The sequence below is a fragment of the Saimiri boliviensis genome, chromosome 13, assembly GCF_048565385.1.
Source record: "Saimiri boliviensis isolate mSaiBol1 chromosome 13, mSaiBol1.pri, whole genome shotgun sequence".
Lineage (NCBI taxonomy): Eukaryota > Metazoa > Chordata > Mammalia > Primates > Cebidae > Saimiri > Saimiri boliviensis.
The window spans coordinates 82,874,151-83,018,329 of NC_133461.1; the positions used below are offsets into that span (position 1 = coordinate 82,874,151).

Below are 144,179 nucleotides of genomic sequence, written 5' to 3' on the forward strand. Positions count from 1 at the left end.
TCTGTGAAAACATTTCAGAGGGGCCCAAAAGAGATGAAATTCAAAGGTGCTATTCCCATGATCTGTCAGGTTACCTGGAAACAGATGTTCCATGGAGCTATGGCAGCGGCTGAGGGTGAGCAGGGATGGGAAGATGAGGGCAAAGACAGAGTGACACCTCTTTTTTTCCCTCAGCCTTGTTTGTGTTCTTGAAACTAAAGCTAAACTATCTGGCAAAAGGAGAAGAAGAGGGGAGAGAAAGTCACAGTGTATTTCCATTTCTTGTCCAGTTTCCAGTCTCTTGTCAGTAGAGCTGAACCTTGGACGGCCTAGCAACTCCTTATGGAGGATCTGCTTGGCAGAGTGAAGGAGCTTATGTTAAAGGACAGCCTTCTGTGGCTCTCAGTCCACAAGCTGTCCATCCCCTCTGGCCTCCATCAGTATTACAGTGATGATAACAAGATAAAGAAAATTCTCCTTCTCATCAAAAATATAAGAATTTGATGTAGGGCAGACACCAGATAGTGCCTCCTTGGCCAAAGCCCAGTCTGGTGACGGGAATTTGTCTGCAAAAAAAATAAATAAAAGCTACCCTGTGCCTCAAACAGTGGATGGTCTAAGTCCACACAAACAGCAGCTTCTCCATGACTGACAAATAGCACAATTAGTGGATTGTTGGTGTAGTAATGTAAAAATGTCCATTAAAGATGATATGGCTTAGCCAGGCATGGTGACAAATGTCTGTAGCCCCAGTAACCCAGAAGGGTAGGGTAGGAGGATCATTTGAGGCTGTAGTGTGCTTTGATCATGCCTGTGAATGGCCACTGCACTCCAGCCTGAGCAACATATCACGATCCCATCTTTAAGAAAAATAGATAACATAGCTTATCAGTTACCAACACTGACATAACCAGAATACCTGACTCTAGTAGACTTTGAATTGCATTATAATGTGATAGCAGTTAATTGCCAAAATTAATGAGCTTTTTGACATGGGGTTCTGAATTGCAGGGTGCCTATGGTATAGTCAATTATTTCTGAGAGTAGCCAACTAAAGAATTCAGGTCTCCTGTTGGCTCTTCCAGGCTTAATGACTTACCTTTGGTAGACACAGTGCTTGTGTTGGATTTCATACAAGTTGGCATGAAATCCAGAAATCTTTGAACAGATGGCCCCCAAGGCCATCTCTGTCCTTAAGAATTTGATGAAATGTCTTTTGCTAATGAGATGCATGTGAGGGGGAGAAAGTCTTTCAAATTTTAGAGAAATGTCTGTGGATATACCCAGGCCTGCCACCACCTCACAAACAGCCTCATTTGAAGGCTTCATTTCTGGGGTACCCCTGAAAGTCTGGGATCATGTCTGAGAAAACCTCTCAATTCCTCAAGAGTTCTGAGACTTTCAAAGAATATCCACAGCAGTGTGGAAGCTCTGCTTTCTAATGGAACTTCCTGAAGTTGTGAGCCTTATTTTAATTATTTTTACTTGACACATAATATACATATTTATGTGATACACTGATATTTTCATACATACCTACAATGTGTAATGATCAAATCAAGGTAATTACATATTCATCACATGAAACATTTATCATTTGTGTTGGGAGCATTCAAAATCCTATCTTGTAACTATTTGAAAATACATGGCAAACTATTGTTAATTATAGTCATCCCACAGTGCTATAGAGCACTAGAACTTATTCCTCCTATCTAGCCGTAATTTTATATTCATTAACCAACCTTTTTCAACTTCCCCTCTCCTTCCAAACTTCTAACAACCATAATTGTATTTTGATGAGCTCAACGTTTTTTTAGCTTCCACATGAGACATGCAGTATTTATCTTTCTCTGCTTATTTTACCTAACAGTATACTCCAGGCTCATCCATGTTGCCATGAATGACAGGATTTCATTTTTTTTAATGGTTGAACAGTATTCAACTGTGTATATGCACCACATTTTCTTTGTCTACCCATCTGTTAATGGACATTTAGCTTCATTTAATATATTTTCCATTGTGAATAGTGTTGCAATGAAACAAGGAGGTTGAGACATACCTTTGATGCATTGATACCCTTACCTTTGGATAAATAACCAGCAATGGGATTGCTGGATCATGTGCAGTCCTGTTTTTGGTTCTTTGAAGAAGTTCTACACTGTTTTTCATAATCACTGTACTGATACATTTCCAACAACATATAAGAGCTTCCTTTCTCTGCATCCTCATGAGCATTTATTTTTTTTGTCTTTTTGACCATAGCCATTCTCACTAGAGTAAGATAATAACTCATTGTGTGGTTTTGATTTGCATTTCCCTTATGATTAGTGAGGTTGAGCATTTTTTCATTTATTTGTTGACCATTTGTATGTCTTATTTAGGAAACGTCTATTCAGGTCTTTTGCCCATTTTTAAATCATATGATTTGATTTTGCTGCTGCTGTTTCCATTCCTTTCAGATTCTGAATATTAGTTCATGGCTGGATGAATGTTTGCAAATATTTTCTTCCACCTTACAGGTTGTCTCTTCACTTTGTTAACTGCTGTATTTGCTATGCAGAAACCTTGGTTGGACATGATTGCATTTGTGTATTTTGCTTCTGTTGCCTGTGTTTTTGAAATCTTAGTCATAAAATCGTTGCCTAGTCTACTGTCTAATTTTCAGTGATACAGTTAAGTCTTTAACCATGTTGAGTTTATTTTTGTATACAGTGAGAGATAGGAGTCTAGTATCATTCTTCTGCATGTGGGTATCCAGTTTTCCCAGCACCATTTATAGAAGAAAGTATCCTTTCTCCAATGTAAATTCTTGAAATCTTGGTCAAAATTCAGTTGGCTTTAAGTATAAGGATTTATTTCTGAGTTCTCTATTCTATACCGTTGGTCTATGTGTCCTTTTTTATATCAGTACCATGCTGTTTTGGTCACTATAGCTTCATAGTGTATTTTGAACTCAAATGGTGTGATACTTCCAGCTTTGTTCTTTTTACTCAGGATTGCTATGGCTCATCAGGGTCTTTTGCGGTTCTATACAAATTTTAGAATTGTGTTTTTTATTTCCGTAAAGGATGTTATTGATATTTTGATAGAAACTGCACTGAATCCATAGATTGCTTTGGGTAATATGATTATTTTAACAATGTTCTTATAATACATGAGCATGGAATGTCTTCCTGTTTGTGCATGTGTGACCTCTTTAATTTCTTTCATCAGTGTTTTTGAGTTTTTCTTGTAGAGATCTCTTACCTCATTGGTTAAATTTGTTTTTCTTTGCTTGTTTTTAGCTATTGTAAACAGGATAGCTCTCTTAATTTCTTTTTCAGCTATTATGTTATAGAACTATAGAAACACTACTAATTTTTTATTTGAGAAGGAGTCTTGCTCTGTCGCCCAGGCTGTAGTGCAGTAGCGTAGTCTGGGCTCACTGCAACCTCTGCTACCCAGGTTCAAGTGATTCTTGTCCCTGAGCCTCCCGAATAGCTGGTACTATAGCTGGGCACCACCATGCTTGGATAACTTTTTCATATTTTTAGTAGAGATGGGGTTTTGCCATTTTGGCCAGACTGGTCTTGAACTCCTGACCTCAGGTGATCCACCTGCCAAAGTGCTGGGATTACACACTACAGATTTTTGTATGATGACTTCGAATCCTGTAACTCTACTGAATTATTAGTTCTAAGAGTTTTTTGGGGGGAGTCTTTAAGGTTTCTATAAAGAGGGACAATTTGACTTCCTCTTATTTAATTTGAATGTTCTTTATTTCTTTTTCTTAATTGCTCTGGCTAAGAATTCCTATAATATGGTGATAAGGAGTGGTGAAAGTAGGCATCTTTGTCTTGTTCTGGTTGTTAGAGAAAAAGTCTTCAGCTTTTTGCCATTCATTATTAGGTTAGCTGTGGGTTTGCCTTTTTTTTGTATTGAGGTCTCTTTCTTCTATGGCAAATTCGTTGATTGTTTTTGGGTTTTTTTTTTTTTTTTTTTGAGATGGAGTTTCGCTCTTGTTACCCAGGCTGGAGTGCAATGGCGCGATCTTGGCTCACCGCAACCTCCGCCTCCTGGGCTCAGGCAATTCTCCTGCCTCAGCCTCCTAAGTAGCTGGGATTACAGGCACACGCCACCACGCCCAGCTAGTTTTTTTGTATTTTTAGTAGAGACGGGGTTTCACCATGTTGACCAGGATGGTCTCGATCTTTCGACCTCGTGATCCACCCGCCGCGGCCTCCCAAAGTGCTGGGATTACAGGCTTGAGCCACCGCGCCCGGCTGATTGTTTTTCTTATAAAGGGATGTTGAATTTTATCAAATGCCTTTTGTTTGTCTATTGAGATGCTTATGTACTTTTTGGCTTTCATTCTATTGATATGATATATCACATTTATAGATATGGGTATTTTGAACCATCTTTCCAGCTCTGGGATAAATCCTGCTTGATCATGCTGTATTATCTTTGTGATGTTGTTGGATTTGGATTGCTAGTATTTTGTTTGGGGTTTTTGCATCTTTATCAGAGATATTAGTCTTTAGTTTTTTGCTGTTGTTGTTGTCCTTGTCTAGGTTTTCTTTCTTTAAAAAAAGTTATAGGACCAGGCAGGGTGGCTCACACCTATAATCCCAGCACTTTGGGAGGCTGAGGCAGGTGGATCACGAGGTCAAGAGATCGAGATCATCCTGGTCAACATGGTGAAACCCCGTTTCTACTAAAAATACAAAAATTAGCTGGGCATGGTGGCGCACGCCTGTAGTCCCAGCTACTCGGGAGGCTGAGGCGGGAGAATTGCTTGAACCCAGGAGGTGGAGGTTGCGGTGAGCCGAGATCGCACCATTGCACTCCAGCCTGGGTGACAAGAGCAAAGCTCCGTCTCAAAAAAAAAAATATATATATACACACACACACACACACACACACACACACACACACACATACACACACACATACACTTTAAGTTCTGGGATACATGTGCAGAAAGTGCACGTTTTTATATAGGTATACACGTGCCATGGTGGTTTGCTGCACCCATCAACTCATCATCTACATTAGGTATTTGTCCTAATACTATCTCTCCCCTAGCTCCCCACCCCATAACAGGCCCTAATATGTGATGTTCCCCTCCCTGTGTACATGTGTTCTCATTGTTCAACTCCCACTCATGAGTGAGAACATGCGGTGTTTGGTTTTCTGCTCCTGTTAGTTTGTTGAGAATGATTGTTTTCAGCATCATCCATGTCCCTGCAAAGGATGTGAACTCATCATTTTTTATGGCTGCGTAGTATTCCACGATGTAGATGTGTCCCCTTTTCTTTATCCAGTCTATCATCAATGGACATTTGGGTTGGTTCCAAGTCTTTGCTATTGTGAACAGTATTCAATAAACATAAATGTGCCTGTGTCTTTAGGTAGAATGATTTATAATCCTTTGGGTATATATCCAGTAATGTGATTGCCGGGTCAAATGGTATTTCTGGTTCTAGATCGTTGAGGAATCACCATACTGTCTTCCATAATGGTTGAACTAATATACACTCCCACAAACAATGTAAAAGTGTTCCCATTTCTCCATATCCTCTCCAGCATCTGTTGTTTTCTGACTTTTTAATGATCGCCATTCTAACTGGTGTTAGATGGTATCTCATTGTGGTCTTGATTTGCATTTTTCTAATGACCAGTGATGAGCTGTTTTTCATGTTTTTTTGGCTGCATAAATGTCTTCTTTTGACAAGTGTCTGTTCATATGCTTTGCCCACTTTTTGATATTTTTTTTTCTTGTAAATTTGTTTAAGTTCCTTGTAGATTCTGGATATTAGCCCTTTGTCAGATGGGTAGATGACAAACATTTTCTCCCATTCTGTAGGTTGCCTGTACACTCCAATGGTAGCTTCTTTTGCGATGCAGAAACTCTTTAGTTTAATTGGATCCCATTTGTCTATTTTGGCTTTCTTTGCCATTGCTTTTGGTGTTTTAGTCATGAAATCTTCGCCCATGACTATGTCCTGAATGGTATGGCCCAGGTTTTCTTCTAGGGTTTTTATGGTTTTAGGTATTACCTTTAAGTCTTTAATCCATCTTGAGTTAATTTTTGTATAAGGTGTATGGAAGTGGGGCAGTTTGTTTTCTGTTACATTTCAGCAGTGAAGCCATTAGATCATGTACTTGTCTTTGTTGGGAAATTTTTATTACTCATTAAATCTTGTTACATCTTGTCTGGCTGCTCTGGTGTTAGATGTATATAAATTTACAATTGCAATATCCTCTTGCTGAATTTCTTTTTGTCATTACATAATTACATTCTTTGTCACTTTTTATGTTTTTAAATTTAAAGTATATTTTGTCTGATGTAATTATAGCTACTCCTACATGCTTTTGGTTTTTCTTTGCATCTAATATCTATGCCTCCACTTTCAGTCTATATGCATCTTTATAGGTGAAGTGAGTTTCCTGTAGACAGCATATAGATGGCTTGTGTTTCCTATCCATTTATCCAATCTGTATCTTTTCATTGAGAAATTTATACCATTTGTAGTCAAATTGTTATCGACAGGCAAGGACTTATTCCTATCATTTTTTTAATAATTTTATGCTTCTTTTGAAAATGCATTCCTTTTTGTCTTACAGTTTATATTTGTGGCCTTTTAATAGTGAAAACTTGTGATTCTTTTATCTTTGTCAGTGATTTGTGTATCTGCTCTACAAGTGAGTTTTTTACTTTTCATAATGGAAGATATGATCTCTTCACTTCTACAGATAGAACTATCTTAAAAATTTTTTGTAGAGTTGGTCTAGTGGTGATAAATTCCTTCAGTTTTACTCATCTGGGACAGATTTATCAACTTTTTTCCTGAGATTGCTTTGCTAAATATGGTATTGTCTGGCAGTTATTTTTCTCTTGGCAACTAAAATATATCATCCCATTTGTTTCTACTGAGAAAACCTTTCATGAGTCTGATGGGGATTCCATTATATGTGACTTAACGCTTTTCCCTTGCTGTTTTTTAGAATTCTTTTTTATGTTTAACAGTTTTACTATAACGTATTTCAAAGAAAACCTTTTTGGGTTGACCCTACTCATGGGTCTTCAGGCTTCCTTTATCTGGATGTCTATATTTGCGTCCAAGACTTGGGAAATTTTCATCTACAATTTCATTATGTTTTCCACATCATTTCCCATATCTTCTTCTGGAATTCCTAAAATGCAACTTTTTTTCCCCACTTAATGGTCTCCCCTATAGCACATAGACTTTGTCTATCCTTTTTCATTATTTTTTGTATGACTGGATTATTTCAAGAAGAGACCCTTCTTCAAGTTGAAAAATTCATTTATATGCTTGATCTAGTCTATTGTTGAAGTTTTCAATTAGATTTTTATTTATTGATTCAATTTCTCATTCAGATCATAAAATGTTTTCCAAATTTTGTTAAATTATCCATCTGTGTTCTTGTGTATCTGGCTGAATTTCCTTAAAATCTTTATCTTCTTCAGTATTTCATAATCTTTTTTTCATTTGTGTCAACTACTATAGGACTGTGTTTCTCTGAACATGTCATGTTTTTTGTTTCATTTTTCTTCTGTTCCTATGTTGATATCTATGCCTTTGATAAAACAGTCACTTCTTCGAATTGTACGGAGAAGATTTTGTAGGAAATGATTTTTCCCTTTTAATGTATCTGTAAGTGTTAGTTTGGTAGCGTGCTTTGGTTTTCTTGCTGGGCACAGTGATAGAGTCTCTGTGATTTATTTGGCTATAATGAATGTGCATGTTGTGAGTGCCTCAGTGGTAGAGGCTATTTTTTGTGGAGGCTGTGGCATGGCTTTTCTTGGAATAAGAATGCAGAAAAGCCTGGTTTTGTGGCTTCTTGGGGGAACATGAAGGTGTACAGCCTCTCTGCTGTAAGACAAGGCAGGGTTGCCAGCAGTGATAGGCCACAGGTCAGTGAGTCCATGGGACCCTGGGAAGTGTGTGCAGGTGCCAGTCGGTCCTGGGTGGTGAGCCTTATTTTTAAATAGAATAGGCCAGTGAGAAAAGCATAGACATAATTTGTTTTTAAGGGGCTCAGAAACATAGGAAATAAAATGAAGTGAGAAAATTTATGAAGATAAAATATTCAAATGACAGTGCAAAGAAATATGTAGAGTAAAAATTACATAAAGTTTGAATGAGACCTGGCGTAGAGAATGTTAAGGCTAAATACATAGAGAAGAATGGGATCGCCTCACCTAGTGGTTGTGACTACAGTTTCTGAAGTCAGACAAACCTAGAATTGAATCCCAGCTCTCTTATTCATTAGAGATGTAGCTTTATGAATGTTACTTAAGACGTGCTAGCCTAATTTCTTCATGTATTAAAGAGAATAGTAAACTACCATCATAGAATTTCACAAAGCTTTTCAATGAAATTGTGTATGTATGTAACTTGGTATGAAGACTGGCACAGAGTAAGTGTTCAATAAAATGTTGGTGAAATTTTTCTTGAAATAAAGTACTCACATTCTGAAGAAGAGTAAACAGAAGGCACAATTTATTTAGTGGACAATAATAGGAAGCTTAGGTATAAGAAATAGCATAGAAGATGCCAAAAGTTATGGTGAAACATAGTATCTGAAAAAAAAATTAGCGCCCGTTGATTCTTCAGTGGAAAGTATATTTATAAATAAGAAATCATTGGCTGGGTATGGTGGCCTATGCCTGTAATCCCAGCACTTTTGGAGGCTGACGTGGGCAGGTCAGGAGTTTGAGACCAGCCTGGCCTCAAACATGGGAAAACCCCATCTCTACTAACAGTACAAAAAATTAGCCAAATGTGGAGGGACACACCTGTAACCACAGCTACTTTGGAGGCTAAGGCAGGAGAATTGCTTCAATTCAGAAGGTGGAGGTTGCAGTGAGCCGACATCACGCTATTGCACTTCAGCCTGGGCAACAGGGTGAGACTACATCTAAAAAAAAAAAAAAAATTCTTTTGCTGAAGGCTATATAAAATTGATCCTTAGATTACATTTTTGAGTTACAGCTAATTCTAGGTAATTTTTTTTAATAAATTGGCTCTTTTTCTTCCTTGCTGCACTAATTTTGGCTATTTAACTACTTATTAAGATTTTTACCAAAAGTACTTACATGAAGAAGAGGTTAAAAGTCAAATAATCTTGGATTACCAGGTGGTTATAATGCTACCAGGTAAAGAATAATCACAGCACCTGCTCAATTAAAGAACATACTCTATCAGAGTATGTTAGACAATTTTGATCCTAGTTTCTAGTGAAATCTTTAGACACCATGCCTCCAACATGATCTGCCCCGGGTGCATATGCTCAATTTCATGAAATGAAGCTTTTGAAGGTTATCCAGTATAAACATTGTGTTAGGATACAGAGGGTTTAACTAAGAACCAGAGTCTCATTATGCTACTGGTAGCTAGTGAGACATGAGCAAGGGCTCCCCATCAGGAATGTCAGGTGATGATCAAATAATGGTCATGCAGTTGTCATATTATCTCTCTAAAATAACTGGTCACAGCTGGTGGTAGAGAAAGGCAGTCTCACCTAAAATGTGACCAGCAGCTTCCTGTTAAGATCTCAGGAGGTGGGTGAGTGGGCTCACACATGCACACTAAGAGGCAAAGTGGTAGATTTAACAGGTATGTTACCTACTAAAGATATCTGACTGGTAAGGGAAGAATGCCTCAAGTGAGTATGCATACAGCTTTAGTAAGCACACTGTGCTACTAAATTTACGACATTCTGTGAATAAATATATAATTCTAAAAAAAAACTGTGTAACCCCAAAGAAGTCAGGAAAAAGGAGAAATACAATAGAACAAAAATCAAAATGGTAGACTTATGTCCTGATATATCAACAATTTGACTAAATGGTATAAAGTGCTTCAGTTAAAAGACAACAACTGGCAAAGGAGAACATCCCCAACTCTGTGTGCTTTGTAAGAAACTCATTTCAAATAAAATTACATAGGCATGTCGAAAGTAGAAAAATGGAAAATGTGTCATGCATCAAAAGAAAGCATAAATGGCCATATTATTAATGGATAAAGTAGACTTCAGAGCTACAAAAACTTTCAGAAACAGAGAGAAACATATAATGATAAAGGGCCAGTCCACCAAAATGATGTAGCAACTACAAATAAGTAATAAGCAACAGAGCCATAAAATATGAAGCAAAAAGTGATAAAACTGGAATGAGAAATGGAGATATCTACATATATATTTGGAGACTTAAACAGTGCTTTCTCAATATTTGATAGAACTACATGGATAATCATCAAGAATATGGAAGAACTCAGCATTATCATTCAACAGAATCTAATAAGCATTTATAGAACACTCCATCCAACAACAAAATAAATGTACTTTTCACGTATCCATAGAATATGTACTAAAACAGATGTCTTGAACCATAAAAAAGCTCAAAAATTTAAAATAATAGAAATTATGTGAAATGTGTTCAATTGCAAAGAAACGTACGTAGAAATCAATTGACAGAAAAAGGAAAATCTCAGAATGCTTAACTCTCCAAGGAAGTTAAAAACGGCATTAAACTTAATACAAATGAAAATTTAACATAAGATTTGTGTAACATGCTAAAGCAGAGAGGGAAATTATAGCACTAAATATACATCTTAGTCAAGATAAAAATATCCAAAGAAAGTATAAGGAATGAAATAATTACTAGCAGAATTCAATGAAATTGGAAAAAAATAATTGTCAATAAAAAAAGCTGTTTCTCGAATAGGTCAATAAGTTTGAGAAAATTTTATTGAAGACACAACATACCACTGTTAGTAATAAAATAGGAATTACTGCTACAGACCCTGTGGATATCAATAGCATAATAATGAACAATCATATGCACATAGAGTTTGGATGAGATGGACTACTACTTTGAACAACACAAACTATCACAACTCACTCAATATATATAATAGATGATTTACTACCACAACTCACCCAATATATATTTGAACAATATATATTTGAACAGCTATTAAGGTAGTTAAAATCTGTATTTAAAAATGACCCCCACATGTTTAGAAATCATTAAATTGTGATGGTTTCAAGGAAAATGTATACAGACATAAGGCTGGTTTAATATTTTAAAATTAACCAATGTAACCTATATGAAAAGGCTAAAAAAATTATGTAAGTGAAGGCAGAAAAACATCTGATAAAATTCATCACCCTTTCATAATGAAAACTCACAGAAAAGAAATGAGGTAAAATTTCTAACTTAATAAAGGGGATCTACAATAACCCTATAGCTAACGCTAAATGATAAAAAACTGAAAACTTCCCTCTAGAACTGAGAACAAGAAAAAGGTGTTCATTCTTACTACTCTTTTTCAACATCATACTGATAGGTCTACCCTGTGCAATAAGGCAAGAAATAAAAATTAAAGGGCACATTTTCCAGGAAGGATTAAAGTATTCCTGTTTGTAAGGTTATAATTTTCCATGTAGAAAATTCCAAGGCATGCACCAGAAACAAAACCCTCCCGGAACTGAGTGAGTTTGACAGAGTCACAGGGTACAAGATAAACATAAAGAAATCAATTTTATCTATATACTGGCAGTAAGTAGACACAAAAATTACAGTATTACTTACAATTGTTTAAGAAATTAAAACACAGGTGTAGATCTATAAAACATGTACAGGACTTGAGTGGGAAAAATTATACAACACTGATGAAACAAATTCAAGGTCAATATAATATTCTGTGTCCATGGATTCAAAGACTCAGCAGAGTAAAGATGTCCTCAATTAGCATGCATGCTTACTACAATACTTATAAATAATCCAAGGGTGGTTTGTTTTGTTTTGTTTTGTTTTGTTTTGCAGTTACAGATGAGAAAAAAAGCTGGAATAATAAGGTAAATGGAATATGTCTATGTAATTGCAACACCTTATATAGCTACAGTAATCAACTATATGATCAATATATTGATATAGCCCAGTAAAACAGACTAGATGACCAATCAATACAATTATACAAGTATGCTCAACTCATTTTCAAAGGTAAAAAAGCAGTTCAATGGAAGAAAGATAGCCTTTTTAACTGGAGGAATTACACATTTATACTCCACACCCACCTTTCAAAATTCTCAAACTATCACACCTTATTTAAAAAAACTCTAAATAGTTCAAAAACTTCTATTTAAACAAATTTATAAAACTTTTAGGGAAAAGATCTAGGTCAAAACAGAGTTCTTAGATATACAACAAAAAGCACAATTCATAACAAAAACCATAATTTGGATTTTATCAAAATTTAAGAATTTGCTTTATGAAACACCCTCTTTTAAAAATTAAAAGACAAAGTACAGAGCGGGAGAGATTATTTGCAAATGATGTATCTGACAAATAGCTAGTATACAGAATATGTAAACTCTCAAAACTCAATAGTAAAAAATAATCTTATTTAAAAATGGGCAAAAGACATGACACATTTCACTGAAAATGATATACTGATGGCAAATAAACATATGTTTGATATCATCAGTAAATGCAAACTAAAACCACCATGAGATATTACTACATACCTATCAGAATGGCTAAATTAAAAATATTGACAATAAATGCTGGTGAGGATGCAGATAATGTGTTAACTAATGTGTTGCTGGGAATATAAAATTATATAGCCACTCTGGAAAACTGCTTGGCAGTTTCTTAAATAATTAAACAAGCAACTACTGTAAGACCCGACAATATGGGGCATTTGTCTATCCCAGATAGATGAACACGTGTTTATATAAAACCCAGCATGAGAATGTATATTAATTTTATTCATAAGAGCCAAAAACTAGAAACAACTCAATGTTGATAGGTGAATTGTTAAAATAATTGCGGCAAATTCATACCATGGCATAGTATTCCGTGCTCAAAAGGAATAATGATGTAATTCTAACTGTAACTGGGGTGAGGTTCCAGAGAACTAAACTGAGTAAAAAAAACCCTAATCTCCAAAGGTCATATGGTGTATGACTCCACTGATGACACCTTTGCAAAATGACATATTTATTACAATGGAGAACAATTTAGTGGTTGCGATGAAGTAAAAGGGAAGTGAGCGTACCTATAAAAGGGTAACATGAAGGATCCTGTGGTAATGGAAATGTTCTGTATCTTCACAGTATTAATGAAAATATCCTGTTCATCATACTGCACTACAGTTTTGCAAGATGCTACCATTGGGGGAAACTGTAAAGGATATGCAGATTCTCTTTGTATTGTTTCTTACCACTGCATGCAAATACAGTTATATTAAAATAAAGGTATAATTTTAAAAAGAGAACAAAACTGGAGAACTCATAGATCTTTCCAACATTTTCTATAAAGCAACAGTAATAAAGTGTCAAATATATAATTTTTGTGGTTAAAAAACCCACAACAGTTTACCATCTTAAGTGTGCAGATTAATAATGCTTAGTGTCTTCACATTGTTTTCAAACAGATCTCCAATCTTTTTCATCATCTTTGAAATCTGAAACTGTAACCCTCCTTTTCTCCCTTCATCTAGTCCCTGTCACTACCGTTACACTTGCCACCGCTATGAATTAAATTACTTAAATTACTTAAGTAAGTGGAGTCATATGCTCTTTTTTGACATGCATACCTTTCCTATAATGTCTTTGATTCATACATGTTGTAGCATGTGACAACTTACTTTTTAAAGGGTGCATAATATATATATGTACCACATTTTGTTTGTTTATTCATCTATTGATGAACATTTAAATTGCATCCACCTCATAGACGGTAGATAATGCTGCTATGAATTTGGTTGTGTAAATATATTTTCAAGATTCTACTCTCAATTCTTTTGGATAAATCCTCAGAAGTGGAATTTCTGGATCACTGGTGGTTCTATTTTTAATTTTTTTGAGGAAACTCCATATTGTTTTTCATAATACTTGCATCATTTTGTAATCCCACCAATACTGTATAAGGGTTTTAATTTCTCTGTATCTTCACCAACATGTCATTTTCTGTTGGTGCTGTTTTGTTTTATTGAAACTAGGCATCCTAATGAGTGTGAGCTGACATATTACTGTAGTTTTGATTTTCATTTCTCTGATTAGTAATGATGCTGAACATCTTTTCATATGCTTGGTGGCCATTTGTATATCTTCGTTGGAGAAATGTCCAAGTTCTTTGCCCATTTTATAAAATTCAATCATTTGGGTTTTTGTTGTTGACTTGTAGGAGTTTTCGAATATATTCTGGATATTAACCCCTTATCAGATAATTGATTTGCAAATACTTTTTCCTATTCTTCAGGCTGACTTTCACTTTTTTGATTATGTGCTTTGATGCACAAAAGTTTAATGGACAGATGATCTTTGATATACAATAGGGTTATATCCCTATAAATCCATCATAATTTTAAAAATATCATTGTCAAAAAAGCATTTAGTAAACATATTCTACCGAACATCATAGCTTAACCTAAGCAAAACCATCTAACACAAAACCTATTTTATAATAAAGTGTTGAGTATCTGATCTTATTTATTGAATACCAAACTGAAAGTGGAAAACATAATAGTTGTATGGGTACTTTAAGTACAATTTCTGCTAAATGTGTGTTGCTCTCCCACTATTATAAAGTGGAAAAAGAATAGGTCAAACTTTCTTCAGTGGGGACATCTGTAGTCTCATTTGTGTATTGTTGCCTGTGCTTTTGGTGTGGTAAACAAACAAACAAAAATCCCTGCCAAATCCAGTGTCAGCTTCTCCTGCATGGTTTTCTATGTGGTTTATAGTTTTACCTTTTATATTTAGGGATTTATTCTATTTTTAGTTAATTTTCTATATGCTTTAAGTTAAACATCTTCATTGCTTTTTTACAGGTAAATATATGGCTTTCTTGTATCATTTGTGGAAGAGACTGTCCTTTTTCTGTTGAGTGGTCTTGGCACACTTACCAAGGATCATTTGTCTATATACACAGGGTTTATTTTTGTGCTATTTAGTTAAGTCAGTATTTCAGTCTTTATGCCAGTACCACCCTATTTTGTTACTATAGCTTAGTAATATTGTTTAATATAATAAAGTTTTATTTTTCAAATTTTTTTTGGATTTCATGAGATTTGATAAAGATATACAGATATATATCTTTAAAGACCATGTAGAATTCAGCCATAAAGCTCTAGGATGTGGGTTTTTCTTTAATAGGGGATTTTAAAAAATTACTGTTTCTCCATGGTTCAGTCATGTAGGTTGTGTGTTTCTTGGAATTTATCCATGTCTTTCAGGTTATCTGTTTTGTTTGGTATACAATATATCTAGACATGTGTGTGTATGTGTGTGTGTGTGTGTGTGTGTGTGTATATATATATATATATATATATATGTAATTTTATTATACTTTAACTTCTGGGATATGTGTGCAGGTTTGTTACATAGATATACACGTACCATGGTGATCTGTTGCACCAGTCAACCCCTCATCTAGGTTTTAAGTTTCTCATGCATTAGGTATTTGTCCTAGTACTCTTCTCTCCCTTCCCTCAACCTCCAGCTGGCCCCTGTGTATGATGTTCCCTTCTCCGTGTCCATGTGTTCTCATTGTTCAACTCCCACTTGAGAACAATATTTATGTATTTTTAAAATATCTGCAACAGTTTAAGTTCAGTGCTTGGCAAAGTTCATTCCTAAGTATTTTATTCTTTTTAATTAGATTAGATAAAATTTCCACTACTATGTTGATTAGAAGTGCCAAGAGTAGGCATCCTTTTCTTGTTCCTGATCTTAAAGTTTTCACTTTTCACCACTGACTATATTAGTTGTGGGGTTTATTATGTTGAAGTTTTCTTCTATTCCTAGATTGAATGCTTTTGTCATAAGAGTGTGTTGCTAATTGCCTCTTCTACACAAATTGATACCATCATAGAGTTTTGTGCTTCATTCTGTTAGTGCTGTGTATAACGCTGATTTTTGTATGTTGAACCATCCGGGCAATCTAGAAATTTCACTTGATCATAGTGTATAATCTTTTTAATGTGTTGTTGAATTTTATTTGCTAGTATTTTTTTTTTAAGGATTTTGATACCCATATTCATCAGGGATATTGGACTGCTGTTTTCTTTTGGTATTTTTGTCCCTCCTTTCAATGTTTGGAAGAGTCTAAGAAGAATTAATATTTGTCATTTAAAGATTTGGTAGAATTCAGCCATAGCGGATTTTTAATAGGGGATTTTTTTAAATTACTGAGTTTCTTCATGATTTAGTCATGTAGGTTGTGTGTTTCTTGGAATGTATCCATGTCTTTTAGGTTACCTATTTTGTTAGTGTGCAATTATTACAGTAGTTGTTTCGTCATCTTTTGCATTTATGTCCTGTTATAATTTCTCCTTTCGTTTCTAAATTTAGAGTGTTCTTTTTTCTTAATCTAAAGCTTTGTTAAACTCCGATCATCTTTAAAAACTCAGATTGGTTGTTGATTTGAAATATTTTTTGATATGCACATTTACAACTATAAACTTCCCTCTAACGCTGCTTTTGCTGCATCCCACCAGTTTTGATGTTTTTATTTTCATTTGTGCTTTTCATTTGTGAAATTTCAAATTCCCTTTTTTCTTTGATTCACTGTTTTTTCAGACTATGTTTTTTAATTTCCACATATTTCTGGATATTCCTGTTTCATTTGTTCTATTGATTTCTAGTTTCATTCTACATTAATTAGAAGAGATACTTTGTATAATATATATTTTTTGGATTTGTTAAGTGTGGTATTTTGGTCTAATATGATCTTGGAAAATGTTTCAAATGTACTTAAACAGTGTTCATTCTATTGCGTGGAATGTTCTGCACGTGTCTGCTAGGTACTGTTGGTCTATGTAGTTGTTCAAGGGCTCTATTTCCTTGTTGATCCTCTGGTTGTGGTGTAGGATATTTAAGTCTACTACTATTTTGGTGTTGCTATATTTCTTGCTGAAATTCAAAGCACAAATATAATTGGTGTATCTTCTTGGTGAATTTACTTTATGATATCTTTCTCATGACATAGTTTGAAAGTCTATTTTGTCTTATACTACTCCTGGTACTGTTTTTGTTACCATTTGCATGAAATATGCTTTTTTATTGTTTCAGCCTATGTTTGTTCTTAGTTATAAAGTGAGTCCCTTATAGATAGCATAGGGTTGGATCCTCTTTTTAAATTCATTTAGCCAGTCTATAATTAATTGAGGAATTTAACCCACTTACATTTAAAATAATTACTAATGGAAAAGGACTACTGCCCTTTTATTGTTTTCCCTATTTCTTTTTTTTTTTTTTTTTTTTTTTTTTTTTTTTTTTTTTTGAGATGGAGTTTCGCTCTTGTTACTCAGGCTGGAGTGCAATGGCATGATCTCGGCTCACTGCAACCTCCGCCTCCTGGGTTCCGGCAATTCTGCCTCAGCCTCCTGAGTAGCTGGGATTACAGGCACGTGCCACCATGCCCAGCTAATTTTTTGTAATTTTTTAGTAGAGACGGAGTTTCACCATGTTGACCAGGATGGTCTCGATCTCTTGACCTCGTGATCCACCTGCCTTGGCCTCCCAAAGTGTTACAGGCTTGAGCCCCCGAGCCCGGCCTGTTTCCCCCATTTCTTATAGCATTTCCCCCCTACTTTTCTCTTCCTGCCTTTCCTTGTATTTCATTGATTTCTTTATAATGATATGCTTTGATTCCCCTCTTATGCCCTTTTGTATATATTGTATAGATATTCTCTTCATGGTTATTAATGCTAACAAATAGGTTATCAAACCTATTTGTCATTAATGTATGACTTCAATCACATAAACTCTACATTGTTAGAACTTCACCCCTTCAATTTATATCACAAATTACATCTTTATACATTGACTATTAACACAGATTTACAGTTATTGTTTTCATCACTTTAATACACTAAAATTATTCTTGCATAGGTTACTAATTTCTTCCATGCATTTACTTTTACTAGAGAACTTACATTTCTGTACAGCTCCCCATTGCTGCCTATCATCCTTTTATTTCAACTTGAAGGACTTCCTTTAGTATTTCTTGAAGGGCAGGCTCAAGAGTAATGAACTTCCTCAGATTTGGTTTATCTGGAAGTCTTAATTTGTCTTTCTCTTTTGGACATAATTTGTTTGAATGTAGTATTCCTTGTTGACAGTTCTTTTAATTCTCCTATTATATCATCCTATTCTCTTCCATCCTGTAAAAAATATGATAATCTTATGGTAGCTCCCTTCCTTCCATGTGACAAATTGGCTTTTTTTTCCCCCTGCTTTCAAGAGTTTGATGATTATGTGTCTAAGTGTAGAGCTTCTTGATTCTGTATGTTCATTTCTTTCCTCAGATTTGAGTAGTTTTCAGCCATTATTTTTTAAAATAAGTTTTCTATCACTTTCTTCTGTATCTGGGACTATTATAATAAGTATATTGGTCCACTTGATAGTGTCCAATACGTCTTTTAGGCTTCTTCACTGTTTCTCCGTTTTTTACTTTTTGCTCTCATAACTTGATGAATTCAAATCATCTATCTCAAAGTTTGTTGATTCTCTCTTCTGCCTGCTCAAGTCTGTTCTTGAATCTGTCTAATAAATTTTTCAATTCAGTTTATTTTCTAGCTCATTTTTAATAGTTTGTATGATAGTTAAAGTTCTTTGTTAGACAGCTCATGGATCTACATTTCTTAATGTTGATTATGGAGATTCATTGTTTGTTTTATGCATTTGGGCCATGATCCCTGTTTCCTTTTATACCTTGTGAGAGATACATATGGTTGAAGTTAGGGCATTTGAGGAAAACGACCTCTCCTAGTCTTTGTGTACTGGCTTTATGCAGATCTTTTCTGATATCTTCCTCCTGGCATCTCTCTGAAACCGCAGCTCTAATATACTGCTTGCCTTTATTTTCAGCAGCTTCAAAACTTGGGTGCTGTTCTCTTTAGTGCTCTGAATCCGGTGAGTCAGAAACCATTCCCTTGGGCAGCCAGTTGTTTAGAGTGTTTAGCTGTTAACTAAATTTTTGTGGGCTTAAATTCCACCAATCTAGCAAGGGCTTAGCTTAATTAAGTGTAATTTACTTACTCAGGGCTTTGAAGGCCCTTGGTCTTATGTAACTAAATTTCTAAGTTACAATTAGTATTAATGGAGAGATGGGGAGGAAGAGGGTAGAAGAAATAACAAGTAGGGGAAAGAATAGTATGGGTTTGGCATTTTCAAATTGTCATTTTATTTTCATATTATTAGATGTGGGGAATAGTGTCACTGAGATGGAATAAATTAGGCATATGAAAAAGTACAGGTTAGGTAGGGTTATGATAGCTATAATGGTAAGGCTATTGTTTTTTGTAAATTCTTGGTTGATGATTTATTTAGGCAGGAACACCGTTAATGGAGGTAAATCTCCTAGGGATAGTAGAATTAGTGGAATTACAGGTGTCAGCCATGTTAATTCGTTCAAGTATGAGACAGTGTCAGGGTCCTCATGCTTTTACTCAGGCTGGGTGCTAGAAATGCAGTTGTCAAGATAATCAGGTTTAGAATGGTAATGTTTGGGTTATAGATTAGTACTGCTATTCTTCAACATATGTGAGTGAGGAGCAGATAAGATTTTACACAGTTGTGTTTGGTTAAGGTCTCTTCAACTGCCTACTATAACAGATAGGATTGTGATAGGAGGATGTTCGTGTTTGTTGATGGGAAAATTCAAAACATAATCGAGATAAGGCCTAGTTTTCGTCATGTGAGGAGAAGTATGCCAGACATTAGAGAGGTTCCTTGGGTTACCCCTGGGAATCAGAAGTGAAAGGGGGCTATTCCTAGGGTTATTACTATTAAGGATAAAAATTGATTAATAGTGTTTATTCATTGTTTGGAGGACAGGTTATTGGAAAGGATACCTATCATGAGAATTACAGATGTGGTTGCTTGTGTAAGGAAGTATTTAGTGGCTGCCTCTGTAGGGAGAGTATTTATTTTTTAATTAAGATTGGGGTACGGGCTAATGTTTATTTCTAGATCTCTTCAGATGAGAAATAAGTGTGAGCTTAGCATTGTGATAAGAGTTCCTGTGAAAATAGGGAAATAAATTAATTGAACTTTTTCAGGGTATTGGCTTGATAGATTTTTAGCTGACCTTACTCTAGGACATAGTGTAACAGGTAGCATGGAGAATTTTGGATTCTCAGGGGTAGGTTCAATTCCTATAGTTCAAGAAATAAGAGGATTTTAACTTTTATTGTTCACACTATCAAAGTAATTCTTTTATCAGACATATTTACTATGTTTGGGGTAGGATGCTGGAAATTAGGATAGACATTGAGATACATTATATGCAGAATGCTAGTGTAAGTGGTAGGAAATTTTTTCATAGAAGATTTATGAGTTGGTAGAATCGTGGGTATACTGTTCAAATTCATAAAGATAGGGTGGTTAGAAGAAGGGTCTTAGTAATGAAATTTGCAGTATAGAGTTCTGGTGAATAGGCAGGTGTAGTGTTCCTAGGATGACAGTAATAGGGCCTTTATTACAATAGTATTCCTGTATTCTGCTATAAAGAAGAGGGCACATGAGCCTGAGGCATATTCGATGTTGAAGCCTGAGACTAACTCTGCCTCTCCTTCTGTTAGATGAAAAGGGGCTCAGTTAGTTTCCGCTAGCGTGGAGATAAATCATATTATGGCTAGGGACCACAATGGTAGGAGCAGTCAGAAGAATTCTTGCATTGTGATAAGTGACTCATTTAACTTAAATGCATTTATCAATAGAACTGATAGCAGGATAATGGCTAGGGTGACCTCATGTGAAATTGTCTCAGCCACAGCTGGTGATGCACTGATTAGTGCATATTTTGCATTAGATGCTCATCCTGATCACAGAATAGATGGTTAGGCTTGATGTGGCTAGTATAAATAGGAGGCCTATATTGAAATTAATTAGAGGATCTGGTATAGGGAGGGAGTTCATCAGAGGAAAACTATAGAAAGGGCTAGGATTGAAGCAGTAATATAGAGGGTAATAGATGTTGAGGGCCCTAAGGGTTCTTCGGTGAAAGGTTTTATTTTCTCAGTGAATCACTGAAGCAGCCCGTAGGAACCTACAATGTTTACTCATTTGAGTCATTTGTATATAGCCTGAAAGTTTTCATTGGATGAGTGTAAGGAATACTACAGTGATTAGAGTGGGAATAATAAGTAGGAGAAGGCTAATTATAGGCATAATGTTAAAAGGAGCTGAACCTCTGATAAAGTTTTAAGTTTTATGCAACTGCTGGGTTCTGCCATCTTAACCAATCCTGTTCTTGGATAGGGTGTGTGATGATCTGTTAGACAGAGACAGCATCATCTATGGAATGAGGGCGCTTTATGAAGTGAGCCCTATTTCTCTTGTCTATTTGTACTAGGAGAAATGTTAAATATAAAGAAATCGCTCTGGATTACTCTGATCAGAACTCAGACCATGTTAGGACTTTAATTGTTGAACAAACGAACACTTACTAGCGGCTACACCATTAGGATATCTTGATCCAACATTGAGGTCATAAACGCTATTTTTGATACGGATTCTAGAATAGGATCGTGCTGTTATCCCTCGGGTAACTTATTTCATGGATCAAATTATTGGGTCAAGTATACTAACTTGCTTAGTGTGGTCTTAATTCAACGTCCGAAGAACCTAAACTATGTTCTGACGTCACTCCAACCAAAATTTTTAATGCAGGCAAAGTAGGCTAGGGCCTATAGGCCTGTTTGAGTTTCATTTGCATTAATGAATTAAAGCATCATAGGGTCTTGTCATCTTGTTTGTTTATATCTGCCTCTTCATGGATAGGTCAATTTCACTGAACCTCATGTGGCCATTCATATAGGTTCTTACTTAGGGAACAAGTGATTATGCTACCTTTGCATGGTCTGGATACTGTGGCCATTGAACATATGTTACTGAGCAGGCAGTACCTCTGCTACCGGTATTGCTAGAGGTGATGGTTTTGGTAAACAAGGCAGGGTGAGATCTGCCAAATTCCTTTTTGTAATCTTTCCTTGGAGCATTCCTGGGTTGGGTGAACAGTGTAAATAATAGGGTGCTTATTATATCATTTATTAATATTAGGCTGTTAACTGTCAGTGGATTATTAACTGTCAGTTCTCAGTGTAAAGTTATTCATAGTTAATACATTATGCAGAAAAATAAGGGTTTGTCTTTGCTTTTTAATGCTTGATACAATTGTTTCATCTTTCCCTTATGGTACTATGTCTATTGTATCAGGGTAAAAATTCCTATTGCCTATAGTTTTGTCTGAAAAGATAGTTCGAAAATATTTTTACCGAGGTTTGGGGCTGGAGTTGGCTCAAAGTGATCAGGTCGTGATGAAAACTGGGTGTAAGCCGGATGCCTTTGGTTAAGCTACACTTTGGTTTGTCCAAGTACGCTTACCATGTTATCTCCTCTATAAGTGCATAAAAAATTTTTAAGTAATAGTGATTTCTAGAGTAAGATTTGAGGAGGGTGATGGGCAGTGTGTGTGTGTGCTTCATGGGCTTATTCAAACAAGCACTCTGCTCTTGGTTTACTGCTAAATCCTCCTTGAGCCCTTAGATTTCAAAAAGGTTGTCGTGAGATTTTCTGAACATAGAAAATGTAGCCCATTTCTTGTCACCTCATGGGCTGTGGTTTTACATGTGCTTACTCTATAACCTTTTTAGGGTTTGCTGAAGATGGTGGTATACAGGCTGAGGGCAAGAGGTGGGGAGGTGTACTAGGGTTTATCGATTATACAAAAGATTCCTCTAGAAAAATATAAAGCACTACCAAATCCTTTGAGTTTCAAACTGTTGCTTATAGTCCTCTGGCAAATGGTTTTGTTAATGTAACTATTAGAATTAAGGGCTAAGCATACTCTGGGGTATCCAATCCCAGCTTGGGTCTTAGCTATTGTGTCTTCAGGGTATTAAAGCCATTTTCATAGTATATTTTATTTCAGCTGGAATTTTTTACAACTTAGATGGGGTTTAGCTTTATTGAGGGCAGATCTTAAACACTTTTTAAGCTAAGTTCTATTAGCGTGGGTTAATCGTATGGCCACCATGGCTGGCACAAAATCGACTAACCCTAAATATTAGTATAGCTGCGTTAAACTAGTGTTTATTACTAAAGATTTATCACTGCTTTTTCCCATGGGGCTGTGGTTGAGCAAAGTGTTTTGAGCTGCATTTGTGCGTGCTTGATACCTGCTCCTTTTGATCTGGTGATCTAGAGGGCATTGTCACTGGAGCAGAGATGCTTACATGTATAATCTTACTAAGGTTTGGTCCTGACCTTTTTATTATCTATCTGTTTAGGGGGTTGTACAGACCCATCTAGAAATTGTCAGTGTCTTGCTTTGAATCAGAATCATTAAGCTACCTTAACTGCATAAATGGTTAAGTGTCCAGTATGAGAAAGAAATAAGGATAAATAGTTGCTTACAGTTCTGGAAATTCAAGGTCCTTATAGTTGAATTGGCAGCGGTTTGGCTGAGAGGCTTAGAGTATGATTGATTTAGGATATGATATATGGGGCAGTGCTTTCAGAGGGATATGCTCAAGGTATTGTATCAGGGTGGAAATTTAGTTATATTTGTTATACAAAATGGAGGATTAATTTAGTAGAAGGTCTTAAGATTTGTAGAAAAATTATATCAATTGAGGGGTAGCCGTTGGGGTGATTGTGGTTAAAAGCTCTGACTGGGTTGCATTTTAGTCTCTTATTTTTGGGGTTTGGCAAGGGCATATTTACCTAGGTTGATGGTAAAGTCAGAGAGATGGGGGATGTTGCAGATCTAATAGGAAATAGTTCTTGAAAGTGAGCGTACGTGCATGGGTCTATTGATTGTTATGTCCTTCAAACCCCTTATGGTTACTCTGCAGCCCAGAATATTCAATATAAGATCAGCTTCTACAATTGATTTGGCAGGAATCAAATCCAAGTTCATTTACAGTAGATGCAGTAGGGAGCAGGCCTTCCTCCATGGTGAGTGACAGCAGCCCTCACAGGTAACTATACCAAATGCATGACTGTGTTCACAAGACTGGTTAATAGGGTGGTAGTCATTAGGCTATTGAGATGCTTTATTTAAGGAGAACATGTGGGTGATCTTAGTTATATGACCCTGTAGAGTTTGAGTACAGTCACCCCAAGTGTCGTAAGCCTGGTGTGAGGAGGGTAGCACTCCTCAGAGGAGTGTAGGTAAGTTTACCTGGAGATAGAATCTCACTCTCTTGCCCCACTGCCACCTCCAGGGATTCTCCTGTCTCAGCCTCCTGAGTAGCTGGGATTACAGGCATGCGCCATCATACCTGGCTAATTTTTGTATTTTTAGTAGAAACAGAGTTTCACTATGTTGGTCAGGCTGGTCTCCAACTCCTGACCTCAGGTGATCCACCTGCCTCCCAGAGTGCTGTGATTGCAAAGACAATTAAGAAGAAAGAATCTAAAATAAAAAACATTTGCAGTCAAACAAAAATGAGGCAATTCATTACTGGTCAATAAGCACTAATGAAATACCAAAGATAGTTATTCAAGCAGAAATAACAAATGCAGATGTTAAGTGAAACTCTCATAAGCTGCAGGTGGCAATATCAACTAGTGCAATGTTTAAGACTACAAAACCTACGACCCAGAAATTCCACATCTCTTCACCTATGACTAAACCTTAGTAACTGGGATTTTACAATAAAGTATTCCATGTGTATCTGCAGTCTTTATAGAATAGGAGAAATTTAAGATTAAGCATAAAATGTAAGAAGAAGTAGAATCTCTATACAGGTGGTGAGTCTGGTAGACATTAGCTTGTGATGGAACCTGGACTCTTAAATTGGGTTGAGAATCAAAGAGGGTAAACATAAGAGCATATAAATTACAGACACAGACAAGTTGTATACGACCAAGGTCGTGTCTGGGTCTGTAGTTTTCTCCTCATACTATCTGCTGTTTACCCTCATCTGTACCATCACAGCCGTGGGCTTTCCCAGTAGCCTAATGCCTGCAAATCTAAGATTGTAGAAATGCTTCATTAGTCTATTTTGGTTAAAACAAAAATACATTCACTGGTTTTTAAAAATCACCATCTAAACGGAACCTTTCTACTCAAACCTTTGTCTTTTATTTCAAAAGCATTTAGTCGGCACTTACTAACACTTTCCTGGTATAGGGGCTTGCACAGAGGCTTCAAGCAAAGAAAGTGGCAAAAGCATAAAGATGAATGAGAAAACAGTGTAATGCTTAGTGAATCAAAAGTAGCTCCATCTTGGTGGACTTGAGAGAGCAAAAGGGACAGAGTAAGAGATGAAGCTGGAAAGGTAAGGCAACCCTGCTAGTGATGGATCTTGCAGATATGATTGAATTTTCAATTTTGTGCTAAAGAAATTGCTATGAGTTTTTACAACTTTACTCAGACTTAACGATTGAAGAGTCCAATTACTCTTTGACCTACCTAAAATTTTCTGAAAGGCAAAAGCTCTCCAGAAGTTTAAGGATTGTCTCTCCATAAATATATACACATGAGGAATATAAAACTATATTTTGGAAAACAATGTGGATTTTTTCTATTTAATCTGTACTTGACATAGCATAGTGTGAAAGGATCCAGTTTCCTCCCACTGGTCCTGGTTTCCATACCGTAAACACTGACCTACTTAATACCAAGACCTCTCTCCACAGACTTCATTATCTACTTCCTTTGCAGGTTTATGTTGGCATGTTTTAAAAACTCTATCTAGGGATGCTTTAGCAAAAAGACAGATCAAATTTATTTGGAAAGTGAAAAAGCACTTCATTTTCTTCCTCTCCCATCTGCCTCATTCACTCCTTTACCAGTTCTTCAATGTTATGCTCTCTATTACTGTGATCTTTTTCTGTTCTTCTGATGTGTCTATGACTTTGTTTCCATTTCTGCTGCTATCTAGGTAAGATGCACGGATCTTCACTTAAAACTCTCTGTTGATGTATCCTTTTGTTTTTTACCCCCTTCGACGTCTACCTCATAAGAGCCCAATGAACACCTTCAAGTCCAAGGATCGAGAAAAAAGAGATGCGGGTGGGGGGAGTATAGAAAAAAATTAGATAGGGACCAGACTGAAGTATGAAGTACACTATGCTCCTCTACCTGTAATCGAGGCAAGAAATGAGGGGGGTCCAAACTATGGCAGTGGAAATACAACATACGGATTAGATTCTGTGGACATCAAGAGGTGGAGGCACAGGATTTTGTTTCTGGCTTATGCAGCTAGATAGTGGCCAGCCATTTGCTTAGATAGGTAATAGAGAAAGAGTAGACTCTGGAAGGCTCAAATTCTTAGCTATGATGCTCTTGACCAAAGGGAGCTTTTTAGGACCTCAGGGGAGAATTTCTGAGATGCACGTGTGACTTGGGAGTCATCCCTATGCAAGTAGTAATGAGAGCCATGGGATTTAATTAACCTACCAAGAGCAAATGTGTTGAGAAAAAAGAGAGAACCAAGGATAAGGGCAGCAGGATCCATGAAGGAAAATGTGTCAAGAAGCCAATGGAAAAGAGAAAGTAAGAAAACTAATGAATGAGCAGAATCGAATGCTATCCAGAGTTCAAAATAGATGAGCCTAGAAAACAACCTTCAAGTTTAATAACACACAGTTAATTATTGGCATGGTGAGAATATTTGATTATGCAGATGGGTGGACTCTAGATTTCTAGCAGTTTGAAATGTAAATAGAATGATTGCTGTTGAATACATTTTATAAAGGAAGGGGCCAAAGCTGAGGTGAGACAGTATTTTAAAGGTGGCAACAATTTGAGGTTTAGATATTTTCTTTTGTTTTAATTAGAAACAGGATGTCACTCTATTATACAGGCTGGAGGGCAGTGCTATAATCTTAGCTCCCTGAAGTTTTAAACTCCTGAGGTCCTTCCATCTCAGCCTCCCAAGTAGCTTGGACTACAGGTACGTGCCATCATTCCCAGCTAGAAGTGGGGTATTGCTATGTTGCCTAGGTTAGCCTAGAACATCTGGACTCAAGCAATTCTCACCTTGCCCTTTTAAAGTGCTGGGATTACAGGTGTGAGGCACTACACACTGCCATATTTAGATGTTAATGGGAAAGAATTTCAAGACAGGAAGACAGATATTCAGAAGACAGGGAAAATGAAGTGAAAACATAGGAGAGGGGTGAGGATGCGAGGTTAAAATTATTTTCTGTTACTTTGATTTGAAAGGTAAAGATTAGAGATGAAACAGAAGTAGGAGAACAGGGAGCGTCTGGATAAAAGCAAGGAGAAGCAGGAATTTCTTCCCAATTGTAAAGAAGTGAAAGTCAAAGTGAAAGAGTAGACCAGAGAAAAAGCAAATGAAAATAAGGACCCAGCTGAGACTGGCAATCATAGATGAATAATTACAGATTCTCAATCCCTCTTTCATAATAGAATTACTTGGAAACTTTAAAAAAATATATATTCTTAGTTGCTCACTTGAAATATGCTGATACAATTTTTTTTTCCCCACAGCTCCCTGGTTAGTTCTAATGTATAGCCAGAATTCAGAAAGTACATTCTGGTGGATGTGACTTCGTGAATTTGCACCAACAGGGTTCAGGTATGTAAGTCAGAGATGGACATTAGTTGAAATGACACAGGTTGACAGGAAAGACATTGAAGGGATGGCCCACTGGGTCTAGGGTGAGACAAGAAGATAAACTACAAGTTGTGGCCAAAGTAGCATTTCCTTTCATCTTTTCTGGTGATCTAAATCCACTCCCTTATACCTGAGGAGGCTAAGTTAGGTGATCACTTGAGACCAGCCTGGTGAAACCCCAACTCTACTAAAAAAAGAAATGAAATGCTAGTCGGGCATGTGCCTGTAGTCCCAGCTAATCACGAGGTGGAGGCAGGAGAATCACTTGAACCCAGGAAGCAGTGAGCTGAGATTGTGCCACTACACTCCTGCATGGGTGACAGAGTGAGACTCTGTCTCAAAAAAGAAAAATAAAAAAAAAATAAATAAATCCACTCCTTCAGTAATATACTCTTAAACAGTTTTTTAAACATTTCAGCACAAACTTAGAAAAGGTGATAGAGGGTATGGAGAACTAGTGCAATTAGTGTCTAGCTCAGCGCTTACAGTCTGGGGAAGCAGAAAGCACAGTTATTGACTAGGGCCTTTGAATCTGACCATCTTAAATTATGTCAGGTTGAGAAGATTCTTCATGTATCAGTCCAAGTTTATTAAAGGTCAAATCTAGTGATTAAGAATACCTAGCAACTAAGAGAATGTTTAAAATCTTCAATTTTAGTGGTTACTAGGAAGTTGCAGGATTTGGGCATAATCCCTGCTCTGTAAATAGATATATGACTAATGGTTTTCTCTAAAGACATGATTAATGAAATTTAGGGACTCTGGCTACATTATTTAAATGATCAGAAGTTATCTGTATATAAGGCTTTAAGTAGTAGAGGCCCCAGAATAAGACAAATGATAACAAAGACAAAATAAGCCTCAAGAAGAAGCCTGTTCTGTATTTCTGTAAGAATCTAGAAAAAATTGTGAAATATTAGCAGATGATGTATCAACAAGAGAGAGAAGAGATCCTGTAGTGATACAACATGAAGTCTTGATCATTCCCTGGGAGAAAAAATGAGTTCTAAAAATTCTCTCACTATTTCATAAGGACTCTTAGTAGCAAGATAAACATTATCCATTGGGATTCTTTTTCCATTGTTTTTACTTAATAAAGCTAGCCTTGTTTGGTGTAATTCTGAAGCCCTGTGAACCTTGTCCTTTGCGTAGAAAGAACATGCTACACACTGCTCTGAATCTGAGATAACTTCCTGATCTGTGCCTAAAAAGACAATTGTTTAAACTTACCAGGAGGCAACATGCAACATATTTCCAGAAAGAATTTTTTTTTTTTTTTTTTTTTTTTTAACAAAACATTTTTACCATTCCCATTAGGCTGACAAAGACAGAAGAAAACATTTCCTAAGGTTGGTTTCCAACAAAATAGTTTCTGGAAAAAGCAATGTTTCTGTATGTTCTTCCTTAGAAGATGGTACCTTTTAAATAGCCTAACATTGCACCTGTCACACATTAGGGAAAACACAGGGGAGATTTTGTTTCTGCTGATTTTTCTACCCTCAATCTTCCTCTAATTTTTTTCTTCCTCCTTGTAAATGAGTAATTATAAATGGAAGCATTTATGATTTAGAGTTCTGTTTCATTTAAACACTTTTATACGTGATAGTTTAAAGTGATGGAGGTCTATATTTCTTTCCTCTTCTCAACAGGATCCTTCTGTGTTCATAAATTTATAGTACCATTCTCTTCCAACTGGCTGGCTGGTGTTGCATTCATGCTACTCAGCTCGCTCTTCCTCATAATAATTGAAATGCATAAAAGCTAAAAATTTCAGTTGGACCTCATATATTTGAGGAGAATTTTTCAGCATAGATTCAAAGCCTCTCTCATGTTCTCAGAGATCTGATGTCACATAAAAACAGAACCAGAAAGAATAATGCCTCTTACTTCTAATGCTACACAACCAGAAGAACTGACCCCTTGAGTTCCATTTGGGAGAAGGACAGATGTTGGCATCTAGGCTAATGTACTCCACTCTACCCTGACCCAGGAAGTAAAAGAATGATAAGGTCATCTGTAATAACTGGAATACAGGGAGTGTAATTTGCATAATTAGCTTTCCATAGGGAAGTGAACACAACCTTCCCTTCTATACTTCAGTTTTCTCAAAAACACAGAAAAGGTAGATTGGAATATTCAAATATTAACCCAAGAAGCAAACACAAAAGTCAGAAGATAGTATGTTAATTTCTATATAGCCCCCAGAGTTATTTTCAGTGTAATTACCTCTGAACTCAACACAATTAATCTAGTAATTGGAAAGTTTTTTGAATTTGCTGCATTATTAACGTGTGTATTATTGTTGGACTTTTAAATTCACAGGAGTTAGCTAAGTTATTGAATCACATGCAAATAAGGACATGAACCCTGCAACTGTTCTGCTACGTACTGTCCACAGAGCTAACCTTACTTTTCTCTTGGAGCAGCTGTTTTTGATGGCCAAAAACGAATGATATTTTATGTTAATTAAAATTTAAGATGAATGTAAATCATTCTGTCCTAAAGACACATGCACGTGCATGTCTACTGCAGCACTATTCACAAGAGCAAGGACACGAAATCAATCTAAATGCCCATCAGTGACAAACTGGATCAAGAAAATGTGATACATATACACCATGGAATACTATGCAGCCCTAAAGAATGAGATCATGTCTTTTGCAGGAATGTAGATGGAGCTAGAGGCTATTGTTCTTAGCAAGCTAAAGGAGGAACAGAAAACCAAATACTGTATTTTCTTACTTATAAATGGGTGCTATATGGTAAGAACTTATGAACACAAGGAAGGAAGTAACAGACATTGGAGTCCACTTGAGAGGGGAAGAAGAGGAGCAGAAAAGATGGGTACTGGGCTTAATACATGGATGATGAAATAAGATGTACAACAAACCTTCACATGTACCCCTCAAACCTAAAAATTTAAACTGGAGATGACTATACACCTCTTAAAGCAGCTAAATGAAACATAGTGATAATACCAAATGTCGGCAAGGATGCAGAAAACCAGGATTCCACATATATTCCTGGTGAGAACGTAAAATTGTGCAACTACTCTAGGAAATAGTTTGGCAGTTTCTTTAAAAGTTATATCTATACCAACGATATGACTCAGCAAGCACATGCCTGGATATTTATCTCAAGGAATGAAAACTTATCTGTACACCAAAACCTATTTACAAATGTTCATAGCAGCTTGATTTGCAACAGCCAAAAACTGGGGTGATGTGGGTGGGAAACCCTGTTGTCCTTGAATGGATGAACTGCTAAACTGTTATACCCATACCATGGAATACTGTTCAGCAATAAAAAGGAAAACCTAGTAATACACACTATACAGCTTGACTAGGTCTCAAGGCAATTGTGCCAAGTGGAAAAAAGCAATCTCAAATGTTATATAAGAATGATTCTATTTACATAATCTCAAAATGGCAAGATCGTAGAGATTAGAGATGGGCAGAGGGTGGTACATGTGACTCTAAAAGGTGATAAGAGAAATAAGTCATGATGGACTAGCTCTCTATCTTGACTGTAGTGGCAGCTATGAATCTATCTATACATGACAAAAGTGCATAAAACTGTAAATGTGTGCGCCCCCACACACACGAGAGCAGGTAAAAATGGTAAGATCTGAACACAGTACAAAAACTGTGTCATGTCCGTTTCCTGGTTTTGCTATCATCTTATGTGACATAACTTACGTACCTTTCACCCAATTTCCCCTGATGGTAACCTATTTCCCCTGATGGTAATCTAAGACTGCCCAGAAGATTTCATTAAAACCTGACCACGGTGGCTCATGCCTGTAATCCTAGCACTTTGGGAGGCCAAGGTGGGTAGATCACCTGAGGTCAGGAGTTCAAGACCAGTCTGGCCATCACGGTGAAACCCCATCTTAAAAAACACCTGACCACTTGGAACCACCTCTAGCTCCAAACTTTGCTAAAGAATGTCTAGGATTTTTGCAATTTCCTGTGAATCTATAATCTTTTTAAAATAAGTAGTTTTTTAAAAAGTGGGTTGTGACATGAAAATGGAACTGTCCTTTGAAAAATTTAAAAATAGACCAACTTTATTTTTTTGGTAATAACAGAGCCAAATTGACAATATGTGAATGTATGATGACTATACAAGTGGAAGTTATTCACAAACTTATTTCCTTGTATGAACAGCCTATTTTCATGTTTCTGAAAGTTCAATAACGTGACTCAATGTGTTTATTGACATTTTCTTCTACTTGTGAAATGTCTGTCTTTCCTACTAAAAAAACAGTTCCAGAAAACCTAGCAATGACCTCTATTGTACAATGTTAAGATGCCATCTTAGTGTTTGATTCTCGCCTTTGCCGTATCTACTTTCCAAAGATACGCAGCAGTTGGTAATAGCCGCCAGGGGTCAGACTTCTACATGGCACATACTAAACTGATTTCATACCCAGTCCAACACTGGAAGCCCAGACCCACAGACTAGAAGAACATTTATCTTCTTTCTTGTAAAATTTCACCAAACAGATGTGTGTCCATGTTCATTATTCAGCTCAGAACACAAATATATCCAGTTAATGAGAAATTCAGTGCTAATGTTTTTTCCTAACATCAAAGCCTCTAATCTATGGCCCTGCAATGTGGGCAAGAGGACCCCCTCCCTTTAGAATCCCTACTCTGGTCCGCATCCCCAGTCCCATGTTCTTCATCATGGGACAAGGATCTCAAGTTTCTAACAGATGGCTAAAAATGTCCTGGATTTTTTTCCCCAGTAGTCAGATTAACACAGCATACAATTTTTGACCAATGATGAGCAGAAGACAGCTCTTAAAAGCACAAAAAGAAGATATTATTCTCCTAGGGCTAAGGACAATGAAGTGAATTTTAAAAGGGGGAGTATTTTGAATTACAGAAGATAAAAGAGAAGTTGGTGTAAAATCCTTCCCAGTTAAACAACAACCTGGAAGGATTTAAAACCAAATTCTAGAATACTGTCAAACAATATTGCTGAATCTAATTGGAAGAGCAAGACACAGATCACCAATAGCTAAGCTCCCACATTGCAATTAGATGATGACAAAGGTCAGGACTCCAAACACAACACCATGCACGGTGACCCAGAAAAATGCTGATCATCACTGGTTCTAGCTTTTAATGGAACCAATTACTTAAATCCCCTCAGAGGGGAAGAAGAGCTTGTGTTTGCCCAGGGACTACCAAAGACATTCCCTAGTGCTTAACTTCAGACATTACTTGGATCGAGAGCTTCAATATTCAGATTTCTTACTGGTGTTCAGATGGTGGGAGGTGATTTGAGGGACAAATGCCCCTCATTCTCATACTTAGAGAGTCGAATTTAGTTTGTACTAACATTTCCAAGATCCCTATTTTCTTTTTTGCCTTTTTTCATATTCTTGTTTTGCAAGGTGAGCTATGATGTCATCACTTAAGACTCAAGAGTGCTATGCTAACAGGCTAGCATAGATTAAAAGAATTTTCTTGAGATCACTGCCTTGGATACATAGCTGCATCAAATGTCAATAAATATGATCGTGCTCTAAGAGGAGTAATAACAAACCCATCAACTTTCACTGAGGTTGAGAAAACAAAAGACGTTCCAGTTTACAGTGGCCCCATGCCAGGAGACTGCTGAGACTGGAGAATAATCAGACTGCAGACTGAAGAATGCTATCTTCCAAGAAGAATGTGCTAATGAAAACTTTGAGGAACAGTGGTTTCCTCAAGGTTTCTAACAACATGTTAATCAGTCAGGACCTCCAAGTATTACTGGTCAGGTAAATATCTTCTGGCAGGTGCAAGGAAGAACACACAAAATCTCCTCTGAGAAAATTTACAGGGAATAATAAGTGATTTTATATGCTGCCTGCGAACTTTTTTCAATAACTGTAAATCACCCTGTTATTGATGAAAGATTGAAATATCACCTAGACCTTTGAGAATGTAAGTATAGCTTATGGAGGAAGCAGGAGCAAAAAGGAAGAAAAATGCTGCCCGGAAAATGAACTTGGAGTTTTCTGGCCTACTCAAGATTAAATAAATGTTCCTTGCCTTCGGCAAAACAGTTAATTTTAAGTCTCAGCTTCTATACGGTAGTTTCTTCTTTTGACAAAAGTTCCAGCTTGAAATTTTTTTTGAGGGGTCAGGTAAAAGATTGTGATTCTCAGTAATATATTTATCTAGCAATGACTCGTAAAAGATCTGAGCTGCATAAGCAGGTACGATGGAGTCAAATTCCCATGTGGCAAGAAGAGCAAAAAGCCCACTTTGTCAAAATCTAAGACCTTAAGTGAAACCCTGAGTTGTAAAGTCCAAAATTTCATTTTTATATTTGTCTGTATTTAGAGAGGTTAATATCTCCATTTGTGAGACAAAGTCTTCCATCCTATGTTAATAGTTGTTCATCATCTTTGAGGTAGGCAGAGAACTGCCATAATCCCAGAACAACCTGAATATTCTTGGTGCTGTCAACTGCCATTAGGCACCTTTCTGACACCCAGTTCCATACCAGCAAGTGAAAATAATCATACCTACCCCACTGGGTTGTTAGGAGAATTAAGAAAAACACAGGGTCTTGCAAATAATAGGTGTTCTATAGTTGGCAGCTATTTTCCCCTCAGCACGCTAAATGAATGCACTTTAAAAACGATCAGGCCTGAATACATATTCTCAGAAATTATTCTGGACATGTCTTAAGCTACAAACTCGATTTGTTGGCTTTTCTTGGAGAAGGATTCCCCAAAACCCACTTTCTTCTTAATAATGAACTGTCTAAGCCAGGAGCATGGGTTTGCTTTTAAGAAGCACTGTAACTCTCCCTGCTGTGGCTACTTCAGAAATCCTGGAAAACATAATAGAAGCTAAAATTGAAGTCATTGGATAGGTTTTTGGGTGCAAAGGCCTTACAGTATTCACTTATTTTTAAACTGTGCACATATGCTTATGTCTACTGTGGTCAGGGTTCTTGTTATCTGCCACTACCATGCATGATTCTTTTCTTCTCTTCCTCCTTACTGTCATGGAAACTAATGTGACCCTCAAACGTTTTTGTGCCCTTTTTCTTCTGGTTTGATGTCACACAGTCTGTGTGGAGAATTGGAGGTTACTTCAATTCATTTTTTATTCTGTACGTTTTGCCCTTCAAATCTGCTAACTGCTTCCTTCCTTAAAAAGATAAAATTCCAGCGCCTTTCCTCCCACTAAGCTATATTCTCCTTTCACTTCTGAACAGTGAACTACCACGTAATTATTATTCTCCACATGATACTTTCCTGTTCTTTTTTGGTTTTGTGGATAAGAGGATAAGATGTGAGCCAGAATATAATATTTTAAAGTCTACTTTTATCTTAGTGAATAAGGTACCATACCAGGTCTAATTAAGTCTTCAGGATCAGGCTGGAAGTGAGAGAGAGGGTGGCGGTCTTTAGTAGAAGGCCGCAGGCTCCTGTCTTATTTAGAGTATTTATGTCAACACAGAGGACACATCAAATTTGCTGAACCAAAATGTGAAAAGATAATTAAAAATTGAAAGAAGAGTCGAATCATTTCAGCATATTAGAATAATGAACTAAAGCCAAGAGAACAGAAATTAACAGGACAAGCCTCTATTTCATATGACCGGAAAAAAAAAAATCAAACTATTCGGAAGGGGATATGTCAAAAACACACCAGAGCTAACCGGAAGACCTCCCGGTGGCCAAAGCTGGACAAATTTGAGGAACAAAATAAATATTGGATTATAACTTGATGTATAAAATAAATGAGTTCATACTGCTGTAACTATACTATAAATGTTTAAATCAAGTAATAACTGGAGAGAAGAGAAATTTCCTGTATAGAATAATTCCAAATCATTTATGTAGATTCTCTATCCTCAAGAAGTGTATCATAACTCTTCAGTCAACTTATGTATAGTGACTTTCTTCCAAAGAGTATATAAGAATCTTGAAATGGTCAAGGTCAACAGCAGTGATAAGTCACGTTGACTGTATGTATTCTGGCATGCTGAGCTGAGAATGGCACTGTCTTAGTCCATTTTCTGTGGCCATAGCAGGTTACTACAGAGTGAGTAAATAATTAAAAACGTTAATTTATTTGGCTCAGGGTTTTGGGGACTAGGAAGACCAGGAGGATGGAACCAGCATCTTTTGAGAGTTATCCTGTGCAGAAAGGCAGAAGGTAGAAGATAGCATGACACACAGAGGCACAGGGGCCTGACTTGCTATATAGCAATCTACTCTCACAATCCACTCCCATGATTATGACAGAAATTCATGAGGGCAGAACTCTCACGAACCAGTTACCTTCTATTAGGCCCCACCACCCATCACTGTTGCATTGAGGAGTAAGGTCCCTACATGAACTTTTGGGGAACACATTCAAACCATAGCAGGCATGTGACCTCTGTGGTGTTCTTCCCTAAAACACAAACCCCAATATAATCATGAGAAAAACATCAGACGAATCCCAATAGAGGGATATTCTACAAAATGCTTGATCAATACTTCTCCAACCCTTCAGGATTGTCATAGCCAGAGGAATCTAAGGAGACATGACAACTAAATATAACAATGGTATCTTGTTTGGGATTCTGGAACACAACAAGTACAAGTATATCAGGTAAAAACTACAAACATCTAAGTAGAATGTGAACTTAACATACGATATTGATTCATTTGTTGAAATAAATGTCGTATACTAATGTAAACACTCTATTACCAGCACAATTTTATCTAAATCTAAGCTATTACAAAATAAAAGGTTTATATTACAAAAAGGTGAAGGATGAAGTAGATTTTATTTTGAAGCATGTAAAGAGTATTTGGGGATGTTAACTAAGGTCAATTTTAAAAGCTGACAAAGTAGCAAATTTTTGTCCAAACCACAAGAAACAAAAGTCACATCCTATTGAGTGTTTCTGGTAAATGAAACCTGGAGTATTACATTCAATTCTAAGAGTTACAGAATTATTCTTTTAAAATGAAATATATCTAGACAACCTCATTAAGGGAGGTAAAGATTGGAATACTGTTTCACATAAAAAATGTTGTCTTAGCTTGGGTTCTCTCTTGAAAGCAGAGCAGCACTTAAAACAAGGGCTTATGAATCGATAGGTTTTTGTTTGAAGTGTCCATGTAACAGGACTAGAGGTCTTAGGAGAATGAAATAGGAAAGGAGAAAAAGTTGTTACAAGATGTTTTCTTGCTGTGGGCACCTGGAGTTCATTTCCACTGATGCTTAAGATGAGCCATATAATCATTTTCACTTAATGCACAGAAGTGAGGCTATTTATATATGCACTTGTATCTCCCATGGGCTCAGTGTTGCCTCATGAACTCTGAAGCCTCTTGTCCTTTCCAAGCTTTGCAAATAAACTCATGCCTGAGTTTGTTTGGAAGTACCAAGGCAGGGAAGAAGAGCTATACAGTGGAGAGGAGGTGAGATGTTATCAGATTACGACTGTGTGCAGCTGGTTACAGCAGCAACAGGTGGAGTAAGAGGTAGGCCAGATGGGTGTGAGACAAAGAAGAGAAGGGAATCTATACACAAGGAGAAGACATAATGGGTGTCTCGAGTGGCAGAAGGAGAAATATCTTTTGTCACTGTAGAGGAATGGACCAGGACCTTCGATGGAAGTTAGAGACACAAGTTTCATCTCAGTCAGTCAGTCAGTCCTGTTCAGGTTAGCAGTGGGAGATTAGGCAAAGAAGAGGTAAATGAGCAGAAAAATGAGGATAAATAGAATACACGAATATGATGCAGAATCCAGATGCAACAGTTACTCTAATAAACGTGAATATTTAAACTTAGTTAAAAGACTGGCGTTAAAAGACCGGCATTAACATTTTTTTTAAAATTAAGCAAGGTATATGAGGAAAATATAATACAACAAAAACACTATCAAAAGCTGGACTCTGTAACAAGAGACAAAACTGGACTCAAACAGAAAACATTAATTTTGTTAGCATTAGGTTTATCTGTTTATAACTGAAAAGCTTTAAATAGCAGTAGCATAAAAGTAATAAAAGTATTTATCTCTCACTCCCATGAAATGGGGAAGAAAAAAAGTCGGGAAATGGCCTGGGATGGCAACTACAAGCTTTATCAACTCAAATCAGGTTGAGACCTGGGAAGCCTCAAAAAAAAAAAAAAAAAAAAAAAAAAAAAAAAAAAAATCCCCATGGTCATTTCAGATGTAGCCATGGAAATGAAATGATCACAGTAAAACATTCTAGAAGTCAAAGGTATAAACTGGCAAAGGGCAGAACCAGGATCTAATCAAGAAATTTTCTGTACCCCACAGTGAAGGAGGCTTTCCCCCATGTGTGTCCACTGTATTTTAAAACTGTGATTAGCCAGTGGATGCTCTGTCTCTTTTATTCTTTCCTTTTCAGAATGGGAGCTTTTATTGAGGCTACCCTAGCCAGGCTTCACTGTTGTATATTGGGCATGTGTGTATGACACATAAGCCATGAAAACAAGGCTACATGCAGACCTGAAGGAAAGGGTTATGCATGAACCAAGAATCTCAGGCTTTGAGCTTAAAATAGTCAATGGATGGGATTTTGAGTTGTCTCCCATGGCAGAAAGCTCTCTTCTAGATATGAAAAGAACAAAATAGAAGGAGTGGAGCAAGATGGCAGAACAGAAGGCTACAACAATTGTCTTCCGTTGCAAGGACACCAACGTAACAAAAATCCACACCAAAAAAGCACCTTTGTAAGAAGCAAAAATCAGGCGAGCACTTATGGTACATGGAATTAACTTCAAATCACTGAAAACAGCACTGCAGAGGGAGGAAAAACGATCTTGAATCCCTGATGCCACCCCTCCCGCAATCCTCGGCAGTAGTGCTATGGTGTGGAGAGTGTTTCTGTGCTCTGGGGTTGGAGAGAGCAAGCAACTGTGAGATGCTGAACTCAGTGCTTCCTTGTTGTGGCTGAAAGCAAAACCAGACCAAACTCAGCTCACACCGATGGAGGGATCATTTAAACCAGCCCCAACCAGAGAGGAATCGTAAGGTTAGTGGTCAGAACCTGAATTCCCAGAAAGCTTGCCATGACAAGCTAAAGTGCTCTGGGGCACTAAATAAACGTGAAAGGCATTCTAGGCCACAAGGACTGCAATGGCTAGATGAGTCCTAGTGTGGACTAGAGGAGCACGTGGCATACCGAGACACCAGCAGGGGCAGCTAAGAGAGTGCGTGTATCACCTCTCTCCTTATCCCAAGCAGCCCAGCGCACGGCTCCAAAGGAGATCCCTTTCTTTCACTTGAGATGAAAACATGGAAGAATGGGAAGGACTTTGTCTTACCTCTTGGGTACCAGCTCAGCCACAGCAGGACAGGACAGCAATCAGAGTCATGAGGTACCCTTTCCAGGCCCTACCTCTGATAAGACATTTCTAAAGACATCTTAGACCAGAAGGAAACTCGCTACCTTGAATGCAAGGACCCAATCCTGGCAGGATTCATCACTTGCTAACCAAAAAACCTTTGGGCCCAGGTTCTCCAATGAGGGCCTTGGGTGAGACTCCGAGACTTGCTGGCTTCAGATGAGGCTCAGCATGTTCCCAGCTGTGGTGGCTGTGGGGCAAGTCTCCTGCTTGAGAAAAGCAGAGGTAAAAGTAAAGGAGACTTTGTCTCACACCTTAGGTACCAGCTGAGCCACAGGAAGGGAGAGCACCAAGGAGCCACTCGGGGTCCCTGATTCTAGGACTTAGCTCTTGGATGCCATTTCTGGACTTTCCATGAGCCAGAAGGGAGCCCACTCTCCTGAAGGGTGTGTCCCAGACCAGGCAGAATTTACCACAAGGTGACTGAACAGCCCTTGGGCCTTAAGGGAACATCAGAAGTAGTCTGGCAGTATTGTGTGTGTGTGTGTGGTGTGTGTGTGTGAGGTAGAGGTGGTCAAGGGGTGAGGCTCCTCTGCCTCTAGAAAGGGGAGGGAAGAGCAGGACGGACTGTTTTGTGGTTTGAGCGCCAGCTCCTCTGCAGTATAGTAGAACACTGGGCAGACTTCTGAGGTTTCTGCCCAGTGTTCCCTGGCTCCTAGACAACACTTCTGCATCTTTCCAGAGCCTCGGAAAACTTGCTGCCCTGAAATGAAGGACATAAGCCTGACTGCCTTTGTCACCTGATTGTAAGAGCCCAGGGCTTTCAGTGAATATAAGTGTTTACATCAGGCCTTGGGCAAGATCCGGTGGTGTGGTGGTAGCAGGGGTGCTTGTGCCACTCCACCACCAGCTCCAGGTGGCTCAGAAAAGAGAGCAAGACTCTGCTTGGCAGAAAGTAACAGAAGAGAACAAGAATCTCTGCCTGATAATTCAGAGAAATCTTCTGGATATTGTCCAAGACCATCAAGATGGTACCTCTACGAGTCTGCAAGAACCACAGTGTTAATGGGCTCGAGGTCCCCACTAAAGCAGATGCAGCTTACATTAGAACACCTAAGTCCTTTGGAATATATGGAAAGCCTTCCCAAGAAGTATGGGTACAAACAAGTTCAGACTGAAAAGACCACAGTGAATACCTAATTCTTCAATGCTCAGACATGGATGAACATCTACAAGTATCGAGACAATTCAAGAAAACATGACCTCACCAAAGGAACTAAGTAAGCGATTAGGGACCAATGCTGGAAAAAGAGAGATATGTGACCTTTCAAACAGAATTTAAAAAAAGCTGTTTTGAGAAAACTCAAAGAAATTCAGGATAACACAGAGAATTCAGATCTATCAGATAAATTTAACAGAGATTGAAATCATTAAAAATCAAGCAGAAGGGCCGGGCGCGGTGGCTCAAGCCTGTAATCCCAGCACTTTGGGAGGCCGAGGCAGGTGGATCACAAGGTCAAGAGATCGAGATCATCCTGCTCAACAGGGTGAAACTCCATCTCTACTAAAAAATACAAAAAATTAGCTGGGCATGGTGGCACGTGCCTGTTATCCCAGCTACTCAGGAGGCTGAGTCAGGAGAATTGCCTGAACCCAGGAGGTGGAGGTTGCAGTAAGCCGAGATCGCGCCATTGCACTCCAGCCTGGGTAACAAGAGCGAACCTCCATCTAAAAAAAAAAAAAAAAAAAAAAAAAAAGCAGAAATTCTGGAGTTGAAAAAAGCAACTGGCATACTTTAGAAAGCATCAGCATTTTTTAACAGCAGAATTGATCAAGCAGAATAAAGAATTAGTATGCTTAAAGACAGACGATTTGAAAATACACAGAAGAGACCAAAGAAAACTGAATAAAAAACAATGAGGCACACCTACCGGGGACCTAGAAAATAGCCTCATGGGGGCAGAGTTATTGGCCTTAAAGAGGAGGTAGAGATAGGGGTAGAAAGTACATTCAAAGGGAAAATAACAGAGAACTTTCCAACCTAGAAAATGATACTAATATCCAAGTACAAAGAGGTTATAGGACACCAAACAGATGTAAACCAAAGAAGACTATCTCAAGTTTTATTATTTTATTTAATAACGAAACTCCCAAAGGCCAAAGATAAAGAAAAGAGCCTAAAAGCAGCAAGAGAAAAGAAACAAGTAAAATACAATGGAGCTCCAATACATCTGGCAGCAGACTTCTCAACAGAAACCTTACAGGCAATGAGAGAGTGGTATGACATATTTAAAGTGCTAAAGGAGAAATAAAGACTTTCCCAGACAAACAAAAGCTGAGGGATTTCATCAACACCAGACCTGTCCTACAAGAAATACTAAAGACAGTAAGTTGATCAGAAAGAAAAGAACATAATGAGCAGTAAGAAATCATCTGAAGATATTAACTCACTGGTAATATTAATTACAGAAAAGCCAGAACATTAAAACACTGTAACTGTGGTGTATAAACTATTCTTAAGCAGAAATACTAACCAATGAACCCATAAAAAATAACTATAACAACTTTAGTAAAAAAAAAATAAAGTTAAGGTATAGAGTCTTTATTAGTCTTGTTTATGCAAACAATGTTGTTGTTATCAGCTTCAAGTAATGGATTATAAGATAGTATTTGCAAGCCTCACAGCAACTTCAACCCAAGAAACATATAATGAATACACAAAAATAAAAAGCAAGAAACTAAGTCATATAACCAGAGAATATCACCTTCACTAAAGGAAGGTAGGAAGGGAAGAAAAAAGAGAGGATGACAGAACAATTAGGAAATACATAGCAAAATCGCAGGAGTACTTAATTATTTTTCAATAGTAACATTGAGTGTAAATGGACTAAACTCTTTAAAGATAGAGTGGCTGACTGGGTGAAAAATCAAGGTCCATTAATCTATTGCCTACCAGAAACACATTTGACCTATAAAGACAAAGACAGACTGAAAATAAAGAGATGGAAAAAGATATTCCATACTAATGGAAACCAATAAAGAGAAGAAGTAGCTATACTTATGTCAGACAAAATAGATTTCTAAAACAAAAGCTACAAGAAGAAGCAAGGTCACTATATACTCAGAAAGGGGTCAATTCAGCAAGAGAATATAACAATTTTAAAAATATATGCATCCGATACTGGAACCCCCAGATATATAAAGAAAATATTAGAGCTAAAGAGATAGATCCCAATACAATAATAGCTGGAGACTTCAACACCCCACTTTCAACACTGGACAGATTTACCAGATAGAAAACCAATAAACATCAGACTTAATGTGCACTGTAGAACAAATGGATCTAATACATATTTACAGACTATTTCTTCCAAGAGCTACAGAATACACATACTTTTCTTCACCACATAGATCATTCTCAAGGATAAACCATATGTTAGGTCACAAAACAAATCTTAAAACATTCAAAAAATGGAAATAATATCAAGCATCTTCTCTGACCACAATGGAATAAACTAGAAATTACACAATATGCTCCTGAATGACCAGTGGGTCAACCGAAAAATTTCTTGAAACAGATGATAATGGAAACACACATACCAAAACCTTTGGCATGCAGCAGAAATAGTACTAAGAGCAAAGTTTAAATCTACAAGTGCCTATATATCAAAACAGGGAAAAACTTCAAATAAACAATCTACTGATGTATCTTAAAGATAGAAAAGGGCAAACAAAACCCAAAATTAGTAGAAAACCAAATAATAAAATCACCACAGAAATAAATGAAATGGAAATGAAGAAGACAATACAAAAGATCTATGAAACAGAAAGTTGAGGTTTTGAAAAGTTAAAGTAGACAAATCTCTAACCAGACTAAGAAAAAAAATCCAATAAAATCAGAGACAACTGGTATTACAGAAATTGAAAGTATCATTAGTGGCTACTATAAGCAACTAAATGCCAATAAATTGGAAAATCTAGAAATGGACCAATTCATAGACATATACAACCTACCAAGATTGAACCAGGAAGAAATCCAAAACCTGAACAGACCAGTAACAAGGAATCAGATTGAAGGTATAACAAAAAGTCTCCCAGTAAAGAAAAGCCTGGGACCCAATGGTTTCACTGCCGATTTCTATCAAATGTTTAAAAAAGAATTAACACTAATACTACTCAAGCTATTCCAAAAAATAGAGAAGGAAGAATACTTCCAAACTCATGCTATGAGGCCACTATTACTTTGATTCTAAAACCAGACAAAGCCACACTAAGAAAAAGAAACTAGAGGTCAGTATCTCTGATGAATAGTGATGCAAAAATCCTCAACAAAATATTAGCAAACTGAATTCAACAATAAATTTAAAATATCATTCATACTGATCAAGTGAGACTTATCCCTGGGATGCAAGGATGGTTCAATGTATGCAAATCAGTCACTATGATACATCATATCAACAGAATGAAGGACAAAACCCATATGATCATCTCAACTGATGCTGAAAAAGCATTTGATCAAATTTAAAATCAGTCATAAGAACCCTCCAAAAACTGGGTATGAAAGAACATAATTCAATATAATAAAAGCTCTAGATGACAGATCCACATCTAGTATTGTACTAAACAAGGATAAACTGAAAGCTTTCCCTCTAAGATGGGGAACACAACAATGATGCCCACTGTTATTCAACCTAGTACAAGAAGTCCTAGCTACAGCAGTCAGATAAGAGAAAGATATAAAGGGCATCCAAATTGGAAAGGAAGAAGTCAAGTTATCCTTGTTTGCAGATATGATTTTTAGTTGGAAAATTCTAAAGACTACACAAAAAACTATAAGAACTATTAGAAACAAATTTAGTAAAGTTGCAGGATATAAAATCACTGTACAAAAATCAATAGTATTTCTATATGCCAACAGTGAGCAATCTGATAAAGAAATTAAAAGCCACACATAAAATCAAATACCTAGAAATTAACCAAAGAGGTGAGATATCTTTATAATAAAAACTGTCAAACTCTGATAAATTGAAAGACATGCAAAAAATGAAGATAATCCATGTTCATGGGAAAGAATATTGTTAAAATATCCATACTACCCATAGCAATCTACAGATTCAAGGAAATCCCTATCAAAATACCAAGGACATTCTTCACAGAAATAGAAAAAGAAAAGTCCTAAAATTTACATGGAACCACAAAAGATCCATAATAGACAAAGCTATCCTCAGCAAAAAGAACAAAACTGGAAGAATCACATAAGCTGAATTCAAATTATATGACTATAGAGCTATGGTAACCAAAACAGCATGGTACTGGCATAAAAACAGACACATAGTCCAACAGAACAGAATAGAGAACCCAGAAAAAAATTCATACACCTAAGTGAACTCAGTTTTGACAAAGGTGCCAATAACATAAACTGGGGAAAGCATAATCTCTTCAATAAATGGTACTGGGAAAACTGGCTATCCATGTTCAGAAGAATGAAACTAGACCCTTATCTCTCACCATATACAAAAATGAAAACAAAGTTGATTAAATTCTTACATCTAACACCTCAAAGTACAAAATTACTACAAGAAAACTTTGGGGAAAGTCTCCAGTACATTGCTGTGAGCAAAAATTTCTTGAGTATACAGGCACAGGCAAACACAGCAAAAATAGACAAATGAGATCACATCAAGTTAAAAACCTTCTACACAGCAAAGGAAGCAATCAATAAAGTTAATAAAAATCCCACAGAACAGGAGAAAGTATTTGCAAACTCACTATCTGACAAGGGATTAATAAGCAGCATCTATGAGAAGCTCAAACAATTCTACAGGAAAAAAGTCTAATCTATTTTTAAATGGGCAAAAGATTTGAACTCTTCTCAAAAGAATATTTACAAATGGCAGTTAGACATATGAAAAAGTGCCCAATATCACTGATCATAAAAATGCAAATCAACACTAAAATGAGATATCATCTGATCCCACTTAAAATGGCTTACATCCAAAATTTGGGCCAATAACAAATGCTGACAAGGATGTAAAGAGAAGGGAACCCTTAATACACTGTTCATGGGAATGTAAATTTGTAAAACTATTATAGAGAACAGTTTGGAGGTTCCTCAAAATACTAAAAATAGAGCTACCATATGATCCAGCAAACCCACTGCTCGACATAAACCCAAAAGGAAATCAGTGTATCAAACAGATATCTACACCCACATGTTTGTTGCAGCTCTGTTCATAGTAGTCAAGATTTGAAAGCAACCTACGTGTCTATGAACAGAGAAGTGGAAAAAGAAAATTTGGTACTTATACACAATGGAGTACTATTTAGCCATGAAAAAAGAATGAGATTCAGTCATTTGCAACAACATGGATGGTACTGAAGATCATTACATTAAGTGAAATAAGCCAGGCACAGAAAGACAAATACTGCATGTTCTCACTTATTTGTGGTATCTGAAAATCAAAACGACTGAATCCATGGAGACAGAGAGTAGAAGGATGGTTACCAGATGATGAGAAGGGTAGTGGTGGGGGTGGGGAGAGATGGGGATGGTTAATAGGTACAAAAAAGAATGAATGAATAAGGCCTATTATTTAATAGCAAAACAGGGTGACTATAGTCAATAATTTAATTGTACATTTAAAAATAACTAGTAGAGTAGAACTATATCATTTACAACACAAAGGATAAAAGCTTAAGCAGATGAATACCCTATTTTCCATGATGTGATTGTTACACATTACATGCATGCCAGTATCAAAACATCTGAGGTACTCTGTAAACATATACACCTATGTACCTACAAAAATTATAAATTATTTTGAAAACTAAAAAGAGCAAAATAGGTTATTTAAAAACAAGCATGGGCTCTATCAGAGACAGCTGCTTTGTTCACTGAGCCCATTTCCTCCTCTTCCTGGACCTACAGATAAACTTTCACTTTTTTTCTTTTACTTTTTTTTGCAGTTGTAGTTAATGAAATGTGAATGGAAGTGATATGCACCAGTTCCTGGTGTGGACCATAAAACCCCAGGACACATGGTCCTCCATCCTTTTTCACCTTCAGCCAGCTTGATGCACATGAGCATGATAAGTCTAGAAGCCAATAGTCGAAGATGGTGGAGCCATGAGATGGAAGGAGCCTGGATCCCCAAATCACCACATGGAAATTAAAGCCCTAGCCTTTTGTCTAGGACTATATTTTAGACTTTATGTGAGCTAAAAATAACCTTTTGTTTGAGCTACATTTTTTAGTCTTACTGCAGCATCTAGCAAAAACAGCAGCCAGCAATGTCTCAACTATTGCAACAAAAGCAAATGGTAAATTTCTTGTGGGAAATTATATGTTCATCTTTTCGCAGCACAGAGAATTCCCTTTTATCATTTGTATAACCAACTATATCTAATACATGATTCCTGATATTTACAATTAAAGTAATGCTGCTTACTTTTGTGAAGAATCAAATCCATGCTCATTATACTTTCATTCCCATGTATTTCTCTAAAGTCCTCCCCAGCTTTATTATTCTCCCAGAGCTATAACTGGGCTCTTAAGTAGTTAACTTTAAGTCATCTCTATCTCAGTCCTGAGATATGCTAGATTTTGCCTTATATTTTTCTTTCCCCCAAAACTTCCATACCACTAGGTGGGGAAGAGTGTTTATTATGCTTCCTCCAATGTTCATTGTCCACTTGAACCACTGTAACAGAACCCCTTTTAGATAAATATATGGCCAACCAAAATAAATGCTACACTACCCAGGATGCCTTGTATCTATATACAGAGTTTAGGATAGGCTGTTACCAAATGGATGTAAACAGAAATTTGTGCAACTTCCAGAGGTATCCTCTTTCTCGACTGCTAGAATGTGGATGTGAGTGTTGGAGTTCCAGCAGACATCTCAGACCTTAAGGTGACCTTGATGAGCACAGAAACTCTGCATGGCAGAAAGACAAGATAAAAAGAGGCTGAACTATACCAAAGCAGAATATCTTATATCGCTTTTCCATGTGAGAGAAATCAATTTCTCCCTAATACAGCTCTTCTTGTTTTGGGTTTTTCTCATAAAACTCAAACATAATTCTAAGTATATATCTAAGTATCCTAAATAAATATACCTGCTAGATTTTAGTTGGATGTCTATAGTTCTAAATCATTATTCAGGAACCATGTATTTGATGGAAAATTTTTTCCCAATTGGAGAGAACTCATTGTGCCTTGCTTATAATGTAATAAGGTTGTATGATATTCAGCCACAAAAAAAAAAAAAACACAGATTTTTATCTGAGGATTAATTCAGAAAGACTCATCTTTTATCCCAGAGCTATAACTGGGCCCTTAAGGAGTTAATTCATGAGCTGGTTCTTAGATGTTGATGTTAACTCTCAAACTCAGGCTGCACACACACACACATGCATGCCTGTGCACACACATACACACAGAGAGAAAGAGAGTAAACAGATTTGTTTCTCCAACTGGATGGAGAACTTTCTGAGCATGTAAACAATGAAAACGTGCATCTCACCCAAGCTCTCTGATTCTACCATTTAACTCTAAATTCCATCAGTACCCTTCAGCAGTTACTCAAGATACTTCTGTCTGCATCATTTACTATTTTCGCATATTTTTTGGCTTAGTATAGTCCAAACATCAAAGATGATATAATAGAAAGAGCACTGAAATCAGACTGACCTGAATTTACCAACCACATGGTAATTGCGTGTTACTTCATCACTTAGTTTATTTCATCTATAAAATACATTTCTACCTCATAAAGTTGTTGAAAGAACTAAATGAGATAAATTAATGCATGCAAAAACATGCATTAAAGTGTTTTACAGAATATTTGTGCTAAATAATTGACAGATTTCCTTTTTAATTGAACTTCTGTTTTACCCACTGTTTTCCTCTTAAAAGCAACCATTCTAATAAAATATTCACAATGGAGAAAAATTAAAGAGGATCATCTTAATACTTTGAAGGAGCTACAAAGTGAAAGTTATATACAAGGAAGCTCTAAATAATTTTTTTTTACACTATTCATTGTTGATCTCAAATGTAACTATCACTGCTCATGGATAAAATAATCCATAGGAAATAACTTAGGAAGAAGTGCAGCCTCTGAAATAACTATGCCAATGTCTAGAAAGTCACTTTAGAAACACTTCTGGCTTCTATTAAATCTCTATACAGTACTAACTTTGGCTTGAATTTAATGCAGGAGGTAATGGGAGGTCATTTGAGTTGTCCCTTGAAGCAGCCAAGAACTTTTATGACCGTTCTCAGTGTAGAGCAGAGAACTTAATTCTCATCTGTAAACTGAAGACATTTGATTAGGTAACTTCCAGTTGTAAAAAATTGTGTGATTAGCTAATTATTCATTATAGAGACCTAGCTCTTTAAATTTATCTCAAATGAATCCATTTATGTCAATTCAAGCCTGGCAGAACTAAGCCATTAAAAAACAAACAAACAAGGTGTTTTGCATTTTATCTTGGCCTTACACAGAGTACACTACAAAAAAAAATTGTTACGGATATTTTATTCTGAAGATAATTTACAAATGTATAGAACAGTCAATATAACCAGTCTATATGGACTGTGGTTAAAAGAAGTGAGGGTGGGTTGGGGGAGGAGGAAGAAAAGGAAGAAAAAGAGAAGTCTCAGAATTTCTTCCATCATTACTCAACACCATCTTGTTTTGCAGGCAATGATGAATGTAACACTTTTGTTCCTCTCATGTTAGCCCTTTCTGTCAGACAAGAACAAATCTCTGATCTTGGGGTTGAATTTTTTTCAGTAATAAGTATTTCAATCTAATATGTTCCATGAGGAGGAGGAGGAAGGTAAAGCAGATATGGAATCTCTCTTCCACCATTCTAACATTTTCAGCATTTCTTTAGGCAAGCTGGATGTGACTTTTCCCTGAACACCTTCCCAATCTTCAGCACCAACTAAAACAATTACTTCCCACCATGGGCTTCTGGGAGAAATTGTAGGACAAACAGTGAAAATGTTTCTTAGGCAGCCAGAACCTTTGGGGAACAAATTAGAGGTATTTCCATTTCTTCTGATTAGTAGTGCTATTTTGTAAAGCATTCCAGGTAAATGTTAACACCTGGGATCACTGCAGCCATGCTACATTGAACAGACACCAGCATTTAGGGTAACATTTACAAACTCTTAGAAAGCAAGTAGGAAATGACCCCAATGGAAAATCTGCATAGTCCTTTCCTGCGGGGAAAGGCCCTCACAGTTTTAACTAAATATATACAGACTATCCCATCACAATCAACTTATAGGCATAGAAGGTAACACAAAGTATGTGTTGATCTCACCATGACTGTTTCCTTGTAATGACACAGAAAATAGCCTTTTGAAAGAAAATTAAACAAGAGAAGTCCAAATATTTCTCAAATATTTTGATTATGCAATTGAATGCTATGACCTAACATTAAAATCTATTTTTGTACTTAAAGCTACTACTTTCTGGAAAATTTTATGACAAATTTATTTCTTGGGATTTACAGTTAATCAATAGCTATTATCTTGAAGCAAAAGAGGACTCTGAACAGAACTGTACTATGCAATTCAAATAAGTTTTTGCTAGGATTAAAATATATGATGAGATTGAGGGATGCTTGTGTGTACACTTCAATTATTTTTCAAGCTTGAGGTATGGTTGAGAATTTAAAATTGTATATATTTAACACATACAACTTGATGCTTTGATACATGTATGCATTATGAAATATTCACTACAATCAGGCCAATTAACATATCTATCACCTCATCCTGTGATGTAAGAACACTTCTCCTCTAACCTCTTAACAAATTTCAAGTATATTATACAATACTGTTAACTATAGTTACGTTGTTGTACATTAAGTCTCCAGATTTTATCTTGCAAAACTAGAATTCTGTAGCTCTTCATGAACATCCCCTCATATTCCCCACTCCCCAAACCCTTAGTAACTACCATTCCACTCTGTTTCTATGTGTTTGACATTTTTAGATTTGACATTTTAATTTTATTTATTGTTTTGAGACAGAGTTTTTGCTCTGTTGCCCAGGCTAGAGTACAATGGCATCATCTCGGTTTACTGCAACATCTGCCTCCTGGATTCAGCCTCCAGAGTAGCTGGGATTACAGGCACCTACCCCTACGCCTGGCTAAGTTTTGTATTTTTAGTAGAGATGAGGTTTCACTATGTTGGCCAGGCCATTCTTGAACTCTTGACCTCAGGTGATCCACCTGCCTCGGCCTCCCAAAGTGTTAAAATTACAGGCGTGAGCCATCGCACCCAGCCAGATTTCACATTTTTAGCTTCCATCTGTAAAGAACATGCACTTCCTTCAGCCAACAAATATTTATCAAGTAACAATTATGTGCCAGACTGTTCTTAGCATTGATTACACTGTGGTGAAAAGAAAAATCCATCAGATAAAATCTCTAGTTGTGTAGAGTTCACAGTCTAATGGGAGAGGCAGACACTAGATGTTTAAAATTAAAAAAATATATAATTATGAAAATAGGTTACTCTGAGAGGGAATAAGTGTAGAGAGCTAGATTTGAATTGCTTTAGAGAGGGAGGTCACATAAGTTCTTTCTAAAAAAGAAACATTTACATTAAAACCTCAAGGTTGAGTAAGATTTAACCAAGAGAAATGTTTCAGGGAAGAATTTCAAGCAGAGAAAACTTCAGCACCATCCAGTAGTGCTTGGAGGTTCAAGTTTCACAAACATCAACCCACAGGTGAGATAATTCTTATACTGTGTTTCTAAAAGTTGGAGATTTTCTGGATGACATCGCAGAGCTGGATCATCATAGTGTATGGAATTCACAGTGATGAAACACTCCAGCGATTCTCTTGACTGGATAAAATTTGACATTTGTAATAGCTAAAAATAAACTTAAGCTTGTAAGACTTGTTCACCTAATTTCACAAAAATGAAAGTAGTTGCTTCACTTAAGATTAAAGTTTCAGATATACGGTCTTGCCAATAGAGTCAGAAATCCCTAGGAAATATACAAAAATATTTATAGATGATTTCAGATACTAGGAAAATCATGCATACTGTTATGTTTCTTTCCAGGAGGACCACCTCTCATTCAAAATCTTTTTGAAAAATGCCTAGAGAGTCTATAGCATCATATAATTATATCATTTCTTATTCTGAAAAGGCTGGTAGTTCTGCAATATTCACAAGTTCCACGGTCTTCAGAAATACTACAGTATTTACAAGAGAATACATTTATAGTCTAAAGTCTGCAATTTATTTATTTTTATTTATTTTTTAATTTGAGACAGGGTATTGCTCTGTCACATAGCAGGAGTGCAGTGGCACAAGCATGATTTACTGCAGCTTTGAACTGCTGGCCTCAAGCAATCCTCCCACCTCAGCCTCCTAAGTGGCTTGGAATAAAGGTGTGTGCCACTGCAACTAGCTAATTTTAAAACTTTTTTGTAGAGACAGGTCTCACTTTGTTGCCCAGGCTGGCCCTGAACTCATGACCTCGAAACAATCTTCCTGCCATACCCTCTTAAAGTGCTAGGAGTATAGGCACGACCCACCACTCCTGGCTTAAAGTCTATTAAATTTCAAATCTCTGCCAAAGATATGGAGATTTCTAGATGTATCATACACAACAGAGCTGCCTATCTCTCAATTCATTTAAAAAATTTAGTATACACGATTTTCATTAACTTCTTTATTACTCTCTTAGCCATTTTCCAAAGTATATTTCATAAAACACCAGATTCAAGGGCTCAATAGATGTTACATTAAAAAAAAAAGATTTTTTAATAGTGTGGAAATGCCAAATTGAACAAAGTAAAGAATTATTGCATAATTATTCAGATCTTTTCATATGCTAATATTGATTGATAAAATCAAAAGAGATATTGCACTTGATGGTATTTCCAAGATACCTTTATCTACAGAACTTTTTTTTTTTTTAAATCAATATCTGTGGGAATCAGCATTCTGCGAAGCACCCCTTGGAAATACTGGCCTAATGAAACATTTTAAGTTGAATGAGTGAAGCAGATATCTAGGAATTATCTTACATGAGAACTTTTACCGAGTGTTAGTAAACAAGGTCTTGCAAGTTTCATTATTCAAAATGTCACAGTAAAGAATAAAGAATTGCTACCCATAAAAAGTAATAGTGAGTATTAATAACTTCTATCTGAAAACTAGCTTTAACCAAGTTCATGTAGAGTTAAATGAGAGGATGAGGATCTTATAACACATTAGTATGATTTATGCGGCAACTGCTTTGCAATTATAATGATGCCAAAATTTCAGACTTTGTTAGAAGCGATTAGGCCAATCTGTTTTCTACCACTATATTCCATGTCACAGGTCTAAAGAATGCATCAGCAGATATAGCACAACAATATTTATCAGAATGTGTTTCTTCCAATGTTATTAGACAAGAACATGCTCAAAGCCTAATATCTATCCTAAACCTACCTGACATTGATTTGCCAAATATGCTTTCTGAAGGCTCCCAAAAATCACTGAAGAAAGTTTTTTTCTAGTTAGAATGTCAAAGTTTCTCACAGATCATTGTTCTCATAAAGACAACTAGAAAAACTGGACAATTTGGAGAGTTATGGATGCAAACTAATCAAAATAACTGAATTCCAGAAAGGGACAAGACTTTCCTAGTCAGGTATCAGTAGGTATCGTTCAATGTCCATTGCCTCTCTCTTGACAACTTCTGTTTTATTAGAGAAAGCTTTATTCATGAGGAGGTGAACTGAGCTTGGAAGACAGCATTGGATTAGGTAGGTGGAGAGAAGGCAAGAATTTCAAGTTTATGGAAGAACTGACATGGGGAGTTTCGCTCTTTGCTAATGAGAAGACATTATACGTGTGTATGTGTGTATATATACATCTTTTTTTTTTTTGGAGGTTAACATGTTTTAATCTTTATTCCTAAATTGTAGCTGCTAACCAGACCACTTATATTGTCTGCATTTAATTAAGCATTGATTCTTTCCAAGTTGTTAAATAAACGTGAAATTAATATTTTTGTTTTAATTTAGTAGAAACGTATGCACTGCTTTATGCAACATGTGACAGAAGTCAATAAAGAATATATTAAGAGCTTGCTACGTCCTGAGGAACATAGTATTTTTTACTTTCACCATGATAAATTCTGTCATTATATTCATTTTGTATTAATTTACAATTGGTCCATAAAAAAAAGGATTAACTATTTTTTAGGGTCATCATTCAAACTGTGTTGTTAATCACAATTTACTCTGAAGATACAATTTCTCACATTATCTGAAATTTACAAGTAGCTAGTAGCACATTTTGTGAATAAATGAATAAACAAAGTTATATACTATTTTAGCCCATGAATAGTATTTTCAGAAATAAATGGAGTAAAAATTACATCTCTATGACTAAAATGTAGATTCTGTACTCCAGTATTTATTTTTAAGTTTTATTCATAAGTATATTTTGCAGTCACAACTTTCCTCATGGATCAGAGTACATATATATACACACATATATACACACACACACACACACACACACACATAAATATATATATGAGAGAGAGAGAGTGAACGAGCACCAAAGTTGTTTACTCTTATTCTCAGGTCTAATTAAATTATTGAAAATTTTAAGGAGAGAATCCACAGACCCTTTGAAGGAAGTGGATTGCTTCTTCAGGCTCCAGGAGATAGCTGAAAAACTGTGAGTGCCCAAAGTTTGAAAGGAGGATTGTCTGCCCCCAAACACACACCCTCAATGGGAAACCTGAAGGTTGAGATTATGGGAGAAGGATTTAACTGGATTTAACCTCACCTGGAGCTGAGACAAATTTAGAGGCCAAAGTGAAATATGGGGTAGAAGCAGCCACAAGAAGAGTTCTATGAGCTCTCTTGGTCCCCAGGGAAGCCATTTCTGACTTCGTCTCACAGAGGTCCTTGGGGAGGGCTGCCAGAGGAAGTGGGAAAAGACCACCTGGAGAAGAAAACTTCTGGCTAAACTAACAATTTCAATTGAATGTGAACTGTCTTCGACTCAATTCATGGGAAGGGGTGAATCAGGAGTAGAGACACAGCACAGAAGACCACAGGCTGGGAGGCACTAAACCTGACAGTCCTGCTTGCATTCTTAGCTGGAAGACTGGTAGCCTGGGGCAAGTTCTCAGCCCTGCTCTCCCACTGCCTGGAAATAAACTGGGTGCTGTTGCCCAGGGTGGGGGCCACAGTGGGAGTGAGATGAGCCTTTTGGGCTGCGTAGGAGCAGGGTGAGGCCTGTAACTGCTGGCTTTTCCCGACTTTCCTGGCATCCTGCGTGACTCAGCAGACGCAGCCATGATCTCCCTGGGAATATAACTCCATTGGCCCAAGAACCACAACCCCGTCCTCCACAGCAAGCCCAGTCCAAGGACAGTCTGAGATCAGACAGACTCAACCCTGTCTCCACCTGATAGTCTTTCTCTACCCTCACTTGTAGCCAAAGACAAAGGATATAATAGTTTGGGAGCTCTAGGGCCCCATCTACCACCTGATCCTCCCTATACTACCACAGCTGATGCTGTCTTGAAAGTGCCACCTCCTGGCCAGAGGCCAACCAACACAAAACCAGTGCAATAAATGAAACTACAACCAAGGACCCTTACGAAGTCCATTTCACTCCCCTGCCACCTCCACCAGAGCAGGTGCTACTACCCATGGGTGAGAGTTCTGAAGACGGTTCATATCATGGGACCCTGGGCAGACAACCCTCAGTACCTACTCAGAGCCCGGTAGCTCTGCTGGGTAGCTAGATCCAAAAGAGAAATAACTGTCACTGCAGTTTGGCTCTCAGGATGCCACACCCCTAGCGAAGCGGGGAGAGCACGACATCAAAGGAGCACCCACGAGACAAAAGAATCTGAACAGAGCCCCAGATCTTCCCTCTGGCATAGTCTACCCAAGTGAGAAGGAATCAGGGAAACAATTCTGGTAATTTGACAAAACACAGTTCTTTACCACCCCCGAAAGATCACACTAGCTCACCAGCAATGGCTCCAAACCAAGAAGAAATTCCTGAATTGCTAGACAAATAATTCAGAGGATCCATTATTAAGCTAATCAAGAAGCCATCAGGAAAATGTTAAGTCCAACTTAGTGAAATTAAAAAAAATAATATATGACAGAAAAATATTCAGTGAAATAGCATAACAAATCATGACTACTGGAAAGGAAGGACAGAGAGAAATGCAAAATATATAGAATGATTTAGGGATAATTTTCTCTATCTGGGGAAATACTGTCAATAGAACTGCTATCAGTTCCTCTTTGAATGTCTGATGGAATTCAGCTGTGACTCTATTTGGTTCTGGCCCTTTTTTTGTTGGCAATTTTTTGTTACCATTTCAATCTTGCTGCTTGTTATTGGTGTGTTCAGAGTTTCTATTTCTTCCTCATTTTATCTAGGAGAGTTGTGTATTTCCAGGAATTTATCCGTCTCCTCTAGGTTTTCTAGTTTATGTTCATAAAGATGTTCATAGTAGCCTTGAATGATCTTTCACATTTCTGTGGTATCAGTTATAATATCTCATATTTCATTTCTAATTGAGCTTATTTGATCTCTCTTTTTTTGGTCTATGTTGCTAATGAACTATCAATTTTATGTATCTTTCCAAAGAACCAGCTTTTTATTTCATTTATCTTTTGTATTTTTTCGTTTGTTTCTTTTTGTTTTGTTCTAATCTTTGTTATTTATTTTGGATATGAGTTTGCTTTGTTCTTGTTTCTGTAGTTCCTTGAGATGTGACCTTAGATTTTCGATTTGGGCACTTTCAGACTTTTTGATGTAGGCATTTAAGGCAATGGACTTTCCTTTTAGCACTACCTTAGCTGTATCCCAGGGGGTTTGGTAGGTTGTGTCATTATCATCACTCAGTTCAAAAAATATTTTAATTTTCATCTTGATTTTATTGTTTACCCAACAATCGTTTGAGAGTAGTTTATTTAATTTCCATGTATTTGCATTGTTTTGAGGGTTCCGTTTGGAGTTGATTTCCAATTTTATTTCACTGTGGTCTGAGAGAGTATTTGATACAATGTCAGTTTTCTTAAATGTAATGAAACTTGTTTTATGATCTGTCACATGGTCTGTCTTAGAGAATGTTCCATGTACTGATAAATAGAATGTATATTCTGTAGTTGTTGGGTAGAATGTTCTCTAAACACCTGTTAAGTTCATTTGTTCTAAGGCATAGTTTAAATCCATTGTTTCTTTGTTGACTTTCTGTCTTGATGACCTGTCTAGTGCTGTCAGTGAAGTAATGAAGTCCCCCACTATTATTGTGTTGCTGTCTGTCTCATTTCTTAGGTCTAGCAGTAATTGCCTTATAAATTTTGGAGCTCCAGTGTTCAGTGCATGTATATTTAGGATTGTGGTATTTTCCTGTGGCACAAGTCCTTCTATCATTAATGTCCCCCTTTGTATTTCTAAACTGCTGTTGCATTCTACTGAATGCATTCTATTGAATGAATGTTGCATTCATTCTATGAAGCCATTAGCACCCTATTACCAAATACCAGGAAAGGACAGAACACAAAAAAGGTAAGTGCAGACCAATATCTCTGATTAATATAGATGCAAAATCCTCCACAAAATACTAGCTGACTGAATCCAATAGCATATCCAAAAGATAATCCATTATGATCAAGTGGGTTTCATACTAAAGATTCAGGGGTGGTTTAACACACACAAGTCAATAAATGTGATACACCACATAAACAGAATTAAAAATAAAAATCACATGATCATCTCCATAGACACAGGAAAAGAATTTGACAAAATCCAGCATCACTTTAAGATTAAAACCCTCAGCAAAATCAGCATACGAGGGATATATCTTAAGGTAATAAAAGTCATCTATGACAAACCCATAGCCAACATAATACTGAAAGGGGAAAAGTTGAAGGCATTTTCTCTGAGAATTGGAACAAGACAAGGATGTCCATTCTCACCACTTCTATTCAACATAGTACTGAAAGTCCTAGCCAGAGCAAATCAAAACCACAATGCGATATACCACCTTACTCCTCCAAGAATGGCTGTAATTAAAAAATAAAAAAAATAATAGATGTTGTTGTGGATGCAGTGAAAAGGAAACCCTTTTACACTGCTGTTGGGAATGTAAACCAGCACAACCACTATGGAGAACAGTGTGTAGATTCCTTAAAGAACTAGAAGTAGAACTACCACTTTATCCAGTAATTCCACTACTGAGTACCCAGAGGAAAAGAAGTCATTATACAAAATAATAATAATAATAATAATACTTGTACATACATGTTTACAGCAGCACAAGTCACAATTGCAAAAAAACTACCACTTTTTCCAGCAATCCCACTACTGAGTATCTACCCAGAAGTCATTATACAAAAAAACAAAACAAAACAAAACAAAAAACAAAAAACTTGTACACACATATTTACAGCAGCACAAGTCACAACTGCAAAAACATGGAACCAGCCAAAATGCCCTCCAATCAAAGAGTAGATAAAGAAATTGTAGTGTGTGTGTGTGTGTACATATACACACACACACACATTATATATAGTATATAATTTACTGTACGTATAATGTATATACTACATATAATGTATATATAATGTATATACTACATATAATGTGTGTGTATATGTATAAATTATATACTAAATATAATGTAGTGTATGTATGTGTGTGTATATATGTATATACATACACACACACACATATACATACCATGGAGTACTACTCAGCTATAGAAGGGAATGAAATAATGACATTCACAACAACATGGATGAAATTGGAGACCATTATTCTAAGTGAAATAACCCAGGAATGGAAAACCAAACATCATATGTTCTTACTCATAAGTAGGAGCTAAGCTATGAGGATGCAGAGGTGTAAGATTGATACAATGGACTTTGGGGACTCAGGGGAAAGGGTGAGAAGGGAGTAAATAAAAGACTACACATTGTATATAGTATACACTGCATGAGTGATGGGTGTACCAAAATCTCAGAAATCACCACTAAAGAATTTATTCAGAATGCTGGGAAGATGACCGCCTAAGAACAGCTCAGGACTTCAGCTCCCAGTGAAAGTGCAGAGGGTGAGTGGATGCCCCATTTCCAGACGAACTCTTATTGCCCACAGACCAGGAGATACCCAGGCAGAGGGGTCGCCAGCGTCACAGTCCCAGCCCCTGCGGCTGTTTTGGCCCCCTCGGGGCTGATTCCACCCGCACGGCTGCTGTGACCACTCCCTGTTGCTGCGGTTCTCCATACAAAAGCCACTGGTCTGGGAGCCCTCTTAGCTGGCGATCAGAGCCCTGAAACGGCAGAATAGCCCATTCATCTGAAATAGCGAGTCAGGCCAGGAGATTCCTAGGCAAAAAATCCGCCAGGAGCCGGCGCCGTGGTTCCAGCCGACTCCGTGAGTCGCAGCACGGGAGATCCCGGTGCCTTTTCAAAAAGCGACCAGAACACGGGGTCGTTCAACTTAAAAGAAAAGACTCTCAGTCAGGGAGCCAGGTGATCAGGCTCAGTTGGTCCCACCCTCCACCCCCAACAACAACGAAAACAAAAACAGTAATTGGAAACCCTCTGGGTTGAGCCCTTCAAACCAAGCACAGCTGAACCAGGACGGTCCGGCTCGGTGGGGGAGGGGCTTCCGCCATTACTGTGACTCTCCACCGCTAAGGAGGCAGGCTGCCGTTGCCGAGGCAACCTGCCACAACAGAGAGAGTCCACCATAACAGAGGCGGGGCCACCATTGCCGAGACAGTTCTAACTACGCCTATATAAAAAGGACTGCAGGGAAGAGCTCAGGGCAGCTGGGCAGAGCCCACAGCAGCTCAGCAAAGCCCCTGCGGGCAGGCAGAGGCTAGGCGTGCTGCTAGCTGGGCGGGTCCGACCTGAAAGAAAAATCAAAAAAGGCAGTAGTGCAACGGAAACTCATAAAGCTCCAACTCCCTGGGACAGAGACAGATAACAGGTGGATAAACCCACAAAAATGGGAAGAAACCAGCGCAAAAAGGATGAAAACTCCCGAAACCAGAACACCTCTCCTCCTAAAAGGGATCACAACTCCTCACCAGCAAGGGAACCAGACTGGATGGAGAAGGAGGGTGATGAAATGACAGAATCAGACTTCAGAAGGTGGGTAGTAAGAAACTACAATGAGCTAAAAGAACATGTTCTAACCCAAAGCAAAGAAAATAGGAACCTTGAAAAAAGATTGGACGAACTGCTGACGACAATGGACAGCATAGAGAGGAGTATAAGTGAATTGATGGAGCTGAAAAACGCAACACGAGAACTTCGTGAAGCATGCACAAGCTTCAACAGCCGAATTGACCAAGCAGAAGAAAGGATATCAGAGGTCGAAGATCAACTCAATGAAATAAAAAGAGAAGGCAAGAACAGAGAAAAAAGCGCAAAAAGGAATGAACAAAATCTTCAAGAAATGTGGGACTATGTGAAAAGACCCAATCTACGTCTGATAGGTGTACCTGAATGTGATGAAGAGAATGAATCCAAGCTGGAAAATACTCTTCAGGATATTATCCAGGAAAACTTCCCCAACCTAGCAAGGCAGACCAATATTCAAATCCAGGAAATACAGAGAACACCACAAAGATATTCCTCAAGAAGAGCAACCCCAAGGCACATAATCGTCAGATTCACCAGGGTTGAAATGAAAGAGAAAATGCTAAGGGCAGCCAGAGAGAAAGGTCGGGTTACCCACAAAGGGAAGCCCATTAGACTCACAGCAGATCTCTCAGCAGAAACTCTACAAGCCAGAAGAGATTGGGGGCCAATATTCAACATCCTAAAAGAAAAGAACTTTCAACCCAGAATCTCCTATCCAGCCAAACTAAGCTTCATAAGTGAAGGAAAAATAAAATCCTTTGTGAACAAGCAAGCACTCAGAGATTTCATCACCACCAAACCTGCTCTACAAGAACTCCTGAAAGAGGCTCTACACATATAAAGGAACAACCAGTACCAGCCACTCCAAAAACACACCAAATGGTAAAAGAGCATCAACACAATCAAGAATCTGCATCAACTAACCAACAAGACAGCCAGGTAGCATCAAAATGACAGTATCAAATTCACACATAACAATACTATCCCTAAATGTCAATGGACTAAATGCCCCAATCAAAAGACACAGACTGGCAAATTGGATAAAAAGCCAAAACCCATCAGTGTGCTGTATCCAGGAAACCCATCTTACATGCAAGGATACACAAAGGCTCAAAATAAAGGGATGGAGGAAGATCTACCAAGCAAATGGAGAGCAAAAAAAGGCAGGAGTTGCAATTCTCATCTCTGATAAAATAGACTTTAAAGCAACAAAGATCAAAAGAGACAAAGAAGGACATTACATAATGGTAAAAGGATCACTGCAACAAGAAGAGCTAACGATCCTAAATATATACGCACCCAATACAGGAGCACCCAGATACATAAGGCAAGTTCTTAATGACTTACAAAGAGACTTAGACTCCCACACAATAATAGTGGGAGACTTTAACACCCCATTGTCAATATTAGACAGATCAACCAGACAGAAAATCAACAAGGATATCCAGGACCTGAACACAGACCTGGAACGAGCAAACCTAATAGACATTTACAGAACTCTCCACCCCAAATCCACAGAATATACATTCTTCTCAGCACCACATCACACCTACTCTAAAATTGACCACATAATTGGCAATAAATCACTCCTCAGCAAATGCAAAAGAACAGAAATCATAACAAACAGTCTCTCAGACCACAGTGCAATCGAGTTAGAACTCAGAATGCAGAAACTAACTCAGAACTGCACAGCTTCATGGAAACTGAACAACTTGCTCTTGAATGTTGACTGGATAAACAATGAAATGAAGGCAGAAATAAAGATGTTCTTCGAAACCAATGAGAACGAAGACACAACATACCAGAATCTCTGGGACACATTTAAAGCAGTCTCTAGAGGAAAATATATAGCAATGAGTGCCCACATGAGAAGAAAGGAGAGATCTAAAATTGACACCCTATCATCAAAATTGAAAGAGCTAGAGGAGCAAGATCAAAAAAACTCAAAACCTAGCAGAAGACAGGAAATAACTAAGATCAGAGCAGAACTGAAGGAAATAGAGACACAAAAAACTCTTCAAAAAATCAATAAATCCAGGAGCTGGTTTTTTGAAAAGATCAACAAAATAGACAGACCACTAGCCAGATTAATAAAAAAGAAAAGAGAGAATAACCAAATTGATGCAATAAAAAACGATAAAGGGGATATCACCACAGATTCCACAGAAATCCAAACCATCATCAGAGATTATTACAAACAACTCTATGCACATAAACTAGTAAACCTGGAAGAAATGGATAAATTCCTGGACACCTGCATCCTCCCAAGCCTAAACCTGGAAGAAGCCGAAACCCTGAATAGACCAATAACATGGTCTGAAGTCGAGGCAGCAATAAAGAGCCTACCACCCAAAAAAAGCCCAGGTCCAGATGGATTCACAGCTGAATTCTACCAGACATACAAGGAGGAGCTGATACCATTCCTTCTGAAACTATTCCAGACAATCCAAAAAGAGGGAATCCTTCCCAAATCATTTTACGAGACAAATATCATCCTGATATCAAAACCCGGCAGAGACTCAACAAGAAAAGAAAATTTCAGGCCAATATCCATGATGAACATAGATGCAAAAATCTTCAATAAAATACTGGCAAACCGATTGCAACAGCATATCAAAAAGCTCATCCACCATGATCAAGTAGGATTCATCCCGGGGATGCAAGGCTGGTTCAACATACGCAAGTCCATAAACGTAATTCACCACATAAACAGAACCAAAGACAAAAACCACATGATTATCTCGATTGATGCAGAGAAGGCTTTTGACAAAATTCAACAACCCTTTATGCTAAAAACCCTCAATAAACTAGGTATTGACGGAACGTATCTCAAAACAATAAAAGCTATTTACGACAAACCAACAGCCAATATCATACTGAATGGGCAAAAACTGGAAGCATTCCCTTTGAAATCTGGCACTAGACAAGGATGCCCTCTCTCACCACTCCTATTCAATATAGTACTGGAGGTTCTAGCCAGAGCAATCAGGCAAGAAAAAGAAATAAAGGGTATCCAAATTGGAAAGGAGGAAATCAAATTGTCTCTATTTGCAGATGACATGATTGTATATCTGGAAGACCCCATCATCTCAGCCCAAAATCTCCTGAAACTGATAAACAACTTCAGCAAAGTCTCAGGATACAAAATCAACGTGCAAAAATCACAAGCATTCCTATACACCAGTAATAGACTTCAAGAGAGCCAAATCAAGAACGAACTGCCATTCACAATTGCTACAAAGAGAATAAAGTACCTAGGAATACAACTAACAAGGAATGTAAAGGACCTCTTCAAGGAGAACTACAAGCCATTGCTCAATGAAATAAGAGAGGATACAAACAGATGGAGAAACATTCCATGTTCATGGTTAGGAAGAATCAACATCGTGAAAATGGCCATACTGCCCAAAGTAATTTACAGATTCAACGCTATTCCCATCAAGCTACCAATGACCTTCTTCACAGAACTGGAAAAAAACACCTTAAACTTCATATGGAACCAAAAGAGAGCCCGCATAGCCAAGTCAATTCTAATCAAAAAGAACAAAGCAGGAGGCATCACACTACCGGACTTCAAACTATACTACAAGGCTACAGTAATCAAAACAGCATGGTACTGGTACCAAAACAGAGATATAGACCAATGGAACAGAACACAGGCCTCAGAGGAAATACAACATACCCACAACCATCTGATCTTCGACAAACCTGAGAAAAACAAGCAATGGGGAAAGGACTCCCTGTTTAATAACTGGTGTTGGGAAAACTGGCTAGCCATGTGCAGAAAGCAGAAACAGGACCCCTTCCTGACACCTTACACCAAAATTAACTCCAGATGGATTAAAGACTTAAACATCAGACCTAATACCATAAAAACCCTAGAAGAAAATCTAGGCAAAACCATTCAGGACATAGGTGTAGGCAAGGACTTCATGACCAAAACGCCAAAAGCAATGGCAACAAAAGCCAAAATAGACAAATGGGACCTAATCAAACTCCACAGCTTCTGCACGGCAAAAGAAACAGTCAGTAGAGTGAATCGGCAACCAACAGAATGGGAAAAAATTTTTGCAGTCTACCCATCTGACAAGGGGCTGATATCCAGAATTTACAAAGAACTAAAGCAGATCTACAAGAAAAAAACAAACAAGCCCATTCAAAAATGGGCGAAGGATATGAACAGATACTTTACAAAAGAAGACATACAGGAGGCCAACAAACATATGAAAAAATGCTCATCATCACTGGTCATCAGAGAAATGCAAATCAAAGCCACATTGAGATACCATCTCACACCAGTTAGAATGGCGATCATTAAAAAATCGGGAAACAACAGATGCTGGAGAGGATGTGGAGAAATAGGAACACTTTTACACTGTTGGTGGGAATGTAAATTAATTCAACCATTGTGGAAGACAGTGTGGCGATTCCTCAAGGACCTAAAAATAGAAATCCCATTTGACCCAGCAATCCCATTACTGGGTATATATCCAAAGGATTATAAATCATTCTACTACAAGGACACGTGCACACGAATGTTCATTGCAGCACTGTTTACAATAGCAAAGACCTGGAACCAACCCAAATGCCCAACGATGATAGACTGGATAGGGAAAATGTGGTACATATACATCATGGAATATTATGCAGCCATAAAAAACGAGTTCACGTCCTTTGTAGGGACATGGATGAACCTGGAAACCATCATTCTCAGCAAACTGACACAAGAGCAGAAAATCAAACACCGTATATTCTCGCTCATAGGCGGGTGTTGAACAATGAGAACACATGGACACAGGGAGGGGAGCACTACACACTGGGGTCCGTTGGGGGGAAATGGGGGAGGGGTGGGGGGTGGGGAGGTGGGAAGAGATAGCATGGGGAGAAATGACAGATACAGGTGAGGGGACGGAAGGCAGCAAAGCACACTGCCATGTGTGTACCTATGCAACAATCTTGCATGTTCATCACATGTACCCCAAAACCTAAAATGCAATAAAAAAAACAAAAACAAAAAACAACAACAACAACAAAAAAAACATTAAGATGAGTGTGGCCAGGATTGAGAATCACTAGCGTAGTTAAAGGTGCCTGAGGGGGACATTGCTGCAGGATGGCTTTATATGAAAGTCCAAGATTCTCAGGTATCTTTTACAATATGAGACAAAAGTTCAGATTAAAAATTTCCCACCAACTCAAAAAAAAAAAAAAAGAATTTATTCATGTAACCAAACACCACCCATTTCCCCAAAAACCTATTGAAATTTTTTAAAAAGAAAAATATCGGTTTTATCGGTTTTAAAACAATGAATGAACATGAATCTGTTACTTAAGGGAGATTGATGTGACAATAAGCAGAATAAATCAGAAAAGACAGAGTGTGGAGACAGGGAGAAAGCTAAAATTGTTGAAGTATATCATGTCTTGGTATCGGGATGTAATTCTGGAATTCAAAGTGGGTAAAGCAGGTTGGGGGAGGGAGAGAAGGAGACCGATTAATTGGCCACAAAGTACATGTTCCATTTTAACTCACTATAACTTTTTATTGTAGAGTCTAAATCTCCAGGTGTGGTCTATGCAACTTAAACTTTTCTAAAATCTCAACCAAAAAGCTCTCATGTTCAGCAACAGTAAACTCAATTGCATGCCCATACAGTGAACAGATGTCCAAGCTTTTAATAAATACAGTGGAAAATCGAAACCTATGGAAATGTTTAAAAATGAAAAATGCCTTGACACATCTAATGTTCCAATTTCTATATTTTGCATTCCAATTTTATTCCAGATGTATTCCATAAGGAACAAATTTAATACCCATATATTTGCAACTCAGATTCTGCTTGTTACAAAGCTTACAGCAATTATTAAATGGTTAAAAATCAGAAATTTAACTGTTATTTTATGGAGACTTTCTGATTTTGATTTTATTTGACTTCTAAAGAAAAAACAGTGTGTTGAACTCCCTGACAGGCATATTATTTATAGAGAATTTAATTTCATATAGAGGCAAAATAATCTAGGTCTATGGAAATGGTTCAGCGAATACTTCATTTGACTTCTGATATCCTCCTGCTCACCCCCAAACACTATTCCAGCAATTTTTATCTCCTAAATTGTGATATCTGATACTGAAGTAATGAAGTCTGTGATTCAAACAGGAGCCACAGAACACATAACCTCAGTCAGGTATTGACATTATTGCAATTTTTAATATACTTGCTGGCATTTTCCTTCTTTTGTATGTTTATTTTTTCTACTTTCATAGCCTCTCATTTCAATTTTGAGAGAACCTGCATTTTCTTGTGTCTCTTTCAAGCTTACCAGCAAGAGCAGGATTTATTTTGAAGTTTCAAGGAAAGTACTAAATGGATGTTACAACATATTTGCTGACAATACAGGTACAGTGCTTAAAAGTGATGAGCATCTGCTTTCATTAGGCTTCCAGAAACTCCTAAGTTCACTCCTTTAATTCCAAGTAAACAGCAAAATTGCTGTGAAAAGGTGAAAAATTATTCAAATAATTTTCTTAGAATAATCCTTCCACTCGCAATAGAGTTTTCTAGAAGATGCACACTTTTTTTTTAGCCTTCTCAGGACTTATGCAGCTTCAAGACATTTTTACTATGTGATAATTTCCCAACTATAAAAAGCTCCTTAGACTTTAAACCAACCCTTAATAATTAACAAAACTGTACTGAGAACTCAGTATGTGCTTTTCGCTGTGCTGGCTGCCATTAGAACACAAAAATACAGACGACATCTCCCTTTTATTAAGGGACTGAAGGCCCACCTTGGGAGACCGACAAGACTCCAGCCTAAAACCACTGGAGTAAAGTTTCAGATGACTTGCAATGTGGTAAAGAAGAATCATGGTGATAGCTACCATTTTTTACATGTGTGTTATATGCCAACCCCCTACTTAAGCACTTTAATGTATTATTATGTGGTTCCAATTACAGGCACTGTAGGCATTCAAAGGGGATTTGTATGAATAGAAATGGCTTGAAAAAAAGATGAAGGAGCTAAGCTGCAGGTCTACAAAGTAACGGGAGATGCGGAAACCAACCCACATAGGGAGGGCAACACAGTCACAGGTGTGGCTTGTGGAATTTTGAGGCGAGCCTCCTGATAGAGACTGAGCTTAAGAGTGGTAAGAACTGGTGTCAAGAGTGACTGCAAAATATTTCCAAATTTTATCCCTCTCTATATCCATGACCTATGCACAGTGACTTGCAGCTCATCTCATCAAAAAGTTGAATGTACCTGAATACATCTTGAATACAGACTGATCTTGTGACATGTTTTGTCCCATATAAAGTAGCAATAGTGACAGTGTTCCAGTTCCAAGCCTAGGACTCTAGATGACTGTACCTTTCATTGCTTTCTTTTGTTCTCTCTTGAACTCCTGCCTTCTGCTATGAGAACAAGACTGGGCTAGTCCCCTGAAGTATGAGATACCATGAGGAACAGAGAGAGCTGAATCAGCCAAGCTTAGATCATCCTAGACCAACCAGCCCCCAGCTGACCTTCCAGCTGGCTGCAGTGAGACCGAGCGGGAACCCCTCTAAGGGCCCTGCAAGGCCCCCTGAACCTGAAAACAAAGAAAAACCTTGAGTTCCTGCAAGAGAAACTCCAGGCACTCAGCTAGCCCTGAAAAGTTGAATGAGTTTCTACATCTTGAATACAGACTGATCTTGTGAACAACTTGGTAAGCAACAAAGTAATAGTAGCTTAAAACAATAGCCAAGAAGGAAGGAAGCTAAAATCATGGGATGTTTTGTTCCCTGCAGAAACTAAAGGTAACATCTTAACATGTGTCCTTGAGTAGTGTTTTAGAAACCCAGCACCCCCACCCACCACCAAATAGATCTGTGGGCACAGAGGCCTCAGATAAGGGGAAACTGAGAACTGAATTCTGCATGCCATTCTTTGTTCTAAATTTCTTCCTGAGGTGCTTGGAGGAGGTCATATCCATGAGCCAGAGCTAACATTCTTTTCTGCTGATCTCAAACTTTCAGACAAAGCTTTGCCTCCTTAACCAATCATGTATCAGAAAATCTTTGAATCCATTTATTACCTGTAGGCTCCCACTTTGAGATACCCTGCCTTTTTAGTTTGAACCAAGATATAGCTTCCATGTTTTTATTCATGATTTTTCCTATAACCTCAGCCTCCCCACTTTGAAAAACCCGTGTCTATCAGCCATCCGGAAGTTTGGGTCATGAGTGTTAGGCTGCCTGATTTTCCTTGCTTGGTGCCTGCAGTAAACATCTCCCTTTCTTTTGCTGTATTCCCAAAGTCAGTGTTTGGCTTTGCTGCACTGGGCAAATGGTTCCTAACTGGTTTAACAATAGCAGGCTCATGAGTGAACTCAGCCACAGAAGCACCAACAGCTGTCAAGACAAGAACTGAGTGGTGAAAATGAGACCTGTTTACTAAAAGTTTAATTTAAAAAAATACTCTGAGATATGCTTTGTACTTGCCTTGCAGAACATCAATTTATCTTCTCTTGCCTCACTTGTTTCTTCCTTCTTAGTTTCCTTTGCTGGTTCCTCCTGTTAAAGTTAAACAGCCCAAAGCTAGTCCTTAGGCCTTCTCTCCAGCTATGTCCATTAGCTTATTAACCTCATGCAGCCACATGGGTTTCAATTTCACTTATGTGCTGAACTCAATGTATCCAAACTTGAGTTCTTGATCTTTCAGCTCTGTCTCTGGTCCACATTAGCCTTCCCCACATCAGTTTATCAGGAATTTGTTACTTTTATTCTTGCCCACCTACAGTCTGTTCACAATTCAGCAGTCTGATTTCTTAAAAAAAAAAAAAAAAGTCAGATTATGTTATTTTTCAGTTCAAAACCCTGCAACAGCTTCCCATTTTACTCAAAGCGAAAACCAGTGTGCTTACTGTGGGCCTTGTAAAGTCTAGGCCCTGTGACCACCTGTATTGCTCTGTTCTCACATTACTGTAAAGATACTACCTGAGACTGGCTAATTTATAAAAGGAAGACATTTAATTGACTCACAGTTCCACATGACTGGAGAGGCCTCAGGAAACCTACAATCATGGCTGAAAGCCAAGGGGAAGCAAGGACTATCTCCGCATGGTAGCAGGAGGGAGAAGGGCAAGCAGGGCAAATGCAAGATGCTTATAAAATCATCAGATTTTGTGAGAATTCACTCACTGTTATGAGAAGAACAAGGGTGAATCTGCCTCCATGATCCAATCACCTCCCACTGGGTCCCTCCCTCGACATGTGGGGATTAGGGGCATTATAATTCAAGATGAGATTTGGCTGGGGATACAGCCAAACCATTTCACCATCCTGACCCTCTGCTTCTCTGCTCCAGCTGTTTGTCCTCCTTGTCTTTCTCAGACATGCCCAACATGATCCCACCCTGGAGCCTTTCCTCAAGCTGTCCCTTCCACCTGGAATTTTCTGAAACATGTACTTCTATCTTAGAACTTTGATTAACTGTCCTTCACCTGACCACTCTTTCTTGGATTCAGAATTTCTATGACACACATCCTCCCACTTGCATTCGAACCATTGACCAGATGAGGCCTGTGTTGGGTCATTTTTGTGTTGCTATCAGGAAATACTTGAGGCCAAGCAATTTATTTAAAAAAAAAAAAGGTTTAACTGCCTCATGATGTTACAGGCTATGCAAGCATGGCTTTGGCATCTGCTTCTGGTGATGACCTCAGTTGCTTACAATCATGGTGGGAGGGGAAGGGGAGCAAGCACATCACCTAGTGAGACCAGGAGCAAGAGAGAGAGCAGAAGTCAGGGAGTAAGAGGAGGGGCCAACTCTCAATGTGAACTCACTCATCACCAAGGGAATGGCGCTAAGCTATTCATAAGGGACCCACCTTTATGATCCGATCACCTCCCACCAGGCCCATTCTCCAACATTGGGGATTACACGTCAACATAAGATTTGGAGGGGAGAAACATCCAAACTGTATCAGAGAGACAGCTAGAATGGCGACTCTGTAAGAGTAGAGAACAGTCAGTTGTGGTCACTGAGGTTTTCCTGGCCCTAGAGCAGGACCTGACCATACTGGCCCTCAATAAATATCAGTTTGTTGAAGAAATGAATGAAGATACCATAAATCTCTGTTTTGGAACAGGAAAAAATAAAAAACTCATCACAGACTTAATAGGGTCCACCTAAATAATGGCAGTATGGCTTAGCGTCACCTCTGAATTCCCACTGCCTGGGTTCAAATCCTGGCACATCTACATTGTGGTGAGATACTTTGGACAATGTGTTTGAGATCTCTGTGCTTTGTTTCCTCTTCTATAAGGATAACATTAGTACCTATTTCTCAGGTCATAATGAGTGCTCAAAGAGAATACTGATCTAAAGTAATTAAAATAATGCTTAGAAAATTATAAATACTAAATATATATTGCATTTTATTTTGAGTACCTATCTCATAGATTTGGTATAAAGATTGGGTAAAATAAATGTAAAGTTCTTAAAATATTAAGTGCTCAATTGATATTAGCTGATGATCTAGTTTCTGTATTTCCACGATGCTTGCTTCTCCTCCCCAGGAAGTGGTTTTTAAAAAATTCCATTTTAGTGTACAATAAATTTTTTAGAATTAGAAACAGGGTCTTGTTATGTTACCCAGGCTTGGTCTCAAACTCTAGAGCTGAAGTGATCCATTTCAGCCTCCTGAGTAGCTCAACAATTTTTTAAAATACAGCCTTTCCTTTATGAAAACCCAAATACACCCCATTTTCACACTATCTATTTAAGGTATTTTTCACTAGGAAACTTCCTGGTTAATGGTTAAGGTCAGTTTTCTTCTTTTCTTCTTCTTACCAGTAAATATTTTATGAATTTCAGTTTTCTCCTAGGAAGCCATCATTTGTTTCTTTAATGAAGGTGTTGTGCGTGTTAGCTGTAAGAGTTAACACTAACCAAGAGACTACACTTAATAAGTTCTTCAAAAGGGACTGTTTAGCTGTAAGAGTTAACACTAACCAAGAGACTACACTTGGTAAGTTCTTCAAAAGGGATTGTTTAGCTGTAAGAGTTAACACTAACCAGGAGACTACACTTAGTAAGTTCTTCAAAAGGGATTGTTAGTTTCTTTCCTTATTACTATTAGTTTTTTGAGTCCTGGAAACCAGCTTGAATTGATAAAGGCTAATTGTGATTTTCTTGGTGAATTTTGCTTATACTGGTTAGTAAGCAGAGTGCCTGATAATATATATTTGCTATCAGATTTTCTCCTAAGAGAAGGGATGACCCTATTATGCTGCTAACACTCATTACCTTAGACATCATGCTGAGAGAGAGCAGAGAAGGCATTTGGGGGGCACTGCTTTCCTACAGGTCATGGGGTCATCTGATTATTGTTCTCTTCTTTATTGATCCATATGAACTCTCTTTTCAGGTAGGAAAAACTGCTAAATTCAATTAAAATAAAATTTAAAACCCCACTAGGAACTAGAAATATAATACTAGAATATCTCATTCTGCTGGTCCTGGGAAGTGTCCTACTAACTAACTTGTCTGCTATTCCATCCCCACCTCCCCTGTAACCCTCCCTGGGTAGGCTGTGTATTCTTTCTTCCCAGAACAACCAAGTCTATCATATTTCAATTCCTGGAAACAATTCATCATGCCAGCATGACAGTTACTACCAATTCATGATATCTAAGACACTCATTTTCTCAATTCCGGCATCAGAGTGGGCAATGCTGATAACCTTCTTAGAAGACTTACATCACCATACACTGAACTGAACCATACACATAATGATCCCAACTTTTAAGTCAAGGTAAAAGTTAAGCAAACCAGTGTGTGGATGAGAGTACTGATGTTTTGAGTATATCATCACAGAAATAGATGAGAATTCAAAGAACTGAACAGCTAAAGGAAATCTGAGCATTTTCTTTCTGTTATTGCCATCACCTTTATTAATAACTATATTGAAATCACCACTTTAACCAATTAGTAGTGTGTATGTGTATGTAAATGTATGTGTATTTGTTTGGTTCAATATGCCAAGAACAGAAGTCAAGTTTTTTCATATACCTGGCAATGATGTTGGAGATTCTTAAGTCCTCCAAAGGTTATTATATGAATATAGATTTTAGCCATTTTTCTTTTTCAATGAATGAAAACTCAATTCTATTTTTTTTAAAAAAGGCACATGGCCTGTTGAGTGGTGAAGAGAGTAGTGAGCTAATCAGAAGACACAGGCCTTTCCGCTTCCCAGGTGTGTGACCCTGGCAAGTCAGGGAGGAGGCTATGATATAGTCATAGAAAAACCCATCTCCACAATCTGGCTTGCCGGCTAAAACAAGAGTAGGAGTAGTCAGAAGGTTTTTCTCTCACTTCTGTCAAGTCTCATAAAATGGGATTCTTCCAGCACTCATACCATGTATCCAATTTGGAAGAATCTAATTGGAGTGTAGTGGTGCCATGAACTATGATGGCATTGCTGCACTCCAACCTGGGCAACAGAGCATGATCCTGTCTCAAAAAATAATTTATATATTGATCCTAGAAATTCCCATTCTCTGTTTGGAATGTAGGAAGGGTAGGTTTTCCCTCTGATAGAAAAATCCTTAAGATTTTTCTATAGCTCAGACTTTTTATTTTATGAACTTCTTCCAACAACCACCATGGACAATCTACTTATCTCTGCAAGAAATAATTTTGGGAAAAATTTTGTTACATGAAAAAGTTTAGTACATCAATACTAGTTTGTATACTGTAGTTACATTAAGTTGTCAAGTTTAAGTTTAGCCAGAATTATTATAATGCTGAAATACCCAGACTTTTTCTTGAATTCAGCCTCTAATAAAAAAAATATGGTAAAATGATTCAGATCAATGTATTTTTCCTAAAATATCCACAGCTTGGAGTCACTACACATTAGACTGGACATAATTTACCTTCAATTGTGTTCTCTATCATTCTTTCTATATGGTGATCATAAATGTTCATAATGACCTCAAGTTACCACGAGATCTTTGGGCAATAAAAACAAACAAAAAAAAAACAAAGACTATGCTAGAAATACACTCTACCTACTAAGGAGGGAAGTCATTCAGTATCTTTTTTTTTTTTTTAAACAGGATCTCACTCTGTTGCCCAGGCTGGAGTGCAGTGGTCCCACTGTAGTTCACTGCAGCCTTGATGTCCTAGGCTCAAACAATCCTCCTACTTCAGCCTCCTGAGTAGCAGGGACTACATGTGCATGCCAAACCTGACTAATTTTTTATTACTTGCAGTAGATAGGGGGCCTTGCTATGTTGCTTAGGCTGGTCTCGAGCTCCTGGCCTCAAGCAGTTCTCCTACCATGGCCTCCCAAAGCACTGGTATCACAGGCATGAGCCACCACACTAGACCTAGGCTTAGTAGTTATCTAGACACCTGTCATTCAGATTTTTTGAAAGCCATTGCTACTGCATCTGCCACTGCTTCTCCACAACCAAAGTATTAGTGAGGAGGCTATGATATAGTCATAGAAAAACCCATCTTCATAATCTGGCTTGCCGGCAAAAACAAGAGTAGAAGTAGTCAGAAGGTTTTTCTCTCACTTCTGTCAAGTCTCATAAAATGGGATTCTTCCAGCACTCATACTGTATATCCAATTGGAAGAATCTAATTGGAGTGTAGTGGTGCCATGAACTATGATGTCATTGCTGCACTCCAACCTGGGCAACAGAGCATGATCCTGTCTCAAAAAATAACTTATATATTGATCCTAGAAATTCCCATTCTCTGTTTGGAATGTAGGATGGGTAGGTTTTCCCTCTGATAGGCTGGTTAGGAGGTCTGATTCATGGTACTCCTAGATACTCAGCCTAAGCTCATTCTGGTAACCCTTCCAACAATGCTATGAGCATCCAAATCTCTGTATTAAATCCCTTTATGCTTAAAATAGCTGGAGTGACTCTGCTTCCAGCAGCAAATATTTGCTGATTACAGACCAGTGTTCATACTATAGGAGTTCAGAGAAGAAAATAAAAACCGAGTACAAGAATTACAAAGAAGAGTCTTAAGGACTAAGCATGACAAACCTATACCCTTATGAATAGGAAGTACATTATTTGAAAATTCTGGGTAAGATTTGAGTACAGATTCACACTTGCACTTCATATACGTAATAATAATTTGGGTTTTTGTACCTGTCTGCACGGTCTCCATAAGACCTCAGAAAATCCCAAGATCCACTGCTTTCGGACATTTAATTTTACTAACTTGAGGGATTCCCAATTTTCTAGACTCCATTGTGTGAAATGATCCCCAAAAGAGCAATTTCTGCTGGTTTAGCCCGAGACCTTCAGAGTAAATCACAAATGATCAAAAATGTCTTCCAGATATTTTAAGGATAACACATAAGCCAGCAAAAGCCAGAAAATATAGGCTTACGGATAAAAATCCTCCTGAGTCCACCCTCTTGTGCCAAAGTTTTATAGGGTTTGCAGTTTGGTTTTGTGGTTTAAGGCCTCAAATCACGAAAGGTCAAATTAGGAAATAGTGCTGGGGGATTCTAGGAATGCTGCTCAAATTGACAGAAACCTCGGTCATGTTAGGAAGCACCCGTGTGCTGCTTTCATCTTATTTTCTTGGACTGCTGTGGAATTTTCTTGCTCCCTGAGGTTAACCACTCCAAAGCAACCTGGTCTTTTACTGGGCCTAGTTCTCTTAATTACACAAAGCAATTGTTCTTGGCCTCTTCTCTCTAAGGTATAAAGTGATAAGCATTTCTTTTCCCTACTTATTCCTCCAAGTGACTAGTCAGCTCTGGTTTAACCTCTTTAGTAGAGGTCTCCTTTTGACATAAAGCCACAGAGGACAGTGTCTTGGTTATCTGCATCTGAAAGCAGGGCTTAGGAGGTAGTTCCACCTCTAAACCTCTGGCCAGTCATACATCAGCAACCACAGAGCACACCAAATTAGCTAAGACCAGGACAGGGCTAAATATCTGATCTTCCCATTTGCTTAGGGCTTGACAACTAGCTGAGGTACAGAAAATAATTTCCTCCAGGAATCACCAAAGAACCAAAAGATTTTCCTGCTTTGTTATTTTCTAGAAAACACAAGTTTCTCTCCTTTGTCCCTTGTTGGCATTGTGCTTACTCATTCTATTCCTCAATTAACAGAACCATTAGGGCAATAATAAATGCAGCATGAAGGTAAAGAAGGCAGAAAGTCACAGTTGTTAACCCCATGAAATTGTTAATATGAGCCCTGGCATTCCAGGCTCAGCACTCCAGGGGCTTCCAGCTCCAAATGCACAGGAATGTGAGAAGCAGATGATGGTGAGGCCATCCCATTTCTTCAAAAATTAATTTTAAGGTAGATTTTATAGACCATGACAGGATCACACTAAAGGAAGTCAGAGATACTCCATAGGATGGGGAGTCACAATCTAAACTGTGTATCTTTAAAGTCTTCTCTGGAAAGTATTTTGAATCTTGCTAAACCAACAGGTCCTCTCCCTGTCTGCTCAAACGTTTTCTCAACTTCTCACTCCCTCCTACCTTGATGAAATCTGTGTGTTATAGTAACTGGTCAGACCATGAATCTTGTCTCTGTGGTAAAAAGAAGTCCAGCTTTGGACTGACTCAAGCATAGGTCGCTTTTATGGCAGCAGAGAGTGAAATGAGAAGGCTCAAATCTCTGACAAATTGCCCCACCCATGGCTGTATTCAATAGTCTCAGAAAAAGTTATTCCTTCCACTCCAATCTTTTTTTTTTTCCCTATTAAATACAAATGGCCTTTATCTTAGTTCATTTGTGCTGTTATAAAAGAATACCACATGTAGGAAATGAGAATAAATAAAAGGTTCATCTTCAAAGCTTTCCTCCTAGTTCATAAGGAATAAATAACAGTTTCTTCAAAGGCTAATTTACTTTAAAGTTTTCCCTAATAATCTTAAAGTAGCTGTTAGTCATAACAAAGAAATAAGTGCATCCCATGTTCTTCATTCTTACAGTTTAATCTAGATATTTGCCCTGACATGCCTGGACAAGCCTAGGCAAGTCTTAGGTCATAGCTTAGTCCCCTTCCTTATTTGGAAATGTTATCGCTTCTCTAAGCATTCCTGAAGTTACTTCCTCTTTTCTTTTGTTCTCCTCTGCTTTTACCCTTTTAGAAAATTTCCAAGTTTTTAGCCAATCAGGTCAAGCATAGAATGTGGGGTCCCGTTCCGGCCAATGAAAACTGGACACAGCAGTAGGGCGATTGTGTCAGGTTATGACAGTTATAAATATCCCTCTCTCCCTTGTTCAGGTGTGCTCTCACGTCAAGACCACTGGCGAGTTGCAGCCTTCTTGCAGAAAGTAAACTACCCTCGCTGAGCAATCCATTTTCTCGGTGTGGATTTTTCCAGATGTTATAAACCCCTTTCCAACACCACAGATTGGGCAAATTAAAAACTAGAGAACTCTATTTCTCGCAGTTGTGGAAGCTGGGAAGTGCGAGATCAAAGTGCTGGCCAGTTCAGGGTCTGGTGAGAGCTCTTCTCTGCTTCAAGATGCTGCCTGGTTGTCACATCCTCCTCAGGGGGTGAACACAGCGTTCTCACTTAGCAGAAGGGAGGAAGGCCAAAAAGGGCCCCGCACTGTGTGAAGCCTCTTTTATACAGGCCTGAATCCCATTCACAAAGAAGGAGCCCTCAAGATCAATGACCTCCTAAAGGTCCTACCTCTTAATACTATTGTATTGGAGATTAAGCTTCAACATGAATTCACAAACTTTAAAACCACGGCCGCATTCTGCCAGTAAAGGCTTTATGTTATTATCATTTCTATCCTAGGATGTATCCAAAATATAATTTTAGTTTTTTATTGAGGCTTAAAAGAGAGAGCATGAAGGCACGAGGTGTTTATAAACTGAGAAACCCAAAGGGTACTTGGAGGGTGAGTGAGTAGATTAGAGAAACTGGGGTTTATTTCAAAAAACATTTTTTTTTAAAACTTTCTGAGTCCAGGAAAACTACATTGGCTCCCAGGGTAATATATTTCAGTGCTTGCTTGTTTTGTTTTTTCTGATGACCTATAAAAGGATTCTTTCAGTGTTAAAGAATAACCCACTTTAATCCCTCTAGAAATGTGAAGAGCATTCTCTTTGTATTCTCCTTGCTGGAGACCAATCTTCAGCAAATGGAATTTCCCACATTTCCTGAAGATGAAGAGAGTCTATAAAGGAAGCAAAGACTCAAGGAAAAATGTCTTCACAACTACCCAAAAGAAAATACTAGAAAATGAAAGAGAGGAAAAGCAAAAGGTATCCCGAAGATAGACAGAGTGAAGCTCTGTAGGTTTACAAGGAAAAATACTTAACAGTAGCAAACTTGTTTCTGGGTTAAATAATTTTTTATAGAGTTTTCCTATGATATTTGTTCTAATAAGATTATTACAAATGACAAGTAATATTTGTTTGTTGCTCAGTGATTTACATGCCTTTTCCAATGTCTTCAAAGATAAATCTGTTGGAAGAAACTTAAATTTCTAAAGCTATTTGCAGAGAGAAGACTGATCATATTGGAAATACTAAAGGTAATATTCATTTTTGTAGAAGATGTGGGAATTCTCTGAGGTGAAATGTAAGTACCAGGAAATCCCAGAGATCACCACTACAGGGAGAAACATTTCATGTTTGTTAAATTAAGAAATGGCATTTGACAAGGAGTTCTTCCTCCTTAACTACATACAAGCTGCTGACTTAACTCAAATCTGTACTAATTGAAGGTTTTGTTTGGCTCAAAAATAGGCTCTTAAAAAAAAAAGAACGCACAAATGTCCATATATTACACTCCATTCCTAATTATAAAATATAAATGGCAGTACTGAATGAGCTCAATTTCCCATTCCAGATATCACATATGCTATTAAGTTCAATGAAGTCAAAATGTATTGAAGATACTAGAAACATAAAACTTGTATTCGTCAAATATGCTTTATCATAGGTTTTTATAATATGAAATGAAGTTAATTTCATACTTTTCCCATGTAACCAGAATGTGAACATTTCTGAACCTAGAGGACTCCTGGGATTTGGGGACACTGAAAACATTTTATTATTTCAAGATTATACAACTCCTTTTTCATGAGTTTATTAAAATTACTAAACATGACCCTGCTAGACTTATGAACTAGGATCTCAAAGGCAGTCCTTTGCTCTTTGGAGAAAATTATGAAAGGTACTTCCCCTGAAAGAGGGTTTGACCACCTATATCTCACACCAGGTGTCCTGACCCTATCTACCTGGAATCAGCATTCTCTGCTCTTGTGTTGCAAAAGGGAACATTAAGACATGAGAATGTGCTATCAGAATTAACAGAAGGATGACTTCTCCTCAGGACCCCATGTCCCAATCTGTTGTGCAGTTTATAAGAAAGATGGGGAAGATTTTCATCAACCGACAGTTACTCACTTATCTACCTGCACTTCACATCTCTCCAGAAATGGTTAAGTTTCTGTCAAGAACACAAAGAAAGAGAGAAGACAGAACTGCCTGGCATGCCATTTTTAAATTGTTTTTTGTTGTTGTTGTTGTTGTCTGGGAAAATCCAAATTTTAAAAGTCAGTTATAGAGTTGTCACCACATTCCTCCTTTTTGTGAGAACAAACCTATCACCTTTATTAATGCTCACATCTATTGAATACCCTTTTTCGTTGAGGCCTATCTTCACAAACTAGTAGTGCTGAATTTCCTTTCATGGCTCTATAGCTCATTTCCCTCCCTCCCTTCCCTTTTCAAGGATCTGAGTTTGAGATTCTGAGAGTAGAAAAGGATGTTTGAAAACATCTGGCTTAGTCTACTCATTTTACGCAGTGAGCAACCCTAGACTTGGGCATTCACATAACTGGTTCAAGGTTACTCAGCCACCTAGTGGCAAAGACAAAACCAGAGTCCACAGGGAGTCCTCCACATCCCCTGCTTTTAAAATTCATCCTGTATGGTCTCTTTAAATCCTTAAATTTCCCATCTATCCAGCTTTTTCCTTCTGGAGATTGGTCAATGTGAGTGGGCACTAACGTAAGTCATGGACCCACTGGATTCAACACAGGCTTTGTGGGGGTATCCAGACATATTATTACTGTTGTTGGGAACCTCAGTCAATTTATTTTTCATCTTTGACTAATAGACATCTGTCCTCTGCTTGAATTATTATAATGTCAGAGAATGCTTGAATTTCCAAGATAGGTCACTCCTTTACTGAGCAGAGCTTTTTATATGGAGAAGTCTATTTTGAGCAAAATATGCCAACCTACAACTTCCACCAATTGGGCAAGGTTTCCCAATAAAGAGAAAGTGGCTCACCTCCCTACCCCAGCACAACAGAAGAGCAAACTGCCTCCCTTGGGTCTCAGTACTTGAATCTTTGAAATTTAATAAGACATTTCCAGCCCAGAGGGCATTCTGAGAGAAATCTCAAACCTAAGGCATGTCTTCTGTTCCTGTGAGATTGACGGTTGCCATGGGAATAGGGAGGGGGGTGCTGTCCTCAGGCACTCCGTGATTTCATCCCAGCAGAGCTCCTGCTGGGACCTAAGTGCCTGCTAAGATTTTATGGAGGTCGATCAGCTGGGCCTAGCACAGGAAGTTCTGGGTCCCTCTGCCCCAGAGCGAGGGAACATGATTTATTTAGTGTGTATGGAATGACTCTAAAATCCTTGCCTTGTTTCCCTCACAGAAAAACATAGAAATTTCAGTTTTATTATAACTCTAGGCTCCTGTTTTCAGTTATAATTCTGGGGTGGATTTCAATGCTTTTTAATTAAAAAAAAAAAAAAACAACATCCCAATAAACCCCACTGATCAAGTAGCCATCAGTCCACTGTATGCATCTAAATGCAGGTCAGACTCCACATGTTAAGCTCTTGATTCTTCTGTGGCCATACCCATGAGAAAGCAGCCCAGACTGGCTTCAGTAGGATCCTCAGCATGACTCACCAGGGCTGGAAATTTCAGCTGAGAATTCAGTTCATCCAGCAGGCTATTTCACAAACTAATGAGAAAGTCTGCTCTTGGAGAGAAACACCACTCAGAAGACAACAGGGCCATGTTTAGAAGGACACTGGCAGCTCAGACAGGCAGCCAGGAGGCAACTAATGTAAAATCCAGGGCTGAATTTTGTAATGGTTCTGTATCCTAGTGGGGTGGGGAAGAGCATTTCTTGATAGTAAAAGCCCTATCTCTAGAGACTCTGAAGAACCCTAGGAAAGCCTCAGTCCCATTCATCACCAGTATTTTGTCAGAAAGAAAAACTGGACCTATGTTAGGTCCTTAAATAGATTTAGCAATAGCTTTGCCAGTTCAGACAGAACACCAGCTAGCATTACGAAAGTGACTATGTCACCTAGGTGTTCTCGATTATATGGATGTGATCAAGAAGTAGACCATTCCTAATACACTTCCCCAATATAATTATAAATTAAAAAGCATCATTATATTCCATGGTGGCCATTCTTGCTAGCTGTAATTCTTTCCTGGAAATTTCGGTGTCCAGTAAAAAGCCACTTTCTTTAAATAATAAGGAGGTTTGTTGTGCAGGGCAGAAATTTCCTGAAAAAGTGTGCTATCAGCCAGCTTCTCAACATTAGACTACAGTCATAGGTCCATGACGTGCTTATTATGAGTTAGGTTTTTTAAAAATTATTAAAGATATACAAAAATAAATGAAGAATACAGTGAACTCCTATGATTTACTACCTAGCATAGGAAACTTAAAAATGACCTCTAAACCTGAAGCCTCTCTATACCATGCCCAATCTCATTCCCATAGACTCCCGGAAGTAATTGCTATCCTAAATCACATGCTTTTTATTCTCAAGCATTTCTTCGTAAAATTAATACACAGCTTTGACTTGAATTATTGCATATTTTGTATAAAAGATATTTTACAGATTTTTCTAAAGTTTGCTTTTTTTACTCAACATTATATTTGAAGGATTCATCTACATTAATACAACTCCAGTTCATTCATTTGCATTACTAATTAGTTTTTTCCTCTTTTTCTGTTGATAAATATGTAGGTAGTTTTTATTTTGCTCAAAGAATATATTCTTTCAGCTTTACTCGTTTTTGTTAGATTATTCTTCAAAGCAGTTATGCTAACATACACTCAGATGGGCAATTATTAGGGTCCCTGTTGCTTTAAATTTTTGCTAACACCTGCTATCGTCAACCACTTACAATTTTTGCCAAACTAAGGGTATATCATTATTAATACTGTATCTCTAATTTTGAGTGATTTAAGCATACTGTTACATCTTTTAAACTAAATTTGCTTCCCAATTTTCTCTCCCATTTCTTACATTAAATATTGTCCCCCTTTTCATACACAAACACATACCGAGAACTTTCCACTGAAATTTGTATTCTGGAAGGCAGGAACATAGAAGCATTCTCAATTCTTAACACAGAGTCTGACCCAAATAAGGTGAATACTACATATTTTATGAATAAACGAAATTGTATTTTGTTGACTCTGAATTCACTACAGGTTTTGATGACAGAAATTTTCAACTAGCCTCTCTGGCTATAGCAACTTCCTGCTGTGTGTCCTTCTGGCACACCATTGCTAGTTATTTTTGTCACTTCTATGTTTAAGAATCTCCCACAGCTCCCTATAGCTGAGCAGGACAGGTTAAACTTCTCATGCAGACAGTTATGGCCCTTCCTCGAATGGAGCGCCTTTGTCTATTACACTTTTGTTTCACTGTGGCTCTAACATGACCCCTCTGTTCTGTGCAAGTTGGTTTTCTTACTCTCCCCCTCCGGAGATAGCTTATGGACTACGAAGGCTATTCACGGAATCTCCATAATTTTGTACATAAAGAAAATACTGCACATTTTGTATTAGCTTGTAAGAACATTGAAGGGCAGTCTTCATCTTTTCATACCTCAAACACTGTAAGAATAATCATTGGTTTTTAGATGAATGGACTGTGGGTTTCTTGTTTCCTCGGGTAAATTTTGGAAGCAACATCATCCGAAAAACTCATCTCTAGTATAAAACTGATGAAGTGAGTGTAAAAAAGAACCTAGGGATTAACAATCACAATTCTCATGATGAAAACATGCTGTAAGTAGGTACCAGGCACTGTGTTCTATAAGTAAGATAAAAGACTTTTTTCATCAGTTTTCTGAAAGGGCTTAGAATATAAAAGACAAGACAAACATTTTCATAGCTACATCTCCCTCTCTCACTTCCTATATATCTACTTTATCTTCTCTAGGTACAGTTGTAGAAAAAACTTACCCTGTCTGGGGTGTTTAGGCACAAACTAAGGACCAGAAAATGTGATCTTCAGAATGGTGCTTGGAAGTCATTCCTGTGACTTAAAAAGGTCAGCTCCTTTTTTTGGTTTTGTTTTGTTTTGAGACAGGGTCTCACTCTGTTGTAGTCACAGCTGACTGAAGCCTCGACCTCCCTGGGCTCAGGTGATCCTCCTACCTCAGCCTCCAAAGCAGACTACAGGTGTGCAGCACCACACCTAGCTTATTTATTTTTTCTTTTTTTGTAGAGACCAAGTCTTGACGTGTTGCCCAGGCTGGTCCCAAACTCCTGGGCTCAAGTGATCTGCCCTCCTCTGCATCCTAAAGTGCTGAGATTACAGCTGTGAGTCACTGTGGCCAGCTGGGTCAGCTACTTTCTTTCAGAAAATGATAGGCTCACAGAGAGATTAAACTCAGAAAGGACTAACTGCAAATAGCTGAGATCTTGCCTTCTCTTCCTTCTGACAGTGAATAAATATGCATCCAGAATGAAGTGAGGCAATAAAGGTCCTTTACATAGGAAGATTCATAAAGGACAGAAAGCCAAATAGAGATCTAGAGTCCAACCTGTTTTTCCTTTTGCTATATTTTCTATTGGTACATGCTGAACAGACATCTTTCTTATACTAAAAGCAGAAGCTCTATGCTGAGGGAAAGAAAAATGAAGTCTGCAGAAAGCTGACGTTCTAGTTCTGTACTACCCACTATCAGAAAGGAGAAATGAAGTGGCACCATTGGTCTCCAGGGTCTATCTAGGTCTAAAATTCTATGTCCCAATGATTCTAAAGTCAGAAATGTCCTACCTGCATGTTACATTTATTGACAAATCCAATATTTTGAAGATATTCTATGTGTGTATTTAAAGTTTTGAAGACACAAGTGTAAGTTTCTTCTCAAAATATAGATAGTAGTTAAAAATAAGAAATCACTTAATAACCACACTGAACACTTGGTAGAATTTCAAAGTCTAACAATTTTGAAGGGAAGTACTTGAGTTTTCCTGGAACCCACACTTTAAAACCAAGATCTTTCAGTAGACAGTTGCTTGCAAGGGGAAATCCAAGGGAAAACAAATGTCCACCCACTTAAAAGAAAAAATTTCTTCACGTAAATAGCCAAACTCATGCAAAAATGCTTGATATCAACAATCATCAGAAATGGCAATCAAAACCATAACAAGATACCATCTCACACTACTCAGAATGGCTGTGATTAATATTAAAAAGTCAAGGCTGGGAGCAGTGGATTATGCCTGTAAATTATCCCAGCACTTTGGGAGGCCCAGGCAGGTGGATCACTTGAGGTCAGGAGTTCCAGACCAGCCTGGCCAACATGGTGAAAACCTGTCTCTACTAAAAATAACACAAATTAGCTGGGTGTGATGGCAGGCGCCTATAATCCCAGCAACTTGGGAGGCTGAAGCTAGAGAACTGCTTGAACTCAGGAGGCGGAGGTTGCATTGAGCGGAGATAGTGCCCTTGTGCTCCAGCCAGCCTGAGCAACAAGAGCAAAACTCTGTCTAAAAAAAAAAAAAAGGCAAAAAACTGATGCTGCAGAGAAAAGGGAACACTCATACACAGCTGGTGGGAATGTAAATTAGTTCAGCCACTGTGGAAAGTAGTTTGAGGGTTTCTCAAAGAACTCAAAACAGAACTACCATTTTACCCAGCTATCCCATTACTGGGTATATATCCCTAAGAAAATAAATTGTTCTACCAAAAAGACACATGCATTTGAATGTTCACCACAGAACGATTTACAATAGCAAAGACACACAGAATCAACCTCTGTGCCCATCAACAGTAGATTTGATAAAGCAAATACGGTACATAGATACCATGGAATACTGTGTACCCATTAAAAAAGAATGAAATCATGTCCTTTGCAATAACATATATGCAGCCAGAGGCCATTATCCTAAGAGAATTAAAGCAGGAACAGAAAAACCAAATATTGCGTGTCCTAACTTATAAGTGGGAGCTAAACATTGGGTACATACACATGGACAAAAAGATGGCAACAATAGACACTGGTGACTACTAGAAGGGAAAGGATGGGGCAGGCAGAAGTTGAAAAACTAACTGCTGAGTACTATCCTGACAACTTGGGTGCCAAGATCAATCGTAGCCTAAACCTCAGCATCAAGCAATATACCTGTGACACAAAGTTTCCCTGAATTGAAAGTAAAATCTAAATTATAAAATTAAAATAAAATTTCAGATGTCTTTCCAGTTAACTTACATTCTGTTGGAAATTCTGAACACTACTAAATGGACTGGATATAAATAAAAAATGTTCACTGTCCTTGACAAATGTTGCATGGAGAGGAAATATCGTCAGTCATTACTGAAAATATTATTAACTTACTTTGAAAGGTCTGAGGCTCTGAGGGAAGGAAAAGAGGTATGATTCATTTTTATTCATAATGGGTATAAAGAGAAAGATCAGTTGTTTTCCGGAAAGCACAGATAAGGTATATTGTATTTGTGGAGATCTTAAGTGGCTTAAACACAGAGATTTACCCTCCCAAACTAGTGTTAGTATTGTATGAAGGCCCCCCAAAGCCTTATCTGAAATTGAAGCACCTTTTGTCTCTCTGCTCTGTCACTGTAGGCTTTAGCTATGGAATCTATATTCCAGACCTCCGGAGGGAGAGGAGAAAAGGAAAAAACACCCATCTGTAAGCTGAGTTAGATCCTTTTAAAGACCCTTCTTAGCTGTTTCACACAATAATTCTGCTTTCATCACACTGGGAGGGACTTAGTAGTATAGTCACACCTAGCTGCAAAGGAGGCTGTGAAATCTAGTGTTTTAGTTGGGTATAATAGGTTCTAGAATAAAATTATTGTTCTGTTATTAAGGAAGAGGGGGATACTTGATATTGGTATCAAGTATCAGAGGCTGCTTGATATAGACAACGAGCAGTGTCTGCTTTAATAACCATAAGGCGAAATTGAAATTGAACATTAGAAAGGATGAAGTGATATATGAAGTTAGACAATAACTTTTCTTACATCCCAAGTTTGTGCAGTATGAATGCTACTGCCTGTGGGTCACTAAGGCTCTAGATTTATCTGCAGTACCATGTTGAGTAGCAAAATAATAATGAAAAGTCATTATTCCCTCTTGGTCTCAATTATTTCCACGTAAAAAATGAGAAAATCTATTATATATCAGTTTTCAGACTTTTTCTTAGCAGCAGAATTCTTTCTTCAAACAAAATTTATGCAGTTTCCCAGATAAGACTGACAAAAGGGAGAACTTACTCCCACTGAATTGGGAGTTGCAGATTAGGAGCTTCATACCGTGATCTTTGTTCTCCAGTATGGCCTCTGAGATACCCCAGGGCCCTAAGGACAAAAATGTGAAATACACTGGTCTTTATGCTTTTTAGACTTCAACAATTTAGAGTTTCATGACTCAGACCAAAAATAAGGGCTTTAGAAGCCTTTGTCTTTTTCTTCTAATACCTACTAAACAAAGGATTTGGGGGAGAAAACTTCTCTGAGAAGCCTTCTAGTATCTGACCTTGTTTGGATAAAATAAAAGATAAAATTTGACCCTCCGTAGGGTTTCTCTGGAATTCCTTACAGTCACAGATCTCTACATCTTACATATCTTGCCATTTATTAGAATTAGATAAGTAGCTGAATTAGATGTGTGCTATTAAGGTTCTCAATGTTTCCTTCCATGAAGTGTTACTTCTAAAGACCACAAAAGCATCGTTTAGCTAATCTACATCTGATGACACCTGAACTTCTATACATTTCTTGATGCTTGGACTCTATCCAAAGGTGAATATTGGAGGGAGAAGTTTGACTCTTTTCCATGTAGTCAATATAATATGGTTATGCAGAGGAGGAAGATATTGTCCTACAGGAATTTTAACCAAAGTGCTGGAGTTTAAATTTCATGTGTGGCTTTTCCTTTATGAGGATTAGCTGCTGTCCAGGTCCGAAAAAAATGCTGGGGAGAAGTAAAATTATAGATAGAGATGGTGTAAAACCAAGGGTGGCTTTTGAGTCACACTTAATAGGAATATAGAACTCTTTACACTTTCCAAGTTTTCCCCATTCTACTGGGACTCTTAAACTGAAATAATAATCTCTTTCCCCCTTTAAATAATTCTTGTCCTACTTTTAAGACTACTAGGGGAATAAAAAAAACACATGCAAAACTTAACATCAGCATTACTAAAACATATGTAACAGCATGCAGAAACTCCACAGATCTTGTAAAAATCCACTTAAGACCACAGAGAAAATCACCAAAAGCATGGGCCAAAATATACCTGAATGGAGAGTGTGTGTTTGGAGGGCAGGAAACTCACAGTTTACTCTTGGTCTTGTCATTACCCAAATCTGGACCTTCTGTACAGTCATTTTTATCTACCTGAAATTTTCTCTCACCCTTTATATAATTGAGTGATAGTCCTCTCTCGCCTTTCAGAAATATTGGGAATATTTTGTTCATTAACCTAATATTCTTGGGTCAAATGAAAGAAAGTGGCTCAATAACTCAAGGGGTATTATACCCATAACAAACACTAATAAAATACAAGATGACATGGTTCTTGTAGTCATGGGACTGGCATCAGATCTAAGGTCATTTACAAAATACACAAGTTCATGATTATCTACTATTCTGCAGGAATCCATAGCTCTTTGGCCAGGTTCTCAATTAGTGCTTTGGATTATTTGGTCCTCACATTCCCCTGACGTCCAGATGTTACCTCCTTTATTTTTAACCAGAGGTTTAGAAACATCCACTTCTACATGCCGTGAATTTTCTTGCCTCCTAAAACTAGTGCTCCAAGTGGTGAGAGATGACGTGCTACAAATCAATGGACTTTCAGATTTTTCTCTTCACTGCTGAGGTCACTGGGGCTCTTTCTTTCTCAATTCTAAAAGTTCCAAACAGTCCAGTGTCTCTAGTCCCTTGACCTTGAAATTTGGGCTTGCATCCACAATATTCAGATCTGGGAGGCAGCCCAAGTATAGCTCTTGTCTGGCTGCAGCCCAAAAGTTTGGTGAAACTCCTAGAAACAAAATATCTATAAACAAACAAAATTAACTAATGCAGTACTTTTATGCCATTTGAATTTAAATCAAAGCAATTATTTTTTAAAAGTCACATAAAAGTATACAAGGAATTTTTTATTGGCCAAAAGATATTCTTTAGCAACATGGTGGTTTTTAGGAACAGGGTGGATGAGTTTTTGTTTTGTTTTGGGTTTTTTTGGTAGTTGGGATTGGCTTATAATCAGTGGACATCTGGACAGTAGGCAAACTTGAAATAAAAGCTAGATTGCCCACCAATGTCACATTGCAGAGCATTGCTATAGAAGCCACTAGAAAAAGTATTAGAAATATGTTTACATTACACATGCAGCTCAGATCACTGCTGGGATAGAGGCTGCATGTTTTCATGACCCATCTAACAGTTTTTGCTGTATAGAGAACCCCAAAACAATTCACAAGTTAAAGACTAGTGGCATGGGAAAGAATTCTCCCTTTGAAATAAAAGAGATCTCTCTCAACTATAGCTCAAGTAACACATGCAAATTATATATTTCAACTACAGGTACTAACAATATTTTAGTAAACATTATGAGCAAAGAATTCTAGTCATGAGTTTTAAAACTCTTATTTAGATATTTTCCTATTTGTAATGTCCATCTGCTAACTCATTGATTTCTTCATTAATTTATTTAGCAAAGAGTGGTTGAACATTTTTTATGTACTAGCAAAATGCTACACATGACATTTGCATAAGCAGGTAGAAGATACCATCAAATCTTATGTGGTGGTTTTAAAATAAGCCCATAAATTATTTTATGTTTCTCTCTTCAAAAAGTAGAGCTTAAATCCCTGCCCCTTGAATAAGGGCTGGATTTAGTGACTCACGTCTAACAATAGAATATTGCAGAAGTGACCCAACGTGCCTTCTAAGACTAGGAATGGTAGTGTGACCCTGTAGTCCCATCTACTCAGGAGGCTGAGGCAGGAGGATTACTTAAGCTTAGGAGTTTGAGTTTACAATGAGCTATGGTTGTGCTACTGCACTCCAGCCTGGGTGACAGAGTGAGAGTCTATCAATCAATCAAATCAATTAATCAACAGAAATAAAGGGCATTGTGGCTTTGTCCTTCATTTCTCTTTTCTATTACACACACTGGGGAAGTTATCTGCTATGTTGCAATGGCATTCAGGCAGCCTTACGGAGATGTCTTAATGGTGAGGATCTGATATTTCCAGCCAATATCCATGTGAGTGATCACCTTGGAACTTGCTCCTCCAGATTCTCAGGTAAGGCTATAGATAATCCAGCCACAGCTAATATTCTGATCATAGCAACATGCAAAATCCTAAGCTAGAATATTCAAACTAAGCTCCTCCAGAGACCTAATCTTCATAATTCTGTGAGATCATAAATGTTTATTACTTTCAGATACTTGGTTTTGGGGGTAATTTGTCATGCACTATTTGGAGGTTTCATAAGTATCTCACAAAAATGATGCTTATTTCCTCAGCATCTATTCTGCTTTCCTTCACTATTTAGAGATTCATATATAAAGACTTAGTATGCCTAAAAGTAAGAATTTACTCTTTTTGCTATGAGAATAAAGAAATTATTCACCAAGCATCAGGACTTGGCTGGTATGGTATGCTGGCAGGAACTAGAAGAACATGTTTTGAATTGAAGCTTGAGGGTAGGTAGTAGACCAGGAAGAATGAAATACAAGGCTGGACAGGGGAGAGTTTACGGATACGGAATCCGCTTTCTTGAATCATGATTTAACATTTTGGCAAGAATGCCTGGAGTCCATCCTCATGTGTTATGAGAATGGCTCTTTGAAGCCTGGAAACAATGAAGGCCTACAGAAAATGAGGTGGAAACTTCTCTAATACTCTGCCTTGCCAAGGCAGAGTATTAGAGAAGAAGTCAAATAGTTCTGAGAGATGAACGTACCAGAATGGATTATTTAAGATCTCTACTTAGAAAATCTGCCAATTTATTATATTTCCAATTCTTTTTATTAAAATAATAAGAAATTTACCAGTGAGAGTAGTGTTGTAATCACTGAGAAGCACAGGAGTCGCTCTCCTCTGTATCCAGGTTTAATGACAGGAGGTACTGCAGAGGCTCTGGAATCCCTGAAGCGGGTAGAAATGTAAGATTCTGGAATTTCAGAGACCATATGGCAGTACTTAACTATTTAGGTGAGATAGACATTATTACATGATGGAGAGCAACAGGGGTCTTGGCTCACAGAGGTGTATGACAAAGGCCATAGATCATAATTTTCTTTGGGGTGAGAAGAATGAGCAACCAATGAAAATACTGCTTGACTTATAAAACAGAAAATATCAAGAACAAGTGAGAAACTTGTTCTTAGGCACTATAATTGTAAGTCACAATCCTTTATCCAGTTGCCACACCTGTGATAGTTCTCAGAAGCAGAGCGTATTTTCTACATGGAAATGTAGGTCTCTTTGAGGAAAGTCCCTGCAACGCAAGTGTATATAGTGGCAACTCCCCTAATTTTTCCCTAAAAGAATCTATACCAATTTCCCAAATAAATTCTATGGTAAGGAAAGAAGGTGCTAGATAATGGGCCTGAGTTAACACTGATCTCAGGGAACACAAAATGCCCTCATGACCCCTCTGATAGAGTGTCACAAAAACATGACAGTGGAGTGGCTGAAGTCCATCTCACAGTAATATTGGGTCCCCCGACACACTCTGTGGTTTTTCCTCAGTTCCCTGAGGCACAATCAGGATGGATATATTTAAAAACATTTCCTAAACTATGGAAAAGATCCATTATAGAAAGGATAGAAAAGACCAAGTGTAAGATACTAAAATTCCCTCACAACTTCACCGAGAGAGCTAGCAAATCAGGAGCAATACTATGTGCTAGATAAAATGGTGAAGACTAATGTTGCTCTCAAACACTTAAGGAAAGCAGAAGTGGTAGTCCTCATCACACCCCCATTTAATTCACCAATCTGGTGAAAATTAGATGGTGAAAGTCATGGAAGATGATGTTGGACTATATTAACTTAACCAACTGGTAGCCACAAGCACAGTCAACGTGCTGGATGTGGAAGATTTACTAGAAAGATCAAAGTACCCTCTGGAATTTGGCATACAGCTATTGCTATAGTTCATGTCTTCTTTCAATGCCCATCAAGAAGGAGCATCAAAAGCTGTCTTCATTCACTTAGAATGAACTGCAAACTTTATATACACTTGTCCTAGGCTTTTGTTAGCTTTCCTTTCTTAGTAAGGTAGCTTGATAATCTTGACATTTTGCAGAACGTCATGGTGAGCTCCTCATTAAAGTAATAACATCAAGCAAGCTAAATGATAGTAATGTCATGACAGTAATGACATCATACAAGCTAAATCTAGTAAATAGGAAGTGATAAGTACTCTGGATGACCTAGTAAGATACATGCATGACAAAAGATCAGAAATCTCTGCACAATTCAGGCACCTTCCAAATTTTGGGGAGAAAACCAATAGTCTAGGGCATTTTGGAATATTCCCTCCAAGGTAAATGACAAGTTATTGCACCCTGTACCTCTTACTACTAAGAAACTACTTGGCAAACCTCTTTACATTTTGCAGAGAGCATATGCCATGCTGGGGAATACTGCTTAACTTAGTATTAATTTAGTGGCTGATATGAAACACTGCCAATTTTGAGTGGTGACCAGAACAAGGAAGACCACTGCAACATGTACTAGCTCTGAAGAAACTGGCCTTGCCACTAGGGACATATGACTTGTCACAGCTTATGTTGCCAGAAGATACCACAGTGGATTAAACTTTCGAATTTCTCCCAAGCATTAATAGTTGAGTCACAATATAGTCCCCCTGGGCTTCAGGAACAAATCCATGCCATCTGAGGCAGAGAATTATTCTTTGTTTAAATAAAAAGCTCCTGGGAGAGTTATATCAGCAAAGATGGCAGAACAGAAAGCCCCAGACCTCCTTCTCCCTTAGACATTAACTTAACAAAAATACACAATTCAAAAAGCTTTTATGAGGAATTCAGAAACCAGTTAAGACATCACAGTACCATAGGCAAGCACAAAACTACCAACAGTTGCACTGAAACAAGAAAAACAATTGCATTTCACCCACTATAGTTCTTTCCTCAAGCCAGCACAGCTTGGTGCAATTGAGAGGAAATGCCCAACTCACAGCTTCTCGCTTGGGAGAGAAAGAGAAGTTGGGGGTGGGGGGCGGGAATACATCTAACCTTCTAGTTGGGGCAGGGGCTGCAAAAGTATAGATTTATAGCTTAACTTACTTGAAGCTTTGATGCAGAATTGGCATACCTTTGATGCCTAGGATCACTTAGAAGACAGAACAACTCAGTGGCTTGTTGTAGCACCAGAGAACCTGCAGTATGACACTTTAAGACAGGTCATTTGATATGACTGAGCCAGAAGAACAAAAAGAAAAATGAAGAAAGCCTAAGGAACTTATGGTATATTACCAAGTCAAACAATATTTACATATGAGAGTCCACAAAGAAGAGAGAGAAAAAGGGATACAGAGCTTAGTTTGAAGAAGTCATTGATTTTTTTCCTGATATGGTTTGGATCTCTGTCCCTACGAAACCTCATGTTGAGAAATAATCCCCAGTGTTGGAAGTGGAGCCTGGTGGGATGTGATTGGATTATGAGACTGGATTTCTCATGAATGTTTAGCAGCATTCCCCTTTGTACTGTCCTTGTGACAGTGAGCGAGTTCTTATGAGATCTGGTCATTTAAAAGTGTATGGCACCTTCCTGCTCACTCTCTTGCTCCTGCTCCAGGCACAGGACAAACCTCCTTCTTCTTTGCTTGCTGCCATGATTGTAAATTTCTTGAGGTCTTTCCAGAGGCCAAGTAGATGCCAGCATCATGCTTTCTGTATAGCCTGACAAACCATGACCCAATTAAACCTCATTTCTTCATGCATTACCCAATCTTGGGTATTTCTTTACAGCAATGCAAAAATGGACTACTACATTCCCCAGACCGATTGGACTAAATGGGAATTCAAATGTGAGAAACTCAAAGCACTCTAAGATGAAAATAAAGCATCCCACACTGAACCATATTGTAATCTAACTCCAAAGGCAAAGGCAAGGAGAGAACTTTGAAAGCACCAAGAAACAAATGACTCATCACATACTAGGGGCTTAAATAAGATTACTAGTGGGTTTCTCAGCAGAAACATTACCAGACAGAAGGGAATGGGACGATGCATTCAAAGTGCTTAAAAAAAAAAAAAAAAAAAAAAAAAGACACACACAAAAAAACACCTGCTAATCAAGATTTTCTATATCTCTACATGCTATATCCAGCAAAACTGACCTTTAAAAATTAGGGAAAAATCAAAACCTTTCCAGGTAAACAAAACTAAGGGAGTTCCTCACTGTGAGACATGTCTTAAATTAAAAGCTAAAGGAATGCTTCAGGTTTAAATAAAACAACTCTAGACACCAACATGAAAGCATATAAAAATAGAAAAGTCTTTTACCTGGGTAAATATATAGAAAAATATAGAATCCTGCTTTTCTCTAATAGTGGTACATAAACAGTTTTAATTCAGGTATACAATTTAAAATACAAAAGCATAAATGTAACTATACAATATATTAATAATACAAAATATAAAAATGTAATTTGTGACATCAGTAACTTAAAGTGATGTAGGGGATAAAAGGAGCAGAGTTTTTGTCTTTAACTGAAGTTGTTACCCATTTAAAATAAATGGTTGCAACTAAGATTTTTAAAAATCTCAATGATAACCAAAAAGAAAAAAACCTATGGAAGACACACAAAAGAAAATAAGAAATAAATCAAAGCACGCCACTACAAAATAATAAAACACAAAGGAAGGAAGCAAGGGAGGAAAAGAGAGACAAAATTAAGTCATATAGAAAACAATTAACCAAATGTCAATAAGTCCTTCCCTATCAGTAATTGCTTTACATATAAATGAATTAAACTCAATAAAAAGACAGAGTAGCTACATGGATAAAAATAAAAATAACAAAAGATCAAAGTACTTGCCTGTAGGTGGGTCACTTCAAATCTAAAGACACACATAGGCTGAAGATGAAAAAATGAAATCAGACAATCTATGTAAACAGTGATCCAAAAAAAAGCAGAGATGGTCATACCTATATCAGATAAAAATCAATATAGAAACATGACTTGGACATCACTATAGACTAATTGAACCCAACAGACACAGAACATTCCAAACGGGAACAGCAAAATACACATTCTCCTCAAGCACACATGAAATATTCATCAGGATAGATCACATATTAGGCCACAAAACAATTCTTAACAAATTTAAGATGAATGGAGTCATACCAATGTATTTTCTGAACAAAATGGAATAAAATTGGAAACCAATTAAACAAATCAAACTGGAAAATTTACTTATATCTGGAAATTAAGCAACATACTTTTGAACAACCAATGGGTAAAAGAAGAAATCAAAAAGAAAATTGGAAAATATCTTGGGAAAAATGAAAACACAACAAACCAAAACTTTATGGGTTATAGCAAATGTCCTAGAAACATACAACCTACCAGGACTGCATCATAAGTAAATTTTAAGATGTCAACAAACCTTCATCTAATAAGGAGAATAAATCAGTAATCAAAAATCTCCCAACAAAGAAGAGACCAGGAACAGACAGCTTCACTGGAAAATTCTATGAAAAATTTAAAGAAAAATTAATCCCAATCCTTTTCAAACTTTTCCAAAAATTAAGAGAAAGCAACACTTCCAAACTCACTATATGGTGCCAGCATTACCCTTATATCAAAATCAGACAAAGATACTTTGAAACAGGAAACAACAGACCAATATCCCCAATGAATATTGATGCAAAAAGCCTCAACAAAATATTGGCAAACCGAATTTGCTAACACATTAAGGGATTATGCACCATGACCAAGTATGATTTATTCCTAGAATACAAGGATGGCTCAGTAAAAAAAAATCAATGCAATACACAATATTAACAAAATACATTAAATAAAAAACAAAACCACATGATTATCTCAACTGATGCAGAAAAACTATTTGACAAAATACAATACCCTTTTCTAATAAAAGCAACCCACAAAGTATGAATAAAAATTATGTTAATATAATCAAGGCTATATATATGCAAAGTCCAAAACTAACATACTCAACATTGAAAAATGGGATGTCTTCATCTAATTACAGGAACAAAGAAAGATGACCCCTCTTACCACTTGTATTCAACAATACTAGAAGTCTCAGCCAGAGTAATTAAGCAGAAAAAGAAATAAAAGGCACAAATTTCATGGCATGATCTTATGTGGACAACCCTAAAAATTCCACTAAAAACAAGCTTGTTGGAATTAATAAACAGATTCTGCAAAGTTGCAGAAAAAACAATCAAGACAAAATTTATTTGCCTTACTATATGCTAACTATGAATAATCCAAAAAGAAAATTAAGAAAACAATCTCACTTCCTATAGCATTGCAAAGAATAAAATACTTAGGAATATACTTAACCAAGGAGGTAAAAGACCTGTATACTGAAAACTATAAAACATTGCTGTAAGAAATTTTTTAAGATGAAAATAAGTTGAAAGGTATCACACATTCATGGATTGGAAGACAATATTGTTAACATGTCCATACCACCCAAAGTAATGTACAGATTAAATGCAATCCTTATCAAAATCTCATTAGTTCTTTCAAAAATAGAAAACATTTAAAAATGTATATGGAATCTCAAAGGACCCTAAGTGGCCAAAACAAAATTGAGAAAGAAAAGCAAAGCTGGAGGACTCACACTTTCTGATTTCAACATATTACAAAGCTACAGAAATCAAGAGTTGGTACTGACACAAAGACATACAAATAGACTAATGGAACTGAACAGAAAGCCCAAAAATAGTCTCTAATGTATATGGTTACATGCTCTTCCATAAAAGCACCATGAGTTCATAATAGGGAAAGAGTAATCTCTTCAATAAATGATACTTGAAAAACTACATTCATAGGCAAAGAATAAAAATGGACTCTAGCCTTCCACCATATACAAAAATTAACTCAAAATGGGTTAAAGATTTAAATAGAAAACTTGAAACTATAGATTTTTATAGGCAAAAACTCTGGGGAAAATCTTTATAATATTATATTTGGCAGTAATTTCTTGGATATGATCACAAAAGAACAGGCAACAAAAGCAAAAATAGACAAATGGGACTACAAACTTAAACACTTCTGTGCAGCAAAGAAAACACTCAACAGAGTGTAAAAGATAACTTAAACAATTGGAAGAAATATTTGCAAACCATGTAGGGAGTAATATTCAAAATGCATAAAGAATTTCTACAACTCAAAAATATCAACTAATAATCTGATTTTAAAATGGGCAAAGGATTTGAATAGACAGTTCTCTAAAGAAGATACACAAATGGTAGAAAAACATGTAAAGGTGCTCAGTATCACTAGTCATGAAAGAAATGAAAATCAAAATCTCAGTAACACCTCACAGCCATTAGAATGGCCACTACAAAAAACACACACACAGAGAAAAGAACAAATGTTAGTAAGGACATGAAGAAGTTGGGACACTTAGGCATTATTGGAGGGAATAGTAAAATGGTGTCCCTGCTAAAGAAAACAGCAAAGAGATTTGTTAACAAGTTAAAAAGAGAATTACCATATGATTCAGCAATCCCACTTATGGGTATGTATCCAAGAAAACTGAAAGAAGAATTCTGAAGGATAGTTGCACTTCCATGTTCCATGTTCATTGCAGCATTATTCTCAATAGCCTAGAGGTTAAAACAGCCTAAATGTTCATCAATAGATTAACGTATGAAAAAAATGTGATGTCAGGGGGCCTCAGTGGCTGACTAGTCATCTGTTACTTGCCTCCTCCATAAAGAAGAAACATAACAGCAAGTAGATAATCATACTTTAATAGATCACCTAAGAGAGAATGCTGGAATTTAATAGAGAATTGACAGAAAATACCCAAAGCAAGGAAGGAGAAAAAAAGTGAGACAGCCTGCTCCATCAGGATTAGGATTGGCTTGGAGCCTGGAGAGGCTCCCCAGTGAAGGGAAAGGGTAATGGAATAACCTGCAGTAGTACATATTCACATCATGAGCTCCTTTAATCCTAGCCATGGGGGAGAGCCCCTCAACACTTGCAGGCCCTGAGACTAATATAAGGATCTGCCTGGAGACTACACAACAGCATTCCTCCAGAGAGAGCGCTCACACACACCCTTAAAATCCTAAGTAGCTACAGCAGGGCATCATTTTGAGAGTCCATCCCTGACTAAACTGGATTCTGTCATGGGGCCCAACATTGATATCTTTGGAACCCCACTGACATCCCCTGCCCACAGTTGGGCAACATTGCTGGCTGCTGTTGCCAGGTCCAAAGCATAACCATTGGCAGTAATCCTCTAACCCCCAGTAGCAGCACCACAGTACATTTAAAGGTGCCCTAAGGAAAGGGTACCCCACTTATAGCCAACACCTGGGGCCAAAGTGTGTGCTTACCAGACTTCTGTTTATGGCTACTGCCACTGAAAATTAACCCACCTTGCCCAGCAGCAGGAATGCTACACAGCCATTTCAACTCACAGTTGAGCATTCTGCCAAGGGCCTGGGATCACCCCAACCATGCCTACTACAGCCAGCACTTGCACACACTAGTGAGGGACCTGAGGACAGGCCCACCTGGACCAACTCCCACTAGTCCCTGATGAACTGCTCTCCCTAGTGTCTGATCAAGCATCTCCAACCCTATCTGGGAGCCTAGAGATTACCCTGACCCATCCATCATCAATGGCATCTGAGCATTGCTCCTGGGGGCCTAAGGATGAGCCCACCCAGCCTGCTGCTACAACCACAGCTGACACTTATCTGCAGGACTAGGGATTGGCCTGCCAAATCTGTCACAGACACCAATGAAACCAGTGCAGACTACTTGGGAGCCAGGGGATTGTCCTGCCATTGCTACTATCATTGTCCATGCCACACTGCACAGGAGCACAAAGACCCACTCACTCACCCAGCCCACCAAGGCTACTACTGGCACCCAAACAAGCCAGTCAGAGGCCCAAGAACTGGCCTACCTGAATCCACTGACACTGGTGCCAGTGAATACCACCCTGGGACACAGGGACAGGCAATAGTGAACCTACTACTAATACCACTAGGGCCCACCTGACATCTCCATTCCAAGCAAAACTTACCACAACCTCTAATGACATGGCATCCTAAACAACTGAGGAAATCACAGACACTACTGATATTGTTTATAGCTAATGAAATGATATGCATACATTACTTCATTCATCCAGAATCAAAGGCAAAGTACCCTCCAACCAACACCATGGATACATCGTCAGGAAAAAGTCCTCCCCTACAAAATCAAATCCAAACATTGAAAGAAGTGACTTTTACATCGGATCCACAGATATCAGTGTAAGGACAAAAGAGATATAGAAGGAAGTATGCCACCTCCAAAGGAATACAATAATTCTCCAGCAATAGAATGCATTAAGAAATTTATGAAATCCTGTAAAAATTATTCAAAATAATGATATTAAAGAGGGTCAGTGGCATACAAAAGGAGAAAAACAATACAAAGAAATGGAAAAAAAATTCAAGATATGAATGAGAAATTTACCAAAGAGATAAGTATTGTTAAAAAGAACCAAACAGAAACTCTGGGACTAAAGAACTCATTCAGTGAATGACAAATACACTTGAGAGTTTCAACAACAGACTAAGGCAAGCACAAGAAAGCACTCAAAACCTGAAGACAGGTCTTTTGAAATTATCGAGTCAAAAATTTAAAAAAAGGATAAACAAAGCCTATGTGACATGGAACAAATAAAGTGACCAAATATTGAAATTCTCTGTGTCTCAAAAGTCAAAGAGAAAATAAAAGGAATAGAAAACATATTTAATGAAATTATAGCTGAAAACTTGCCAAGTCTACCAAGGATTTAGAGAGCTAGATAGAGGAAGCTAAGAATTTTCCCAACATACACAATGCAAAAAGGTCTTCTCCATGGCACATTATAGTCAAGCTGTCAAAAGTCAAAGAGATAATTCTCAAAACAGCAAAACTAAAGTTTCTATTCACTCATAAGAAAAATCCCATCAGATTAACAATGGATTTCTTAGCAGAAACTTTATAGCTAGGAGAGAATGGCATGATTTATTTAAAGTGCCATATATATATGTGTGTGTATACACACACACACACACACACACACACACACACACACATACACATACATACATACATACATACGTACATACACCTAACAAAGTTACCTTTCATCAATAAAGGAGAAATAAAGTCTTTTCCAGGTAAGCAAAAGCTGAGGAAATTAATCATCACTAGACCAGCCCTATAAGAAAGGATTAAGGGAAGCTAAAAGATGATACCTGCGATCATGAAAACACATGAAAGTATAAAACCCATTCATAAAGCACATATAAAAATGAGAAAGAGAAAGGACTCAAATGTTACCACTACGGAAAACCACCAAAGCACAATGATAAACAGTGAGAAAGAAAGGAACAAAGAATATACAAACCAACCAGACATCAATAAATGACCTGAATAATTAAGCATCCAGTATCAATAACAATTTTGAATGTAAGTAGATTAAACTTTTCTCTTAAAAGATATAGACTGACTGAATAATTTTTTTAAAAAATGACCCAATTAGTTGCTGCTTGCAAGACACTCACCTCATCTTTGAAGACGTATAGACTGAAAGTAAAGTTATGGAAAAAGATATTCCAATATTCCATGCAATCAGAAACCAAAAATAAGGAGGAGTAGCTGTACTTATGTTAATTAAAACAGACTTTAAGTAAAAAACAGGAAAAAGAGGCAAAAAAGGTCATTACATAATAAAGCTATCAATTCAGCAAGAGGATATAGCAATTCTAAACATACATGCATTCAATACTGGAGCACCCAAATATATAAAGCAAATATCATTAAATTTGAAAGGAGATATAGTCTCCAATACAATAATAATTGTAAAATGCAATAATAATTGATAATTTCAACACTCTAAGCATTAGAAAGATAATTTAGACAGCAAATTAACAAAAAAAGCAAAGGTTTTAAATTGCAATCTAGACCAAATGGAACTAACAGATACTTATAGAACATTTTACACAATAGCCATAGAATACAAATTCTTCTGACCAGGAAATGGGACAATCTCCAGGACAGATCATATGCTGGGATACAAAAGAAGTCTTAACACATTTTAAAAACATAAATTATATCAAGCATTTTCTCAGACCACAATAGAATAAAATAAGAAATCAACAATAAGAGAAACTTGGAAAAGTGTACAAATATATGGAAATTAAATGACATGCTCCTGACTGACCACTGGGTCAAGGATGAAATTAAAGGGAAAATTGAAAAAGTTTACGAAAACAATGAAAATCAAAACAGTTAATCAAAATTTGTGGGTTACAGCAAAAGCATTGTTAAGAGGGAAATTTACAGCAATAAACGTTCACATTTAAAAAACCAAAATGATTTCAAATAATCTAATGATTAATATCAAAAAACTTAAAAAATGCAAAATTAAACCAAACCCAAAGTTAACAGAAGGAAAGAAATAATAAAGATTAGACAGAACTAAACAAAATAGAGACTAAAAAAAATTACAAGGCATCAATGAAACAAAGAGCTGGATTTTTTGGGGAAAAAAAAAAAAAGCAAAAATTGATAAACCACTAGCTTCACCGAGAAAAAAGAAGATCCAAATAAAATCAGGACTAAAAATAGAGATGTAGAAGTAATATAATAGAAATGCAAAAGATAAGAGTATATTATGAACAACTATACACTAAGAAACTTGAAAACATAGAATAGACAAATTTCTGGATACATATGCCTATCAAATTTAATCAAGAAGAAATAGTAAACCTGAACAAACTAACAAATAATTAAACTGAATTAATAATAAAATGTCTGCCAACAAAGAAAAATCCAGGACGAGATGGCTTCATTACAGAATTCTACCAAATTTATAGAAAACACCAATTCTCTTCAAACTACTTCAAAAAATTGAAGCACAGAAAATTCTCTAATTAATTTTATGAGGTCAATATTTCACTGATAACAAAACAAGGATGCAATAACAAAATACAAATCAATATATGTGATGAACATCCATGTAAAAATCCTCAACAAAATAGTAGCATAACAAATCCACCAGCACATCACAGTTAATACACCATGATTAAGTGAGATTTTTGCCAATGATGCAAGGATAGTTCAACATATGCAGATCAATAAATGTGAAACATCACATCAACATAATGAAGGGCAAGAACCGTATCATCTTAACAGATACAGAAAAAGCATTTGACAAAAGTTAACATTCTTTAATGATGAAAACTCTCAAAAAAGGAGGCATAGAAGGAATATACCTCAATATAATAAAGGGCATATATGATAAACTCACAGCTAACATCATGCTAAATGGGGAAAAGCAGAAAAGGTTTTCTTCTAAGGACCGGAACAAGACAAAGATGTCCACTTTCACCACTTTTATTCAAGATGGTACTGGAGCAATTAGGCTAAATAAAGACTTCCACCAAGATGACCAAATAGGAACAGCTCCAGAGCGCAGTTCCCAGCCAGGGAGATCCAGAGGTGAGTGATCTCCACATTTACAATCGAGGTACCAGGTACATCTCAATGGGACTGTTTGGACAGTGGGTGTAGCCCAAGGAGTGCAAACCAAGGCAGGGTGGGGTGCTGCCTCACCCGAGAATTGCAATGGGCTGGAGGACCCACCCCCTCCACTCAACAGAGGCTTCTCCAGCACTCCAGTTCAGATGCTGTGCTTCTTCCGCAGTCTTTACAGCCCCAAAACCAGGAGATCCTGGCTGGGCTGACAAGCACCGTGGGTTTCCAGCACAGACCTGGGCAGCTGTTTCACTTGGTGCCACTGGCTTCCATCACAAATCTGGGCAGCTGTTTTAGGTGGCACCTGGAACACCTGCGAGACAGAGCTTACCTATTCCTCTAAAAAAAGAGGGACTGAAGGAAGGGAACCAAGTGATCTGGCTCAGTAATTACCTGACAAAGACCAGCAAACTGAAACCCATTGGCTTGAGAGTTTCACAGCCAGTACAGCAGTATAAGCTCAACCCGGGATGGTCCAGCTTGGTGGGGAAAAGGTGTCCACCACCACAGCGGTGGTCCACCATTGCTGAGGTGGTCCACCATTACTGAGGTGGTCTGCCATTACTGAGGCAGTTCTAACCTTACCTGAGTAAACAAAATCACAAGGAAGTTTACACAGTAGATGGGTGGAGCCGGCGGCAGCTCAGCAATGCCTCTGCAGGCAGACTGTGACTAGACTCCCTCCTTGCTGGGCAGGGCATCTCTGAAAAACATAGTAGCCCATCAGGGACTTGTAAATAAAGCCCCACCTTCCTGGGATAGAGCACCAGGGAAAAGGGGTGGTTGTGAGTTCTGTTGCAGCAGACATAAATGTCCCTGCTCAGCAGATCTGAAGGAAGTAGTACCACTCCCAGCACAGCAATTGAGCTCTGATAAGGAACAGACTACCCCCTCAAATAACTCTCTGACCCCCGTATATCCAAAGAGACATCTCACACAGGAAAGCTCTGGCTGACATCTGGCAGTTACCCTTCTTGGATGAAGCTACTAGAGGAAGGAACAGGCAGCAATTCTCTTTGTTCTGCAGCCCCTGCAGGTGATTCTCAGGCAAGAAGGGTCTAAGGTGGGCCTCCAGCAGTCCTGTAGCAGAGGAGCCTGACTGTTAGAAGGAAAATTAAAACAGAAAAAATAACTTCAACATCAACAGAAAGGATGTCCCCAACTGAAAGTCACCAACTTCAAAGACCAAAGGTAGATAAATCCATGAAGATGGGAAGAAACCAGCTCAAAAAAAGAGAAAACCACCAAAAACCAGAATGCTTTTCCTCCCTCAAGGGATCACAACTCCTTACCAGTATGAGAACAAAACTGGATGGAGAATGAGTTTGACAAATTGACAGAAGCAGACTTCAGAAGGTGGGTAATAACAAACTTCTCTGAGCTAAAGGAACATGTTCTTCTCTAATGCAATGAAACTAAGAATGTTGAAAAAGGGTTAGACAAAATGCTAACTAGAATAACCAGCTTAGAGGAACATAAACGACTTTAAGTAGCTGAAAACCACAGCACGAGAACTTCACGAAGCATATACAAGTTTCAATAGCCAAATTGATCAAGTAGAAGAAAGGATATCAGAGATTGAAGATCAACTCAATGAAATAAAATGAGAAGGCAAGACTAGAAAAAAAAAGAGTGGAAAGAAATTAACAAAGGAAATATAAAATTATGTGAAAAGACCTAATCTATGTTTGACTGGTATACCTCAATGTGATTGGGAGAATGAATCCAAGCTGGAAAACACTCTTCAGGACACTATCCAAGAGAATATCCCCAACCCAGCAATGCAGGCGAACATTCAAATACAAAAAATACAGAGAACACAAAGATATTCTTCAAGAAGAGCAACCCCGAGGCACATAATTGTCAGATTCACCAGGATTGAAATGAAGGAAAAATGCTAAGGTCAGCCAGAGAGAAAGGATAGGTTACTCACAAAGGGAAACCCATCAGACACAGCAGATCTCTTGGCAGAAACCCTACAAACCAGAAGAGAGTGGGGGCCAATATTCAGCATTGTTAAAGAACTTTCAACACAGAATTTCATATCCAGCGAAAATACGCTTCATAAGTGAAGGAGAAATAAAAGCTTTTATGAACAAGCAATTGTTGAGAGATGTCATCACCACTAGACCTCCCTTACAAGAGCTCCTGAAAAAAGCACTAAACATGGAAAAGAACAACCAGTACCAGCCACTGCAAAAACATACCAAATGGTAAAGACAACCAACGCAATGAAGAAACTATGCCAATTAACAGACAAAACAACCAGTGAGTATCAAAATAGCAGGACCAAATCCACACATAACAATATTAACCTTAAATGTAAATGGGTTAAATACCCCAATCAAAAGACACAGACTGGCAAATTGGATAAAAAGCCAAACATATCAGTGTGCTGTATTCAGGAGACCCATCTCATGTGCAAAGACACACATAGACTCAAAATAAAGGGATGTGGGAAGATTTACCAAGCAAATGGAGAGAAAAAAAAAAAAGAGTTGCAATTCTAGTCTCTGATAAAACTAACTTAAACCAATAAAGATCAAAAGAGACAAAGAAGGGAATTACATAATGGTAAAGGGATCAATGCAACAAGAAGAACTATACTACACACACACACACACATACACACACACCCCCAATAAAGGAGCACCCAGATACACAAAACAAGTCTTTAACCACCTAGAAAGAGACTTAAAACCTCTGACACAATAATAGTGGGAGACTTTAACACTCTACTGTCAATATCAGACAAATTAATGAGACAGAAAATTAGCAAGGATATTGAGGACTTAAACTCTAATCTGGACCAAGCAGACCTAGTAGACATCTACTGAACTCTCTATCTCAAATCCACAGAATATACATTCTTCTCAGCACCATATTGCACTTACTGTAAAACTGCCACATAATTGGAAGTAAATCACTCCTCAGCAAATGCAAAAGAACAGAAATCATAACAACTAGTCTTTCAGACCACAGCACAATCAAATTACAACTCTGGATTAAGAAACTCACTCAAAACTGCTCAACTACCTGAAAACTGAACAACCTGCTCCTGAATGACTACCGAATAAATAATGAAAGAAAGGCAGAAATAAAGATGTTCTTCAAAACCAATGAGAACAAAGACACAACATACCAGAATTACAGGGACACATTTAAAGCAGTGTCTAGAGGGAAATTTATAGCACTAAGTGCCCACATGAGAAGAGAGGAAAGATTTAAAATTAATACCCTACTGTCACAATTAAAAGAACAAGAGGAGCAAGATCAAACAAATTCAAAAGCTAGCAGAAGAAAAGAAATAATATCAGAGCAGAACTGGAAAATATAGACACACAAAAAAATTCTTCAAAAAAATCAATAAACCCAGAAACGGTTTTTTTGAAAAGATCAACAAACTAGATAGACTGCTAGGCAGATTAATAAAAAAGAAAAGAGAGAAGACTCAAATAGATGCAATAAAAAAGTATTAAGGGGATATCACCACCGATTCCACAGAAATACAAACTACCGTCAGAGATTACTACAAACAACTCCATGCATGTAAACCAGTAAATCTAGAAGAAATGAATAAATCCCTGGACACTTACACCCTCCCAAAACTACACCAGAAGAAGTTGAATCCCCAAATAGACCAATAACAAGGGTTGAAGTTGATGCAGCAATTAATAGCCTACCAATCAAAAAGTCCAGGTTCCGATGGGTTCCCAGCCAAATTCTACCAGATGTACAATGAGGAGCTGGTACCATTCCTTCTGAAACTATTCCAAATAATACAAAACGAGGGAATCCTATTTTTATGAGACCAACATCATCCTGATATCAAAATTTGGCACAGACGCAACTAAAAAAGAAAATTTCAGGCCAAGATCCATGACAAACATAGATGTAAAAATCTTCAATAAAATACTGGCAAACTGATTGCAACAGCACATCAAAAACTTAATCCATCATGATCAAGTAGGCTTCATAATGGGGATGCAAGACTGGTTCAACATACACAAGTCTATAAACATAATCCACCATATAAACAGCACCAAAGACAAAAACCACATGATTACCTCAATAGATGCAGAGAAGGCCTTTTACAAAATTGAACAGCCCTTTATGCTAAAAACTTTCAATAAACTAGGTATCAACGGAATGTATCTCAAAATAATAAAAGCTATTTATGACAAACCCACAGCCAATATCATACTGAATGGGCAAAAACTGGAAGCATTCCCTTTGAAATCTGGCACTAGACAATGGTGTCCTCTCTCAGCATTTCTATTCAACATAGTATCGGAACTTCTAGCCAGAGCAATCAGGCAAGAAAAAGAAATAAAGGGTATTCGGTTAGGAAAAGAGGAAGTTAAATTGTCTCTATTTCCAGAAGACATAATTGTATATTTAGAAGACCCTATCGTCTCAGCCTAAAATCTCCTTAAGATGATAAGCAACTTCAGCCAAGTCTCAGAATACAAAATCAATGTGCCAAAATCACAAGTATTCCTATACACCAATAACAGACTTAAAGAGAGCCAAATAAAAAATGAACTGCCATTCACAATTGCTACAAAGAAAATAAAATACCTAGGAATACAACTAACAAAGAACATAAAGGACCTCTTCAAGGAGAACTACAAACCAATGCTCAATGAAATAAGAGAGGACTCAAACAGATGGAGAAACATTCCATGCTCATGGTTAGGAAGAATCAATATTGTGAAAATGGCCATACTAACCAAAGTAATTTATAGATTCAATGCTATACCCATCAAGCTACCATTGCCCTTCACAGAACTGGAAAAAAAAATCTTAAACTTCATGTGGAACCAAAAAGAGTCCACATAGCCAAGACAATCCTAAGCAAAAAGAACAAAACTGGAGTCATGACGCTACCTGACTTCAAACTACTCTACAAGGCTACAGTTATCAAAACAGGTATATAGACCCATGGAACAGAACAGAGGCCTTGGAAGTGACACCACACATCTACAACCATCTGATCTTTGACAAACCTGACAAAAACAAGCAATGGGGAAAGGATTCCTTTTTTAATAAATGGTGTTGGAAAAACTGGATAGCCATGTGCAGAAAGCTGAAACTGGATCCTTTCCTGACCCCTTATACAAAAATTAACTACTGATGGATTAAAGATTTAAACACAAGACCTAATACCATAAAAACCCTAGAAGAAAACCTAGGCAATACCATTCAGGACATAGGCATAGGCAAGGATTTCATGACTAAAACACCAAAAGAAATGGCAACAAAAGCCAGAATAGACAAATGGGATCTAATTAAGCTTCAGAGCTTCTGCACAGCAGAAGAAACATTCAGAGTGAACCAGCAACCAACAGAATGGGAAAAAATTTTTGCAATCTACCCATCTGACAAAGGGCTAATAATAATCTGCATAATAATAATCTAATAATAATCTATACAGAACTAAAACAAATTTACAGGGAAAAAAAGAACCCCATCAAAAGTGGGCAAAGCATATGAACAGACCCTTTTCAAAAGAAGACATTTGTATGGCCAACAAATGTATGAAGAAATGCTCACCATAACTGGTCAGCAGAGAAATGGAAATCAAAACCACAATGAGATACCATCTCACGCCAATTAAAATAGTGATGATTAAAAAATCTGGAGACAATAGATACTGGAGAGGATGTGGAGAAATAGGAATGCTTTTACACTGTGGGTGGGATTATAAATTAGTTCAACCATTGTAGAAGACAGTGTGGCGATTCCTCAAGGATTTAGAAATAGAAATACTATTTGACCCAGCAATCCCATTACTGTGTATATACACAAAGGATTATAAATCATTCTGTTATAAGGACACATGCACACATATGTTCATTGTGACACTGTTTACAATATCAAAGACCTGGAACCAACCCAAATGCCCATAAATGAAAGACTGGATTAAGGAAATGTGGCACATATACACCATCGAATACTACTATGCAGCCATATAAAAGGATGAGTTCATGTCCTTTGCAGGGACATGAATAAATCTAGAAACCATCATTCTCAGCAAACTGACACAATAACTGAAAACCAAACACCATATGTTCTTACTCATAAGTGGGTGTTGAACAATGAGAAGACATGGACACAGGGAGGGGTACATCACATACTGGGGTGGGCTGTGTGTTGCTGAAATCTCAGAGTGTAGTGCTGTATGTGATTTAGAGTACCGAGGACGTGATGCCCCTGATCCTCTGTGCCAGATACACTTTACAGGTGGGGCAGTGCCCCACCTTGCCTTGGCTCACCCTCTTTGGGCTGCTTTCACCCCCTTTTTTGGGGTTAATCACACTGTTCAACCAGTCCTTTTGGAACAGACTTGGTACCTTGCTCAGAGACGCAGATATTGCTCTGGTTCTGTGTCTAACTCAATGGAAGCTGCACTCTGGAGACACTCCCTTTCAGCCATCTTGGTTCCCTTCCTTCCATGTGTCTGAGATGGCTTTTAATAGCCATCCAACTTGGGTATAACAGCATGCATAGTTATGGTGCTGCTGTCCTTTGGAATATAGAATACACTTTGAATCGATACGTATTATATAGTTTATGTTGCTTATAGACAGAAAACGAGATCACAAAACAAAGAGTGGCTATTCTTATCACCATTTTCAGTGGCCCACTTGGGTAATTTGTGCTTTCTATCTTTACATCAGGCTCTGTTGGATCATAAGTTCTATTGCTGGAAAGGAAGATTTATACCAGGGAAGCAGGATATGGGTTTCACTAAAACCAAAGCTACTGGTACTGCCTAGTTCCTTGGGACTAGAACAAGAGACAAAGAAAGAAAATAATTATATTGACTGAAGTATGTGACTATCATGAGAAGACACTGTTGCTGTTACATAATAAGTGCAAGGGAAAAAAAATCAGAGGATTTAATAGGAATGTGTCTTGGTGCTCTATGCCCAGTAATAATGATGGATGGGTAGTTGCAGTAACTAAGCTTGACAAAAGTTGAAATGAAAAGGTGGGGAAACATTTTCAGAAATGTGAGTACAAGTTACTTCCCTGGCAAAAGCCTCCAGCACCTGAGAGTAAGAGAACTCAAGAAAAGCATGACAGAGGAAGTGGATCAATATAAATAATGATCTTGAAGTCAGCTGCAGCATAAAAACTACAGATAATCACTTTAACCATTTTTCTGAGTCTTTAAAAAAAAATTTTATCTGGCCATGACTTTGAAGAATTTCTAATGAGACAAATTTAACTCAACTTGGGACATAAGTGAATGTGGGTAGTACCAGAGGTGATTTATAGCTGATGCCTTTGCTGACCACCTACATCCTGCTTTCACTGTTCCCACATACATCTGCAAGTTCATACATCAAACACAGCTTCTCATCTCCATGTCACTTTGAGAGCTACTTCTGGCCACTGGAACATGTTAAGCTCAAATAGGACAGGTAGTGAGGAGCAAAACACGGAAGTTCTATCAACATCTTCAACAATGAAAAATGGGAATTACTTAATACATATCTAAGTTTTCTTACCTTTGGGTAGGGCAGTTATCAGTGGGCCTGGTAACTAATGACTTACAGTGATAGGCTGATTATTAACACCTTCTACAGGCTTCATTCTGCTTGCTCTGAATTGCCTCCCAAATAAATGAAGCATTCAGTTCCAATGGGTGATTTGCTTCAGTATTTTGGGTCTCAGTTAAGATCTCCAAGGCTAAGGGAGATTCTCTTTCCCCATGCAATAATTACATGCAACCTGCAGGCACTTCGAATGACCTTTAATGATTTGCTACCTTCTTACTTCTGTATGTATATCTGCATATTGCTTCTGCTTTAAATATATCTCAGTAGCATATTGAGAATATTTAATAAGCTAAAGTTAGAAAAATTTCTAATCAGGAAACGGAAATCTAAAGAACAGAGGAAATGGTTGAAGCTTAGAATTTTTGATCTTTGATTCTCCATCTCAGCAATTTCCCATGAAGCCCTAAAAAGGCCAGTTAACTTCTTAGTGTCTATGTTTCCTAATTTGTTAAAAGAGACTCATAACCCTATGATGTAAAGGCAGTAAAGCAGATGAATGATTTAACGTTAGATGATCTATAATCTGCCACGCACTATTATTTTGAAGATGCCCATGCATTATTCATTGCTGAATGCACTTACATTAGTAGCGTACACAATCACTCACAAATTTCAGATATTACACACGCTTTTTAACAGGTGGCAAAAACAATACATGATGTGTGATATTTTTAGCTAAAATAATTCTAAATGACCTAGAGTGAAATTTTTTTAGACTATGTAAAAATGATAAACCTAACCTTCTTGTTGGTAAGTATTATCACGGTTTTTATTTGTAGTTCAGTGGACCCTTGGCATTCAGGGATTTAATAACACAATTTGTATTCTTCAGAGGCAACCTCAAGGGTTCATGCCATAGAGTGATGTGCAGTTTTGTGGTGGCATGGATTTTAATTGTAAAAACTAATGGGCTGATATGTGGAAGCTGTCCCAATACCGCTACTCATGAACAGTGAGCTGGTTTCTTTTTATCCTGGAAGTGGCTCATCTTAACTCTGTTCTTCTCTTTCATGAGCAGTAGCTGTTCTTAAGTGATAAAAACTTCATATATTTTTGAAAAATGGCTCTTATGGGAGAAATAAACCATAGCTAGTGCTGGTGATGAAAATGAAGAATTCTAATAAGTGCTTACTCTTAGCCAGAAAAGAGATTTTTAATAAAGAGTATGATGTTGAACTTGGCAGACTTAAATCCATGATATGACAGAGTCCACCAAATGGGTATATGAACACCGGAAAAATCATTTTGTGAAAATTTTAACAAGTCTTCACCAGATCAAAAGTTGATTTTTACATTTTTCTCTTTTAAAACAACGGCTCATCTGAAGGTCAGAAAGGGAGTTTTAAAGTTTTTGTTTTACTTTGTAATCTGTTATAGGACAGGGTGTATGTTATAGTAATGTTCTTTTGCATTTCTTTTATAAATTTTAATAGTGTTTTAGTTCATTCATTTGCATTTAGTAAGAGAAAAAGTATAAACTTCAAATGAAAATGTTATCTTTTTTTAAAAATCACTGAATCATTAAATCCCTTATTTTGTTGTATTGTACCAGCCCTTCAGAAATAATAATTAAAAATAGAGATATCCAACATGCTGCTACTGTTCTTAACTTTTACTGGAATATTTCTAGGGTTTTCCAAAGTACATTTTATTGAACAGTTGTACTCTTTGAAGAACAAGTTCTATGACAAAGTTGTAGAAATCTGCCATTCTCTGTTTCCATGTTAGAGAATCAAAGAGCATATTCACCTATTAATTGTACCAAGCAGCCCTGTAATTTAATCTTTTATGGATTAATTTTGTTTAATCCTGGGTTAAACTGTCTACCAGAAATTAAAGAGAGAAGAGTCCCTACTGTCTTATGAAGCCAAATAACTTGGAGGTTACATTATAGGAGAAAAAAGAAACGTGTATCAGTTTTTAAACTCATCCTCAAGCAAGTCGGCAGTCATTCATTTTGAGAAGGTGAAGGAAAATCCCTGTCACAATGTCCCCAATGGCAGTTACAGAATGGAAACCAAGACCTCCAACTACTAAAAATAAGTCACAAATTAAAGCTTCCCAAAGTGAACAATTGCCATGTAAAGAATGTGAACAATTTTTGTGCCAGAGATGGTGGACCTACAGTTTGCGATTAAGAAGACAATGACCTAAAAATAGAAATCCCATTTGACCCAGCAATCCCATTACTGGGTATATATCCAAAGGATTATAAATCATTCTACTATAAGGACACATGCACACGAATGTTCATTGCAGCACTGTTTACAATAGCAAAGACCTGGAACCAACCCAAATGCCTATCGATGATAGACTGGATAGGGAAAATGTGGTACATATACACCATGGAATATTATGCAGCCATCAAAAACGATGAGTTCATGTCCTTTGTAAGAACATGGATGAACCTGGAAACCATCATTCTCAGCAAACTGACACAAGAACAGAAAATCAAACATCACATGTTCTCACTCATAGGCAGGTGTTGAACAATGAGAACACATGGACACAGGGAGGGGAGCACTACACAGTGGGGTCCGTTGAGGGGAAATGGGGGAGGGACGGAGGGGTGGGGAGGTGGGAAGAGATAGCATGGGGAGAAATGACAGATACAGGTGAGGGGAAGGAAGGCAGCAAACCACACTGCCATGTGTGTACCTATGCAACAATCTTGCATGTTCTTCACATGTACCCCAAAACCTAAAATGCAATTAAAAAAAAAAAAGACAGACTTTCCTTATGCTTTCTTTTGTAGGCTTCTGGGTCAGTTTAACTTAAGAATTATAAGGCAAACTGTGAAAAGCTTTGACCCACTGGCAACTAGTTTTTCTGTTTGAATCATGGTTTTGTTTTGTTTTGTTTTGTTTTCAATTCTCTAATATGTGACTGCAATTGTGATCTAGGGTCCCCTCCTTCATGTTGTGTTAATCGCCTAAGCAACCTCATGGTTCATAAAGCCTGGCTACATAATAATCAACCCTATGAATTCAGAGTGATAAAAAGCTTTATAATAATAAACCTTTTTGCTTTTATAACTTGGGTATTCACATAAAAGTTAATGTAAACTGTTTAAAACTTTCACATTGCTGTTGGTCAATTGCATCAATGTTCTTCAGTGAGATTTGCCTGAAGTTTCCTTTTGTGTGATACTTGGTCAAGTTTTAACATCACACTTCTATTTTTTGTCCCTGTATTTTAAGACACTACATATATTCTGTTATTTATCTGCCAGAGACTGAAAGAATTCATCTGTAACACTAAACAGCAATAATTTTGGACAATATTTAAAAAATTTTTCCCCTTCTATCATGTTTACTTATATAAATGTTGTATGTTCTCTTTAACCAACGTTGGTAGTGTTAACTTTCCTTAAAAAATGTTTTTTCCAGATTTACAAAATCCAATAAATATCTTTTCTAAGGGGATTTTTTTTCCATAAGTTATTGGGGTACAGGTAGTATTTGGTTACCTAAGATCTTTAGCGGTGATTTGTGAGATTTTGGTGCACCAATCACCTGAGCATTATACACTTCACCATATTTTTAGTCATTCTCTCTCACTCCACTCCCACCCTTTACCCCATGTCCCCAAAATCCATTGTATTATTCTTATACCTTTGCATCCTTATAGCTTAGCTCCCACCTAACAGTGAGAACATACAATGCTTGGTTTTCCATTTCTGACTTATTTTACTTAGACTAATAGTCTCCAATCTCATCCAGAGCACTGCAAATGCTGTTAATTCCATTTTATGGCTGGGTAGTATTCCAACATATATATGTGTTTGTGTGTGTATGTGTGTGTGTGTGTGTGTGTGTGTATTTTATATATGTTTATACACACACACACACACACACACACACACACACACACACCCCTATCACAGTTTCTTTATCTACTCATTGATTGATGGGCATTTGGGTAGCTTCCATGATTTTGCTATCGTGAATTATGCTTCTATAAACATGTGTGTGCAAGTGTCTTCTTCAAATAATGACTTCTTTTCCTCTGGGTATCCAGTAGTTGGACTGCTGAATCAAATGATAATTCTACTTTCAGTTCTTTAAGGAATCTCCACACTGTTTTCTACAGTGGCTTTACTAGTTTACATTCCCAACACCAGTGTAGAAGTGTTCCCTGTTCACTGCATACACGTCAACATCTACTGTTTTTTGATTTTTCGCATAGGGCCATTCTTGCAGGAGTAAGGTGGTATTGTATCGTGGTTTTGATTTGCATTTCCCTGATCATTAGTGATGCTGAACATTTTTTTATGTTTTTTGGCCATTTGAATATTTTCTTTTGAGAATTGTCTATTCATGTCCTTAGCCCAGTTTTTGATGAGATGATTTGTTTTTATCTTAATGATTTAAGTTTGTTATAGATTCTGGATATTAGTCCTTTGTCAGACATATAGATTGTAACGCTTTTCTCCCACATTGTGTGTTGTCTGTTTACTCTGATGACTATTCCTTTTGCTGTGCAAAAGCTCTTTAGTTTAATTAGGTCCCAGAAATATCTTAATATTCATGGCTATAACATAAGGTGTCCTATACCACTTTCTTTTTAACCTTGTCCTCAAATCGGAAAGGAAAAGGTGAAAATGGAAAGAAACTTCAGTAATAGGTGTAAAAAGCAAAGGGAGACTGAAAGAGACCCAGTGTGAGATAGTGGGATATAAAAAGCTGCTTTATTAAACTTTCCATTCTATAATTTTTTTTTCCCTAAAAAACAAGTTATCACCTAAGAAAGAAAGGTGAAGGCAGATAAAGAATGGGCTTTCAGATGTTCAGGCAAGCCATTATTAATCAAGATTTTTCAGCTATAAAAAAAGAATGGTTAATATCTAACCATATCCAGCTTTTGGAGGGAAGATTAGGAAAGATACTCTATAGAGCTCTAGAATGTAATCCCGCAGAAATATAAACCATTACTGTTACTTTATAGATTTCCAGCATCCACTATTGACTCTCTTGCATCTAGAAAAATTTTCATTACTAAGATTATGGGCCAGGTGCAGTGGTTCACAAGTGTAAATCCCAGCACTTTAGGAGGCAGAGGTAGGTGGATCGTTTGAGGTTAGGAATTCAAGATTAGCTTGATCAACACGATGAAACCCCTAAAATACAAGAATTAGCCAGGCATGGTGATTCACATCTGTGGTCCCAGCTAATCGAAGGCTGAGATGGAAGAACTGCTTGAGCCCAGGAGGTTGAGAATGCGGTGAGCTGTGATTTTGCCACTGCACTCCAGCCTGAACAACAGAAAGAGACCCTGTCTCACATTTAAAAAAATCCTTTATGATGAGTTTATGTGTTTTGCAGGGACACAGATGAAACTGGAAACCATCATTCTCAGCAAACTGACACAAGAACAGAAAACCAAACACGGCATGTTCTTACTCATAAGTGGGTGTTTGACAATGAGAATGCACAGACACAGGGAGGGGAACATCCCACACCAGGGCCTGGCAAGTGGGGGGCTAGGGGATGAATAGCAGAGGGTAGGGGGATTGGAGAGGGATAGCAGTAGGAGAAACTCCTAATGTAGATGATGGGGTGATGGATGCAGCAAACCACCACCATTGCACATGTACACCTATGTAACAAACCTGCACGATCTGCACATGTACCCCAGAACTTAAAGTATAATAATTCTTTTAAAAGAGTATCTTCTAAATTGAAACAAACAAACAAACTAGCAAAAAAAAAAGTCCTCTATATTGTATTAGGGAAAATGACCAAAAACTATACAAGTTATCTGTGGCAAGTTCTGGCTGACCACAGAACTGTCCAGGAAAATAAAAAAAGCTCTTATAAGATCAGTTGATATATTCCTTATTAATGACAAGAAGTTATAATCACCAATATGGCCTTCTACACTATTTTTTAAAGAAAACTTCAGCAAATAATTACAACTTTGTAACCACTACTGTTCTTCTTAAAAGAATCAGTACTAAGACAAAAAAAGAAAAGGAAATTATTTAAATGATGTGAGACCTTGACAAGAAACTTGTTCAGAAGAAAGATCTTGGCCTGAAACCACTTACCTATATCTTCTGTTCATTTACCTCTCTTTCTGTGTGTGCTTCTACTTTATATCCTATCCTTGACCTTGGTCATTTGTGGTTGGTTCTATGGCAGTGGTTGCTGGAGAAGTAATTTGATTTTTTGTCTCATCTATTTTTAACTTCCTTTTCCTAATGTTCTATCTATATACACTAAACTACTGGCAACATCTTGCTGGTGAAGAGAGTGTATACTTCCTGAAAGGCATCATTTTGGGTTCTACAAATGTCTCTAATGTCCCTTCTGCTAATATAAGCACTCCTGCAGGTGGCAAATAGTATTTTGATCTTTAAGGGCATGAATGAGGACCATAAAAAAAATTAAAAATAATGTATATAAAATTGAAGCCCAAGGTCTTAAACCCATGGAAATATTCTATTGCCCTTTAAAACATCCATGGAAGTACACTTCTCTAGAGGCAATAACCGAATGAAATGCCCATGCTTGACGTTATTCAGAGGCATCAATTTGCATAGTTAGAGGCATATGGAGAAGAAGAAAGTACAAAGTAGCCCCGGAAGAACTTTGTAGAAGTTCATGAAAGTAAAATCTTTAGATAAGTATAGGCAATAGACATACAATGTCTACACTACAGAGGTGCAGTCTAATTTCCTCATGATTCCCTTCCCCACCTGAGAACCCAATTTCTTAAGAAAACAAAACATGATTGAGATGATTCAGCAAAGACTGAGGAAATCAGATGACCAACTATAACTAACTGACTTTTACTGTGAGCCACACAGTTACATGTCACTTGGGAAACTAACATTTGTAGAATTTATAATCACCTTCAACACTAGATGTTTACATTCATTGTGTTGACAGTATTATTTTAACTTCCCACTTTGCAAATAGAATAAAGAAAATAAGACTCAGCCCTTTACTTACAGTTAATGATGGAATTCAGGACATGCTACTCCTGTGTATGGCACCTTGCCATTTGACAAAACAGCAGCAGAAGGAAGGCGACTCTCTTCTTCCCCTGGTCCTTCTCTCCCAAAGCAGTTATTTCCCGAGGCACCAACCCTGTAACTGGAGGACAAGAATATCTTTATCTCTGGAGGTACAGGGACACAGAGAAGAATATGGACAAACGGGCCTTAAGTTTCTTCAAGTTTATTACCATTAGTTCATAAACTTTTATCTAATCATGCTTCTTTTCCAAGGCCACTTCTTCATCAGACTTAGCATAAAAATACACAGGTTTATCCATTTCTTCAGGTCTTCATTTCCTTAAGAAGGCTCCTGTGTCATGTACAACTTAGATTAAATTTGTATGCTTTTTCTCTCGTTAATCTTTCTTTACAGGGGTCTCAGCCATGAACCAAGCAATGGATAAGAAAAGATTTTATTTCACCTATAGTTTCTTCTCTCCTGCACTCCTAAGTACAAAGCTAGCACTATCTGCAAATCGCATGCTTTCCCATCATCTTCGAGCGGTTACCTATATTGTAAGGAGTATGCTCCATGCATGTGAAATGACAGACAGATAAACAGAACACACAAAGGGAACACTGGATGAGTCTCCTCACTTTGCTGGCAGCATGGTTGGTGCAGATGGCATAGCTGACTGTTAGTAGCTGGCTCTGATCCAACTCTGAGATTAGCTTGAAGATTACTATAGACCTTATCAAGTGGTATGCCCATACAAAAAACACCATACCCTGTGTGTAGAACACATATTTATTCAATCTGCAAGCCATGCTTGGATTCCCATTCCACTTGTTTCCAATCTATGCACGCTGGTGAGGATAAAGATTCCTCAGGCTTATTTGGTCCTGGGTTTTCCTGACTTTAAAAGGTGCACAAGACCTTGCAACTCTCTGTCTCTCATAGTCACCTCACGTATTTTTAAAATCTTTATTACAATGACTGAAAGATGGAGGATTCACAGGTATTCCTCTGTGTTTGAAGAACCTTACTGAATGCTCTCTGAACTTGGGATTTGGACTTTTAAAGACGCTCACCGTTTATTACAACCATCATTTTTCTGCCCTGGATTTTCCTGAAAGATGTAGAGAGGTTTTTGAAAGATTAGGATAATCGAAAAAGATGAAAAAGCTTTCCAGGTGACCCCATTCAGCTTTTTCCAAATTCCTTTTAGGGAGAGGACCTGAGATTCTTTTCTCCCCCATAATAAGTGTCAGCTATTCAATCATTGTTTGTAAACTATGATCTAAGCTTTCCTGAGTGCCTCATGCCAGGTTCCTTTGCTTTTCTACTGTAGCATATGGTTACATGGTGTTTATGCTCCAGGAAAAAGCCCGGAGACAACTCTACTGTCAAAAATGTGTTTTTCCCTAAGTGGGAGGTCAACAGCATCTCCATATCCCCGCCTGGAAGAAGAAATGAAATGCCGCATGTGACACCCACTAATCATCTACCTTTCAAGGGCTTGATTTGGTAATTTTCTCTGAGGATAAAGTAGCTGACAAAAATGCTTTCAAGATGGAAAGGGGACTTGTAAACCTGCCTGACTTATTATTTTCTGCCTGAAAGCAATAAACATCTGTTTCCTTGATAAAGTAACCAGGTCCACATTTGAGGAGAACAAAGCTATTTGGTTAACTTCTAGTTATTGATTCTTCTTGAGAACATTACCCCAAGGGCTCTGGGCAGTGAAACACTGAACGTCACCTGAACATCTCTAGATTCCCCTATGCAGTCTGTCAATAACCTAAATTCCATGCCATGAGACATTTTTTCATACTATAAAATATTGGCAAATAATGTTAGGCACAGAAAATAGGAAATAGTTGTTTACTTTGACTGAGATATTGGACAAGGGCAAAATTTAGAAATTTTTTCACTGGTCAATGGATCGCACTCTTAAATAGCCAGAAGTCCAAAGAAATGACTAGGTCTCTACCTAGGTCTAGAAAGATGTGAAACTTTTGTTTGTATTTTTTGTGTGTTATGTCTGAGTCTCATTACTACACTTAAAAAATTTATACCCTCAACTCTTGACAAAGTTTATTCTATTATCTGTCATCTTAAAACTGTAACAAACAATTGTCCTTTTTTTTTCCAACAAGTTTTTTGAGTATATTTATGTGCCAGACACTTGTTTGGGTACTTTAAAAACGTTAGAAAACAAAAACCAAGGATCCCTATTCTGCTGAAAACTTATACTCCAGGTAATAATTATCAAGCATAAGAAGAATATTGCATACTTCAAATACATATATATCTATATATCGGCAGAGTCATGAAAATCAGGGAAGCCAGAGAGAATTACTGGATGGAGGACAGTCACAATTTTAAAGACGATAATCAGGATAAGTCTCACTGAGAAGGTGACATGTGAATGAAAGCTTGAAGGTAATATAAAAGCTATCCACACAGATACTCAAAGAACAACATTCTAGGGACAAGGGAAATCCAGTGCAAAGGCAAGAAGGCAAGAGCATGCCTGGAAAGTCCAAGGAACATCCTGGAAGCCAATATGCCTGGAGAGAAATGATCAAGCAGGAAAGCAGGATATGAGGCCAGAGAAGTAAAGTTGGGAAGGGTAAGAAGTGAGGGGCTATGTAGATGCCTTTAACTGATATAAAAACTTTGCTTATTCTCTGAGTGAAATGGAAGCTTTTACAGGATAGTAAGCAATGGAGCCATAGGAATCACCTCACCTTTTTAAAGGGTCATTCTGTGCTTTTCCAAAATAGACTTCATTAGGTAACAAGTATAGAATCAAGAAATTATTTTCGAGACTACTGAAAAAAATTCAAGCAAGGAGCTCAGGAAAGGATGCTAGCAGTAGTAGAGGTGGTAAGAAGTGCTACATTCTGGATATATTTTGAATAGTCAATAGGAATGCATGTTAGCTTGGACATAAGGCATGAAAACACAGAGGTAAGTCAAAGATTACTTCAAGATTTTTGGCCTTAGCAACTGGATGGATGGAGGTGCATCAGTTGAGATGGGGGAAAACTCTAAGTGAAATGAATTTAGGAAAGAATATCAGAAGTCCAGTCTTGAACATGTTATGTTTGAAATGTCCATTAGATATTCCAATGGAGATGTTTCATAGGATGCTGGATTTACGGGTTTGGATGTATCCGAGATGGAAGTATAAGTTTGGTGTATGTATGCTAGTTAAAGCTATGCTGCTGTAGGATGTTAGCAGAAAAGTAAATGTAGATAGAAAAGAGAACCAAAGATTGAGTCCTGGAGCTTGCCAAAGAGGTCAAAGACAAGAGGAAGAACCAGTGAGGAAGACAGAGGAATTGTTAGTGAGGTGGAGGAGAAAACAAGAGAATGTGGTGTTCTAAAGACGAAGGCACAGAAACCCTATGAAGGGGGAGGGAGTTATAAATGTACCAAATGCTGATGAAAAGGTGAAGACTGGAAATGCCCAATGGATTTAGCAACGTGAATCTCATTGATGACCTTGACGAGAGCTGATTAAGGTGGAGTGAGTCTAACAATGAGAAAAATGCAGTTGGGGACGAAAAAAAATTGTAGAAAAAATTTGAGTAATTTGCTTGAAAATAAATATGAAATCTGGAGTGGAAGTTGGTGGCAGGGGATGAACTCAAACTATGTTTCTTAAGATTAAAAAAAAGATATTTGCATGTTATGCTGATGGAAACAATTCAGGATGGAGGAAAGAATAATGATGCAATCTGGAGAGCATTCATGAAGAAATACTCTTGCATAAGCAAGAGCAGATGGGATCTGGTGCACTGGATGGAATGTCTCTGTATGTGAGTACAAATATTTCATCTATGGCTACTGGTGGGAAGGTAGAGTATGTGTGAAATGTGGGAAAGTGGGTAGATATGACCGTGCTACTCTGGCAGAATCTCTTTGGAGACCTTTTTCAGTGAGGTAGGACACAAGATCATCAGATGAAAATGATGAGGCTAGGGGAAGAATTTTTGAAGGTTTGAAAAAAAAAGTGGCTAATTGTTTACACCTTTGATACTCAAAGGAAGGTCATTGAAGCAGCAGTATTGGTGACACCTGGGAGGCTGCCAGGAAAGCAGAATCTCAGGCCTCTGAACTCCTTCCTCAAAAGCTCCCCTTAAGCTCCACTTAGTCAGGATCCCCAAGTGTTTCATATGCACATTAACATCCCAGAAGACCTGATCTTCACAGGATATCATAGAACAAGCATAAAGAACACGAGCTTTCCAGCCAAGTAAATTAAACTCTAACTTAGAAATCATGTGATTTTCAGAAAGTTGCTTAACCTCTGTGTAAGTTTCCTTATCTGTAAACTGGGGAAAACTACTAATATTAGCACAGTAGAAATAAAGGTGGCAGTAGTTGTTGTAATGACCACAGCAGGTAACATTCACTGAGCTCTATCAGTCAGGATCTTGGTAGGAGGCTGGAATTCACTCAGGTGACTGTCAACTCTCGCTTCATGACTTGCAGAGCTCTTAGACAATAGGAGTGCCCAGGCCCCACCCTGGCCCGTTACAATAATCTCTGGGAATGCCAGGGGAGGCACTGGTGGTTTTCAAAAGCTCCCTTGGTGGTCTGGTGCAGCAAGGGTTGACAACCACTGATGTAAGTTAGTAGTCTTTAGGGAAGGGCCTATTTACAGAGATTTCGGCAGCATTAAGGAACCAAAAATGGCATGTTGAAGCATCCAACGACCAGCAAAACAGGCAAGACATTAACTTACCTGGGGTTGGAAGAACAAAGGAAGAAAACAGTGTCACTGCTGCAGCAGAGGAAGGACCACAGGTGGAGGTGGGCAGAGGTCAGCAATGGAGGGGTTGGGTTGCTGCCAGTGAGGGAGGCAGAAGTCGGAGGGGGCAGGAAGGAAGTTCCCTAGTCTTTCTTCTCCCGCCTACTGGTTCCCTGGCACTTCCTCCCATTGGCTGGCCCCAAACTCAAGCTGGCAAGGGAATTTGGGTAATGTAGTCCTGCATAGAAGTCCTCTTTTCTGCGAAGAGAGCAGGCCAGAGAAGACGGGAGAATGACCAGAGGGAAAGGGAGTACTGATAAGGTTTCAAGTAGAGAATAATAAGTACAGACACTTAATGCAGGCCAGGCTTTCTTCCAAGTGCTTTGCATGGCTTAACATTTTAGTACATGGCTTCATTCTTTTTCATTAAAACTCAGCACTTTTTTTATTAAACAAGGAATTGTTCCAGGTCTATTAATTATTGGAGACAGTTAAATATTTCTAAGTTTTCAGATGCACAATCCCCAGAAGAGGGCATTAAATTGTTCCTCTGTGGTAAGGCTAAGAGCCCAGGGCCCAGCATCTGCCTTCTCTAGGCCAGCAGGGCACACCTACTAAATTTCTTGACAATGGGTTGGTTGCAGGAGTATAATTTGGGTGATTAAACAACTTGCTTTGGTCCTAATGACCCAGCTTTCTATTTGTCTTAGAAAAAACATGACACAGTGGGCCCATAAACTGTGGATCCTGCTAAATTCTATGACCCATTACCCAACTATATGAAGACATCTAAAGGACCAATGATAGTTATCAATTCTTTTGTTCTCTATTGTAAGATATTTTATATAAGGAACAGCAGTTATTGGAAAATACACAGCAAATACATTGTGTAGGAGAGGATAACTGGCAGGAAGGGGGAGATGAAGTGCCCCACCCAGTAATGATGGAACTCAAAAGGTAATCTGGGTCACAGTTTAAAGCTATTTAAACATTGGCCAGGTGCAATGGCTCATGCCTATAATCCCAGCACTTTGGGAGGGCGAAGCAGGTGGATCACCTGAGGTCAAGAGTTTGAGACCAGCCTGGCCAACATGGTGAAACCCTGTCTTTACTAAAAATACAAAAATTAGCTGGGTGTGGTGGCCTGTGCCTGTAATTCCAGCTACTCGGGGGGCTGAGGCAGGAGACTCTCTTGAACCCAGGAGGCAGAGGTTGCAGTGAGCTGAGATCATGCCATTGCACTGCAGCGCGGGTGACAGAGCAAGACTCCCTCCAAAAAATAATTTTAAAAAGTCTATTTAAAAGTTAACCAATGACTTTTAAAAAGAATCTCTACTCAGAAGGGGGAGTTTTATTCATTTGGACCTAGAGAGGAGCTGAAAGCAAAGCTTTGATGAATTCTCAGTTGACTCAGCAGGAACGCAGCTGCTGTGTAAACACTCAACACTAGAGCAGGCAGTGTGGCAGACAAAGCTCATCTCTGGCCCCAACTGCTTTCCTGTGCAGTGATCCTGTTCTGTTTATAGATAAAAAAGATGTAGTTCGGGAAAACCAGGGCTGTGATTGAGAACTTGAGATGGGGACAGAGCTGAGCCATTGATTAGAAGAAGCACAAGTACATTTTATAAAGGGCACTTCTCAAGGTCCTGCTAACCAGCATTTTACTTCCTCTGACTCCACTTATCATAGTCTTGCCAATGGGTATTTCAGTCTATAGCTTTTAAAATATTTGTGATTTTGGAGAGCATGCTCTGAAGAAGAGACCGTATTTCTTGAAAACAACCTGTCAGTATGAGCGTTTGTCTAACACAGGATTCCTAGATACCTAATTAGAGTTTCATTCTAACAAGACTACATTGAGCTAATCCTCTTAACTGTTAGCTGGCGTACCATTTTGTTAGAGGTTTCTAGAAAAAACAAGTCTTCTACGCATAGGCATTGCTTCCTAATAATGGAATTCAAGCATTTGTGGCAAGTCTATGGGAGAGAAAAATTGTTTTTAAATCCCACTATACTCAAAACTGCTTGGGTGCCTTTTATATCTAGATACCCTAGGAAAGAGTTAAGACTGTGTGTCAGCACTGGTGATATTTATTTAACAAGTGTTATAATCCCAGCTGACACTTTCTAATGAGTTTATTGCCACCATAGAGTTAAAGCTCCCCCACTCAATAAATGTAAAGTCCAGTGTCAAAAATGAAACATAGGCAATGCTAATGCTTAAATGGCCTATATCGATTCTCCAGCAGTCTAACTGCTGTAGTCTGGTGCCAGTCCTCTAATTTGTGTCCTGAAGTGTACAGCCTCACTTGATTTAGATGTCAGATTAAGGCAGCACACCAGTTGAAAATTCAACTAAAATATTCTAGAGAATTGGTTTGGCTATCTTCACTTTACATTATAAAAATCATTGCTCTCACATAAACATGGGGCTAAATAATATTATTCTCATTGACTTTTTTTTTAGTGTGTTTTATCAAAGGAAATGTCCTCACAGTCAAAGCTTGCTGTGTTTTGTGCTTTATCTGTATAGCAAATTCCAGTTAGAGAAATTTAATGCCAAAGCTGAAAGATCTGCATTCCTAGGGAATGACTATTTAGGGTATTGTCTTCGAATATGAAGTAAACACACACTCGGAAGGTCTGTACGAAGTTCCTTCCGTGGTCACAACATGCTCCCTATTCTTGTTGTTTTTTTTTTTTTTTTTTTTTTTTTTTTTTTGAGACGGAGTTTTCGCACTTGTTACCCAGGCTGGAGTGCAATGGCGCGATCTCGGCTCACGGCAACCTCCGCCTCCTGGGTTCAGGCAATTCTCCTGCCTCAGCCTCCTGAGTAGCTGGGATTACAGGCACGTGCCACCATGCCCAGCTAATGTTTTGTATTTTTAGTAGAGACAGGGTTTCACCATGTTGACCAGGATGGTCTCGATCTCTCGACCTCGTGATCCACCCGCCTCGGCCTCCCAAAGATGCTCCCTATTCTTAAGCATCAAAAGACTTAGACTCTTAAAAGATGCTGCAAAACACCACTGTGTTTATGGGCATATTCTCTGCTTCAGAGAAATCATCTAGCATTTCCAAAGTCAAAGAGAGTGTCTGAAGAACTAGCAGTGTAAAAATGAGCCAAATTTCTACTTAACACGGACAAAACACAGGAAAAGCTAATTATCTCTCTCAAAGTAAAAAATTGGAATACTTGGAATTATAATCTACATTTTGGACACTTTAAAGAGCTAGAAGGCCAGGTGTGGTGGCTCACATCTGTAATCCCAGCACTTTGAGAGGCCGAGGCAGGTGAATGACCTGAGGATGGTAGTTCAAGACCAACCTGGGCAACATGGTGAAACCCCGTTGCCCAGGTTGGTCTTGAACTACCAACTACTACTCTACTAAAAATACAAAAATTAGCCAGGCATGGTGGTACATGCCTGTAGTCCTAGCTACTTGGTAGGCTAAGTCAGGAGAACTGCTTGAACCTGGGGAGCAGAGGTTGCAGTGAGCCAAGATTGTGCCATCTCACTCCAGCCTGGGCAACAGAGCAAGACTCTTTCTCAAAAAAAAAAAAAAAAAAAAAAAAAAAAAAAAAAAAAAGAAAGAAAGAAAGAAAGAAAGAAAGAAAAGAAATGAAAAAAAGACCTAGAAAGGACTTTGAGGATCAGCCACTTTTTACAACAAAGATGACAAAAATTCAAAAAACGTGGCATGACTTGTTGAAATTTTAGAGCTTGTTAAGAGGTAGAAGGAGGACTAGAATTCAAGCACCATTCCCCAAAACCCGAACTCTGGTAGGTCAACATTTTGCTAGAATGGCTTGAGTTTAATCTTATTATTTCTAGAGAAACTGAGTTGACCTCCTTTCTGTTGAAGTTTGATATTGTCATAAGACAGCCTAAACATTGTGAAAAAGTTCTTAGAAAATAGTTCTTTAGATTTTCTGTCCTTAGGAAGTATACTGTCCCGGCTGAGCATGGTGACTCACGCCTATAATCCCAGCACTTTGGGAGGCCAAGGCAGGCGGATCACCTGAGGTCGGGAGTTCAAGACCAGACTGACCAACATGGAGAAACCCCATCTCTACTAAAAATACAAAAAATTAGCCATGTGTGGTGGCACATGCCTGTAAACCCAACTACTCAGGAGGCTGAAGCAGGATTATTGCTTGAACCTGGGAAGTGGCGTTTGTGGTCAGCCAAGATCGTGCCATTACACTCCAGCCTGGGCAACAAGAGTGAAACTCCATCTCAAAAACAAAACAAAACAAAAAGAAAGTATACTGTCCCAAGTTTCTCAGTCTATGGATTTCCTTCAGATTTTATTGAAGCACGTGATATTTCAGCTCTAAAATATTTGATCATACAGAGTGTTATATAAATGCATAGGGTTAGTTTTACTCTACACGCTACTGGTGATGAGCAGGTGTATAATCAGAAAACCTGAGCCTGCTATAACTAGCTTTTCTGATGATCAACAGTAGAGGCTTTTTAAAATAAAGTAATGACACCTGTATATTTCTTGCAGCACAATTCACAATTGCAAAGATATGAAAACAGCCAAGTGCCCAATAGCCAATGAGTGGATAAAGAACATGTGGTATATATATGCAATGGAATACTACTTAGTCATCAAAAAGAATGAAATAATGTCTTCTGCAATCCATTATGCCATTCTGTATGCCTTTGCCTACCCATAGCCTATCTCCCACTTATAAGTGAGAACGAACGGCATTGGGTTTTTCACCCGTTATTCTAAGCGAGGACTTGGGAGACTTAGAAGGGAGAGGGTAGGAGGGAAATGAGGAATAAAATCTACATATTGAGTACAATATGCACTACTCAGGTGACAGGTGCAGTAAAGTCTCAGACTTCACCACTATACAATTCATCCATGCAACCAAAAACCACTTATAACCCAAAAGCTATTGAGATCAGAATTATACATTAAAAACACAGAACAGTGAGTATTAGAAAGGGACTTTCTTTGGTTAAAGTAATCACTAATCAATACGAATTATATAATAGGTTCCAAAATGAGTTCTTCACACAAAATGAGTGGTTTTCAAGATTTATGAATAAATTAAAGTATTTTAGAGATACTCCATTCTTGCATGAAAAGAAGTTTAGCAGATTCTTCAAATTTACCTTTAATAATGGCACCTGGGGCTGCAGTCCTAAGTGTTTTTGTGTCCAACTGACAGCCCAGAGGGCTATGTCCACAGTATGCCAACTATAAGCTTAACTACATCTTCAGATTTTTTTTAAATAAACCTCATATAAAGCATTCATTCAGAGTGATCAATTCTCTAGCAGTCTAATGCTGTAACCTGGTGCCAGTCCTCTAATCTGTGACCCGAAGAGTAGTTAGGGAACAAAGAAAAGATTGTATATGGAATAACCAGAGATCCTGGTTTGCTCAAGACCGAGGTGTTTCTTGGACTTGAGATTTTAGTGCCAAAACTGGGACAGTTCTAGGCAAAGGGAGACAGCCAGTTACCCTATTTATTATACAGTTCTATGAATTATGTACTTGCTTGCTAATAAATGATGGTCTGTTAGAATTTCTTCTGACACCTGTTTTAACTTTACAGATTACCTGATCACAAGTTTGTTATGGAAAAAACCTATTCTGCTCATCTATTTCTGTTATTACAGCCAGTATCTATTTTTTAAAAACCTGATGGTTTTGTGGCCAGATTGATTTAGGTGAATATACAACACATGGAGATGAATGGGAAACACCCATCCACATGTTCCCAATGGATGGGAATTTCTTGTCAAAGTACTCTGGATATTTTTGTACCTATATTGTTAGATGTATATACATCTATACACTCAAACACAAGCAAAAAACAAGTGCAAAAATGCCCCATCACAAATGAAGAATATAAGTAGATGATACACAAACACTAATCTAGTTTTCTTATTCTCTTGTGGTTACTGCTATCAAAACCTTAACTCTTTGTTATAAAAATTTGCAAGGGGAGGAAAACCTCAAGGATTCCGTCCAAGCGAAGTTTTGAAAGCTGTTCCAAATGTGACTACAATCACAGCTTCATTTCTCATCACACAGAGGATTGCCCTCTTACATGTAATGTAACGAGAAAATAGCAATTTGCCTTGGCTCCTAAACAGTGATTATTTGCTTGCTTCATGTAACTTCCATAGACATTAACGAGAAAGGCAAACAAGCACTAAAAGTATGCATTTTAGTATATTTCATAGACTGAACCTTAGAGAATTCATCACTTTATACCCTGCACAACTTATCCTCTAATGCAACAGCATCACTTACTGGCAACCTCACCAAGTGTCCTTATTCTAATACAACACGACCTGAGATTATCACTTTGGATTAAGTCAGACTATCTCCAGTGGCACTTTTGGTCCTCTGGATGGTCCAGATGGTCCTTTTGATGGCCTGGGCCTTCTATTATTTTATCAATACTGTTTTGAGCATGGAATACTTAGGCCCAGTGAAGTTGTGGGAATTGTGCTTCAACTCAATGCTGTTAAATTATTACAGAGAAGATACCATCTTTCTAAAGGCTTAACATGCATTGAAAGGCAAACAGCTGTAACCACTCAACTTGCAAATTAAAATCTGAACTGTGAATTTCAACAAATTAGATGAATTTAGCTAATTGTCTCTACAGTTTGTTACAGATGAGTCGCAAGCTTTAACAGATTTCTGGCATTTTCAGACTCAAGGGGAACATATTAACAGGTATCTGCTGCGGACAGACTATACTTTGAGACGCTTTTACTAAGCAGGTCATGACAAGTCCTGGATGACCTTCCATCTCTACCACAGACCTTTTCATCCAGGTATACTCTAAAAAGCAAGTCAAGCACTTGGATCACGAATCCAATCTGTTTTAAGAATTGTGCAATACATCCCATACCCCCATCCCTAGCCTCACTGTGAGAGTGTAATCTGAATTCTGCATATGATCATCTTGTTTCTTCAATTTATCTAGGCTTTTGAGAATAATGGAAGAGAGGATTCTGTGAGAGTTTCAGATTTGGCCTTTTAGGGCATGTTAACTTAGGTAAAACAAGTGGGATAGGAGGTTAAATGAAGAATTACCAGTTAGTGACTGAGTTGAAAAATGTATTTCAAGAGAGTGAAACTTGGGGCTATTAGAGGTTTCTTACCCATTGAACAGGTGTTTAGCTACACTTTGGGGAAGGGAAGGGTTTTCAGTGGTAAATCTGGGAAATGACCCTGGCTTCTGTGGTAGAATCGGTGGAGGTGTGAAGTGACAGGTATAGCCATGGATGGGAGGAATGGCTCCAGCAGACATTCTGTATTTCTTCCCTCTCCAGTCCCCGGCTACAAGATGGAGCTAACACTACCTGTTGCTGCTTGTTCTCAACACAGTACATTTTCTACCACATACACTGCTCAAGATTTATTTTTTTTCTTATCAGCTTTCTGGAATGTTCATTTTAATCAGAATTCACTGGGTTATAAATAGGGGGTGAAAGAGGAGTGGGAAGTATCACTCTTGGGACTTGTTGGAGCTCTTTATCCCAGATATGACCCTGTTTAGACCCTGGATTTAGTAAGGAAAAAAATGAGCCACCCAGCACACATTTCAGAAAGAGTATCTTGTCCTTTATATTTGTAATTCACTAACACATACCAGGCAGGAAAAGGAAACTTTAATCAAACAAATAACTGCTTTTCATTAACTGGGTCACTCTTTAAACCTGGAGCACTTAGCTAAATTGAGACCTAAGTATAAATCTACTATCAGGTGGAAATTCTGAGATCTAATTCAATAATACTGTTGTTCAATGAGCAGACTGAAGAGTTCAGGAATATAACTTCAAAAATGCACCCTTTTTGAGTTTGCCAGGAATGCTTTTTCAGTGCTGATATCTAAAATATTAACAACACACCAGTTACAATGGGCTCAACCACACATTAGCAAGACTACTGGTTTTAAACATCCAGTGCACTGAACAGCATTATGGCCTTCAAGTCAGCCCTGATGCTCTGTGGTGGCTTCCCAAGGCCTGGGATGTGGAAAATTTGACTCAGTTTCTATTCCATGATCTGGCATGTTCTAACATGTTTGCTTGTCCCACACAGGAACTAAAGAACACAGAGTCCCATCTCTATGCAAGAGACCAGGTGGGACTAATGGCTGCATTGCATGTCTTTGGGCTGGGCTGTATCTGAAACTGCTGTGAATGATCTGGCTTCTTTTAGACAGTCTGAGATAGAAGAGGTTCACTGTCCTTTTTCAAAGGGCACTTGGTCTATTTTACAGATTCTCCAAAAGATGGATATTATGAGACACCAATTGTTTCTCCAAGGTTTGAAGAGTCATGGAACACATGATATGAGGCCCCAACCACTTCGGCACCCATTACCAGCTCCAAATGTAAAACTTTCTTTCTCAGTGTCTGCCTTTCTCAGCTGGTGGGGAGGTGCAGAGGACTGGGTGCCCACTGCAACAATAAAAACACATTAATCACATCAACCACTCAATGAATACTTTCCTCAGAAGCAGCCACAGCCCATGGAAAGTAAGTGACCAACCTATCCTACACTCTGTGCTTTATTCTTAAAAATTCCTCTTGTTGGCATAACTTAATACACTGCTCCATCTCTGGGTTTTTTCTTTGCATACATTAGAAATGAAAGTAGAAGTGTCCCCCAGACGCCCATCACATTAAAAAAAATGCAATGCACAAAAATTCGACAGGTTAGGGAATTGTTCATTTAAAAGTGTTTGTTTTAAACACTTTTCAAGAAAGTCTTTACATGAAATTGTGTTATGTAGCCAGTTCCTCTAGTGTAGTTTTTAAAAGTTCCACTTTAAAAAATTCGATTTCTATGAAGTGTTTAAGGAAGAGGTGTATTATTTACATTGTGATACAGCAGGAATAAAATATCTCTGGACTTAATGGCTCAACCAAGCAACAGCACAACCAGAATAAAGCAGAAGTAAAGTATTTCATTGCTCAACGCTATGATCTTAAGTTAAATGTGGATTTTCAGTATCGGGAAGAACACTAAGGAATTAATAGATTGGCAGGCAATGCAAAACAAACAAAATAACAACAACAGAAAACTGATGGCATGGTAACCAAATAGAAAAAAATCTCTTTTTAAGTGTCTTTGGTAAGTTTGCTCTTGAATACTGAATACAGGCCTGGACACATTGATCCCAGAATAATAGGGATCAACTCAAAGGAGTTAGAAGAACAGTAACATAAATGATTAGAAAGTAGGAGAGTGATTTATGGGCAAAGACCCACAGAACTAAATACTATCCACATAGGTTACTCAAGCAGGGGGCCAGGCTTGGAAGTGACAGCTCTGTAATTGAAGAGGGCAGGAGGGAGAAGAATCTTTTAGGGGGGTAGAAAAAAAGGTTAAGTAGGGGCAATGGAATGGAATAAAATGCCTTTGTTTATGTATTTAAAAGATCCTCAGAGACAACCTTCTGAATTCCAAATTAGCTGAGTCATCACAGTGGTCCCTCAAACTTAAAAAAAAATTGAGATGTCTAGCCATAAACCCTAGAAATGATTGTGTTTGCAGCTCAGAGAGGCAAAAGTAGGGGATAAAAATTCTGGTTAGATGTTGAGAAAATTTTCCCACTTCCAGATGGTGAGAAACATTAGAGCATGAAGGAGGTCCTGAGGGAATTGACAGAAATTACTGTAAAGCTCTTAAAAATCAGACTCCCCAAAGCAATAGAAAATGCATCAGGGAAAGAATGCCTGCGTTAACAAAGAGATGACAACAGACAAAATAATACCCTCATCTCTCCCCTTCTCCAAACCACCAGTCCTCACTGTTACTATTACATTTTCACAGGTATCAGGATCTTTGATCTCCTTCTGATGGGTCAGGCATACTACTCCCTGCTCCAGTTCTGGAGCTCCATTTTCGACCAGTTTCTCCTGCTCATTATTACCTTGTTCAGGTCATTCATTCCCTCACAGACATGACTTCTAGAAGTCTTAAATTATATCTTTACGCCCAGTATCTTACCTTCCTACTCATTCTTCCTATCAATTCAGATTTATTCTCTTAAAGCACATTTAGATTACTACATCTTTTTAAAATTTTTCTTAATAGAAGCATTCCAGCTAATAAATCATAAAGGTATAACAGAATATCACTACTTTCCAATTTCTAATAAAATGATTGGTATTTGATCATCAACCTAAAATCATTAGATAAATAACTTAAAGGGAGCTTGATAATAAAAGATTCAGGCTGACAACACCTGACCCCATTGATCACTTTTAGCTTCACACACACAAATAAAAGATAGATAGTACATACCCTTGACAAAAGTACACAACTCTACTTACGAAGAATTCTTGCCAATAAATCAAAATGGAATCTAATCAAATATCTGAATATAACAACTAGTGTATAGAAAATACAGGGGACTGAGAACTATATTAAACAAAAGCCTGGTGGTACAATCAGCAAAATCCAGAATATAGGACATTTTAAGGTATCAATGACCCAGTTTCTTCAACAAATAAAAGGTAACATTTTAAACAACAAAATACAAAGTAAATTCACATATTCAATGAGACTTATGAGGTTAATCAACCAAATGCAATAGGTGGAACTCATTTCAATTCTAATTTGAATAACCCATAGACTATAGTTATAGATCAATTCATGACATTTGAAGTCTGTCTGGATAATTAATTGTATGAAGGGATTACGGTAAATTATCGGGGCAGATGTGAGATGCAGTCATTTTTTTTTTTTTTTGAGTTCTTTTTGTAGATCCACACTGAGGTATAAAAGGAAAAGTGAAGAATTATGTGTGAGACTCACTTGAAAATAATCCAGAGGGAAAGAGGAGGTGGATGTGGATTTAGATGAAAGAAAATTGGCATGAATGACAATTACTAAAGCTCAGTGATGGGCACATGGATTTTATTAAACTGTCTTTTCTACTTTATATATGTTTGAAATATTCCACAATAAAAAGTTTTTTAAAGGTCAATTGGCAAAGAAATATACCAATTTTGTTTTGCCCAGATTATGAAGGGGACTCACTTGAGCCAAATAAAATGCTTGGCTTAAGAAGTGACCTGTTTAAGCCCACTGGTTTTGTTGTTTTGTGTTGTTTGGTTCCTTCCAAGTTGTCACAGAGGTTTAAATTTGCTGTCTCTCTAGGCTTTCCTTCTACTTTCTATTCATTTTGTGGTTTTGCTTTTGTCCTGATCACTCACAGTGAGAAATTATTTGCTATTTGATGGCAGTAATGATTGGGAGTTTAGTTTTATGGTCTGGTCATTTGGTGATTTGTGTTAGATGGATGATGTAGATCTCTGTTAGATGAGAAACAACATGGGGCTAGGTGCAGTGGCTCATGCCTGTAGTCCCAGCAGTTTGGGAGGCTGAGGCAGGAGGATCACTTGAGCCCAGGAGAGCAGCCTGGGCAACAAAGGGAGAACTTGTCAAAAAAAAAGGAAGGAGAAACAACATGAAATCCAACCTGTTAGTCTTCTGTCTGTTTGTCTATGAGCTCAAATGAATTAAGAATTGTGTGCCAAACTCAGTGGCTTCTGCCTGTAATCCCAGCCCTTTGGGAGGCCAAGGTGGGAGGACCACTTGAGCCCAGAAGTTTGAGACAAGCCTAGGCAACATAGCAAGACCCCATCTCAACAAAAAGAAAACAATCAACAAAAATAAACAAATGACAATAAAAACAAGTAAACATAAAACTTAGTTTGGCATGGTAGTATGCTACCAGCTACTTAAAAGGCTGAGGTGAGAGGGCTACATGAACCATAGAGGTAAAGGCTGCAGTGAGCTGTGAAAGCATCGCTGTATTCCAACCTGGGTGGCAAAGCGAGACCCTGTCTCTAAAAAAATAAAAGAATTTTGTACCCACTACGGAAAAGAACAACTCTTTGAGATCTGGACAGTGGATTTTTGTTTCTATGTTTACTTTGATCTGTGGCTACAACTGTGAGCTCTCTCTATGTAGGTATGTCTCTATTTCAGAAAGACATCTAACTCCTGTTTTTGAGAATTAAATATTTTTCTACTTCCAAAAGATTTAATAAGTTAGATTAAAATATACCTTAAATTTGAGGAACTCTGTTCTCATTGACCTGTAGAGACAATGTTTCAAAAATTTACAGAAAATTCGGAAGTTAAACTTTGAAAATTGTTCAAAATGGTAGCCTTTCAAGAAAAAAAAGATCTTCCCATAAACTGGTCAGCTTAAAAATATGTGTACATAGAATACGAGTTTATACATTACAGTTTAACAATCCTTAGTTTAATAATTTGGGTTTAAAAAAGCAAACAAATGCAGCTGTGTATCCATTCCCAAATTTTATCAGCATAGAGTACAAGAGTACATTTTATAAGATTAGGATTTAATGTCTCATGAAGAAACTAGTCTATCAGACCTTTATATTTAACAGATTATTTATCAAGAAAAAGTTACAGTTGCTCCTATATAATACTAGAGACTGTGAAAATGTTAAATTGTGTTCAATTAATTTGAAACATTAATGTGAAAAAATTTTTATATCATTACTAATACTTAGTGATACTTAGTGATGACATAAATATGACATATTTTAGAGTATCAGGTTGAATATAATATCTAAGATTGCTAGATGACTTAAAACCTTAGACAAATGTTAAGTAAAAAATAACTAATGGACATTCAGGTAATTTCTAAATATAGCTATATACTTAAAATTATGCTTAATAATCTATGTTTCAAGATATAGCTATGTTTAGATATTGTTTAAATTGATCCTGAATGTTGGAGATGGGTCCTAGTGGGAGGTGTTTGGGTTTTGAGAGGAGATTCCTCATGAATAGATTAACACCCTCAGGGTGAAAGGGATAAGTGAGTTCTTACTATTGGTTCCTGCTAGAGCTGGTTACTGAAAAGACTGTGGTGTCTGCTCCCCTCTTTCTTGCCTCCTCTGTCTTCATGTGATCTCTGCACACTCCAGCTCCCCTTCACCTTCTACTATGAATGGAAGCAGCCTGAGGACCTCACCAGAAGCAACGCAGATGCTGGCATCATGCTTCCTGTACAGTCTGCAGAACTATAAGCCGAATAAACAAAACTCTTTTCTTCATAAACTGCCCAGCCTCAGGTATTCCTTCATAGCAACACAAATAGACTGACAGTGACTTTGATAAAGTTATCACTAATAAGAATTTTGAGGCTATACTGTGAACAATAATGACATAGAAATATTAATATGGTGGCCAAGTACATAATGGAATGCACTTTCATTTATATAAAAAAAAAGAAGAATCTTGTCTTAAAGTTCTGGCTGTTCCAGAATGTGAAACCTAAAGATGATAGAAAAATACAAACAATGAACAGTTACAGAAAGGTGTAGAAGGTCTGCAGAAAGGACGAATCATTTATTTCTCTTGCTTTATAATACTTCAGCCTGGAAAGAAAGCAGTAAATGCTGTTAAAATTTTATCAAAGATGGCTTGGTTACGATGGGTTTATCCATAAGAAAAATTTCTGTGTATTCTTCCGGCTAAATGTGTTTGCAAAATGCCTAGAATTTGATTTTAATCTGTTAAAACTATAAATTAATTTTATAACTCTTAACAAATGATGATTATTTATTTTCTGTGTAATCTGCCCAGAGAGTATAGATTCTCTATCTTACCTGATAAAGTCTCCTTTGAATATATTTTGATAAAAATTACTATTAGGTTAACTTCATCTAAGTTTCCTATTTTTGTCTAGCTTTCACATTTGCATATCTTAGAAGTCACCCATTGCCACCAAAGCAAATACTCATTATACAGAAAAGAAAATATAAAATGAGAAGATGATGATTTTTGGATATATACAGAAAAAAACCCAAAAGAACTAAGATAAGTCACTTTTTCTCTCCCACATTTAAGCATGTAGCTATGACTAGTAGCTTTGGGAAGGGTATATTTTGAATAAAGATATTACAGCCTGGCGCAGTGGCTCCTATCTGTAATTCCAGCATTTTGGGAGGCCAAGGCAGGCAGATCACCTGAGGTCAGGAGTTTAAGAGCAGCCTGGCTAACAAGGTGAAACCCCTTTTCTACTAAAAATACAAAAAATTAGCTGGGTATGTTGGCACGTGCATATAATCCCAGCTACTTGGGAGGCTGAGGTAGGAAAATTCCTTGAACCCAGGAGGCAGAGGTGGCAGTGAGCTGAGATCACACCACTGTACTCCAGCTTGGGCAACTAGAGCAAAACTTTGTCTAAAAAAAAAAAAAAATTACTTATGAGGAGAATTTACTTGCATTTTGAAAGTTTAAAATTAGTAATGGACCACATTACTATTTATGCTTTATTTCTTAGTAAATATATGTTTTAAACATATTTTTAAATGTTTATTCATGCTGTAATACTTTATGGAGAGTCAACAGAAGGCCTTTTTCATTGTTCTGATGGGCTAAAATATAATTACTCCCATGTACTACTAATATCACCTACATTATACATCTTAACAACATAGATCATCAAATTCTGCATAAACGTCTGTTGTTGTACTGAGTTCCCTGATGTGTGATAAAGGCAAATGTTTTAATAGAAACAGAAAAATAAATTAAAACAAGCCCAGGATATTCATGGTGATTAATTTAAAATTATACCAAATTTCTAAAACAACTATCTTCAGATTAATTACATGGAATAATGTATGCCAATGTCATCACCAATACTAGAAACATTTATTTTGATAAATACAAGTGTTTTTACAATATTTATTACTATTTACTATGCCAGACCTCCAAAATGATATGATAAAGAACAAATTAGGTTTCTCTGAGAGCTGGCAGGATCTTGAAGATTCCTTTCAAGTACTCATTTTGGAGAAAAGAAAAGCGAGGCACAGAAAAATTAGGTGAATAAAGCTATATGGCTAGTTTTTTGCTTTTGTTTTTATTTTGTTTTTGGAGACATGATCTCACTCTGTCACTCAAGCTGGAGTACAGTGGCATAATCGTGGCTCACTGTAGCCTTGACTTACTAGGCTCCAGGAATCCTCCCACCTACTCCCAACTAGCTGGGACTATAGGCACACGTCACCACACCAAGTTATTTTACTTATTTATTTATTATTTTTGTAGAGATGGGATTTCACCATGTTGCCAAGGCTGATCTCAAACTTCTGGGCTCAAGTGATTTTATCTGCCTTGGCCTCCCAAAGTGCTGGATTACAGGTATGGGCCACCACGCCCAACCTACATGGCTAGTTTTTAATAAATTCCAGTTCACCGCTCATTTTATTTAGTCAACCATAAGAGTGGGAGATAATTCAAGTTTTTGGAGACTTTTTTCTTTTTTGAGAAATAAAAAATACATGACAAATATTGTAACAATTATCTCTACTATCATAGTTCAGAATTAACAACTGTTAACATTTTTGTCATATTTGCTCCTAGTCTATTTTCTTTAATGCATTCAACATTACTCATGACTAAAAGTTCCTTTAAATATCACTGCAAGCGTTATCTGGGATGTTTGGGATGTAAACTTCTAGTTCAGCACTGTCCACCAGAAATATAATGGGAGGCACATATGTAATTTTAAATGTCTAGTAGCCACATTTAAAATAAGACAGGAACAGAAAATTAAACACCGCATGTTCTCACTCGTATGTGGAAGCTAAAAAAGTAGAACAGAGAATACTAGAGGCTGGCAAGAATAGGGAGAAAGGGGGGGATAGGATAATATTTGTTAAACACCAAATTTCAGTTAGGTGGGAGCAATAAATTCTAGTATTCTATACCACTGTATGATAACTATAGTTTGTAATAATATATAGTTTTCAATAGCTAAAGGGGGGATACTGAATATTCCAAGCACAAAGAAATGATGTTTTGGAGGATGGATATACTAATCACTTTGATCTGATCATTGTACATTATATATATCAAAATGCTACTGTGTATTCCATCAATACGTACAATTATGTAAAAATTAAAGTAGGAATTTAAGTAACAGTGTAAACAATTGGTTCATGAATTGTGGCAAATGCACCATACTGATGTAAGATGTTAATAGCAGGGGAAACTAATATCACTGCAAGTGCTATCTGAAACTGAGTATCACTGCAAGTGCTCCCTGTACGGTCTGCAATTTTTCTGTAAACGTAGAACTATTCCAAAATCAAAAATTAAACCAAAAGTGGAATAATACAGAGAAGATTAGCATGGCTCCTATGCAAAAATGACACACAAATTCATGAAACATTTCATATTTTTTTTTAAAGAGAAAAAGAAAACATTATGCTAAGTGGGCCAGTGACAGAAGACCGCATGTCGTATGATTTCATTTCTATAAAATGACAATCTATAAGTACATCCTTAGGGACAAAAAGTAGACTTGCGATTGCCTGACTGGTAATGGGAACAGGCTTCTTTCAGGGTAATGAAATGTTCTAAATTTATTGTAGCAATTATTGTACAACCCAGTGAACATATAAAAACAATATTAAATTGTACAATGTAAATGAGAGAATTGTGTGACATATTAATTCTTATTTCAATAAAGGCATTTTGAAACAAACATAAGAAGTTAATTACATTTTTGTAGTAAAAAGAAACAAGTGGAATTAATTTTAATAATTATTTTATATAATCTAATATATCCAAAATATTATTTCTTCAGACAGTCAACATTTAGAAAGTGTTAATGAGCTATTGTTACCATTTTTTAGTGTGTTACTTACACTCACAGCACATCTCTATTCAGATTGGCTGTATTCCAACCACTCAATAACCACATGTGGCTAGTGGCAGGGATTGGACCAGCCCAACTCTCTCCATTTTTAAAAATGGTTGCATGTATATATGCATTCATTATACATAGTATTGTTTCTATATTGTGAGTTTAAAGTTCCATACATAATGCACTGTTGGTATCATTCTCTGATTTTCTTTCTTAACGTGTTATATTTAAGATGTATTTGTGATAATGTGTGTACAACAAATTATTTAAACTGCCATAGTAGACCATAAATTATTTTATTCATTCATTCTCCCATTGGTGTATATTTAGGTTGTTTTCAGTCTTTTGGTTTTATAAATAAAAATACAATGAACATTCTTGTATGTGTCTGCAACTTCCTAATTTTGCTGAGTAGGAGAGGGATGGTGAGAGAAATTAACTAACTCTTCCAGTGTTACAAAGTGATATAACTATATAATTGCTGACTTTAAGGAACTTATTAAATAGATAAGTGATTTTGATTTGAAAGACAGTGTAATCAAAATCACTTTAGTAACTTTTCCAAGTTATACAGCTCTGCCTCTTTACCTACTGCAAACTCTAAACTCCTTCACCAGCTGAGATCTACTAGAAGGTGAGGGGGTGAGAATGTTGAAACTTGACTAAACCTCAGAGTTTAACAGTTAAGAAATATCCCCAGCTTCTGTATTCTGGGAAATGGCACATCACAGAGGGCCACATTGCCCTCACATATTGCAAGATAAGAATGCCTTCTCTTGTAAATCCAATAAGACTTCCAGTCCATCCTTTCTCATGACTTCCTGTTCAAAACTCCAGGATTTCTCCCTCTTCTTTGAGATGTTCCACATTCATGAATGTTCTCCCAATTGCAAGAGCCTGAATAAAATCATATCCTTATCTTTTTATAGCATTTGTCTTTCACAGCTTTGGTGCCATGACTTGGATAGGATCACATCTTGCTTTCAGATCTCCGTCTGTTCCACCCAGGCAAGGAGGCCTGTTGGAGCCCTTTGTGCTCCATTCTTGATGGGTGCTCTGAGGACCAGGGATGGTTCTGACTCTCAACTCATGCTGGGCTCTCAACTCATGCACTCTGGGGACCCATGCCCATTGGCAGCATGGTGGGGACTTGACTTTGATTCCTTGTGAGAACTCATTTGATTTCCAATTGTGGCTTTTTTTTTTTCTTTTCTTTCTCCTTTTTTTTTTTTTTTTTTTTTTTTTTTTTTTCTGAGATGGAGTTTTGCTTTTGTCACCCAGGCTGGAGGGCTATGGTACAATCTTGGCTCACTGCAACCTACACCTCTAGAGTTCAAGTGATTCTTCTGTCTCAGCCTCCCAATTGGCTGGGATTACAAGCATGTGCCACCATGCCCAGCTAATTTTTGTACTTTCAGTACGGACAGGGTTTCACCATGCTGGCCAGGCTGGTTTCAAACTCTTGACCTCAGGCAATCCACCTACTTCAGCCTCCCGAAGTGCTGGAATTAAAGACATGAGCCCACTACACCTGGCCTGATGGTGGCTTCTTTTGGGTTTGTGGTCTGACCATTTGGTGATCTCTGTAACAGATTAATGATTTTAAAGAAGTCTGTCTCTCTTAGATGAGAGTTGACAATCTGGTGTGTTAGTCTCTTCTGTTTGTCTACCTGTCCATACTGAGCTCAAATAAATTAAGGATTCATACCTGCTGTGAACAGAACAGCTTTTTGATATGAACCAATGAGTTTTGTAATTACATATTTATACTTGACCCATAGCTAAAATTGCAGAATTGAAGCTGTAAGCTCTCTCTATGCCTACCTGCATATGCATTTGTAATTCAGAAAGGTCTTTACCGCTCATTGTGTAATATTTCTGTATCTTAGGACAGTATTAATCATTAGATTATAAAATCTCTTAATGGTTTTCTATTCTTATTATTTTAGAGATTAGTAAATACTTATATAAATTGAATATTTATAATATTTCCAGAAATTAAGAAAATTGAATCTAGCCGGGCATGGTGGCTCACACCTATCATTCCAGCTCTTAGGGAGGCAGAGGCAGGAAGATAGCTTGAGCCCAGGAGTTCAAGACCTGCCTGAGCAATACAGAGAGAACTTGTTCTCCATAAAAAGAGGTGGGGCCGGGGGGAGTGAAAATTGAATCTTACTTTCTTTTTTTTTTTTTTTTTTTTTTTTTTTTTTTTTTTTTTTTTTGAGGTGGAATTTCACTCTTGTTACCCAGGCTGGAGTGCAATGGCGCGATCTCGGCTCACCGCAACCTCCGCCTCCTGGGTTCAGGCAATTCTCCTGCCTCAGCCTCCTGAGTGGCTGGGATTACAGGCACACGCCACCATGCCCAGCTAATTTTTTGTATCTTTGGTAGAGACGGGGTTTCACCATGTTGACCAGGATGGTCTCGATCTCTCGACCTCGTGATCCACCCGCCTCAGCCTCCCAAAGTGCTGGGATTACAGGCTTGAGCCACCGCGCCCGGCTTGAATCTTACTTTCAATGTCTTGATTCAAAACTTATTTTTACAGAAAGTAACTTGGATATGATTTAGGAATTCAAGTTCACATAATTTAGATAAAGCTTTGGCAAACAAGACTAGTTTAATATCTTTGGTTTTAATAAAAACAACTATGTCTTCTCTGATTTATCAGGGTTAAGTGTAATATATACATAGATTTTTATTCTTCTTGGGAACAGTCTGTGCAAATGTATACAGATTTACTGATTTATTAAACTTATATTACTAATGTTTAAGATTAATGTTTAAAATTATGAAAAATATAAATTTGTGTTTAACCAAATAAATTATTATAATGACAAACTTTATATCAATAGTAATTATGTTTTATAGTATGTCAGCTTGAAGATAATTTCCAAGATCTTTAGGCAACTTAAAACCTCAGATTTACACTAAAGTTAGTTAATTGACAGATATTTATTGAATACCTAAATCATTTCCAAGTAAGACAGAGTACTGAAACAAAGTAAAGTCTTAAGGTCTTAAGTTTATCTATATTTTGCCTCTTAGTTTCTGTTACTTGGAGACTATATGCTTGGGCCTGTTAATGAACATGCTGATTTTTACCACTCTGCAAAGTTGTTCCACAAGGAGCATGTGGCTGCAGGAAGTCGTGAGTTGTATATTCATGAGCTCAGCTTGTCTGCTGAAAAATACTAGTGTGAGAATCATTTTCACCTGAGGACAAATAACTGACCATTGTTGTGAAAGACAAAGCCTGAAGAGATGTAGGAAGTTCACCCCCCAAAAAAGAGAAATTTATTTACTATGGTCAAAGTTAGCTAAGGGTTGAAGGGTTTATTTTTAAGATTTTCAAAAAGAGCCTGTGTTTACCCTGTCTGATTTAGTAAAAGTTTGTAAAGGGTTTTGTTGTAGTTCCTGTTGTTAGCTTCTTTTTTTTTTTTTTTTTTTTTTAAACCTTCTGAGTAATCATGGGATTACTGAACAAAAAAGAATATTATTCCTCTTGAACAAAAAGGGGAACTAACTATGTTAAATTTTAATCCTTTACTGATAATTCTGGGAAATGGCTAACCACCAGGAACCACCCTGCCTGACATATTCCACAGTAAGAATGCCCTCCACCCTTTTCTCCAAATCTCTGAGTGTCCCTGCCTATCCTTCTTCACAGCCCTCTTGTTTACCCGCCTTTCTACACCCCAGGTGTTCTTGCTCTTCATTAATGAATAGTTTGCCGGAATAAAATAATCTCTTTAATTACCAAGTTTTGTCTTTCACAGGGATACAATTCTTATCTTAAGTAACGTTGACAAGTAATAAATGTAGCAAGCAATGCCTGTTAAAAAAGAAAGAAAGAAAGAAAGAAAGAAAGAAAAAAACCCAAAATGACTAAGTGGTCTATTTTATGATGACTTTTATGGAAACAAGACATAGAATAAAATACGAATGACAAGAGGGAAATTTTCACTTACTAGAAATCCTCAAGAAAACCAAAACTATCTTCCATAGGTACTGTCCCCTGGGGTGACCAGAAACTGCCAGAAAGAAATTATTACTAAAATTCCCACACCGAATCTGACATTGCTGAAAATAGCAGAAGAGTCTCAAGTGCAAGTCTTGCTACAGTATGAGCTGGAATTTTTTATAGAAAAAAATTGTATTAAGCTCCAAATCCTGACAATGATGGAGGGCTCATAGCAGAATGTTTATAGCATGAACTGTAAAGGAGCGTTTCTTAAGTAATGATCCAGGAGCAGCTTCCTGCCCCCAAGAGACAAAGGTGCATCCAGAGGGTAGGAAGGAAGAATCAGGAGCCAGGAATAACTGGTTGGTACTTTAGAATGAATCCACTGTTCAGGATGGATTATGTAAACAGTGACAGCAACCACAGGTCCTAGGAGACCTGGCCTATCAGAGGATAGCCTAGGAGACTGCAGGCCTTTGGGAAGTGATTCAGGTCCAACCAAAACTGAAGGGGGTACTTGAGAGGCAGGGCATCAATGTAAGCACCTCCCTGTATCATGGAAAAGGCTGGCAAGAATTCGTCAGCCCTCTTGGAAGAGCACAGAAGGAGATAATTGGCTTTGCTTGTTAGGCTAAGGTGATGTCAAGTTTTATCTGGGGTCTAGGCTTGGGTCTCAGATAACCACAGCAGATGCAGCAGGGTCAGAAATGAATGTGAAAGATCAAGTGTTACAAGCCACATCTTAGCAATGGTCGAAGAGTACATGATGTAACAGGAAGGCTAGAGAGCCCTCACCTTATCCCAGGACAATAAGTCACAATATTTCAGCCAGGTGGGAACTTACATAACTTCCATGGAGAAGGATAGCGAAGCAGAGAAACTCCTGGATTGATTCAGTAGGCACACAAATATACAAAGTTTTTAATTGTAAGTGAGTTAATAACTTTAAATTGGTTGATTAAGTTTTTGGCTATCTGGTAGGAGCAGATACTGCAAGCTTACAAAGCTACATTAAGTTTAGCTTTACAAAAGTCACATCTTTGCACATGTACATTTGTGAATGTGAAATGTTATATCCACTGTAAATTATAGGTAGACTGAAATTAACAAGGAATTAAGAAGAAGAGATTGGTTTCATATGAAGTTTAAGGTGGTTTTTTCCAGTTCTGTGAAGAGGGTCATTGGTAGCTTGATGGGGATAGCATTGAATCTATAAATAACTTTGGGCAGTATGGCCATTTTCACAATATTAATTCTTCCTAACCATGAGCATGGAACATTTCTCCATCTGTTTGTGTCCTCTCTTATTTCCTTGAGCAGTGGTTTGTAGCTCTCCTTGAAGAGGTCCTTCAAATCCTTTGTTAATTGGATTTCTAGGTATTTTATTCTCTTTGTAGCAATTGTGAATGGCTTTCTTTAGCCTGTTATTGGTGTATAGGAATTCTTGTGACTTCTGCACATGGATTTTGTATCCTGAGACTTTGCTGAAGTTGCTTATCAGTTTAAGGAGATTTTGGGCTGAGATGATGGGGTCTTCTAAATATACAATCATGTTGTCTGCAAATAGAGACAATTTGACTTCCTCCTTTCCTAATTGAATACACTTTATTTCTTTGTCTTGCCTGATTGCTCTGGCTAGAACTTCTAATACTATATTGAATAGGAGTGGTGAGAGAGGGCATCCTTGTGTAGTGCCAGATCTCAAAGGGAATGCTTCCAGTTTTTGCCCATTCAGTATGATATTGGCTGTGGGTTTGTCATAAATTGCTTTTATTATTCTGAGATATGCTTCATCAATACCTAGATTATTGAGATTTTAGCATAAAGGGCTGTTGAATTTTGTCAAAGGACTTCTCTGCATCTATTGAGATAATCAAGTGGTTTTTGTTTTTGGTTCTGTTTATGTGGTGAATTACGTTTATAGACTTGCGTATTTTGAACCATCCTTGCATCTCCAGGATGAAGCCTACTTGATCATGATGGATAAGATTTTTGATGTGCTGTTGCAATCGGTTTGCCAGTATTTTACTGAAGATTTTTGCATGTATGTTCATCATGGATATTGGCCTGAAGTTTTCTTTTTTTGTTAAGTTTCTGCTGGGTTTTGGTATTAGGATGATATTGGTCTCATAAAATGATTTGGGAAGCACTCTTTTTGTATTGTTTGGAATAGTTTCAGAAGGAGTGGTACCAGCTCCTCATTGTATGTCTGGTAGAATTCGGCTGTGAACCCATCTGGACCTGGGCTTTTTTTGGTTGGTAGACTATTAATTGCTGCCTCCACTTCAAACCTTTTTATTGGTCTATTCAGGGTTTCAACTTCTTCCTGGTTTAGGCTTGGGAGGGTGTAAGTGTCTAGGAATTTATCCATTTCTTCCAGGTTTACTGGTTTATATGTGTAGAGTTATTCATAGTAATCTCTGATGCTAGTTTGTATTTCTTTGGAATTAGTGGTGATATCCCCTTTATTGCTTTTATTGCATCTACTTGATTCTTCTCTCTTTTCTTTTTTATTAATCTGCTTAGTGGTCTGTCTATTTTGTTGGTCTTTTCAAAAGAAGACATATATGAGGCCACCAAACATATGAAAAAATGCTCATCATCACTGGTCATTAGAGAAATGCAAACCACAATGAGATATCATCTCATGTCAGTTAGAATGGCGATCATTAAAAAATCAGAAAACAACAGATGCTGGAGAGGATGTGTAGAAATAGGAACACTTTTACACTGTTGGTAGGAGTGTAAATTAGTCCAACCATTGTGGAAGACAGTGTGGCAATTCCTCAAGGATCTAGAACCAGAAATACCATTTGACCCAGCAATCCCATTACTGCATATATACCCAAAGGATTATAAATCATTCTATTATAAAGACACATGCACACATATGTTTATTGCAGCACTGTTCACGATAGCAAAGACCTGGAACCGACCCAAATGCCCATCCATGAATTTAAAAAATGTAGCACATATACACCATGGAATACTATGAAGCCATAAAAAAAGGGATGAGTTCATGTCTTTTGCAGGGACATGAAGCTGGAAACCATTATTCTCAGTAAACTAACACAAGAATAGAAAACAAAGCACCACATGATCTCACTCATAAGTGGGAGTTGAACAATAGCACATGGACACAGGAAAAGGAACACCACACAACAGGATCTGTTGGAGGGTGGGGGGCCAGGGGAGAGAGAGCATTAGGAGAAATACCTAATGTAGATGACAGGTTGAAGAGTGCAGCAGACCACCATGACACACATATACCTATGTAACAAGCCTGTACATTCTGCACACATACCCTAGAACTTAAAGTATAATAATAATAATAAAATAATTTTTTTTTTTTGAGACTGAGTTTCGCTCTTGTTACCCAGGCTGGAGTGCAATGGCGTGATCTTGGCTCACCGCAACCTCTGCCTCCTGGGTTCAGGCAATTCTCCTGCCTCAGCCTCCTGAGTAGCTGGGATTACAGGCACGCACCACCATGCCCAGCTAATTTTTTTGTATTTTTAGTAGAGACGGGGTTTCACCGTGTTGACCAGGATGGTCTCGATCTCTTGACCTCGTGATCCACCCGCCTCGGCCTCCCAAAGTGCTGGGATTACAGGCTTGAGCCACCAAGCCCGGCCAAATAATTTTTAAAAAAGAAAACATTTATGTAAAAAGCAAGATAAGTTTGAAGAAACAGGAGTTGATGGCAGGGTGGGTCCACTGGGATAGTGTGGATATTGGGAAGATAACATAATTTTACACATTCTTTATGGTATATCCATAAAGATCTGCTCTGTTGCCCAGGCTGGAGTACAGTGGCATGATCTTGGATCACAGCAACCTCTGCCTCCTGGGCTCAAGCAATTCTCCTGCCTCAGCCTCCCAAGAAGCTGGAATTACAGGTGCCCACCACCAGGCTGAGATAATTTTTTTATTTTTAGTAGAGACAGGGTTTCACCATGTTGGCCACGCTGGTCTCAGACTCCTGACCTCAAGCAATCTGCCTGCCTCAGCCTCCCAATGTGCTGGGGTTACAGGTGTGAGCCACTGTGCCCAACCTGCTGATATACTT

The 144,179-nt window shown here is 37.6% G+C and overlaps 1 long non-coding RNA gene and 1 other non-coding gene across 2 annotated transcripts; one reads left to right on the forward strand and one right to left on the reverse strand.

Moving 5' to 3' along the window:
• Window positions 1–4,837: 4,837 nt before the first annotated feature.
• LOC141580835 (uncharacterized) lies at window positions 4,838–119,556 on the reverse strand. Its single transcript, XR_012513209.1, has 3 exons — window positions 119,433–119,556; window positions 114,686–114,829; window positions 4,838–8,907 (listed from the first exon to the last, which is right to left on the reverse strand). It is a non-coding gene; the product is annotated as an uncharacterized LOC141580835 (long non-coding RNA).
• Window positions 119,557–135,574: 16,018 nt separating this feature from the next.
• On the forward strand, window positions 135,575–135,680 carry LOC120361563 (U6 spliceosomal RNA). The gene has a single exon (XR_005577740.1). It is a non-coding gene; the product is annotated as a U6 spliceosomal RNA (small nuclear RNA).
• Window positions 135,681–144,179: the final 8,499 nt, after the last annotated feature.